Below are 106182 nucleotides of genomic sequence, written 5' to 3'. Positions count from 1 at the left end.
ACTTTTATGTTGTTTCCAGTTTCTGGCTATTACAAACAAAGCTATCAACATTGATGTACAAGTCTTTGTATGCAAGTGTGCTTTTATTTGGATTAAAACCTAGAAGTGAAATGGCTATCATATGGTAGGTTTACATTTGACTTTTTAAGAAACTGCCAAATTATTTTTCAAAGTGATTGTTCCATTTTATATTCCCACCAGCAATGGATGAGAGTTCTAGATCTTCCATATTCTCACCAACGCTTGTTAGACATTCTAAAACGTGCATAGTGATATCTCATTGTAGGTTTAATTTGCATTTATCTAATGACTGGTGATGTTGAGCATCCTTTCATGAGCTTATTTGCCATCAATATATCTTTTTTTAATGAAGTGGCAATTCAGATCTTTCGCCCATTTTTTAAAATTAGGTTCTTCATTCTCTTACTATTCAGTTTTGAAAGTTCTTTACATAATCTGGATATATCTTTTCAGATAATGTGATTTGTGAATATTTTCTCCCAATCTTCTGGCTTGTCCTTTCATTCTCTTAAAAGCATGTTTCAGAAGCAGACATTTTAAATTTTGATAAAGTTTAACTTATCAATTTTTATTTATAGATTTTTTTTTATGTCATATCTAAGAAGACTTTGCCTAACCCAGGGCCCCAAAGATTTTGTCTATTTTTTTCTCTAGAAGTTTTATAGTCCTAAATTTTAAATTTATGACCATAATCTATGCTATATTAATTTTTATATACAGTGCAAGATATGGATTGAAGTTAATTTTTTTGCATATAGAAATCCAATTGTTTCAACCATTTGTTGAAAAGATTATCCTTTCTCCACTGAATTGTCTTTGCCACTTTGTTGAGAATCAGTTGATTGTATAAATGTGGGTTTATTTATGGAATCTATTCTGTTCATTGAATTGTTTTTCTGCCTTGACATTGATACTACATGGTCTTGATTACCAAAACTTTATAATAAATCTTGAGATCAGGTCATTTATTTATTTTTTTTATTTGGTTGCACCGAGTCTTTGTTGCGGCACGTGGTCTCCCTTAGTTGCAGCTCGCCAGCTCCTTAGTTGCGGCTTGCAGGCTGCTTAGTTGTGGCATGTGAACTCTTAGTTGTGGCATGCATGTGGGATCTAGTTCCCTGACCAAGGATCGAACCCAGGCCCCCTGCATTGGGAGCTCAGAGTCTTATCCACTGTGCCACCAGGGAAGTCCCAAGATCAGGTGATTTAAATCTTCCAACTTTGTTCTTTGGTCTCAAAGTTCTCTTGGCTATTCTATATCCTTTGCATTTCCAAATGAATGTTAGAATCAGTTTATCAATTTCAACAACAGAAAAAGAGCCTGCTGGGATTTTGATTAGTATTTCAGTAAATCTGTAGATCAATCTATGGCACACTGACACCTTAAAAATAATGTCTTCTGATCTATGAATATGTTATTTATCTCCAGTTATGTAGGTATTCTATAATTTCTTTCAGAATTGTTTTGTAGTTTTCAGTGTACAGGCCTTGCACATCTTTTGTCAGATTTATGCTGAAATATTTCATACTTTTTATGCTATTGTAAATAGTATTGTTTCTAAATTTTTAATAGCTTATTGCTAATATATAGAAATACAACTGGTTTTTTGTATATAGATCTTATATCCTGAAAACTTGCTAAACTCACTTGAGTTTGAGTAGCTTTTTATAAATTGTGTAGGATTTTCTGTAGATACAATCATGTTATCAGTCATCAGTAAATAAAGGTGAATTTCTTCCTCCTTTTTATTCTAGATGACTTTTATTTCTTATTCTTACCTATTGCACTAGCTATAACCTCCAGTACAATTCAGTAAGGAATGGATGGTCTTTTCAATAGGTGAGACTGGGTCAACTGGATATTCATATAAGAAAACATGAACCTTGACCCCTACCTCATACCATACACAAAAATTAATTTGAGAAGTATTATAGACCTAAATGTGAAAGACAAGACAATAATACTATTAAAGAAAACATAAGACACTATGTTAATGGGTAAGAGCAGGCAAAAATTTCTTAAATGGGACACAAGTAGCAGTAACCATAAATGATTAATAAATTAATCCAACTTAATGTATGAATTAAATAAGTTTAATTTACATATTAGTTTAATTACTAAAATTTCTAATCCTCAAAAGATGCCGTGAAGAAAGTGGAAAGGTAAGTGACGGCCCAGGAGAAGAGATTTGCAAAACATATATCTGACAGAGGACTTCTATAAATTTCTAAGAAAACATCTGAATCAACTTTAGGGGAACAAAGGGGCAGAAGACTTGCCGTGACCTTCACAAAAGAGGATATCCAAATGGCCAATAAGCAGATGAAAAAAGCATTCAGCATCATTAGTCATCGAGGAAAATGCAAATTAAAGCCCCACTTGAGATATCACTACAAACCAACATCCCAACCCCTACCATGGAGCAACCACTTTGGAAAACTGGCAGTATCTACAAAAGCTAAATATACATATTCCATCCTGTGACCCAGCAGTTCCATTTCAGGGTATACCTGACAAATCAATGCTTATGTCCACCAAAAGACATGTACAAGAATGTTCATAGCAGTTTTATTCATAATGACCAAAACCTGGAAACAACCCAAATGTCCATCAACAATAAAATGGGTAACTAACTATATTGTGTTATATTCATATCATGGAATGCTATTGTATGGAATGGAATACTACAGTGAAAAAGAACAAATCACTGCTACATGCAAGCACACAAATGAATATCACAAATATAAAGTTGACCAAAATAAGCAGGGTACAAAAGATTACATCTGTATGATTCTATCTATATGAAGTTCAGAAACAGGCAAAACTAACCCCCAGTTACTTTTGGTGGAGGGAGTGATAATGACTGGGAGAGAGTACAAGCAAACCTGTTGGGGTACCAGAAATGCTCTACATCTTGATCTGAGTGGTGACTAAGCTGAGATATATATATATGTAAAAATTCACTATTCTCTACATGTAAAAATATATGCATTTCATGTATGTAAGTTATATCAACATAAAAGAAAACTAAAGTGTCTGTTTATGAACATAATTATTTGATTCCACTGATACATATGCCTATTTCTGGGCCAAAACTGTACTCTTTTGATCACTATAACTTTCTAGTAGGTTTGAAATCTACAAAATAAGGCCACCTCTTTTCTTTCAAAAATTTCTTGCACATGTATGCTTCCAGGTGAATTTTAGGATCAATTTTTCAAATTCCTCAGAAAATTTCTATCGTGATTTTTATTGGGATTATGCCATATATTTAGTTTATTTGTAAAGCAACTACAATATTGAATCTTTCCATTCAATTAACATGGTTCATTTATTGAGGAATTTTCAATCAAGTGTTCTTATGTAGGGCTTGAACATTTTTTTGATATATTATGTATATAATGTAATTGCACAATTATGGTTTCTGTTACTATTATAAAGGAAATATTTATCCCATTATATTCTCTATTGTTGGTATATAAAAAGGCTTCTTTCTTTTTTAAATATCTGGCCACCTTACTGAACTCCTTCATTCATTTTTGTAGTTTTTCGTTTGATTCTTTTCATTTCTAGGTTGTGGTAAAGTGTTAAAAACTTTTTCTCCTTTGTATGAGAATCTGACTTCTGGTTAATTTTCTAACAATGTTTTCCTGGAAACAGATGAAGATGGCATGTGTCAACTAGGCAACATTGTTTATAATTACAGTGACCCCTAGTTTGTAACTTTTATCTGGACTGGGAATCACCTAGCCTTGGGTTCCTTTTTCAATCTGAAGGTCCCTGGTGGGGACCCAGAGCCATCTTGCTGAGTGAACTGCTGCAAAGATTCCCACTGCTAGGAAATATCTGACCGTGTTTGCTGGCACGTGTGGTTCCTGTCCTGTGTCCCTGACTAGGCCAATGTCATGTGTGGCCTGCGATAGTCTTGTGAGTCTGAATATTTAGTCAAATCTAAGAAGAACCCCCATGGGCATTGCAGAGTGGTGGCAGCAGTAGGCTAGACTTTCAGACCATCAATTCAATTTGACCAATGGGCTATGAGATAAAGGAAGGAAGAAGGAAATTCTGACAAGGTGCTAAATGCCTGTGTGGGAGAAGCCATCTACCCATTCTCTGATGTTGAAAACTCTGCCGTATATAACAGGGGATAAATCATCCCCTTGTGGGGGGCAGATGTGGGCTAGAGTAAAACCAAATCCACACTGAGAGAAGAAATTGCTCCTGTCCTTAAAGGGACTCACTGCAGCTGGGCCACAGGAACTGATTAATAGACATTGGGTGGGTGTTGGACAGGGGTGGCAAAGACAAGAGAATGAACCAGAAAACACCATGCTTGTGATGGGGCTGCCACCTGATAAAGCAGGTGGAACTGCCAAGTAGACTGACTCCATGCAAACTTTAATCTACAGAGCGATGTTTGAGAGTACCCAAGACAGTAGAGGGCAAAAGCAGACAGCTGGCTGTGTGGTGGCCATCAGGTCCGAGCAGGGCTACATGAAACAACAGTGTAATAGCATTTGGGGTCATCAATAAAAGGTTAAAGAAAGTGGTAAGGGATAATCCCAGGTCAACCTAAACATCACCCATGGGTCTGGTAAAAGCTGTGGACTGAGAATGCTTGAAGTCATTTAAGGCTACGTGGGAGCCTGACCAGTGTCCTCTGCTGCCATCTAGTGAAAACTTGATGGGAATGCAAACATTTTCTAAAGTGACAAGAGATTGTTAAGGCAATAATTGGTTGTTTTAAAGGCCTAAGCTGTGCTTTCAGACTGGATAAAAACTTTGATTTACAAATGGTATATAGGGGAAACAGATTCTTCTTCTAAAAAAGTTAAATAAATTTCAATGTAGTAGGTTCCATTTGCTAAAAACTATCATGTAATATTGTTAGATGTAAAATGCCTAGAAATCCCAGAATAAAGGAGGTATTGTGGGCACTGTAAAGACAGATGGCCTTGGGACTTCCCTGATGGCGCAGTGGTTAAGAATCCGCCTGCCAATGCAGGGGACACGGGTTCGAGCCCTGGTCCGGGAAGATCCCACATGCCATGGAGCAACTAAGCCTGTGCACCACAACTACTGAGCCTGCATGCCACTGCAACTGCTGAAGCCCGCTCGCCCAGAGCCCATGCTCCGCAACAAGAGAAGCCACCGCAAGGAGAAGTCTGCACACTGCAATGAAGAATAGCCCCTGCTCTCTGCAACTAGAGAAAGCCCGCATGCAGCAATGAAGACCCAACGCAGCCAAAAAAAAAAGACACATGGCCAAAGCCATGGGGATGGACTATAGGCAAAGATTTAACAAAACACTTCTGCATGACAATCTAACCTTAGGTTTATTTCCCTGAATGTATGTTAAGTATGTTGCTAGGCTACATTATGGTAAAAATGATCATTGGTGGGACTTCCCTGATGGTCCAGTGGTTAAGACTCTGCACTTCCAACACAGGGGGTATGGGTTCAATCCCTGTTTGGGGAACTAAGATCTCACATGCTGTGTGGTGAGGCCAAAAATTTATTTTTAATTTTTAAAAAATGACCATTGGTAACTTGCATCTGGACTGACAGACCTGTAACTACCTGATGGGGAAACCATTGTTTTGGGCTTCATGAGTGTAGAACTCATAACTAGGCACATTCCTTGCAGAAACCCTGGAAGCTATGCCTATGGAATTGTGAGATTGTCTCTCGTGAGGCATGGGACTTTTAAATCAAAGCAGCTCTCATTAAGGCCCAATGTGTATCTAGCATCTTTGCACCTACCGAGTGAACTATAGCAAGGACACTGTCTGTAGCTGCAGGGAAAGTCTGAAGCTCCCCTGCCCTATCTCCTTCTAAAGAGACTGAGTGTGACCTATGGTCATCTTGTGAGTCTGAATAAGCCTAAGAGACCACTAGTGGGCCTTGCATAGGTAATTATATCAGCTGCCAAAAATGACTTTTGTTTTCTGTAACTATACTCATTTCCTTTTCATTTGTTATTTGTTATAATTCACTGAATTACAGTGAGCATAATGGTGAAGGGAGGGAGGGGGTGCAGGGGTGAAAAGGGGAGAGGGAATGCCCTGTCCCCACATTTTATTGTTTCACTTTTTATTATGAAATAATTTTGAACATATATAAAAGTTGCAAAAAGAATATAAAGAAATCCTAGAAAGACTTCACAGAAGATTGACCAGTTGTTAACATTTTGCCACATTTGCTTTATGTTATTTTTTTCTCTCTCTACATATATATGTATTTTTATTATCATTATTATTATTTGAGTGTAAGTTGCAGCCATCATACCCCTTAAATACTTTATTGTGTACTTCCTAAAAATAAAACATCTATGTACATAATTACAGTATAATTCTCAAATTGGGAATTAGCATCAATACAACACTATTTCCTAATTAACAGACCTATGAAAATTTCCATAGGTCCCACTGGCCCAGGACTCCAGAATTCCATGCCCAAACAGCCTCGAGCCCATTTCTAGGTGGGCCTCCATGGGCCTCTCTTCCCGCATCCACCATCCTGAGGCATGGCACATTGCCACTTAGGGTGTGCATTTCCCTAGGCTTGAGTGTGACCTCAGGTGGCTGTTTCGAGGAATGTAGACAGATTTAACCACACAGATGGGGCCTTTATACTGTTGGAAAGAACTGAGAGTGAGAAGAGAAGGGGGACCAGGCCACAGTTGGGGCTGGGTCTCCCCATTCACCATGTTCTGACATGGAACTCCAAGGAGTCTGAGAAGTCTGCATTTGACCTAGCCTTCCTGGTCGGTTTGAAGGTACAGTTTATCCAGAGAAAAAGGAAATAACATATCTTATGTAACTGTTTATTGCTTGAATTATAATTTTTTTTTTTTTTTGGCCATACTGCACAGTATGTGGAACTTGCCCAACCAGGGATCGAACCCGTGCCTCCTGAAGTGGAAGTGTGGAGCCTCAACCACTGGACCACCAAGGAAGTCCTTGAATTATATTGTTAAACATTTAGACGTATGGTACGTGGTCTTCATTTGTAATTTGCCCCTGCTGCATAATGCAAGAGGCAGCCTGGGTAAAAACCACAAACACTTCTCAGAACAGTCTCAGGGTGAACTGGTCCCCACAGGTATTCACCTGCGAAGGGAATCTGCAAGCTGGCTCCTATTGTCCCTGGGAGAATCAGGAGCAGTCTGTGGCAATGCCTCCCAGCCTCCCTTGCCTGCAGCCACTCAGCTTGGCAACAAGCCCCAGGCTTAGTGCTCAGCCTTTCAACAATACAGGGCAGGGACTTCCCTGGTGATCCAGTGGATAAGACTCCATGCTCCCAATGGGGGGGCCCAGGTTCAGTCCCTGGTCGGGGAACTAGATCCCACATGCGTGCCACCGCTGGGAGTTAGCATGCCACAAGTAAGAGTCCTCATGCTGCAACTGGGACAGCCAAAATAAATAAATAAAAATAAATAAATATTTTTTTAAAAATTCAGGGCAGACCCCAAACTGGCCATTTCCTCATTCTTCCTACCCTCTACCTCTGGAATGTCTTTTCTTTCTAGTTTGTCTAATTTCTTTGAACCGCTTGATATTTGACCAACAAAATCCCCTATGACGGACTTAAGACCTCTGGAGGTTTCTGTGTCTCCCTCTCATTCATTTAACACACTACTACCACCGCTACCACCCCACCACCATGGCTACAGCCACCCACACTGCCACCACTGCCTCTAGTCAGCACAGGGCCTTAAGGCACATTTCCCTTACCCAGAACTCTCCAAAGCCAAAAGATATTGTAGGGGGTTGCATCTTACCGACACTAGTGTACACTCATGTCCAAGACACCTTGGAATTCCAACTAAGTAAGTAACACCAATATGGTGCCCAGATCTTAGAAGCGAGGTATAGCTGGAAAAATGAGCAACTATTTTAAATGTTACACCAGTAAGTACCTCTAACTTTTAATATTTTTTAGAGATAAATTATGTAAATATCACTTTCAATAATATAATACTGTCGGTAAGGCAGCCAATAACATCCAAATTTAAGAATTACTGCTACGTGGGGCTTCCTTGGTGGCACAGTGGTTGAGAATCTGCCTGCCAATGCAGGGGACACGGGTTCGAGCCCTGGTCTGGGAGGATCCCACATGCCGCGGAGCAACTGGGCCCGTGAGCCACAATTGCTGAGCCTGCGTGTCTGGAGCCTGTGCTCCGCAACAAGAGAGGCCGCGATGGTGAGAGGCCCGCGCACCGCGATGAAGAGTGGCCCCCGCTTGCCGCAATTGGAGAAAGCCCTCGCACAGAAACGAAGACCCAACGCAGCCAAAAATAAATAAATAAATAAATTTAAAAAGAGTCAATTTGTATAAAAAAAAAACAGAATTACTGCTACATGATTTACATAATTACTATAATATAGTAACATATAATTTATTGTTATATAATTTACTGTTCTTTTCATAATTTTGCTCAATTTTTTTTACTTTTGTCCTAAACTTACTTTCTATAAATATAAACTCTAGGGAATTCCCTGGCAGTCCAGTGGTTAGGACTCGGTGCTTTCACTGCCGGGGCCCCAGGTTCAATCCCTGGTCGGGGAACTAAGATCCCACAAGCTGCGACAGTGTGGCATATATATATATATATATATATATATATATATATATATATATGTAAACTCTAAAAGTTGTTCCATTGTAATTTGTTTCTTTTTATGATGCTTTGAATCTCCAGAAAAAGGCAATTTTTATGAAAGTGTTTTGCAATAACGCATTGATTAGTTACTCCATCATTTTTATTTGCCAAAAGTTATGCCTATTACTTATCATAACTTATTTATATCTTCAATAGCTCTGGTCAACTATCAGAACACAAAATCAGTCAAGATATGCAGTAGAGCAAAACAGAAATTTTGCACACAAAGCAGTAAAGCTGAATCAGTTATTGAGTAGACTGCTTTCTCTTCTAGCTGGGTGCTGAGGTTTGAGCTGAAAAGACTTGAGTACAAGTCTTGGCTCAACCATTGTCCACCTGAGGTCAAAACCATCACCTTCTCTGGCCCTTGGTTTTCCCAGTGTAAAGAGAGGAGCATGATAACACTGATCCTCTGCTCTACTACACATGAAGTCGTATGAAGATCAACTGATAAAAATGCTCTGTTAACAGTACTTTAATGCGCTATTTGTGATCATTCCACAGCATGCAAAATCTGTTCATTAGATCGTGATTCCTAATGCTGCAGTGGTGTGGCAGTGTGCTGGAGCAGTCCTCTCTCTTATTGGAAGTGTACACTGACAATGATTACCTCCTTAAATTTTGCACACTAGGTGCCTACCTTGTCTCACCCTATCCCTGGCCCAGATACCTTGGAGGGAGACACTTACAAAGCCTGCAGATGCAGAAATAAGCCAATGTAATCGTTTCCTGGTCTATTGTGCTCTGGTACTGAAGTTCCATTGTAGAGGGATTGACCCTCTGCATTCCTCTGCATTGGGCTCACAGTGGGCCTAGAAGTCATTGGATTTTAACTTCGTGTCCCATCTTGTCTAAGTCTGCTTTACATCTGCACATACACTTCAGGAAAAAAAGTGCAAGAGCGACTGTGAAGCTCTGCTATAGATTCTTTTTTGAATTTGGACCTGTGGGTTCATGTATCTCATCAAATTTGGGGAGTTCTGGACCACTGGTCTTTGATATATTTTTTTCCTCTGTTTTTGGAATTCCAGCTACACATGTATTAGACGACTTGATATTGTTCCACAAGTCACCGAGACTGTTCATCTTTTTCAATAATTTTCTCCCTATATTTGAATAATTTCTACCAACCTGTCTTCAAGTTGACTCTCCTGTGTTCTGCAGTTCCCTTCTGCTATTAAGTCTATCCCATGGATGCTTTTGATAATCCTTAATCCTGGGCTTACTTGTAAGACATGGCCCTTTTGGATTTCAATAAAAAGCTTTAGGAGTTCAGTGAGCCCCTCTTATTTGTCAAGACTTGAACTTCAAACTAGTACAGAAATTTCTGCCTAAAATTCTAGCTAAAACTTTCAGCTGGGTTCGCTGAGGTCTTGCCCTGCACATGTTCCTGTTAGAAGTCAGCCAGGGATTTGATGGGAATTTATATGCAGATTTTGTAGTTTCTCTCTATGACTCTCTCCTTTCTGGGATGTCCTCTATCAATTTCCAGCTATTTTGGCAGCCCTAAAATCTAACCTCAGTCTCTTCAGCTAGTAAGACCACCACTTTAAAAAAAAAAAAATTATTGAAATATAGTTGATTTACAATGTTGTGTTACTTTCAGGTGTACAACAAAGTGATTCAGTTATTCTTTTTTTAGGTTCTTTTCCATTATAGGTTATTACAAGATATTGAGTATAGTTCCCCACCACTTAGTATTTTAGCTCTATTCTACCATGTGTCATGTGCTGCTGAAAAATGGAAGTGCCCTTGGAGGAAAAGTCTGATAAACTGGCAGTAACCCAGTTTCCTTCCCTTCTTATAAGACCCATGTTCTCTTCAATTCCTGCCTGCTTTAGATTGCTCACCAGTGCCTTCAAGCAATGGCATTTAAAAGAATTTTTTGATCCAGGGTTAATAATTATTATCAATAGATAAGTCAGTTCAATACAAGATACTGTCATTTCCAAAATTAAAACCTCACCTTACATAACATTTGTGTGTGTGTGTGTGGCCGTGTTGGGTCTTCGTTGCTGCGCATGGGCTTTCTCTAGTTGCGGCAAGCAGGGGCTACTCTTCGTTGTGGTGCACAGGCTTCTCATTGTGGTGGCTTCTCTTGTTGCGGAGCACGGGCTCTAGGCGTGCGTGCTTCAGTAGTTGTGGCACCTGGGCTCATTAGTTGTGGTTCGTGGGCTCTAGAGCGCAGGCTCAGTAGCTGTGGTGCAAAGGCTTAGTTGCTCTGCGGCATGTGGGATCTTCCCAGACCAGGGCTTGAACCTGTGTCCCCTGCACTGGCAAGCAGATTCTTAAACACTGTGCCACCAGGGAAGCCCTCCATAGCATTTTAAAGGGGCTGCTTCGGCGTGGAGTGTCACAACAGGTGAGATGCTGGGAAGCTTGCCCTGGCATGCTGCCTGAGAGCCCTTAAAAACTCCTTTAGGGAGGCCCCTTGGAAAAGATGGGAAGCAGGCTGACTACCAGTGTCCAATCAAGACATGTTAAGAAAGAAAGCTGAATCCTCATTCTCCATAGTGGACAGACAATGGACAACACTAAAACTGAAAATTCACGAACAGCATGTCACTTAAAGTCATGGGGTAATTGTGGGGAAATAAAAAAAAGAAAGAAAGAAAAAAGAAGAAGGCTAAAAGAAGTGCCTCTGAGTGCGATGTCCATTTAGGTTTTTTGTTTTGTAGAATTCTTGGTAGAAACTTTGTAGAATTATTTGCTTCTTAAATCTATGTGCTTCTATAATTTTAATAAAGATTTTAAAAATTAATAAAGGAACTACTTTTCCTTAGACACTTAATTGTAGCAAAATCATATACAGTGAAGATAAACTCTTTCTAGTTTTTCTTCTGGTAAAATATACGTAACTGAAAATTTACCGTTTTCACCATTTTTAAGTGGCATTAAGTATATTCACATTGGTTTTTTTGTTTGTTTGTTTTTATTTATTTATTTTTGGCTGCGTTGGGTCTTCGTTGCTGCATGCAGGCTTTCTCTAGTTGCAGCGAGCGGGGGCTACTCTTCGTTGCGGTGCGCGGGGCTTCTCATTGCAGTGGCTTCTCTTGTTGCAGACCTCGGGCTCTAGGCGCGCGGGCTTGGGTAGTTGTGGCTCACGGGTTTAGTTGCTCTGAGGCATGTGGGATCTTCCCGGACCAGGGCTCGAACCCATGTCCCCTGCATTGGCAGGTGGATTCTTAACCACTATGCCACCAGGGAAGTCCCAAGTATATTCACATTGTTGTACAACCATCACCATCATCCAACTCCAGCACTTTTTCATCATCCCAAACTGAAATTCCATACCCATGAAACAAAACTCCCCCTACTCCTTGCCTGCCCCCACCCCTGGTAACCACCATTCAACTTTCTGTCTCTATGAATTTGACTATTCTAGGTACCTCATGTAAATGGAATCATACAGTATTTGTCCTTTTGTTAGAACACTCCCTTTTCAAAATGAGTGAACTACTGGTTAAAGATGGCTGTTTAACCCACATTTTTATCGCCATGCCTTCCCAATACCCCACTAAAATAATAGTAAAGGAGGTAAAAGGTGCAACAAGAGATGGGAAACCATCAAGAGATAAGAAATTTCAACACATTTATTGAGGATGTAAAGTAGAGGGTGAACACAAAGAACAGATATTGTATGATTCCACTCACGTGAGATATCTAGAGAAGTCAAATTCATAGAGATAGAAAGTAGAATGGTAGTTGCCAGGGGCTGTGGGGAGAGGGGAATGAGAAGGTATTGTTTAATAGGTACAGAGTTTCAGTTTAAAGAACTGAAAAAGTTCTGCAGGTAGATAATAGTGATGGTTACAAACAATGTGAGCGTAGTTAATGCCACTGAATTGTACTTAAAAATGGTGAAAATGGAAGTAAGTCAGACAGAGAAAGACAAATATGATATCACTTATATGTAAACTGTAAAAAAATGATACAAATGAACTTATTACAAAACAGAAATAGACTCACAGACAGAAAACAAACTTATGGTTACCAAAGGAGAAAGCAGGGGGGAGGAATAAATTAGGAATTTGGGATTAACATATACACACTACTATATATAAAATAGGTAAACAACAAAGACCTACTGTATAGCTCAGGGAACTATATTCAATATCTTGTAAAAACCCATAATGGAAAAGAATCTGAAAAAGAATATATATATATATTATATATATATATTATATATAATATATATATATATGGACTTCCCTGGTGGTCCAGTGGTTAAGACTCCGTGCTCCCAATTCAGGGGGCATGGGTTTGATCCCTCGTGGGGGAACTAAGATCCCGCATGCCGCACAGTGTGGGATAAATATATAGAGATAGGTAGATAGATAAATAGATAGATAGCGATATCTAGATACATATAGATATATAAAACTGAATCACTTTGTTGTACACCTAAAACACTGTAAATCAACTATACTTCAATTTTTTTTTTTACTTCCGCAAGGCCTCAAAAAATTGAAACAACAGTCGTGCTTCTCCCTCCCCACGTGAATCCTCAGTAAAAGGCAAAAGATTCACTCGATTATGAAGGGAAGCATGAGTATAGATTATACTTCAATTTTTTTAAAAAAGTAAATCAAAAAGCAAACACACCAAAAAAAGGGAAAAAAATGGTGAAATTGGTAAATTTTATGTTATGTATATTTCACCACAGATACACAAAAATAGAGAGTAGAGGTCACTGATGAAGCCAAGTACAGGAGGCCAAGGACTGAATGCATGTGGTGGACAGTAGGAAGGAGAACAGCAGCCCAGTGGGAGCAAATCATCCCTCAGACGCCCAAGTGGCTTGTGTGCTGTGCGCAGTACAGCAAAGGGTAGGAGCAAGAAATGGGGCTGAATGCCACTCCTCTCCCCACCACTCTCACCTAGCTGCCTTGTGATGGCCTGACATGCAACCCCCAGAAAAACTACAGGAGTTCTCTAAAAAGGAATTGAATGCCTCAAAACTTCCATAACCTGTCATTTAGAGGTGTACCCATTAAACATCTAAATAGTGGCTTCTGAGACAAATAATGTATGATATCACTTACATGTGGACTCTAAAAAATACAACAAACTAGCAAATAAAACCAAAAACAAGCAGACTCACAGTTACAGAGGACAAACTACTGGTTACCAGTGGGGATGGGGAGTGGGAGGCAGAAACTACTGGGTGTAAGGTAGGCTCGAGGATACACTGTACCACATGGGCAATATAGCCAATATTTTATAATAACTGTAAATGGAAAGTAAGCTTTAAAAATTGTACCAAAAAATACAAATGTTTTAAATAAATAAATGAGTGGCTTCCCACCTGATCACCATAAGGGAAGTCCTTCAGTCAGCGAGTCCACTATAAACACAAAGGCCCCATCACAGAGATGATTTATGATCTCGTTCTTACATATGTTCCAATGGTCACCATACTCTGATGAAAGCCTCCAACATGAAAGACTCACTCTAAGATAAGCAAACAAAATCATAGCCAAGAGGCAAGGGGCATCTTCATACTATGGAACTGACCGTACAGCAAGGGCTATACATAGTCAAAATAGGCACCACCAGGACATAGCAGGCCTACCTTACAATGGTAGGCCTGTAAAAGTCACAACAGGGACCTCCCTGGAGGTCACATGCTGGACCTCCATCCAGCATGGAGGAAATAAAAACAACTCAGGAAAAGAACTTTAAAATATCGCTAAGTACTTGCCCTGTGAGATAAATCTTCATTTATCATAGCTGGAAATTAATAGATAATGTCTACAACGGATGAATCAAGGTTGATGATGTAAGCATATTATTTAGAGACAAAGATAACCACCAGGAGAAACAGCTAAAAAGAGTTAGAAGCGGAGGCCTCCATAGGTCCACGGCTGGGGAGAGGTAGGCTAGGAATAATTGTTATGCATCATAAGCCCTTCTGCATGATTTGATGGTTTAAACTTATGCACATATTAGTGGTACTTTGATTTTAAAAAAACTTTTTTTTTCAAAGAAAATGACTGGAAGGTTTTTTCTCATGTAGCATTGTTTCATTCTGGAATTTTCCAATTAAGCTTTACATATATACATAACACATATACATAACACATATACATAATAATGTATACATAATACATTATGTATTATGTACACATATATACATAATAATGATAACACATATACATAATAATGATAATTATTCAGGAAATTGGGAGATTTGTAAAAACATTGTGTGCCATTAGAGTAACCAAGCTCGGCTTTAACACATCTTGGCCTTTCAGGGTAATTAGACCACACTGGAGGCCCAGATGGGGTGAATGAGAAAGCCATGGGTGTCTGCCGTATAGAACTACTCAACTGGCAACTGAAGTTTGCATGTTAACTTAGTACACAATAAGAAATGAATAAAAATGCTTAGATTTGGGGCAAAACATTTTACTTTAAAAACCAAACATAGGGGCTTCCCTGGTGGCTCAGTGCTTAGGAATCTGCCTGCCAATGCAGGGGCCACGGGTTCGAGCCCTGGTCTGGGAAGATCTCACATGCCATGGAGCAACTAAGCCCGTGTGCCACAACTACTGAGCCTGTGCTCTAGAGCCCGTGAGCCACACTTCTGAAGCCCGCGCGCCACAACTTCTGAAGCCCGCGCGCCACAACTACTGAAGCCCTCGCGCCTAGAGCCCATGATCCGCAACAAGAGAAGCCACTGCAATGAGAAGCCTGCGCACCACAACAAAGAGTAGCCCCCACTCGCCGCAACTAGAGAAAGCCCGCGTGCAGCAACAAAGACCCAACGCAACCAAAAATAATAAATAAATTAAATAAATAAATTTATAAATAATAAATAAATTAAATAAATAAATTTATAAAAACAGACAAACAAACATAGAACATAGGTGCAGTTAATTGATGTCCTACACAACTCATTTTAAGCCTTCATGTATTAAAATAGAATCTTCAAAACTACAAGTAGTTCCTTCTATAGCTTCTGTTTTTTAAAAAGTCACCTCCTACTGTATCTGTGTTGTAAATTCACAAAATACAAAAAAAAGAAAAAATCTATTAGTTCCTCTGACAGAGAGGTTTTGCACGTCTACTCTGTGCAAGGTCCTGAGTTGGTGCTAAGAATGCAGTGGTGGAAAGGCACATATATTCCCTGCTCTCAGCACAACTTACAGACTAGGGTAAAATGTGCATATGTAAATAGGCAATTTTACCACAATGTGACAGCACAAAGGACTTAGTACAGGTTGAATAGGATCGTGTAGGAGGAGCAACTGTCTCAGGACAGCAGTGAGAAAGCTTCTGGATTGACGTGATACCTAGGCTGAGAGCTGCAGTGGGAAGGCTCAAGGGGGAGAATCTGATAGAAATTTAACATAGCTTCTGGAATGGAGGACAAAGTCTGAGAAGTGGAGACAATGAGGGACAGTGAGATGGGAGAGTTAAGCTGGAGCCAATTCATACAGGGTTTTGTAAACAACATACGCTGGGTTATTCTAAAAATATAGAGCAATGAGAAGCCATTGAAAGTTTTGGGGCGGGGGCTTGCAGGCCAGGTCTGGCATCATCAGATTTGCATTTTTGAAAGATTTCTCTCAGATAAACTCATTATAGATTAATTTCTGTTATTTTGGAAAGATAATACTTTCCAATCAGACCCACTTCTTACCCATTTCTATTGTTTGTTGTTAAGGTCATTGGACAAATATTTGAGTAGTGGTAAGAATATATAACTAACTATAGAGTGCTATTAAGTTTATAAAGTGCTTTACCATATGTACTCTCACTGCATACACTTAGGAGGCAGATGGTTATAGAAAGAGATTTGGCCCTGATTTCACCACTCTTCGACCTTGTGTCATGGAAGATACATAACTCAGAGGGCTACTGCAAATTAAAACAATGAAATTATGTCTTCTGTGCATTTAACTATGTAAATTCAACAACCATGCTCTGAAAAGAGAGAGAGAGACAGAAATCAGTAACAATTCCACTCAATGTGCACACACCCAAAGCAAATATGGGATGGAAGGCATCCTCCATAGCACCAGTAATTAGTCTCAGTTTCAGTGCATCTCTCATGGAATAAGCATCTCACTGTACTGAGAGTGGCTCTGGTATTTGAAGGGACATACTTTAAAAAAAAAACAAAAGACAACAACAACAACAAAAAAAACCCACAGCCCTTAAAGGCCAGTCAAATATGTCATATGTTATTTAACTGAAGGACCGGCAGTCCACCCCAATTCTGGAGGAAAAACTGGCTGTGAGGGTATAATGGACATATTCCTAATGGATATATATGGCCCTCAAATCTTCCAAATTCCCCTTCCAATTAGGCTATAAAAAGTCACAAGAGGGACTTCCGGGGTGGTCCAGTAGGTAAGACTCTGTGCTCCCAATGCAGGGGGCCCAGGTTCGACCCCTGGTTGGGGAACTAGATCCCGCATGCCACAGCTAAGAGTTCTCAGGCCGCAACTTAAAAAAAGATCCTGCGTGCCACAACTAAGACCCGGCATAGCCAAAATAAATAAAATAAATAAATTTTTTAAAAAAGTCACAACAGACCACCACTTCTACTGTAAAGATAGGGGGGAAATGGATAAAATACAATATCATATTTATATTTACAGATATCACAAATTAGTCTAAAGGAACTAAATTCTAGAGAAGGGGGACAAAACTTCATAGATGAGAAGAGATTAGTGGCTACTGGGGGCATTGGCCAAGTCTGGGCATGGGCAGGCAGATGATGGGACCTGCCATAGTCAGAGGTCTCTGCTTGGCTAAGAAGGCACCACTGATAGATTAAACATCTCCATGGGCTAGAGCAACAGATGAGAATTTATATAAGAACTTAAAACACCAAGCTAGTCCTCCTCTTTGGTTAAATGGGTAGCAGTACAGGAGGCTGGGGCCTGGACTGAAAGAGACAGATCTCCATCAACTCCCAACACCTGGGTCCAAGTCCCACTAGAAGGAGGGGCCTGAAATACACACAGATCATATCTTGCCCTTAAGACATTTGAAGCCCAGGTGAACTGAAACTAACTAAAACTGCAATCCAGCCCAAATTCAGCTCAGCTCTTGATTGAGTCTGAGTGATCAGCCCTTCATCCTAGTTGTCTGGCAGAGGAAAAGGCTTGTCCTTGCTGGGAAAAAAATCTTTTGTTCCAGTCACTCTGCTTCTTTTAAATACAATGTCCAAACATACAATAAAAAACTATGAGATGTGGGCTTCCCTGGTGGCACAGTGGTTAAGAATCTGCCTGCCAATGCAGGGGACACGGGTTCAAGCCCTGGTCCGGGAAGATCCCACATGCCACAGAGCAACAAAACCCGTGCACCCCAACTACTGAGCCTGTGCTCTAGAGCCCGCGAGCCACGACTACTGAGCCCACATGCCAAAACTACTGAAGCCCACGTGCCTAGAGTCCGTGCCTAGAGTCCTAAATGTAATGTAAAGAGTAGCCACCACTCTCTGCAACTAGAGAAAGCCTGCACGCAGCAACGAAGACCCAATGCAGCCAAAAATAAATAAATAAAATGAATAAATTTATTTTTTTAAAAAATTATGAGATGCAAAGAAGCAGAGAAATATGATCCATAGTCAAGAGAAAGAAAAATCAATACATACAGATCCTCATATGACCCAGATGCTGGAATAAGCAGGAAAGAACCTTAAAATAACTATCACAATTATGTTAAAGTAATCAGAGCATAAGTTGGACAGAGTGGATAAGAAGATGCAAATTTTCAACAGAAAAATACACTTTCTTTTTTTTTTTAATTTATTTTTTTTGGCTGAGTTGGTTCTTCATTGCTGCATGTGGGCTTTCTCTAGTAGTGGCGAGCAGGGGCTACTCTTTGTTGCGGTGCGCAGGCTTCTCACTGTGGTGGCTTTTCTTGTTGCAGAGCATGGGCTCTAGGCACATGGGCTTCAGTAGTTGCAGCGTGTGGGGTTCAGTAGTTGTGGCTTGCGGGCTCTAGAGCACAGGCTCAGTAGTTGTGGCGCACGGGCTTAGTTGCTCCACAGCATGTGGGATCTTCCCGGACCAGGGCTTGAACCCGTGTCCCCTGCATTGGCAGGTGGATTCTTAACCACTGCAACACCAGGGAAGCCCAGAAAAATACACTTTCTTAAGAAGATCCAAATGGACATTCTAGAACTGAAGAAATATAATACTGGATGGGATGAATAATTGATTGGGACCAGCAGAAGAAAGGATCTGTGAGCCAAAAAACAGGCCAATAGAAATTACCCAAAATGAAGCAAAGAGGAAAAAAAGAAAAAGCAAATAGAACAGAGCATGAGAGACGTAGTAAAAAGCTAACTCAGTCTAGACTACAGTAAGTTATGGATGTATTTTATAATTTCTAGGGCAACCACTAGTATAAATGCAAAAAGGTAGAGCTAAATTTCCAATAGAGGAGGAAAAACTGGAATAATAAAAATTATTTGATTAATACAAAAGAAAGCAGAAAAGAAAAAACAAACAAAAAGTAGAACAAAGGAAAACAAATAGCAAAATGGTAAACTTTAACATAATCATATCAATAATTATATTAATTATAAATGGACTAAATGTTCCAAGTAAAAGTTAGGACTTGTCAAACTGAATGTAAGCAGAACATTGTTATATGCTATTACAAAGTACACATTATAAATAAAAGGATACAGATAGGTGAAAGTAAAAGGACTAAAAATATATGCCAAGCAACACTAGTCATGAGAAAGTAGTTATAGCTTTATTAGTATCCAGTAAAGCACCTGACAGAAAGACATTTCATAGTGATAAAAGGGTTGCTTCATCAGGAGAGAGCAACAATCCAAACTACATGCACTTCATAACATAAATGAAGCAAAAACTGATAGATATAAAAAGAAAAATAGATTAATCTATAATCATAGAGACTTTTAACATACCCCTCTCAGTAACTGACAGATAAAACAGACCAAAAAAATCAAAATATTTGAAGAACACTATCAACCAACTTGACATAGCATTTATAGAATACTAAACCCAGTAACTGCAGAATACACATTCTTTTCAATTGCATATGGAACATTCATCAAGATGTCGGGCTGTAAAACAAGTCTCAGGAAATTCAAAGCATTGCATGCAGAGCATAATCTCTGACCATGATGGAAATAAATGAAAAATTATTAATGAAAGATATCTAGAATATTCTCCAAAGTCTGGAAATTATGCCACACACTTGGAAATAATTTATGGGTCAAAGAAGAAATCACAACAGGAAATTAGAAAATGTTTCTAACAGAATAATAATAAAAGCAATACATACTAAATTGTGTGGGATGCAGCTAAAGTAGTTGTTAGAAGGAAATTTACATGTTTAAATGCTTATACAAAAAAGAAGAATAGTTTAACACCTATAATTTAAGCTTCTACCTTAAGAAGCTGAGAAAAGAAGAGCAAATTAAACCCAAAATAAGTGGAAGAAATAGTGAAGATAACAGTAGAAGTCAATGAAATGGAAAACAAACAATAGATAAAATTAACAAAACCAAATCTAGTTCTTTGAAAAGATTAATAAAACTGATAAACCCTAGCAAGACTGATCAAGGGAAAAAAGAAAGAAGACTCAAATTATAGGGGAAACATCACTACAGAGCCTACAAACGTTAAATACACATTAACAGGGTATTATGAATACGTTTATGCCAATACAATTTCACAACTCAGATCAAATTCCTTAAAAAAAAACTTAGTGAAGTCGACATAAGAAGAAATAGAAAATCTCAAAGGTTCTACTCTACTCTATGAATGTAAAGTTTTATAGAAGAGAAACTTATTAAATCGGGGATCAAATTCACTAACACTTGCTAAAGTGAGATGTGATCACATAAAAAGACTTTAGGGAATTGTTGACTCTACCTAACTTTTACTTGACTCTACCTAATTTTTACTTGCAATGCTGCTGCAAGGAGTGCAGTTAGTGGACAGCTTTCAGTCCAAGTCCTTGCTCTTCCTGGGTAGCCCAGGCCAATGACAGAGCACAGCAAGGGTCCTAGGGCCTGACAGTTTCTGCCTGATGTGGGTCTATTCTGAAGAGCAATCTTTGCTCAATGACCCCCTGTTAGGTTGCCTGAGACTTTGTCAGATCTGCAAACTCTACCTACTGAATCTGCTTCCTCTCCTTTTTATCTTTCACAGGCATTATCTCCAATAAACCTCTTTCACTTATGTCTCAGAATCTGCTTCTGAGGAGAACAAGCTGACAAACATGCTGAGTTTAGAACTGAACCCTGTTTAAGATGTGGCTCCTCCAATGTATATAAAATGACTGACCCAATCATTTGCCTTTCTTTTTGCATCACTTAGGAAATGTATTTGACTGCTAGTTAAGAGAGACAAAATAACACTGACATGGGACTTCCCAGGTGGTCCAGTGGTTAAGACTCTGCTTCCACTGCAGGGGGCATGGGTTCAACCCCTGGCTGGGAACTAAGATGCCGCATGCTGTGCAGCCAATATATATATATATATATATATATACACATATATATACACATATATATATATGTATATATATATATAAAACACTGACACAAGTAAGGTAGTTGACAGTCCAAGCTGGTAAGGTGGCTTCACAGTGTCATAAAAGTCCCAGCCTTCTATCCTGCCAGTCATGTGAATGAAGCCATCTTGGACCCACTAGACCAGGCAGGCAAATGGCCACACAATGATCCTAGATGATGCTACATGAAATAGAATTACTTAGTCATGCCTTGCTCTAAATATTATGAAATATAACAAAACGGTAATTGTTTTAAATTATTGAATTTTAGGGACTTCCCTGGTAGCACAGTGGTTGAGAGCCCACCTTCCAATGCAGGGGATGCAGGTTCAATCCCTTGTCAGGGAACTAGATCCCACATGCACGCCACAACTAAGAGTTCACATGCCACAACTAAGGAGCCCACCAGCCACAACTAAGGAGCACACATGCTGCAACTAAAGGAGCCAGCGAGCCACAACTAAGGAGTCCACCTGCTGCAACTAAGACCCGGCACAACCAAAATAAATAAATAAAATAAATAAAGATAATAATAAATAAATAAATAAATAATTGAATTTTAGGGTGGTTTGTTATACAGCGATAGATAACCAGAGCACATCTCCTAACTAATACAGAAAGAAAAAATTAACATAAAATCTTATATCTAATACCTTGATACAATAGCATTTTGAAGTTATTACTTTCCTGCTTTATTTTCATATGCTGCCTGTTTTTTTCCTTTAAAAAAGTCTTTGTACTCATACAATTTTGTATTTAGCTTTTTAACTTAAATATTCTCTTATGTATAACTGATTCACTTTACTGTACACCTAAAACTAACACAATATTGTAAATCAACTATACTGCAATAAAAAAAAATTATTCTCTTATAAGCATGTGTCCATTTGGCTATGTAATCTTAGTGTAATAGAGTCATAATATGAGGAGACATATTTTTTATTGTGATGCAATTCACATACCATAAAATACACTTTTTAAAGTATATAATTTAGTGGGTTTTTTAAAAAAGTAAATTTATTTATTTATTTATTTTGGCTGCGTTGGGTCTTTGTTTCTGCGCGCAGGCTTTCTCTGGTTGCGGCGAGCGGGGGCTACTCTTCGTTGCGGTGTGCAGGCTTCCCTTATTGCAGAGCACGGGCTCTAGGCGTGCAGGCTTCAGTAGTTGCGGGGCACGGGCTCAGTAGTTGTGGCTCACAGGCTCTAGAGTGCAGGCTCAGTAGTTGTGGCGCACCGGTTTAGTTGCTCTGTGGCATGTAGTATCTTTCCAGGCCAGGGCTCGAACCCGTGTCTCCTGCATTGGCAGGCAGATTCTTAACCACTGCGCCACCAGGGAAGCCCAATTTAGTGGTTTTTAGAATCTTCGTAATGTAATGTAACAATCACCACTATCTAATTCCAGACATTTTCATCACCTGAAAGAGAAATCCTGCACCCATTAGCAGTCACTCCCCATTCCTACTCCCCAGCCATACCCCTCAGTCCCTGGCAACCACTAATCTCCTAATCTATTCTGAACATTTCATATCAATGGAATCATACAATATGTGTCTTTTGTGCTGATTTCTTTCACTTAGCGTAACATTTTTAAGGTTCATCCATGTTGTAGCATGTACCAGTACTTCATTTCTTTTTATGGCTAAATAATATCCCATTCCATGGATATATTTTGTTTATCCATTCATCAGTTAATGGATATTTGGGTTGTTTCCACTCTATTATAAATAATGCTGCTATAAACATTTATGCACAAGTTTTTTGTGGGGACATTATTTTCAATTATTGTGGGTATATACCTAGGAATGGAACAGTTGTGTAACATGGTAACTCTATATTGGACTTTTTGAGGAAGTGTCAAACTATTTTCAAACAGGCTGCACTATTTTACATTTTACATTCCCATCAGCAATGTATGAGGGTTCCAATTTTTCCACATCCTTACTAACACGTGTTCTTGACCATCTTTTTCATTACTAGCCATCCTAGTAGGTATGAAGTGGCATCTCATTGTGGTTTTGATTTACATTTCCCTAATGATTAATGATGTTAAGCATCTTTTTCGGTGCTTCTTTGGCCATTTGTATATCTTCTTTGGAGAAAAGTCTATACAAATCCTTCACACATTTTTTTAAATTTATTTTTTTAATTGAAGTATAGCAGATTTACAATGTTGTGTTAATTTCTGCTGTACAGCAAAGTGGTTCAGCTATACATATATATACATTCTTTTTTATATTCTTTTCCATTATGGTCTACACATTTTTTAATTGGGCAACTTAATTTGTGTTTTTTAATTTAATGTTTTAATTTCTGTTAGTTGTAAGAGTTCTTTGTATCAATATATTCTTTATATATTCTGAATCTCTTATCAGATCTATGATTTGCAAATAGTCTCTCCCATTCTGTGAGTTGTCTCTTCACTTTCTTGATAATGTCCTTTGAAGCACAGAAGTTTTTAATTTTTATGAAATCTAATTTAACTATTTTTTCTTTGGTTGTTTGAGCTTTTTGTGGCATAGCCAAGAAACCACTGCCTAATCCAGGTCAAGAAGATTTACTCCAATGTTTTCTTCTAAGAGCTTTATAATTTTAGCTCTTACATTTAGGTCTTTGATCTATTCTGAGCTAATTTTTACCTATACTGTGAGGGTGACTTTGAATCTTGCCTGTCAAGAGGAGAAGGAATAGAGAGCCTTTCATATCAAACAGGAGATGAAAGAATGGTTAGAAGTGGGAGAGTGATACATATGTTCTGAGAAGCAATGAATTCAGTGTCGCCAGAGCCTAAGGCACACAGAGAGTATGTTGGGAGTTACAATGAATAACTGTGGCCACACCAAAAGACGGTGAGTGGCAGGAGTCTATTTCCCCCATATTCTCCATCAGCCACTCGCCAGCCTCACCAAGCAAACACAAATGTAAAAAAAACCCAGTGTACCAGCTAGAAACATAGCTTTGGACAAGCCTCCCATCCTTTTCATCTCCTCTTTCAACTTGATTGCCTCTCCTTAAGCCCTCCAATGTAGAACTCCTAGAGTTTCTATTGCTGAAAACATTCAGTGGAGAAGTAGTTTTGTTTGTTTGTTTCTGTAGGCTACCAGAAATCATTGATGGTCTTAAGCAGGGGAGCAACATGAGATTTTGGTTTTCAGAAGCAATGGTAGTAAAAGTTGTCACCTTCTCAACCTTTTTCTAGCACCTAAGTCAGAGATTCACATGCATAATACACTATGGACTACCACACTTATCAGCTGCATTTATGCACAGTTCCTGGTGCCTTAGGGTGCAGGAAGCTATGAATTGAAAAACATAAAGTAGAATCACCAAGATTGGTGATTGATTGCGTGTAGCCAGATAAGGACTCTGGTTTCAAGACTGGACACCTGAGTGAGTCCTGGGGCCAGTGATAGGGACAGGGAGCATGGATAAAGGGCAGGTTTATTTTGGGGATGGAGGGGAATAGATGCAGATAATTTTGAACATGTTGAGTTGGAAGTGCCTGAGGGACACCCAAGCAACTGCATCTAGTAAGTACATAGTTAGTGCGACCCTGGAAATCAGGAGATCTGGCATGAAGATGTAAATCTGGGAATCAGCTTATATATGGAACAGCATGAGCTCACTCAGGAAGCATGAGAAGATAAGCTGGGTTCCAGGCCTGGAAGGGGGAGGAAAGAACAGAAATAAGAGTTCAACTCCCTGGCAGGGACTTTGTACTGAAGCAGGTATTTCATAGCCTTCCTTTGAAGCTATTGTGCACCAGACCCAACACAGCCTCTAGTCTTCTCTCCTGCTTCCCACTCTTTATTGCCAGGCTTCTCACCATTTGTTCACTCAGCTCACCAGACATCCTGCCTGTGCTCTGCCTTTATCCAACTTCATCCAATTTACTGAAAAGCTCCTCTGTTCCAGGCTCTGTACTAGGTTCTGATCATATAGCAGTGACCAAAGTCACACCCGTCTCAAAAACGTTTACATTCTAGTAAAGGAGACAGACACAAATAAGTAGAGATATTGGAGGGAGATATGAAGAAAAAGCAAGCAGAGTAAGGGTATGTAAAGTGATGACAGTGGTATAATTTTATCTTTTTTTTTTTTTGGCCACACCACGTGGCATATGGGATCATGCAGGATCTTAATTCCCCAACCAGGGATCAAACCCGTGCCCCCTGCAGTGGAAGCACAGAGTCTTAACCACTGGACCGCCACGGAAGTCCTAGGTGGTATTATTTTAAACAAAACAGTAAGGAAAGTCATCTCTAGAGGTGACACTTGAGTAGAGATCTGAATGAAGTGGGAAAGTTCTGGGTGAAAAAGGGGTGGCTAGAACAGAATGGTGAAGCGAGGTAACAAGGGACTAAATCATGTACGTCCTTATAGGCCAAAGTAAGGAGTCTGGCTTTCATTCTGTGTGATATGAGATCACTGGGGAGAGGAGTATTGAATAGAGGAGGGATATGATCTGACTTAGATTTTTTAACAAGATCCCTCTGGCTGCTGTGTTGAGAATAAACTACTGGGGACACGGGCAAAGGTAGAAGGACCTTTTAGGAGGCTACTGCAATAATTCTGGCCAGAGTAAGGGTGGCTTATTGTAGGGTAGGGATGAAGACGGTGAGAAGTGCTCAGATTCAAGATATATTCTATATGTGAAATGGACAGGATTTTGCAGTCAGAACAGATGGCGTGAACAGTTGAGTGGAAAGGTTGGGTTTACAGGGGAAATCGGGATTATGGCTTCGGACACACAAAGTTGCCAATTAGACATTCAACTGGAGATGCTGATGCTGAAGAGGCTGTGGACGTCGCCTGCCATATAAGTAAACATAAGGATTTTACAGCTATCAAGCCGTCAGCCACAGTAGCCACCCCTAACTGTGCACCCTGAGGGAGTTCAGGACGGAGAAAAACAGTCTACTAACCCTAGATAGTTAAGGTGCATATCAAAAGAATGATTTCAGTGAGCCCAGACTCTTACATCTTCCCGTACATAGAAAAGTGGTGAATTCATTAACTTGAGATGTCTGGTTTTTCTTCAGTTAAGAGTAATCTTTTGATGTTAGGCTACCTGGGTTGTTCTTTTGTTTTCGTTTTTTCAAAAACTCCTATATATCCTGGCTCTTCCCTTACCTCTTCCCAGTAGGCCCTCAGAGCTATCTCAGAGGCTGTCTCCAGGCTTAAATCCTCAGCAAAATCCCGGAATAAAACACAATTCTCAACCTTTAGGTTGTGCTTTTTTCTTTTTTTTTTTAGTTAACAAGGCTATGGCTTATATGAATCCAGAGTCCACAGAACTGAACAAAACTGCAGACAAACACTTGGGATTGGTCTGTGTGCAATGGCATTGAAAGCAGTGAGCCTGGATGAGGCAATCTGAAAGTGCTGGACAGAATCCCACCTCCAGGAGCAGCGAAGTGGAGAAGAGGGGAGACTCGCTGGGTAACAGATGCTGTAATGGGGCCATGAGGGCTCCATGAGGGGCGCAGTTGCCTCAAAGGCGAAGTGCCTGGGTCTTAAAGGGGCTCACCAGGAGCTTGGAGGCGGGTTGGAAACCTTCCAGGTAGAGGGATCCGCTTTTGCAATGACACCGGACTGAGGACAAGATACAAGGGGTCTGGAAATGGCGGAGGCCGCAGCTGAGGTCAAGAGGGTCGCGCGCACCGCCACTCCAGCCCACAGTGACCTGGCGTCTCGAGGCACTCGGCCTCTCCGTGAATCTCCTCTCAGGCCACCCGGGCACGGTAGCGACAGACCAGACCAAACCGCGTAGCTGGAATTACCGAGGCTGCCAAGGCGTCCGGAGCCGCCCACAGCCGTCCGAGTCTCGCGAGAGCGCGGCCTCCCCGGCCCAGCATGCACCGCGCCGCCGCCGCTGGTGCTGCCGCCGCCGCCGCAGCCTCCGCGCCGCGGTTTGAGGGCGGGAGGCTGGGGGAGGGTAGCGGAGCCGGCGCCGCCGCCATGTTGGGTCTGAGGCGGCTGCTGTAGGCGCCTACGGAGCAAGCGGGCGTGCGGAGCGGCCACAGCGGCGCGGGATCTGCCTCTCTGCTAGCGGCCGGGAGCGGCGGCGGCGCCGGCGCCATGAGCGGGGGCACCCCTTACATCGGCAGCAAGATCAGCCTTATCTCCAAGGCGGAGATCCGCTACGAGGGCATCCTCTACACTATCGACACCGAGAACTCTACCGTAGCTCTCGCCAAAGGTACGCCGGGGCGGGCCTCGGGTGTGGAGCCGGGCCGGGCGCTTGGGGTTGCCGAGCTCGGGGTTACCGACCTCCTCGCTCCCTCCATACTCCCTCCGCCGTCCTCCTGAGGGGGGCCGCCCCCTTCCCTCCCTCCGGGCCCCGGCGTCGCGGGCTGGGCCGGGCCGCGCCGCGGCCTTCCCTGGGCTGCCAGGCTTCTGCCCCAAGGTCCGCGCCGTCAATCCGGGAACTAAGGACCGGGAGCGGGGCGGGCACGGCGGCCCTGAAGTCCGAGAACGGGCCGAAGAACACGGAGATACGCGTCTTCCAACTCCTAAATTCGGTGGTTCTCTCGTCTTAGCATCAAACAAAGCCTGAGTATTCAAAGAATTTTTCCGCCTAGTCTTAGTTTAAAGTGCTGATTTGTTGATTCTCCGGCACCCATTTTCTCGCGTTCTTAATTTCAGTTCGCTGCATATCCCTCAGGTGAACTGTAAGTGATGTGCCCAAACTTTGGATTTCCTCTGCGACGCAGACGGTCTCGAAATGCCATTGGTACCATGGAGCAGATCACATCCCACTTGTCTCCTGTGTGGTATTTACCTGTTAGACCGGAATCCTTTTCCAAACCTGTTGTGCAGCCATCTCTTTAAAAATGTTTGCTGCTCTCGTTTCGGCCTTGTTTCTGGAAGCCCGAGGGGAAGAAGTGTTCAAGCTTATTCCGGGACCCTTGTTCACAAGGCAGATCTGAGTGGTCAGTGGGCGCTGACCGACCCCCGTGGAGGCTCCCTGGGACAGAGAGTTCTGGGGTCGGGGAGGAAGGTGTCCGCCCCCAAATATTTAGCATCGCCACAGTCTTGTGGGTTTTGTTTCCGTTCACACGTCTGGGCTTTAGCTCCGCCAGGAAACCAGGAAGAAAATAAACTTTAGCTCCTGATCTTAAAAGAAACCTCACAAGTTTTTGGAACACTTAGGAGAGGGAAGCAAGATAACTAAGGTATTGATAATTTTCGCAGCACATGGTAGAGTTATAGAATGAATAGCATGGTAAAGAGAGAGGTCCGGCGATAGGAAAAAAAATTTCTAAATCTATTTTTTTTAAAAAGATTAATCTTTGACCCAGGAGAGTCATTTCGCGGTATCACGCAAGTACTTAATGACATTTTTTTGGATTCTCTGGTACATCCTTTTTAATAGCACTCGTGTTGGGACAAATCTTATATCTGGGTAGGGAGCCTTAAATTATTTTATCTTAATTTTCTTTCCTCTCCCCTCCCACTGACCACCCCCCCCCCCCCGCGTGCATATTTAGCTGTATAATGTTTTAATTTTTATGACTTTGTGAAATGGTGAAAAAGGTCCTCTGAAGTTCTCGGTGAGAGTCACATACAAGCTGAAAACAGTATTTCTCATTAAAGTGGTTTAATAGCTTTTTAAAAAGGCATTGTTTTACCTAATCTGAATTTTAAGGTGTCTTGCCAGTTCCTTCACTCCTCACAAGGAAAAAAATCTGTACATTGTGAAGATTTCTAATGTATTCATTTCAGTCTTTTAAAAAAATGTGTACACTCTTTTATGCAAGAAACTAAAAAGTCTGTATTTTAATAACGATCCACATTTTTACAGATTATCCTTTTAACAGCTTCTAGGGTCAGTGAACATTTTGTTAGTCTGTAGTAGTTAAAATCATATGCAAAACATAATTTGTCCTTTTTATCATGACTTGATAAATATGTTATATAAGTACAGCAATGAAAAGATTTTTTTTAATCATTGAATTTATGTCTGTACTTATGGCTTTGATATTTAATCCCACATACATAATATATTCTTTTTTCTTAAGAAATATGAGTTATTTAATGTGTAACAGAGGTTTGGGAATTTGTGTTTGCAAAAAATTGGAGTTATCAAATCTTGATATTATTCTACCTAGCAGTATCTAATCTAAAACTACTTTATAACGGTCCAGTCAACAACCGGGCACTTATTTCAAATTTCAAAATTAGAAGTGGGGTGTTTGGTCTTAAAATTTTAGAATTTACATGACTTGTTGAGTAATTTGATATCTGAAATTCCACCTTTTTCAAAATTTGTCTGAAGAGTGGCAGTATAACAGATTGAAGCCAAAAGTTTATTCATGGATTTTAGAATACAGTATGTTTAGAATACAGTGTGTATTTGGATTTAGAGATCCTTGTTAACTCTTTTTAAACTATGGAGTGAGTTAATCTCTTTAACATTCTTAGAATTCTTTTTAAGATGTTAATTTTTTTCCCTCTAGGGAGCTGTTTTTTTTTTTTTTCTTATTGTGAAATATAACCACACATGTTGAAAAGATAAGTAGATAAAAATGAAATATTTTTAAACAAAGATCCTTGTAACTACCATCCAGGGTAAGGCAGGCATTGCCAACATCCCACAAGCCTTCCACCCCTGCATCTTCCCATCAACTACTACCCTCTTAAGCTAGATATAAATGTTATTCTGACATTCATAGTTTTATCACTTAAGTTTACATCTCTGAATGATAGAGTTTTGTCCGTGTTTGAACTTTATGTAAATGGAATCATCTTGTATATATTCATTTTGGCTTTTGTTGGGAGATAGTATTCCATCATGCATATTATATGTTTATCTATTTCTGCAGTTGTTTTGGATATTCTACAGTTGTTTAAATTGTTTACAGTTTTTGGCAATTATGAACAATGCCTTTGTGAACATTTGTGTTTGAGTTTACTGATGCATGTTTATGTAATTTTCTTTATGGTGTATACTTTGAATTGCAGGATCATGGGGATTGTGTGTCTTTATTAGATAATGACAAACGGTTTTCCAAAGTAGTTGATTACTAGTTTTTATTTCAATTATTAGTTCGGTATATGAAAGTTATAGTTGTTCCACATCCTTCAACAATAATATTTAGTATAAGGTATTTTATGTTTTAGTTCTATCCAATCTGGTGGGTATGTATTTGTACCTGGTTTTAATCTCCCTGATTACTAATGAGGTGAACACCGTTTCATATCTTGGTCATTTGGATTTCATCTTTTCGTGAAGTGCCTTTGAAATCTTTTGCCCATTTTCCTATTGAATTGCATGTTTTTTTCTAGAGTTCAGTGTTTAGACTATGAATCGTTTGCTGGATGTATCTGTTACAAGTATCTTTTCCCATTTAATGGTTTCTTTTGGTGAATGGAAGTTCTTTTAATGTAGACATGTTTATCACTCTTTTCCATTATGGCTAGTGTTTCTTTTCCTTTTTTTTTAAGGAGTTTTTCCCTATCCCAAGTCATGGAGTTACTTTGATTATCTTTTCAAAACTTTTTTATTTTGCCTTTTCGCATTTAGGTCTATAACACGCCTGTAATTAATTTTGTATATGTTGTGAGGTATTTAAATCTTTAAATTTAGTAAGGGAATCACTTGGCTTATGTGGTCCAGATTATAATTTAGATTCTTTACTTGGATACTACTTACAATTTAAATCCATCTGGAACTATAAAATACTCCTGAAATTTTGGACTAGTTCTGTTTGATGTAGTATGTAATTAGGGTGACCATATGGCCTGGTTCGCCCTGGTGGAAAGTTCTTGTTTGTGCCTGTTATTCTGGCATAATGGTTAAAACATCCCTTTTCTCTCTTGAAAATATTGCAGTTTGGATAATAAATTGTATGGTCACACTGTATATAATCAAAAGCCCGATCCCAGAGGTACTGCTGAATGGGTGATGTCTTTTATTTTCTGCTAGAGATTTCACAGACTAGCTCTAGTTCTGTAAAGTGAAATTGAGGTAAGTTTGATGAACTTTAATACTCAATCTTCTAAATCAATGTCAGGAAGTTTTAAAGGCAACCTAGAAAGACTTTAATGTAGGTCTAAGTATGTTAGTAGATAACCTGGGCTGTAGTTTGTTTCTTATAGTCTTTGTCACAGCTCTGCGTTTTTTTCTTCCTAGTACTGATCATGACCTACACATAATCATCTTTGTGTATTTGCATGTGTTTATTGTCTCCACCTTCGCTCCCCACGTAGAGTCTGAGCTTCTGGGATGAACGAATATTTATTAAATGAATGAATAAATGGAAGTTAATTAGCATTTTAGTTTATTAATCTTATAGAAGTCTCTTGGGGATATCTCCAAATTCCATGTTCACAATTGTATCTCTCTTTAAAATTAAAATACATAGGTATGTTCCCTCCCCCAACAGTAAGAAATTTTGGAGAATAGGGATATAAGAGGATAAAATCTTATGACATGATTTAAATGACATTGTTGGGGAGACAGAGTTTCACCTTATGACTCAAGCTCAATTATAATTTTCATTTAAAATTTAAGAGAAGAATCAGTTCAGGACGTTTGAGGGAATTGCAAAGTGATGACATGCATCAGTAGTTTGTGGGATACTTCCAATTGTATTTGCACCTGTGTTTGTGAATATGATGCCCAGACACATACTAGATACTGGATACCAAGAGATTTCCCACAGAATGGAAGCTTTGTGAAGGCAGAGAGTTTTGTCTCATTCATTGCTCTATCCTCAGTACCTGGAACAGTGCCTGGCACATAGCAGACCCTTGGTAAATATTTGAATAAATGAAAAGTATACTTGTAGTTATTGAAGGTTTCTAATTATGGGAATCTCAAAGTTGGAGGAAGTTAACATTTCCTATAAGCATTATATACGTAGATTTTTAAAGTATTTAAATAAAATTAAATGAAATTCTTATCTAACATATATTTAGTTAGCTGTACCTGGATAATATACCCCTCAAATGAAAACCAGGTTGCCACTGAATTAGGAAAAGAGAATTTGTGAAGAAGAATGATTATTAAGCCAGCTGCTTTTAAAATGATTTGTTTTTAAAATCAAGTGATTGGTGGAGGAATATAAAAGCGGGTAAATTGGTAATGGATTACTTCCTTACTCATCTGCTAAGTCTTGCCCATTGGCATAGCTTACCTACTTCTTGACTGTTGATTAGCCACATAGCCATAAACTTCAGAGAGTGGGAGAGTTTTGTATGATGGATGAATGCCTGTGAAGTGCTTTATTGACTTCTTGCATTCTCGCATGAGTTGGGGATCCAAATCTAGCAATTCACAAAATCACTACCTAGAACAGCAAAGATCTAGTGAAACTTAATGCTGCAGTTTCTTTTGGTCGCCCTATTTAGTGAGGTTGCCAGAACTTGGAGCCTTGGAAACAGTTTGTTGTTGTTGCATACATAGTCCGCAGAAATTCTTGGTAATTCTGGGAGTCTCGGGTCAAGTGCCAAAAACTAACTGTACATTTTCCAGTGGAGTAAAATAAGCCATGACTTTCTGAATCAGAAGTAAAGAAAACAACATAAAGCCTGAAGAAAATAATAGGAGAAGGAAGGAAATATTAAGAGTAAAGAGATCTTACCTGTGCATGACACATACCAAGAATTTTATATTTAACTCAGTGCCAAAGTAATAATAGCAGTAACTGTAGATAGTTTAGCTTGAATTTATTACTCCATGATAGAAGGTGCTTTCTATAGAAACAATTTACCTTTTATTTTCTCTATGATGCTTTAAAGTAATACTTCAGTTAGCCATTTTAAAAACTGGATATCATTGAAGTAAGTTTTTTTAATGGATAAAGTGTGAGTTAGTCTGTAAAGTATTTTATTCACAAGGATTTTATTCTAGTTTTGTGGGGTGTTCGTTTCTGAAAGAAAATGTGACCCAAAAGGCCAGTTGGAATACTTAGTAGCTCTTTGACCTTGGACAAGTAATTTAACCTTAGCTTTAACTTCATCTTTTAAATAAGGATAATAACGTCCATCTTTCAGAGTCATTCTCAGAATTAAATGAGATAATATCAAAAGTTAACTGTTTTATTGTAGGTGCTTAATAGAGAGTAGCTATCTCAGTATTATTTCCAACCACTGTCTCCATCTTTGTCTAGGTACCCCAACTCCATCAGTCATTCAGATCTATTGTAGTCTATAGTCTGTTGATCTTACTACCTTTCACTGCCCCACACTCCCCTCATAACTTTACTTCCTGCTTTAATTCCACAAGGAGTTGTTAAAGTCAGTACAGAGCATATACTGTCAATCCCCCTTTCCCTCTCCCACTTTCTTGTACAAGTGTCAGCACAGACATGCTGGCCAATTTCACTGTACATTTATGTTCACTAAGCCCAGCAGTCATGGCTACTTCCCATATATATATACTGTATTTCCATAGTCCATTCGTTCCATTTTTCTGCATGACTATTCCATTCCTTGTTTTCCTCAGACTTCCACCACCTCTTCCCCAATCTTCACTTTCAGCCTGTGAATCTTGCTTCCTATTTAATTGAGAAGAGAATAGCAAACAGAAAAGAATTTTTATCAACTCATCCCACATGTACCTAGTTACCTGCATCTGCCCCAAACCTCTCCTTTTCTCTGGTCAATATAGATAAACTGTTCTCTCTAAGGCCACCCTTCCACTTGTGCAAGATTTCATCCCTTCTTGATGATTCAAGGACATTGCTCTAGCAGTTCTCTACTCTCTCTCCCCTATGTATTCAGTTTTTCTTTCTCTACCAGATCCTTCCTGTCTACTCACAGATATGCTGTTATTTCACGCATCTTAAAAACAGCAACAACAAAAAAGCATTACTACTCTTAATGCAGTTCTTCTTTGTTATCTACTGCCCCATTTCTCTCCTTCCCTTTGCACCAAAACTCCTTGAAGGAGTTGTCTACTCAAGGTTACCAAAGACTTCCATGGTGCTAAATTCAGTGGTTGGTTCCTATTCTCAGTCTACTTGACTGACCAGCAGTATATGGCACAATTGATCTCTTCTCCTTGTAACAGTTTTTTCACTTGATGTTATCCTAGTTTTCTCTAATACCTCACTGGTTGCATCTCAGTCTCCTTTGTTGATTCTTCAACTCCTAAACCTCCAAATGTTGGAGCGTGCCAGGGCTTAGTTCGTAACTTCACTCTCTTGTTCTCTCTCTCCTCTCTCTTTTTTCTTTTATGTTGTTTACAAATTATTTCCTTATTTTATCATCTGCACTCTTTTCTTGATGATTTTATCCAGTTCATGACTTCAAATACTATCTATAGATTACTGTTATTTCCAACCTGTACCCCTCCTCTGAACTCCTGACTTGTATATCCATCTGCCTCCTTAACATCTCCACCTGGAGGGATGTCTACTAGGCATCTCCCATTCAGCATGTCCCAAACCTGTTTCTCCATCTAATCGAATGACAACTTATTCTTTTAGTTGGTAAGATCAAAAACCTTTGAGTCATCCTTAATTTCTCTGCCTCTCACAGCTCATACGTGTTTCTGACCCTGTCAGCTCTAATTTTAAAATATATGCAGAATTTTACTTCTTACGACCTCTACTGCTTTACTCTGTTCCATTATCTCTCACCAGTCTATTCAGAGACATTCAGGGATTCCTGTTTCTTGTTTACAAGTTGACCTCTTAGTTGACTCTCTTTTTCCCCCAGTATTGCTTAAGTGCATCTTTGTCATTAAAAAAAAGTGCAGGGTGCAGGGGGTGATGTGTGGGTGGCAAATTTTCTTAGTGAGCCTATGTTTTTGTTGATTACTTGATTGGCTGGCTATATTGTTACAAATTCAGAATTTTTTTTCTATGGAACTTTGAAGTTACTGGAATGTTGTGTTCTCACATGCTGGTGTTGCTGATGCCAGTCTGATTCTGTCACTTTTCTCTCTGGAAGCTTTATTTCTGGAGTTAAGAAATGTTGCCACACTGGTATGTTTTTTTCCTGAGTGGTTCTCTGTGAATCTTGTAAATCTTGAAAAAAAAAATCTTTTTTTTTTTTTTTAATTGGGGTATAGTTGTTTTACGATGCTGTGTTAGTTTCTACTGTACAGCGAAGTGGAGTTCCCTGTGCTATACAGCAGGTTCTTATTAGTTATCTATTTTATACATATTAGTGTATGTATGTCAATCCCAATCTCCCAATTCATCCCACCCCTCCAACCACCGCTTTCCCCCCTTGGTGCCCATACATTTGCTCTCTACATCTGTGTCTCTATTTCTGCCTTGCAAACCGGTTCATCTGTACCATAATAAATTTACTGTAACCTAATAAATTTACTCTCTCTGTCTGACTCTCAGATTAGTTTCTCTTTCACCCCGGTTTTTTTTTGTTGTTTTGTTTTTTCATTCCTATTGGATACATTTATTTTTAATTAATTAATTTGCTCTTTGAAATATTTTTATATCTCTGTCTGTGGGTTATATGTTTGGAAGATTAAAATAGAAAAACCAACCACAAGGAAGAATGCCCAAAGCAAGCTTAGAGAGTCAAGATTAAATTTAGACTGCAGATTGGACATGCTTTTACTTTTTCTTCCTGTTTATAAGTCCTACTAAAACTACATGAGAAGGCCTTTTTTTAAAGACATAAACCCATAAAGGACAAAGTAGATTTGGAAAGGAGACAACAGCAACAAAATTTTGGAGGCTGAAAAACAAATGGATGAGTTTAATGTCTTCTTAGCAGAATTTAGAAAGCTGCAGACTAAGTAGGCAGTGGGTAAAGCCAAGAAGTAAACCTGATTTGCACCCAAACTCCTAAAAGTCTCAGGAATTGGCATCATTATGTGCAATGGAAACAAGGACTATAGTAATTGGGTAAGACAGAGGTAAAAACTGGAAGATTAACTTAAAATTTGTTTCAACAGTGGTCAGATTTCCAAAGCCCCTTTTGCATTTTACACAACTGGATAGCCATTCCTTTCCAACCCTGGTGCTCTCTGGTGAGGGTAAACTAGAGGTTCTGGAGAAACCTTAGCACATATAGGAGCAGAGGTACCTACCACACTAAAGACAGCATGGAGCACATGGGGCATAAGGGAAGCTTGTATCTGCCTGGTGCTTATTATATCCATTCAAGAGAATTACTGAGTGCCTACTATGACTATATGTTAAACACTATGCTAGGTGCTAGTAAACAAAAGAGAGCAACAGAGACAAGGTTCTTGAGGACCCAGCAGCTAAGTTAGGGCCTGACAGATAGTCACAATTAGCCACATGAAGAGGATATCTAGGAAGAAGTGTCCAATCCTTGGTCACAGGGAGTTTGCAGTCTGTCAGGGAAGTGAACACAGAGACAACTACAGCACAAAGTCCAAGACTTATCCTGACCCACAACACCTTGCAACTCACCTAAGGTAGAACCACACTAGTTGTCACTTAGGTCTTCAGATCAGTCAAGTTCCTTCAAATTTGGGGCCTTTTCACAAGGTTCTCTTGACTGGAATGTTCTTCCCTTACTCCTTACATGGCTGTTGAAGAAATGGGACAAAGCAACAGATTGAGAATGAAGTCACAAACGAAAGAGAAGGACTGACCGCTCTGGAAGGCTCAAGTCCCAATGAAAATGTGTCAGATAACAGACTCAAGCACTTCGTCCCCTTTTATTTTGCTTCCACTGCCACATTTATCTTTGCTTATTCCATTTGTCATTTGAATGGCATGCGAACAAGTCTTAGTTTTCTTGTTGGATTGTAAGGAGCCACGGAAAGTTTTTAGCCAATAAAGTGATGTGTCAGAGTCCAGCTTTAGGAAGTTTATGCTGACAGCATTGTGCAAAAATTGGGGGTGAGGGACAACATGAGCAGACAATAGTGAGTTCAGTTGGAATATTTTAAGCGTTTGGGAAAGAAGAAATACAGACCTAAACTAGTTAAAATAGAGAAGAAAGAGCAAGTACATGAGAAATTAGGAGAATGGGTTGGCCTTTAAAGAATTGAACAAGGAACAGGGAGGAATTGAATGATGGTACCTATAATGGTTCCTATTGACCAAAATTGGAAATGGATCAGGAGGGAATCAGGTTTATACTCCTAGATTCTGCTTGAGTATCACCACCCCTGCAAAGCCTGCCTTGATTACCCTAGTCAGGGAGTGTTCATTGCATCTTCTGTGTTCGTGTTTTACCTTCTATTTTCTTTTTGTGCTTATCAAGCTTTTCTTATTTATCATTACTAGACCTCAGCATCTTTCCCCCCCTTGTGTCCCTTGTGCATAGCAAATTAACTGTTGTTCACATAAAGAATTATTATTTCTGAAAATTCTCCTTGGTCAGAAAATGTGTGGTTGAACTTGACATTTAATAGGAAAAGACAGTATGATAAATTAAGACAGTATTGAGAATATTTTATTCTCTCAGATTAGTAATAATAAGTATAAACAAATTTTCTTTTGCCATCCTGTGCTTTATAGAAATGTTTCAGGATCTACAATTTCAAAGAGGTCCTTATTTATGTGTTTTGCATTATTACTGTTGTTTTGCATCACCATCTAAATTTTCAAATTGCTTTCTGGTTTTAGAATTCTCTCCATGGCACTCTTTCTAAATTCTTATTCTCACTAGTCGTTATTCCCTTAAGCTCAGTCTGAAATTCTCATGGTTGAGCAAAGATACGTCTGAGTAAATCTGCATGTATTAGTAATCCAACAGGAGGAAGCAAGTGAAGTTGCAAATAAGACTGAGCAAGGTCTCAAACCTATAATCGTGGAAGATGACATTGGGTTAAAAGAAATGTATGGGTCTTACTTCCCCCAAGACTGCAAGGAAGAGGGGAGAAGATGAGTGAAGATAATGAAATGTATTAATGAAAAAGACAAGATCATTTGGAGTCTTTTTAGTCAAACAGGAGTTTACTTTCACTTTTAGAATTAAGTGATAAGGAGTTGGTTTTAAGAATATGTTTGAAAAGGTGAGAGGAAAGTCATCTGGGCCGTGAACTCTGTTATCTTAGGGTCACCAGTGACTGGCATGTGACAGCGCTGAGGAGATTGAGAATATTGCGGAGAGGTCAGTAGTAATGTCTCTATTAGGGATGACAAGTATGTAGTTGGTACAGGAAGAGATTACAGAGGCTGGGGACAGATTTTTTTTTTTTTAATAAATTTATTTATTTATTTATTTTTGGCTGTGTTGGGTCTTTGTTTCTGTGTGAGGGCTTTCTCTAGTTGCGGCAAGCGGGGGCCACTCTTCATCGCGGTGTGCGGGCCTCTCACTGTCGCGGCCTCTCCCGTTGCGGAGCACAGGCTCCAGACGCCCAGGCTCAGTAGTTTTGGCTCACGGGCCCAGTTGCTCCGCGGCATGTGGGATCCACCCAGACCAGGGCTTGAACCCGTGTCCGCTGCATTGGCAGGCAGACTCTCAACCACTGCGCCACCAGGGAAGCCCCGGGACAGATGTTTTTATTCGGCGCAATAATATTCCCTAATAGAAGGAAAGTAGTGTGAAGAATGGACCAAAGGAGAAAGTGCAGGTGTGCAGAAAGCGGAGGTTTGTGGTGACAGGCTGTGATGTGATTCAAAGACCAGGCCTGTGGAATCTTATTTTTTAAAGCTCCCCACCCAAGTAAAAAAAATCTAGAGCCTGCTTACTACTGTCCCACTGTCAGGGTCTGTGCAGGGTAGTACGTTGTAGAAGAGATAGCTTGATGAGTGAAGATCTTTTAATATTTAAATAATTAAACCTTGTATTAAACCCTTATATAACAGCTATTCCAAATATATAGTATCTCAAATAGTTTCAGCAAAAGTTTATATATGATATTGGATTTGCACCAAGAACTGTACTTAAGGATAAATATCAGAAGGAGAAGAAAAATACCAAGTACAGCTTTTAAATCCATGTGCTATTTTTTCTGTTTGCCCATCCTATTGATGTCCAGCTATTACTTTTCGCTGTAAGTAGTCATTTTCCCATTTTATTCTAAGTAGGTTTATTGTGTAACTTAATTCAATTCCTTTGGTATTAAACAATGCTCAGCAATTTTGGAAATAGCTTACTTCGTAGCTTTTTCCACTGTGGAATTTATTCAAGAAATATTCAAAATCAAAACTACAATGAGGTATCACCTCACACCAGTCAGAATGGCCATCATCAAAAAATCTACAAACAATAAATGCTGGAGAGGGTGTGGAGAACAGGGAACCCTCCTGCACAGTTGGTGGGAATGTAAATTTATACAGCCACTATGAAGAACAGTATGGAGGTTCCTTAAGAAACTAAAAATAGAACTACCATACAAACCAGCAATCCCAGTACTGGGCATATACCCTGAGAAAACCATAATTCAAAAAGAGTCATGTACCACAGTGTTCATTGCAGCTCTGTTTACAATACCCAGGACATGGAAGCAACCTAAGTGTCCATCGACAGATGAATGGATAAAGAAGATGTGGCACATATATACAATGGAATATTACTCAGCCATAAAAAGAAACGAAACTGAGTTATTTGTAGTGAGGTGGATGGACCTAGAGTCTGTCATACAGAGTGGAGTAAGTCAGAAAGAGAAAAACAAATACTGTATGCTAACACATATATATGGAATCTAAAAAAAAAAAAAAAAAAAGGTTATGAAGAACCTAGGGGCAGGATGGGAATAAAGACACACACATAGAGAATGGACTTGAGGACACAGGGAGGGGGAAGGGTAAGCTGGGACGAAGTGAGAGAGTGGCATTGACATATATACACTACCAAATGTAAAATAGATAGCTAGGGGCTTCCCTGGTGGCGCAGTGGTTGAGAATCTGCCTGCCAATGCAGGGGACACGGGTTCAAGCCCTGGTCTGGGAAGATCCCACATGCCGCGGAGCAACTGGGCCCATGAGCCACAACTACTGAGCCTGTGCGTCTGGAGCCTGTGCTCTGCAACAAGAGAGGCCGCGACAGTGAGAGGCCCGCGCACCGCGATGAAGAGTGGCCCCCACTCACCACAACTAGAGAAAGCCCTCGCACAGAAACGAAGACCCAACACAGCCAAAAATAAATAAATAAATAAATAAATTTATTTAAAAAAAAAATAGATAGCTAGTGGGAAGCAGCCGCATAGCACAGGGAGATCAGCTAGGTGGTTTGTGTCCACCTAGAGGGGTGGGATAGGGAGGGTGGGAGGGAGATGCAAGAGGGAGGAGATATGGGAATATATGTACACATAGCCGATTCACTTTGTTATGCAGCAGAAACTAACACACCATTGTAAAGCAATTATACTCCAATAAAGATGTTTAAAAAAAAAAGAAATATTCAAATGTCAGCAATTTGTAGGGCGCTGTGTTAGATACTTTGGTAGTTGCAAAGATACAGATCTTTGTCCTGAAGATCTTTCACTTTTAGAAGAGGTAGGTATATCCAATGGTAGAATACCGTGTGATTTTTAGAGGAAGATGTGTTACTTCCATCTGGGAATATTACTGGTGGAGTTGTGTGATGGCTAGTGTTGTGTCAATTTGGCTGGGCCACAGTGCCCAGATATTTGGTCAGATATTCTGGACCTTTCTGAAGGTGTTATTTTTTTTTTTTTAATAATGCTATTTATTTTATTTATTTATTTATGACTGTGTTGGGTCTCTTAGTTTTCGTGTGAGGGCTTTCTCTAGTTGCGGCAAGTGGGGGCCACTCTTCATCGCGGTGCGGGGGCCGCTCTTCATTGCGGTGCGCGGGCCTTTCGGTATCACAGCCCCTCCCGTTGCGGGGCACAGGCTCCAGACGCGCAGGCTCAGTAGTTGTGGCTCACGGGCCTAGTTGCTCCGCGGCATGTGGGATCTTCCCAGACCAGGGCTCGAACCCGTGTCCCCTGCATTAGCAGGCAGATTCTCAACCACTGCGCCACCAGGGAAGCCCTGAAGGTGTTTTTTGAGCCAGATTAATATTTAAATTACCGGACTTTAAAGTAAAGCATATTTACTCTCCATGATGTGGGACGTGGGTGGGCCTCATCCAGTCAAGTTGAAGGCCCTAATAGAACAAAGACTGACCTCCTCTGAGCAAGAAGGAATTCTGCCAGCAGACCACCTTTGGACTCAAACACAACTCTTCTCCAGGTCTCCAGCCTGCTGGCCTACTTTGCACATTTTGGATTTTCACATGAGCCCAATTTCTTAAAATAAATCTCTCTTTGTCTGTTTGTATACGTGCATCCTGTTGGTTCTGTTTCTCTGGAGAACCATGATGAATACAAGTAGTATCCAAGCTGAAACTTAGGATAGGTCAGATGTGGGGAGGAGCTTTGGTAGAGGACAGAAAACCTGCTCCGTGTATGGAGAATAATGAGCTTGGTTGGAACTTAAGTTTGGGTAAGTGTCTGGGACCAGGTCTTACAACTGATACTTGACAGGAGTTTTAACTTTAAAACTACATCATGGGGCTTCCCTGGTGGCGCAGTGGTTAAGAATCCGCGTGCCAATGCAGGGGACACGGGTTCGAACCCTGGTCTGGGGAGATACCACATGCCGCAGAGCAACTAAGCCCATGTGTCACAGCTGATGAGCCTGGGCTCTAGAGCCAGTGCGCCACAACTACTGAAGCCCATGTGCCTAGAGCCCGTGCTCTGCAACAGGAGAAGCCACCGCAGTGAGAAGCCCTCGCACTGCAACAAAGAGTAGCCCCTGCTCACCGCAACTAGAGAAAGCCTGCGCGCAGCAACGAAGACCTAACGCAGCCAAAAATAAATAAATTTAATTAATTAATTAAAAAATAATTTTTAAAAAAACTACAGTATAAATGTTATTCTAGATTTCCATTTGAACTTAGCCTTACTTTCGCAACTAACTTTTGGACATTTCTTGAATAATTCAACCTTTTGTTTATTGCTCTCCCATTTTAGTATTCAACAGACTTATTTTTCTTCTTCATCAATCAGTATTAGAGCCTAATTTATAATTTTTAGTTTGTGTCCAAAAGTTAAGGCTTGGGACTTCCCTGGTTAAGTGGTTAAGACTGCGCCTTCCATTGCAGGGGGTGCAGGTTCAATCCCTGGTCAGGGAGCTAAGATCCCACATGCCTCGGGGCTGAAAAACCAAAACATAAAGCAGAAGCAATATTGTAACAAATTCAATAAAGACTTTAAAAAAAAAGTTAAGGCTTTTGGAAAATACTAATGTTATTTTGAGGATGGTAACCATACTTAACTATGGATGTATTTATCATTTAAACTTAGAAAGCTTGGGTATTTTATAATGGAGGTATTGTATTGGGAATTTGGTCACTATAGCTCTTCCCTGTAGTCATGTACTATGACTGTGGGTATGGGTATTAATATACTGTTAACCGGGTTTGACAGTGTGATATTTGAACTTGCCTTGATTTAGAGATAGAGATATTTTAGGTAAATGATTTTGCCAGAACTTTGACCCTATCTCTTTTTTTTAAAAAAGAGTATCATGGTATACATTTTTATTAATAAATCTTTGCTATTTATAGCCAGAGTGGGGAATTGATTATATTCTTTTAAGACTAATAGAAAAAAAAAGTATTTTCCCTACTTCCCCCTCTTTTGAACACTGGCCTAAAATTTGTTCTTTTCTAGTTTGGGGAATAAGAAAAACTAGAATACTTATTAAAACAAGGTAACAACATGATGAAGTTGAGAATATAGAGGACAACCACCCCTAGTTTTAACATTCTGATCCAACTATTATTATCATTTTATGGATTCTCTTACCAGCTATATTTGTGGGGGGGGGTTTGTTTTTGTTTTTGTTTTGTCTCACTGCGTGGCATGTGGGATCTTAGTTTCCGTACCAGGAAGACCAGGGCTTGAACCCGTGCCCCCTGCAGTGGAAGTGCAGAGTCTTAACCACTGGACTGCCAGTGAAGTCCCTGTGTATGTTATTGATGTGAAATTCATATAACATACAAATAACCATTATAAAGTGTATGATTCAGTGGTATTTAGTCTAGTCACAGTGTTGTGTAACCACTACCTCTACCTTGGGAAAATACCACTTACGCATTAAGTAATTCCCTCTCCATTTCCCCGCCTTTCCTCAATAACCACTAATCTGCTTTCTGTCTCTCTGGCTTTTCCTATTCTGGATATATTATGTAAAAGGGATTGTATAATAGGTGACTTTTGTGTCTGTCTTCTTTCACGTAGCATAATGCTTTGGAGCTTCTTTCTAGCTGTAACATGTATCAGCATTTTGTTCCTTTTTATGGCTGGATAATACTCGTTCGTGTGTGTGTGTGTGTGTGTGTAAAAAACACAATTTGTTTATCTGTTCATCTGTTGATGGGCATTTGGGTTGTTTCCAACTTTTGACTATTATGAATAATGCTACTTGAAACATTCATTTCTGTGTGGACATAGGTTTTTTATATATATGAGTGAAATTGCTGAGTCATTTGGTTGTTATATGTTTAGTTTTTTGAGGAACCACCAAGCTATTTTCCACAGCAGCTGCACCATTTCACATTTCTACCAGCAGTGTGCAAGGATTCCTATTTCTCCACATCCTCGTCAATATTTGTTATTTTCTGATTTTATTATTAAAGCCCTCCTAGTTGTTGTGAAGTGGTATTTCATGTTGGTTTTGATTTGCATTTCCATAATGACTTAGGATATTAAACATCTTTTCATGAGCTTGTTGGCTATTTGTATATCTTCTTTTGAGAAGTGTCTCCAAGTTTTTGCTCATTTTTAATTGGATTGTTTGTCTTTAACAATTTGTTGAGTTCTTTATATATTCTACATATTAAGCACTTATATATGACTTGCAAACATTTCTCTTATTTCATAGCTTGTCTTTTAATATTCTTAATACTGTTTAAGAAGGGGTTTAATTTTTATGAAGGGTTTAATTTTTATGAAGTCCAATTCATCTGTTTTTTTCTTTTGTTACTGTTGCTTTTAGTGTCAAATCTAAGAATCCATTGTCAAATTCAGGGTCATAAAGATTACTCCTGACTGAGCTCTGACCGCCACAGCAACAGTCAGCTCTACCCACCACCAGAGCCTCCCATCAAGCCTCTTAGATAGCCTCAACCACCAGAGGGCAGACAGCAGAAGCAAGAAAAACTACAATCCTGCAGCCTGTGGACCAAAAACCACAGTTACAGAAAGATAGACAAGATGAAAAGGCAGAGGGCTTTGTACCAAATGAAGGAACAAGAAAAAACCCCAGAAAAACAACTAAATGAAGTGGAGATAGGCAACCTTCCAGAGAAAGAATTCAGAATAATGATAGTGAAGATGATCCAGGACCTCGGAATAAGAATGGAGGCAAAGATTGAGAAGATGCAAGAAATGATTAACAAAGACCTAGAAGAATTAAAGAACAAACAAACAGAGATGACCAATACAATAACTGAAATGAAAACTACACTAGAAGGAATCAATAGCAGAGTAACTGAGGCAGAAGAACGGATAAGTGACCTGGAACACAGAATGGTGGAATTCACTGCTGCGGAACAGACTAAAGAAAAAAGAATGAAAAGAAATGAAGACAGCCTAAGAGACCTCTGGGACAACATTAAACGCAACAACATTCGCATTATAGGGGTCCCAGAAGGAGAAGAGAGAGAGAAAGGACCAGAGAAAATATTTGAAGAGATCATAGTCGAAAACTTCCCTAACATGGGAAAGGAAATAGCCACCCAAGTCCAGGAAGCACAGAGAGTCCCATACAGGATAAACCCAAGGAGAAACACGCCAAGACACATAGTAATCAAATTGGCAAAAATTAAAGACAAAGAAAAATTATTGAAAGCAGCAAGGGAAAAACGACAAATAACATACAAGGGAACTCCCATAAGGTTAACAGCTGATTTCTCAGCAGAAACTCTGCAAGCCAGAAGGGAGTGGCATGATATACTTAAAGTGATGAAAGGGAAGAACCTACAACCAAGATTACTCTACCTGGCAAGGATCTCATTTAGATTTGATGGAGAAATCAAAAGCTTTAGAGACAAGCAAAAGCTAAGAGAATTCAGCACCACCAAACCAGCTCTACAACAAATGCTAAAGGAACTTCTCTAAGTGGAAAACACAAGAGAAGAAAAGGACCTACAAAAACAAACCCAAAACAATTAAGAAAATGGTCATAGGAACATACATATTGATAATTACCTTAAACGTGAATGGATTAAATGCCCCAACCAAAAGACATAGACTGGCTGAATGGATACAAAAGCAAGACCCATATATATGCTGTCTACAAGAGACCCACTTCAGACCTAGGGACACATACAGACTGAAAGTGAGGGGATGGAAAAAGATATTCCATGCAAATGGAAATCAAAAGAAAGCTGGAGTAGCAATACTCATATCAGGTAAAATAGACTTTAAAATAAAGAATGTTACAAGAGACAAGGAAGGACACTACATAATGATCAAGGGATCAATCCAAGAAGAAGATATAACAATTATAAATATATATGCACCCAACACAGGAGCACCTCAATACATAAGGCAACTGCTAACAGCTATAAAAGAGGAAATTGACAGTAACACAATCATAGTGGGGGACTTTAACACCTCACTTACACCAATGGACAGATCATCCAAAATGAAAATAAATAAGGAAACAGAAGCTTTAAATGACACAATAGACCAGATAGATTTAATTGATATATATAGGACATTCCATCCAAAAACAGCAGATTACACGTTCTTCTCAAGTGCGCATGGAACATTCTCCAGGATAGATCACATCTTGGGTCACAAATCAAGCCTCAGTAAATTTAAGAAAATTGAAATCATATCAAGCATCTTTTCTGACCACAACGCTAGGAGATTAGAAATGAATTACAGGGAAAAAAACGTAAAAAAGACAAACACATGGAGGCTAAACAATACGTTACTAAATAACCAAGAGATCACTGAAGAAATCAAAGAGGAAATAAAAAAATACCTAGAGACAAATGACAATGAAAACACGACGACCCAAAGCCTATGGGATGCAGTGAAAGCAGTTCTAAGAGGGAAGTTTATAGCTATACAAGCCTACCTAAAGAAACAAGAAAAATCTCAAGTAAACAATCTAACCTTACACCTAAAGAAACTAGAGAAAGAAGAACAAACAAAACCCAAAGTTAGCAGAAGGAAAGAAATCATAAAGATCAGAGCAGAAATAAATGAAATAGAAACAAAGAAAACAATAGCAAAGATCAATAAAACTAAAAGCTGGTTGTTTGAGAAGATAAACCTAATTGATAAGCCATTAGCCAGACTCATCAAGAAAAATAGGGAGAGGACTCAAATCAATAAAATCAGAAATGAAAAAGGAGAAGTTACAACAGACACCGCAGAAATACAAAGCATCCTAAGAGACTACTACAAGCAACTTTATGCCAATAAAATGGACAACCTGGAAGAAATGGACAAATTTTTAGAAAGGTATAACTTTCCAAGACTGCACCAGGAAGAAACAGAAAATATGAACAGACCAATCACAAGTAATGAAATTGAAACTGTGATTAAAAATCTTCCGACAAACAAAAGTCCAGGACCAGATGGCTTCACAGGTGAATTCTATCAAACATTTAGAGAAGAGCTAACACCTATCCTTCTCAAACTCTTCCAAAAAATTGCAGAGGAAGGAACACTCCCAAACTCGTTCTATGAGGCCACCATCACCCTGATACCAAAACCAGACAAAGACACTACAAAAAAAGAAAATTACAGACCAATATCACTGATGAATATAGATGCAAAGATCTTCAACAAAATACTAGCAAACAGAATCCAACAACACATTAAAAGGATCATACACCACGATCAAGTGGGATTTATCCCAGGGATGCAAGGATTCTTCAATATACGCAAATCAATCAATGTGATACACCATATTAACAAATTGAAGAATAAAAACCATATGATCATCTCAATAGATGCAGAAAAAGCTTTTGACAAAATTCAACACCCATTTATGATAAAAACTCTCCAGAAAGTGGGCATAGAGGGAACCTACCTCAACATAATAAAGGCCATATATGACAAACCCACAGCAAACATCATTCTCAAAAAAAAAAAAAAAAAAAAGATTACTCCTATGTTCTCTTAATATTTTCATAGTTTTGGCTCTTATATTTAGGTCATTGACCCACTAAAAGAAAAATTCTGTGTTTCTCCTCCATTCTGGCTTCCAAATTGTGGTGGGGGGGGGAGTGTTTCCCACATCAATCAATTCTCCAACCCCTTGGGCACCAACTGGGTGTCCTACAATTTAACTCAATTCTGACACTGTCTATCTGAAGTTAGTGTCAGATACCACAGGTTAAAGGCTCAGTTCCATAAGACTTCCCCCCACCCACTCCCCACACCAGTCTCAAGTCCCAGCTTGTGACCTGTATTTTTAACCAACTGGTTATAAATTGGGGGTTTCCACAACCCCTTCCTTGGTTTGATCATTTGCTAGAACAGTGCACAGAACTCAGGAAAACAGTTTACTTATTAGATTACTCGTTTATTATAAAAGGATACAACTCAGGAACAGCTGGATGAAAGAGATGTATAAGGCAAAATATGGGAAGTAGTGCCGAGCTTCCGTTCCTTCTGTAGGCACATCACCCAGCACCTCCACATCTTTACCAACCAGGGAGCTCTCCAAACCCCATAGTTTACAGATTTTTATGGAGGCTTCATCACATAGGCGTGATCAATTATTAACTCAATCCCAAGTCCCTCTTCCCTCCTTAGAGGGTGAGAGGTGAGGCTGAAAGTTTCAAGCTCCTTATCATAGCTTCGTCTTTCTGATGTCCAGCCCCCTTCCTGAAGCTACGCAGGAGATCACCAAGAGTCTCCTCATTAGAACAAAAGATGCTCTGATATCACCCAGGAAATTCCAAGAGATTTAGGAGCTCTATGTCAGAAGCCAGGGTCAAAGACCAAACATAAGAACAAAAGATGCTCTTAGTACCTTTGTCTCTTAAGAAATTACAGAAGTTTTAGGCACTCTGGCCAGGAGCTAGAGACAAAGACATACATATATATATATATATATATATATATATATATATATATATATATATATATATATATATATTTCTTACCATATCTTAATATCACACCCACTTAGGGATAATTTTTGTATATGGAGTAAGGTACGATTTCACCCTTATTCTTTCACATTTGGTTATCCAGTTGTCCCAGAACATTTTTTGAAGAGACTGTTCTATTATCCCTGTTGAACAGTCTTGGACCCTTGTCTAAAATTAATTGATCATAGATGTTTGGGTTTATTTCTGGACTCTGTATTCCATCCCATAAATCTATATGTCTGTCATTATGCCAGTACCACACTATTTTGACTACTGTAGCTTTGTAGTAGTTTTTGAAATCAGGACGTATGAGTCCTCCAGTGTTTTCAAAATTCTTTTGTCTATTCAGGCTCCCTTGAAGTTCCATATAAATTTGAGAATTAGCTTTTCCATTTCTGGGGGAAGGGGGAAGGCCATTGTAATTTTGATAGAGACTGCACTGAATCTGTAGATCACTTTGGGGAGCATTGTAATCTTAAGTCTTCTAATCCATGAACCTGGGATGACTTTCTGTTTATTTAGGTCTGCAATTTCTTTCAGCAACATTTTGTAATTGTTAGTGTACAAGTTTTTTACCTCCTTGGTTAAATTTATTCTTAGATATTTTATTCCTTTGGATGCTGTTGTAAGTGGGGTTGTTTTCTTAGTTTCTTTTTTGGATTGGTCATTGTTGGTAGGTAGAAACACGGCTGATTTTTGTGCTGATGTTGTACCTGTAACTTTGCTGACTTCATTTATTAGCTCTAGTAGTTTTTTTAAAAATAGATTTTATGGACTTTTCTATATATGGAATCGTGTCATCTGCAAAAAGAGTTTTACTTCTTTCTTATTTGGATGCCTTTTATTTCTTTTTCTTGCCTAATTGTGCCGGCTAAGACTTCTAGTACATTGCTGTATAGCAGTGGTTAAAGTGAACATCCTTGTCTTGTTTCTGTTCTTAGGGGAATGTTTTCTGTCTTTCACCATTGAATGTGATGTTAGCTGTGGGTTTTTCATATATGCCCTTTATCATGTAAAGTAAGTTTTCTTCTTTTCCTAGTTGGCTAAGTGTTTTTACCATGAAAGGGTGTTAAATTTAACAACTGCTTTTCCTGTATCTATTGCAGTAAACCTGTGGGGTTCCCCCCTACCTTGGTCTATTAATGTGGCATATTACATTGAATTTTTTTGTGTGTTAAACCACCCTTGCATTCTTAGAATAAAATCCCAGTTGTTCATGGTTTATAGTCCTTTTAATGTACTGCTGGATTCAGCCTGCCAGTATTTTGTTGAGGGTTTTTGTGTCTGTATTCATAAGAGATATTGGTCTGTAGTTTTCTTACAGTATCTTTGTCTGACCCTGGTATCAGGGTAATGCTGGCCTCATAGAATGTGTTAGGAAGTGTTCCCTTTTCTTCTGTTTTTTTGGAGGAGTTTGAGTAGGATTGATGTTAAAATGTTCAGTAAAATTCACCAGTGAAACTGGACCTGGTTCTTTGTTTGGAGGTTTTTGATTACTGGTCCAGTCTCTTGTTGGACCTGTTAAAGATCTGTTGAGATTTTCTATTTCTTCTTGAGTCAGTTTTAGTAATTTGTATGTTTCTGGGAATTTTTCTTTTTTGTCTAGATTATCTATTTTGTTGGCATACATTGTCTGCAGTATTCTCCTGAGTCTTTTTAATCTCTATAAGGTTGGTAGTAACGTCCTTGCTTTCATCTGATTTTAGTTATTTACATCTGCTCATCTTTTTCTTTAGTCAGTCTAGTCTAGCTTAAGGTTTGTCTGTTTTGTTGATCTTTTCAAAGAACCAATTTTTGGCTTTGATGATTCTGTTTTTCTGTTCTCTATGTTGTTCATCTCAGCCCTAATCCAGTATAATTTCCTTCCTTCCTTCTGCTGGATTTGGGTTTAGTTTGCTCTTTTTCTAGTTTCTTAATAAAGTTGATTTGAGATTCTTTTAATATAGCATTTATAAATTTCCTGCTTGAGTATGGCATTCTCTATATCCCCTAATTTTGGCAGGTGGTATTTTCTTTTTCATTTGTCTTCAGATTTTTCTTAATTTCCCTGGTGCTTTCTTCTTTGACTTATTGGTTCTTTAAGAGTCAGTTTAATTCACACGTACTTGTGAATTTTCCAGTTTCCCTTCTATTATTAATTTCTAGCTTCATTCCACTGTGTTCAGAGAGAATGCTTCATAAAATTCGATCCTTTTCAATTTATTGAGAGTTGGTTTTGACCTAAAATTTGGTCTGTCCTGAAAAATGTTCCATGTGCCATTTAGAATAATGTACATTCTGCTGTTGTTGAGGGGGAAAGGATATGCTAACTCTTCTAAATGCCTTCACCAGCACTACTAGGGAAGCCACTTGTGCCCTGCCCTTGAGAGTTGAAAAATGGCCAGCCTCTGTGCTGGCCCCTCAGTGAATTTTCAGGCAGATCATGTCATACAGCCCTAATTTTTTGGAGGACAGGATCCCTGTTGCCCACCTGGCATCAGCAAGCTGCACCAGAAACATGGGCCACTGTCCCCAAAGCTGCCCTTTACAGAGATGGGAGATGATGAATGGTAATAACCAGCCACTCTGCAAAATGCCAAAATTCACCAAAGGTTACTGGCCTCTTTCTTCATTAGGTGCTCCCTTGGATGCTACAGGCATTTGACTAGATTCCATAGTTCCAAAAAGGTTAATTCAGACTGTTTGCCAGCCCAATAGTTGTTTGGGTGGAGGGACCGATTCCTGGATCTTCCTACTCTACCATCTTCCATGATGTCACTCACATATATGTTTTTATTTTAGACAGTTGTAATCTTTTGAAAATAATATTTTTATAATCTGCCTCATACATAGCATGTTTAATGTTATTGTATATTTACCTAATATACAATATATTATTGTATATCAAATATATTATTTGATGTTACAAATAATATAGCAGTCTATTTTGAAAAAGAGTGGACAGAGTTGTAGAATTCTAAGTAAGAAATTACATTTGATAAACCATGTTATATTTTGACCTCTTTCTTTAGGTACCTTTTCACCAACACTTGCCCAGTAATTTCCAAACTGGCCCTCTGCTTCCTTTTTCATTTTATTTTCCAAGTCACAGAAGAAAAAATACCGGAGGATGGTGGTTGCCAGGGGCTAGGGCTAGGAGGAAATGATACATTGTGGTTCAATGGGTATAAAGTTTCAGTTAAGCAAGGTGGTAAAGTTGTAGAGCTCTGCTTATAATTAACAATACTGTGATGTACACTTAAAATTGTGTTAAGAGGGTAGATCTCATGTTATGTATTCTTACCACGATTAAGAAACATAGGGAATTCCCTGGCAGTCCAGTGGTTAGTTAGGACTTGGTGCTTTCACTACTGGGGCCCAGGTTCAATCCCTGGTCAGGGAACTAAGATCCTGCGAGCCAAGTGGCGCGACCAGAAAAAAGAAAAAGAAGAAAAAGAAAATGAATCGAAATGATAGCATTAACAAAAATGCTGGTGAAGTATACCTAACAATGAAGTCGTCTACCACCTACCACCTTGAAAGAAAAAAATGTAAGGTAGCCTGATGGAAGAAAGTATAAAAAAGAGTTGAGTCTGCTGTTGGAGACAATGAAAGAGTGCATCAGGATCAGGGAGAACCATGCAATAAGCACTTATAAGACTGATTATGTAGCCAAATTGAGCCAAGAGGAAACTTGGGGTGATTGGGCATCATATACTGTTACTCTGTGGCTTTCTGTGTTTAGCTGCTGCCCCCTAAAGTGCAATAGATAAATAAAAATAACAGGTTAAAAAAATTAGGGATGAAACAATGTGATTTTTGACTGTACTGACATAATTCCCTTACTAACCAGTTGCACGTGAGCTAATTCATGTATTGAAATGTTTTGTAGCAGAATAGTACTAGTAATTTTCTACCTTTTCTGTGTTTGTCCGGCCTTCTCTCTTTCTACTCTCAATGTCCAGGTTTCAACCTTCACCACCTCTCATTTGTTCTGTTATCTTCCAGACATGTGTTCCCTTCTGATTGCTCTTCTAATTAACTTATTCTTTATAATGCTACAAGAACTGTCTGTTGGGCTTCCCTGGTGGCGCAGTGGTTGAGAATCTGCCTGCCAATGCAGGGGACACAGGTTCGAGCCCTGGTCTGGGAAGATCCCATGTGCCGTGGAGCAACTAGGCCCATGAGCCACAATTACTGAGCCTGCGTGTCTGGAGCCTGTGCTCTGCAACAAGAGAGGCCACAACAGTGAGAGGCCCGCGCACTGCGATGAAGAGTGGTCCCCGCTTGCCGCAACTAGAGAAAGCCCTCGCACAGAAACGAAGACCCAACACAGCCATAAATAAATAAATAAATAAATAAAAATTAAAAAAAAAAAAAAGAACTGTCTGTTGAAAACATTAAATCTGATCAAATCAGTTTCCATCATTAGAGCCTGTTTCTCAAACTCTTAGTGTGTGCAAATCATTCTTCATGGTCTCTGTTTTCATACTTTTTCATTTTCCCTCTTTTGCTGTATGGTAGCTTTTTTTTTTTTTTTTTTAAGGGAACTTTTATTTTTATTTATTTATTTTTGGCTGCACTGATCTTTGTTGCTGTGCCGGCTTTCTCTAGTTGCGGTGAGCGGGGGCTACTCTTCATTGCGGTGCGTGGGCTTCTCATAGCAGTGGATTCTCTTGTTGTGGAGCACGAGCTCTAGGCACGTGGGCTTCAGTTGTTGTGGCACGAGGGCTCGGTAGTTGTGGCTCGCGGGCTCTAGAGCTCAGGCTCGGTAGTTGTGGCGTATGGGTTTAGTTGCTCCGTGGCATGTGGGATCCTCCTGGACCAGGGCTCGAACCCGTGTCGCCTGCATTGGCAGGCAGATTCTTAACCACTGCGCCACCAGGGAAGCCCGGTAGCGGTTTTCTTCATACCATATTTTGGAAAGTATGCCTTTAGTTTTCAACTCTATTGTTGGTTACCTTTAGGACTGCAAATAACAAATTTTTAAGCCTACATATGTTAATTTATCAACGTCCCCCAAAATGTTATCAGGTGACTCCTACTATAAAAGATGAGTATTAGTTTATGAATTTCCTTTTGTGTTTCCTCTGCTTCTTGTCATTTTCATCTCCCAATTTTTGTTAGAATACTGTGTGAAATAGGTACCATCCTAATTTTTGCAACACTTTGTAACTTTGTAGTCTTTTTCAGAACTATTAAATTTACATTCTAGTCTAGCACCTTAGTAAATTGTCACATATATTTATGTGCTTAAATGGATTTGTTGTCCATCTCTTATTTTTTGATGCCACTGTTTCTGTGAGTTCTTTATTTTGATGTAGCAGAGGATAAGTCTGTATGGCTTATAGTGCACTAAATTTTTTTTTCCTGGAAGTACAATGAAACCTGATCAAATTTAGGTCTTTATGTCAGGATACTTGTTATATCTTTAGTTATATTTTCTCTTATTCTGTTGTCTTTCTCAGAGACTGTTCTGTTTATTGTTGATATGTTTATTAGTTCTGCTGTTATATTTGCCTTGTCTATTTTTTCTTTCCTTAACTATGCTACCTTTTCTTTTCAGTATCATTTTGATCATAAGAGTTTTATTTTTCTTGAGAATGTAAAGCAGTTCTTTCTGAAATTTTCTTCTGTTTCCTGTGAAAAATATTAATCCTGAATGGATTTTTCATCTTTCTTTTGACTACATGGGTATAGTTTGAATGGTTTTGTTATGCCTTAGAAAGCCTAGTAGAGCTTCTCTTTGGTTTTGTAAATAGATGGAAGACCTTTAAACCCCATCCCACCTGCCTGCAGCTTCAGGATGAGCTAATCTGTTACTTTGGAGGTCTGGGACTTTATAAAGCATTGTATGGTGGCAATAGTGGTGGTGCTAAGTTTAGGAGTGAGATTGGCCTACTTGTAATTTTCTTAGTCTTGCTTTTTCTAATTCTTTTTGGCCTTCCTTTTGGTTAAAGGACAAGATGTAGGACCTTGTCACTTGCTCCCGCCCTGATAAAGTATTGTTCGGCCACCAGAGGAAGGGATGCTTCAGCTAGGACGTTCTACATCTTTTCCTTTATCACATCTGTGTCCCCATCCACCAAGTTGGAGGGTGCCTGGGAAAATTTCTCAGCATGCTACATATGGATTCTGGAGTTGGTCTTCCGGTTTGCACTAACTTATTCAGTATCTGAATGATAGTTTTTAATAAAGCTTTATGGTATAGGTTTGAGGTATTTTCCTGGTTTAAGGATATTTTAACTTTTTAATTTTCTTTAGTTTTTAGGGAGGCATATTCTGCAAACCTACAACTATGCCATCATCTTTCCTGGAAGTCTCATAAGTACTAGAAAGAATTTTTAGGATTTAAAAAAAGGCATTATTTAAACTGAAATCTTTATTTTCTATCTAGCTATGGATCAGTTCTGCAGAAAAATGCATACATTCAAAACTTTGCACAATGTTAAGGTGTTTACTTCCTCTAGGACACTCTTTAAATGAATAATATCTGATATTGCAAACTTTCTTATTTGGAGTTTCTATAGGGATGTCAACATCAGAAGTCTCCTAAGATAGTGAACCTGAAACTTTAGTATTCATAAGAAACTCTTGAGGAATTGGTTTAAAATGCAGATTTCTGTACCCTCTTCCCAGAAAATCTGAGTCAGTGGATTCGAGAATCTTTCTAGCTTACCCTGATGCAGGTGGTCCACAGTTCACCTTTGAGTAATGCTATCTTAAGTGTTAAAATAATCAGATTTAATTATGAGATATATATTTTAGGTAACTAGGGCATTTCAGGCTATCCCATGGAGCTGAATAGTTGACAGCTGCTTTCCTTGGCTTCTAGAGGACGTACTATTCACCAAGATAGATATTCTTTCCATTTTCTTCTCTTAAACCCGAAGCTCAGTTTCCCAAACTTTGGGATTTTTGTAGATTGGGAAAATCTTCACATCTTCACTTACTACACACACACACGCACACACGCACACACACACGAAATATCACACAGGTTGCCAGTTTTTTATTTTGCTGAATGAGGGCATTAAAAATAAATAACAATGAAGGACATTTTTAACACCTCTTATCACCACCACCAAAGATATAAGTAAATAAAAATGTAGGAAGAACACAACCTCATAATACCGATAGTCTTGTTTGTTTGTTTTTTTAAAGATAACTTTTTTTTTTTTGCTGTGTTGGGTCTTCGTCGATGCGCGCGGACTCTCTCTAGTTGCAGTGAGCGGGGGCTACTCTTCGTTGCCATGCGCGGGCTTCTCATTGTGGTGGCTTCTCTTGTGGAGCACGGGCTCTAGGCACGCGGGCTTCAGTAGTTGTGGCTCACGGGCTGTAGAGCACAGGCTCAGCAGTTGTGGTGCACGGGCTTAGTTGCTACGCAGCATGTGGGATCTTCCTGAACCAGGGCTCGAACCCGTGTCCCCTGCCTTGGCAGGCAGATTCTTAACCACTGCGCCACCAGAGAAGCCCTGCCAATAGTCTTTTAAATTGAACACATTTAGCTCTATGCAAAACCCACTCTGTTTCCACTTAAAAAAAAAAATTTACTTAGCTACAAATTAATGAATACTTTCTCATGGATGGCATTTAAGAACTGCTGTTTAGTACTTGAAACGGTTCATTGTAAGAGGCAATACCTGAATACAGTGAGTAGACATGTATCTCATATCCTCTGTTTTCTCACCAGTTCGGTCCTTTGGTACAGAAGACAGACCAACAGATCGTCCAATACCACCTCGAGATGAAGTCTTTGAATACATTATATTCCGTGGGAGTGATATTAAAGATCTCACTGTTTGTGAGCCACCAAAACCACAATGTTCTTTGCCTCAGGACCCAGCTATCGTTCAGGTAACATAGTAAATTTGTCTTGGAGTTCAACTAAATTTCATGCACGTAACTAGCCTTGGATTTTGCCTCTCCTTGTTTTTGTTTTTTAAATTTCCTCGATTAAATGTTCATATAGCTTATTACCATTTTCTAGTTACCTGGATACCCAAAATAACTGAATAATGTTCTCATCCAGGTTTTTCTCTTTAGATAATAAGTTGGGACTAAATAGAGTAAGAAATAGCTGAGGAATTAATTTTTATCAAAAGATACTTTCTGATTTCAACAATGGTTAAAATAGCTAACATTTATTGAGATCTAACTTTATAAGAAGCACTATTCAAAGCACTGCACATACAATAATAGGATAATCCTCACAGCACCCTCTCGGCTTGGTATTATAGTTATTCTCATTTTTATAATCCTCATTTTTATAAGTGAGGAAATTGAAGTAGACCCATAATTTGAACAGACCCAGGAATTCTGGCTGTAGAATCCAGGATCTATGCCACTATATTATTCACACGTGGTTCATATTACAAACCAGGGTGGTGATGGCTACTCTTAGGTAAGATGACTAAGTTTAACGAAAAAAATGCTAAATCACATTATATATTATATGTTTGTTATAGAATACATGCAATGCACAAACATAAAAGGATTTTAACATGTACAGATACGTTGTTCAATTCCCTAAATAAAGTATTAAAGAAGACGATCCTAAGTATTCTCATTAAGAGAAGTTTTTTTTTAATCAGTTAATTTATTTATTTGTTTTTATTTTTGTCTGTGTTGGGTCTTCGTTGCTGTGCGCAGGCTTTCTCTAGTTGCGGCGAGTGGGGGCTACTCTTCGTTGCGGTGCACGGGCTTCTCATTGTTCTGGCTTCTCTTGTTGCAGAGCACGGGCTCTAGGTGCACAGGCTTCAGTAGTTGTGGCGCACGGGCTTAGTTGCTCCATGGCATGTGGGATCTTCCCGGACGAGGGATTGAACCCATGTCCCCTGCATTGGCAGGCGGATTCTTAACCACTGTGCCACCAGGGAAGCCCGAGGAATTGTAAAATTTGTATATTTTATTTAAAACAGAAACACATGATGTCTAAACGATTGTAAATTATGAATTAAAGAAGATGTTCATTATAGTACCTGTTTATATGTTGATAGAAACTCTGAATTTCTACTATCGCAGCAGAGGAAGCAGGTTAACATAAGAGTATTTTTAGTTGCAGGCATAGATGGTTAAAAACTTTGTGGCCCCCATATGGTTTTCCTGCTGAATCCATTTTCTTCTCAAGTTTTTTTCTTGTCAGAAGTCTTTGGTCATTTGCAGTAAAATATGCTTGTTGGGTTTTTTTAACTTCCTCTTTTTTATGCTGTGAGTGATAAAAATCTTAGGTGTTCACAGAACTGACTATTAAAATATATATTATCTTGCATAGAATGTGCCTTCCAGCTATTAAAAGGAAATACCTAATGAACTCTTCTGAAGAAAATATTAAGTGCTATATAAAATTAAAATGGGAAAAAAAAGAGAAAGTACCTTTTAACATTTACTTACTATTTTTCTGAATATAAGATAAGCTTTTTATTAAGAAATAATAAATTTGGTTCTTGCAACATAAACTGGAGAAATTCTCTACTCTTATCTATCCCCTGCTTTTTAAGTCTTACTTTTGAGGAATTAAGTCTGAAAGAATCCTGAGAAAATGTGAACTTCTTAAATGGAGGGAGAAGAGACACATTCTCATAGAAATAGCTGCCTACACCAAAGAGCGATGTTACCGGACTCTCATATCTTTTGATAACTCTCCAGGGAACAACTTATTTAATCAATCAGTTTTATGGAATGAGAATAACCTAGAGAGCACAATTCAAAATGATTTTTAAAAACTTCTTCCAACCACTGTAAATTTTGGCTTTTGATCTTTTGATTCATTCGTTCAGTAGTATTTATTGAATACCTGCCATGTGTCTGACACTAGCAGCAAACATACAGACAGGGTTCTGCCATCAGTGAACTTGTATCCTGGTGGCTATTAGGACACTTCATATTTATATTATAAAACATTTTATGTTAAGATAAATTAATGTATAAAAGTTTATGTATATACATATTAATATATTTATATATATATATTTTAGGTTTAGTAAGAAGCTTTTTATAAAGTGCTCTTTAACGTAATAATAACTGTATTTATAAGTGTAAGTAGTAAGTGGTTTTGTACAGGATAGTTTGTTTCTGCATTTCTTTCCCGTAAATTTAATAGTATACCTCAAGTGATTGAAAATAAGAGTAAAATCAAAAGTGAGATGTCTTACTTATGTCACCACCAGACTGAAACTTAGTACTATAACGAAATTTGATTTTTCTCATATTTTTTCTTTAAGCAAAGTTAGTTTACTTATTCGGGTAACTTTTCTTCGGTTCTTTCCTAAATCTGTTGTAAAACTGAACTCAGAGGAAGAGTTCATTATAGAAAAAAGCATTTATAAATCACATTGCGTACAATTGACACATGTACGTAAATACTGCAATCAGGTTATTCAGCTGTTTTAACATTAAATGCATGTTGCAAGTTGTTATAATTGCTTTTGTTTCTAGTAGTTGTAATTTAATAGTTTTCTTTAAAATGTAAATATCCAAATTTCTTTCCATTCTGTACATATTGTTTAGAGCCTGGAAAATTAACCCGTGATCTTTTCTTCAGTCTTCACTAGGCTCATCTACTTCTTCATTCCAGTCAGTGGGCTCCTATGGACCTTTCGGCAGGATGCCAACATACAGTCAATTCAGTCCGAGTTCATTAGTTGGGCAGCAGTTTGGGGCTGTTGGTGTTGGTATGTTGTGCTTTTTTCCTTTTTTTTCTTTCTTTTTTGTAATTTCTTTGTCTTTACCACAAAGATATATAAAACCACAAATTTTCAGACATTGTTTGGTGTTCCTTTTGTAGCCTATTATTTTAAAGACTTTATTTTAATGTCCTTAATGATTAGTGGTTCTATAAAGGCCATCTCTTAGAATGCTAACATTTTTTTAAAATCTAGATATATCCAATTACCAAATTTTATTGAATGTTATTTTAAATTTACATAAGATATATCCATTTAAAATAAGCATATTTTCCAACATTGTGGGTTTTCAAAAAGGGAAGTAGAGATAATGCCATTATTAGGGAGCAGTATCAATATATAACACTATAAGGAGAAAATATAGGAGGGCTAGGCTAATAACAGTCCTATTTATGATTGGAGGACAAAGGCTATCATGTGCAAAAGCCAGGTATAATCAGATCAGATTTTTTTGTGTTTATTTTTATAGTTGTACATTTTAGCTCTTAAGTACACCTTTATTGAAATTTCCACAGTAAAGAAGAGTTTTAAATCTCAAACTCTAGCCCTTAATCTTTTTTAATTCCATTGAAATAATCACTTATCAGTTTATTTCACTGATCACAAATCCAGTTTCAGGTTTATCTTGAAACTCATTAGTATGTTAACAGGTTTTGTTAAAATTAATTCCTTTCTATGAATATTTTTTATATAGTTGTGACTTTCCAAGTATGTAAATGTTTTACTTATTCACAAAATAAAAAACAATGGGAAAAAAGTAAATCCAAAAATTGAATGAATACAAACAGAAACAACTGGTGCTACGTATATATCAGATAACATAACCACACAGAAATGAGAACTATATATAGAAGAACTATATAGAGAGAGAACTATATATAGTATTTAGAAGTAGTTAAACGAGGAGGAGGAAAACTGTAGCGTTGATTAAGGTGGCAGATGTTTTTTAGAAACAGAATTAACTCAGATTAGTTTGTGTTGGTACAAATTAAGCCAGATTTTAACTTAAGCCTTTTGTTTTCATTTTCTGTGCCTAGTATTCTGATGTAAAGAGAAAGTTTAAATAAATCAAGATTACACTATTGCTGTTTGGGGGGAATTTTTTCTATTTTAATTTTCATAGTTTTATTTGCAATTTATATCATGAAGGGTTAATATCCTGAATATCTAAAGAGCTTCTAAAAATAAAGCTCTACAATCCAACAGAAAAATTTGTAAAGATTAGAAACTGACTGCCTTTTTCAGAAAAAAATAAATACAAATGGTGCTCAAACATGGAAAGATGCTTAAATCTTGCTCATGATAAGAGATATACAACTTAAGTCATCACCAAGACACCATTTCTCACTATCAATTTGACAAAAACCCAAAAGTTTGAATATATTCTGTTTTGGCAAGATTGTGAAGAAAGAGATATTCTCGTACTTTGAAAGGAATGATGCACTGCGTAGAATTAAAGCACTGTTGTTTTTTTTAAGATGATGCACAAATAATTTTTATGTACAAAGATTAGGTCATTACTGACTTTAATTAGGAAAAATTAATTACTCACAATAAACTGAAGCATCAAAACAGCCATGACATGCTAAGTCTCATACTACTCTTGTGGGCAAGATGGAGGCATAGTGGCTGAACATGGGTTCAGCCAGTGGGTACATTTTAGCTGCTTAAATAGCAGAACCATATTGGACAGTGATTCTCTTAGGTCTCTAGTGTTGTGTACACATTAATTTTTAATCACTGAGTTTAATGAATACTTAACATGCTTATGAACTTTAAAGTTAGCATAGGGACTTCCCTGGTTGTCCAGTGGTTAAGAATCTGCCTTCCAATGCAGGGGACACGGGTTTGATCTCTGGTCGGGGAACTAAGATGTCACATGCCGCGGGACAACTAAGCCCGCACACCACAACTACTGAGCACACGGGCCACAGCTAGAGAGCCCGCACACTACAACTACAGAGCCCACGTGCTCTGGAGCCCACACGCTGCAACAAGGAGCCCACGCTGCAGCGGAGGATCCCACATGCCGCAATGAAGATCCCATGTGTTGCACCTGAGACCTGACACAGCCAAAAATAAATAAATAAATAAATAAAGTTAGCATAAACCAGGAGGGTGTTTCATACGTTAAGGATGACAGACTAAGGATTGTTAAAGATCTACTTGGGGGCGATTCCCTGGCAGTCCATTGGTTAGGACTCCCTGCCTCCACTGCAGGGGGCACAGGTTTGATCCCTCGTCAGGGAACTAAAATCCCTCATGCCACGTGGTACAGCCTAAATAAATAAATAAATATATATATATATCTACTTTGGTAATGTGTAAAGGAATTAAACATTCCAATTAAAAAGCAGAGATCATCAAACTGAATTTTTTTTAAAAAGACCCTGCTATGTGATGTTTATAAGAGATGAATTAAAAGACAGAAAGTTAAAGAACAGAAAAAGGCATGACATACCATACAAACACTAATAACAAGAAAACTATGTTAGGAAAATTAACATCAGACAAAGCAGCTTAAAGATGAGGAGTACTGCCAAAGATAAAGAAGGATTCTTTATAACGGTACATCAGGAAGCTGTAACAATCCTAAATGTGTATGTAACTTTTATAAAATAGTACACCAACACCAACAATTGCAGAATATAGATTCTTTTAAGTAAATATTGATCAATCAATGGGATAGATCAAATCCTGGTCCATAAAACGAGTTACATTAAATTCAGAAGGATTGAAATCATACGTGGTATCTTCTCAAACCACAAAGAAATTAAATTTGGAATTAATAAAGACAACTTGAAAAATATACAAATAGTTGTATATTTCTGTTTGCTCAATACAGAAATTGAGCAAACTTAAAAAAATCACTAATGAATTAAAGAAGAAATCATAGGGGAAATAAGATATTTTTAAATATAATGATCATAAAGTACAACGTATCAAAATTTGTGAGTGGAGCTTAAGCATTGCTTAGGGGAAATTTCATACCTTTAAATACATATATAAGAAAACAAGAATATTTTAAAATCAGTGCTCTAAGCTGTCAGCTTATTAAGAAGCTAAAAAAAAAGAAAGAAAATTAGCCCAAAAGTACTAGAAGGAAGAAAAAATTTAAAGCAGAAATCAAGGAAATAGAAACAAGTCAAAAAATATATATAATATCATCAAAGCCAGGAGTTGGTTCTTTGAAAAATTTCATAAAATTAATAAGCCCCTAGCAAGACTAAACAAGGAAAAAAAGAAGACTCAAATATTGATATCAAGAATGAAAGTATAGGCATCACTATAGATCCTAAAAGGATAATATGAAGATATTGTGAACAACTTTATGTCAACAGATTTGACATCGCAGATGAAATGGACAAACTCCTTGAAAATACAACTTTCCTAAACCAACACAAGAGGAAGTACAATCTCAGTATCACCCTGTTAAAGAAGTTGAAACTAATTTAAAATCTTCTGTAAAGAAAATTCTAGACTATTTGCTTTACTGATCAATTCTACCATTTAAGGAAGAAATAATTTTACCAATCTTACACAAACTCTTTGAGAGAATAAAGGAAGAACACTTCCTAACCAGATAACCAAGGCAAGCTGAGATACCAAAACCTAAATGGTATCTAAATGAAATCAATACAAGAAAATAAAATTACAGCTAATTTCCCTGAACATATATGTAAAAATCCTTAACATAGTATTAGCAGTGGAAGCCAGCAGTTCATAAAAAGGATATTACATAATGACATCTCAGGAATGCAAAGATGTTTTAACATTTGGAAAGCATTAGTAATTTACCACATTAACAGAATAAAGGAGAAAAACCGCAATCCCAAGAGATACAGAACAGGCATTTGGTAAAATTCAATACCCATTTATCAACAACAAAGGAATAGGAGGGAATTTCCTAATCTGATCAGTGAAATGAAAAGCTTACACACATAATGGTGGGATAATGAATGCTTTTCCCTTGAGGTAAGGAATAAAGCAAAAGAATTGTCTTATTTCATGTAGTGTTGTTCTAGAGGTGGCCTAGTCAGTCCAATAAGGCAAGAAAAAAATAAATAAAAGATTTAGAGATTGGAAAGGCAGAACTAAAAATGTCATTATTTGAAGGTGACATGATTGTGTATGTAGAAAATACAAAGGAATATTCAAGCTACTGGAAAGAATAAGTGAATTTAGCATGGTAAGGGAATACATGGTAAATATACAAAAATCAACTGCATTTTTGTATTCAGAACAGACAGTTTGGCAAACTATGGCCTGTGGACCAAATCCCACCAGCCTCCTGTTTTACTGGAATACAGCCATACGCATTTATTTACATGTGGTCTGTGGCTACTTTTACACTACAAGGGCAGAGTTGTATAGTTACAACAGAGAGCATAAGGCCTGAAAAGCCTAGAATATTTTATTTACCGTCTGGCTACTTATAGATAAAGTTTGCTGATCTAGAACAAATTATTGGTAAATGAAATATAAAATGCAACACAGCTTACAATAGCACCAATAACATCAGATACCCAGCAATGAATATAACAAAAGATAGTATTTAAAAATCTCTATGTGGTTCTCAGTGGAGGGGAGTTCATTTTACCCCCCTCCCTCAGGGGACATTTGGTAATGCCTGGAGATATTTTTGTTTGTCACAACTGGGGGATACTACTAGCATCTAATGGGTAGAGGCCAGGGATGCTACTTAACATCCTACAACGCATGGGACAACCCCTCACAACAAAAAATTATCTGGCCCAACACGTCAGTAGTGCTGAAGTTGAGAATACTCTGCTCTACAATAAAAATCACAAAACACTGCTGAGAGAATTTAGAAATCTAAATAAATGGAGAGTTAATCCATGCTTATGGGTTAGGATATTCAGTATTATTTTTATGATGACACTTTCCCCAGAATTGGTTTACAGGTTGAACACAATCCTGATCAAAATCCCATCACACTTTAAAAATAGAAATTGACATGCTGATTCTAATATTTGTATGGAAATACAAAATCTGTAATAGCCAAGCTACTCTTGAAGAAAGAGGAAGTTTGAGGTATACACCCAATTTCAAGATTCAGAACAGGGAATTATTGATATAAGAATACAAAAATATACCAGGGTAAAGAATAGAGAGTACAGAAATAGACCTACTTAAATGCTGATTTAAGACAAAGATGCCAGTGCAGTTCAATGGAGAAGGGGAAATCTTTTTTTTTTTTTTTTTTTTTTGTGAATGATGATTATAAATTTCACTTTTATTTTCCTGTGGATAGAAGGGGAAATCTTTTTAACAAATGATCTTGCAGCAGCTGGATATCTATTTGGAAAAAATTAACAGTGACCCCTGCCTCACACTATACATAAAAAATAATTTGAGATAAATCAATAGCAGCAATGGCATGAGGGAGGTGGCTGTAGTATGACCGGGAACTCAGAAAAGAGACGGAGGATATAGAAGAGTTTGCTCATGCGGTTGGGTGGGTGCGGGGGGGAGACAGGCACAAGCAGTAGGAGGTTGAGTCAGAGCAGGATGGAGGTTGACTACACATCATCAGAGTGGTTTATGTCTTGGTCATTACCCAGAAATACTAAGGATAATGGGATAGATTCAGCATCCCACAGAATTATTGAGAGCAGTAGTCTCAACATTTCTGGGGATGTTGTGGGAGGTTGTTAGGCCTCTCCTTAGCTGGCTGGGGCTGCAGCCTGAATGGATTACACCTCTAAAGGAGTCCCATTCATTCTTATTGTCTGAGGTACTTTGCTGAGTTCTGATGCCCCGTTTTAAGAGAGAGATGAACAACTAGAATTCATTAAATTAGGAGAAGTCAAAAGAGGCAAGGCTTAAAGAGCATGTGAAGGTGAGTAATTGTTGAAGGAACTAGAGTTGCTTAGCTTGGAAATGAGAAGATGTGAGGAACATGATCATAATCTTCAAGTAATTTAAAAGCAGATAGTTAAACTTCTGTTGTGGAGTAGAGAGGTGTAAATGAGTAATGAGAAAAGAGGTAGGCAGATAAGGGGGAGGACCTTATAAACTAAGGTAAATAGTTTGAACTTTTTTCTTGAGGGCAGTGGAAAGCCATCAGAGAGTCCTAAGCACTGTAGTGATGTGATTATTTTTCTGTTTCATAAAAGATTATTCTCAGTACCACTTTTATATTGGATTTAGAGGTGGGGGAAGAGGGGCTATTGAAACAGTTCCTGCTAGAGAAAACCTATGTAGATTAAATATTAAGAAGAGAGCACAGCATATGGCAAGTGATTGATCCATAAATTCTGAAGAAATGTAGAAAAGAAGATTGACATAACCTAGTATAGCAAAGGTCCTTTCGAGGGATTTTGTTCCTCATATTACCAGAACTTTTTGTGGTTGCTTTAGGCAGAATGCAGCCCCACAATACTGTACTGAGGGGAGGCATTAAAATGGACTGGAGTCAATTGTCCATTGCCTTGGAAATGCTGGAAAAGCTCTTCATAGACCTGTCTGCTGATTTGGCTATTTGTGCAGATATTTGGTGTTAAGATAATTGAACCTTAATGTTGGTGTTGAATGTACCATTTCTGCTACTTCTCTATCTAATGTACATCCTTGCTATCCCATCTGTATAACTATCCAGGAGAGTATTGCATATGTTAAAAAAATTGTTTGCATCCAAAGATGCTGGAGTATATATGGGCTTGCTTTTCATATATGGTCAAAAATTTCTCGAATTATTTTTTGATTCAGTTTCATTAATTTCCAGTATTATTAATTTACACAGGTGCTACAGGGAGGGACAATTATTAAAATGTTGTGTTACTTTATATAATTGAAAGGTTTAAAATTTAAAAAAAAATTTTTTTCATTCAAAAAAATTTTCTTAAAGCTGGAAGCTCCTTGACATCCTTTGGAACAGAAGCATCGAACAGCGGTGCCCTATCCCAAAGTAGTGCAGTTGGTTCTGCCTTTACACAGGATACAAGATCTCTAAAAACGCAGTTATCTCAAGGTAAGCTGTTTTTTCCTTCAAAATTTTCCATTCTAAATTTCTATAGATAGGAGTCTTTCTCTGAATGTAAGAGCTTTTGCAGCTTGTAACTCACATGTATAATTTCTATTTAGTTCTTTAAAAAAATTTTTTAATTGTTGTTCAATAAGTACATTATTGAATGACTTCCACTGTTCAGACTTTTTATAATTCCTAGATCATAAAACTGAAATGGTGAACATTGTCTAAGTTTGACTTTTTTTTTTTTACAAAGCAATTACATTACTTGTATATAATACTTAAATATTACTGGTCAATCTCAGACTCACCACTGAGGATGAACTATCCTTGATGAATTTGAAATAGTAGCTGAGGAAACAAACTATTCATTATGCTGTTGCATCTTTCCTAGCATCCTCATAGAATCTAGAGCAGTGGCTCTCAGTGTGGACCACCCACAATCAAATCATCTGATCTGGAATGCTTCTTAAAAATGTAGATCCTGAGAACTGCTACATCAGGATCACTGGAGCTTGGAGATCTGCATTTTAATAAGCTTAAAGGATCCTGTTTCATTTCTTTTTAATTCTGTTTTTCCACCAACTAGTCTCATAACCTTCAGTGGTCCCAGGATTCTTTATCTTTATTTGCTGCTAAAGTGGGTGATACTGGCCCATTGCTTTATATGGATGTTTACTTTTAACTAAAACAATGTAAAGTCATTTCAGAAAGATGCTATTATAATCAGGACAGTATTTTTTAAAGCACTTGAGGGTAAAATCAAGCCAATGCTAAACATAATCCTGTGTATCTCACTTTAGATATTTTGAAATAGTTGTAGTTACTTTTATTCATATTGATTTAAAAAAACTTAATTTTTAATTTTTTAACATTCTAAGGATTTTTTGTAGGTAAAATAGAAATAACACTAAGCACACTGTATAGCACGGGAAGCTATATTCAATACCCTGTGATAAACCATAATGGAAAAGAATATGAAAAAGAATGTGTATATATATATAATATATATGTGTGTATGTATATATGTATAACTGAATCACTTTGCTGTACAGTAGAAATTAACACAACTTTGTAAATCAGCTATACTTCAATAAATTTTTTAAAAAAGAAATACCCTAAGCATAGGAAGAAAATAAAAATACCTATAATCTCACCACCCAGAAATAACAAATATTTACATCCAGACTTTCATCTGGGTTAACATAAGTGTATATTTGTGTGTGTATGTATTGGTTTGTTAATTTTTTTAAGATTTCCTTCTTAGAGAAGATATTTAATCTTTTTAAGCTTTAGTTTTCCATACTATAAAACAGGACTTTACTGATAAACCAACAGACTTATTGTAAGGGTTAAATTTTTTTGAAATGTATGCAGTGCCCTTAGCATAATGCTTGACACATAGAATGTGCTCAGTAGATGTTAGCTAGCTTAATTAATAACCAACATTAACCTTAATATTGAAGCACCAGAAGGATTCTTATTAAAATCATAAGTAAGGATTCCCTTTCTCATTGCTACTTAGCATTGTTCTGGAATTTTTAGCTATGTCAGAAATACATGAAAAAGAAATAAGAGGTATGAATATTAGAATAGCATTATTTGCCAATGCTGACTTCCTACTTGTAATTGAGAATTCACTGAAAAACTAGAACTAATATGAAACTTAAATTAGATAGAGGTAAAATGTAGAGACTAAGTATAAAAATCAGTAGATGTCCTAGGGCTTCCCCCATGGCTCAGTGATTTAAGAATCCGCCTGCCAGTGCTGGGGACACGGGTTTGAGCCCTGGTCGAGGAAGATCCCACCTGCCACAGAGCAGCTAAGCCCGTGAGCCACAACTACTGAGCCTGTGCTGTAGAGCCCGCGAGCCACAACTGCTGAGCCCGCATGCTACAACTATTGAAGCCCATGTGCCTAGAGCCCGTGCTCCGCAGTAAGAGAAGCCACAACAATGAGAAGCCCGTGCACCGCAGCAAAGAGTAGCCCCTGCTCACTGCAACTAGAGAAAGCCTGCGCACAGCAGTGAAGACCAATGCAGCCAAAAAGTAAATAAATTAAAAAAAAAAAAAAATAGATGTCCTAAAACCTAACCCACTGATTATTAATGGGGATAAAAGAAGATGTTCACAATGATAAGAAATCGAAATTATATATAAAATACATAATAAGAAATATGGCCAGCCTCTATGATGAAAGATACAAAATATAATAGAGGGACATAAAAGAAGTTACATGTAATCAAAGAAACATATCTTATTCCTAGATAAAAATATTTAGTAAAAAGATTCCTAGATAAAAAGATTTAGTATTAGGAAGACTTTCTCATAATAATTAAATTTACTGTACTTTAAATAAATCTACATGGAATAGTAAGAGAACCTAATAAAACAGATACACAGACTATCTTAAAAATAAGCATGCAAGTATACCTAGACATGTATTTTTGTTTTAAAAATAAAAGTAATGAGATAGGGCTTACCTCCTTAATAAAGTATACATAAAATAAAGCAGTACAGGAATAAATTTAGAGATGAATAGAGCAAAAGTCAGAAATAGATCCAAGTATAAATAAGTAATTAGTATATGATAAAGATATTATTTTTAAATTAGTAGAAAAAGACTGCTAAATGATCCATCCAATAAATGATGTTGTGAACAGACAACTGCCTGATCATTTGGAAAAGTAACTCTAGAATCCTTCCCTCATACTTAAGACTAAAATAAGTTTTAAATAGATTAAACTGTTTTTTAAAAATTTAATTACATATTTATTAGAAGAAAGAGGTATGTTTAAATAAAACAGTGGGAGATGAGGCCTGGGAATCTGCATTTTAATTTCACCAACTAAAATTTTTGAAGTTTATAAAATTTTAACACCTAGAATTTTCTTGTAACTGTAAGAATAAGAATGTGAAGATAACTCGAGGGGGTGTGTTTATTATAAAAGAGCTCATGAGTTTATTCCTACTATGTCCAGTATCACGTATATTTCCCTATTTATAACAAAATTGCCATCATGATGTAGTACTAGACTTTAATTACAAATGTTTTCAAAATGCAGAGACTTGCCTGTGGCTAAGACTCCATGCTCCCAATTCAGGGGGCCCAGGTTTGATCCCTGGTCAGGGAACTAGATCCCACATATCGCAACTAAAAGATCGTGCATGCCGTAACTATGACCCAGTGCGGCCAAATAAATAAATATTAAAAAAAAAAAAATACACAGCAGTGAGTTATTACTTTCTGTGATTGCGCTATCACTTGCAGTTCTGTAATATTGTGAGTCACAGGATCTTAAAGAAAAGCCTTAATGAAGTAAAGTTTTGTAAGTTTATAAGATCATTTAATGTACTATTATAAAATTACCTAAACAATAGGCTTTTCCAAAAACTTAACACTTGTTTGACAGATAAATCTGTTTATAAGGTGATAAGTGATTACAAAATGTTTTCTCTTAGACCAAAACTTATATAAACCACCATGATTTCCCATTATAATCAGTGGGAAAATTACAGTGTTTCTATTAATGGCAGAGTAAACTTTGTCGTTAATGCTGGAAATAGTGACACACATTTGTAATTGCATACTTTAGTTAACCATATATTTGGGGAGTATTACTAATAAACAGTCCCTGAAGCACCTGGTGCACAACAACCTATGTGCTGTCAGCACTCACCAGTTCCCCAGTTTGGAGCCTGTGCAGATAGCACAGGTGGGTAGTAACATTTGCAGCATATTTGGGAATATTTTTTTTTTACATAAAATGAGGACAATTTTTTAAAGCAAAACCTATTTTGGTGCAATATCATGGGATGTGAGAGCACCTTGAGCAGAGATTTATGGCAAACATTAGAGACAAAAAGCATGATGGGAGCACCCAGTGTTACATTCTTCTGTTCATACTGTGACCAGACTCTGACCTCATGAAAGAAAAAATGGAATTTGTAAGTACAAAACCCATATTAAGCAAAAATTTGCCAAGTGATCATTCAAACAGCAAAGGGTGAGTATGGCTACTGTGTAATTATCTGAAGGGTTTATTTGTTGCTGGCCTTTTAGTATTGATGTTTAATTACCCAAGCCTCTGAGGAATCGAAGAACTTCATCTGACTTTCTAGTTCTTTACTTCTTTTATAATAGAAATTTAATGCAGATAATACTTACAGATATAAGGGTATCACTTTAGACATATCTTCAGAAAGTACTAAAAAAGTTAGGACTTCCCTGGTGGCACGGTGGTTAAGAATCCGCCTGCCAATGCAGGGGACACGGGTTCGATCCCTGGCCTGGGAAGATCCCACATGCCGCGGAGCAACTAAGCCCGTGTGCCACAACTACGGAGCCTGCGCTCTAGAGCCTGGAGCCACAACTACTGAAGCCCGCACGCCTAGAGCCTGTGCTCCGCAGCAAGAGAAGCCACTGCAATGAGAAGACCGTGCACCACAAGGAAGAGTAGCCCCCACTCTCCGCAACTAGAGAAAGCCCACGCGCAGCAAGGAAGACCCAACGCAGCCAAAAATAAATTTTAATAAAAGTTAAAGCCTTGGGCTTCCCTGGTGGCGCAGTGGTTGGGAATCTGCCTGCCAATGCAGGGGATATGGGTTCGAGCCCTGGTCTGGGAGGATCCCACATGCCGCGGAGCAACTGGGCCCGTGAGCCACAATTGCTGAGCCTGCGCGTCTGGAGCCTGTGCTCTGCAACAGGAGAGGCCGCGGTGGTGGGAGGCCCGCACACCGCGATGAAGAGTGGACCCCGCTTGCCACAACTGGAGAAAGCCCTTGCACAGAAACGAAGACCCAACACAGCCAAAAATAAATTAATTAATTAATTAATTTTAAAAAATCAGCTATACTTCAATTTAAAAAAAAAAAAAAAAAGTTAAAGCCTCTAGAAATAATGGCTAAAGTCTCGGTGTAATCTGATGGTTGTGGTTATTGGGGAAAGGCTACATCTGACTTGCCTAAATTATCTTTGATAATATTCCTGGAGGATTTTGTACCAGAGTTTTTTTGTTTGTTTGTTTTGGGGTTTATATTATTTTATTTTTTGTACCGATCAAGTGACCAGCCCACTAAAGATAAACAGTTTTAAACTCTGGTCTAATGAGTGGACGGATTCAAATTGTGCTGAGGATTTGAATTGGTAGAAGTAAAACTCTAGACCTTTTTTTAGGGTCTAAGGTTATTTTGAAACCCCCAGAGGATAGGGATAGTTTCTTATCTTTTGGTTACATTTCAGGTCGTTCAAGCCCTCAGTTAGACCCTTTGAGAAAAAGCCCAACCATGGAACAAGCAGTGCAGACAGCCTCGGCCCACTTACCTGCTCCAGCACCTGTTGGGAGAAGGAGCCCTGTATCATCAACCAGGCCTTTACCATCAACCAGCCAAAAAGCAATAGAGAATCAAGAGCACAGGCGAGGTAGAACTTTAGCTATTTACTATTTCTTAATTGACTGGTCAACATCTTCCATTCAACTTACTTTCATTAAAAACATTTACTCTATGTAAATGATCCTAGAAAGTTTAAACTGAACTTGATAGAGTGTTTAGTCTTTCAAATTTGACTCAAAGTAGTGATGTTGGTGGGGATATATAGATTTTTGGTTTTGTTCTGGGTTTGTTTGTTTTTCCATTTCTAACTTTCCAGAAGTTTTTGATTATGTGTCCTAAGTTAACTGTCACTTTCTATGTGTTCTATAGCTGAAGTTCACAAGGTTTCAAGACCAGAAAATGAGCAACTCAGAAATGATAGCAAGAGACAAATAGGTAAGTTGTTACTTGGATCTGAAAGCCTTATCCTATGCTTTTCAATAGAGGGAACATTTGAAATGTATGATGCATAATTACTATAAAAAATGAATAGCAAGCGTTGGTGACTATAAAGGAATAGCACAGGGGAGTTTCACTGTGGTAACAGAACAGTTCTTTATCTTATGGTGGGGGTACTGTGGATCTGTATACGTAGCAAAATATCATAGAACTGTACATAAAGACATAACCAAAAAATGGGAACCTCCAAAACTGTTGAAATCTGAATATGAGAGATGTAGTATAGTTAATTATATTGTACCAGTGTCCTGGTTTTTCCCGGTTTTTGATAATGTACAATAGATAATCAAGACGTTACTGTTGGAGGGGAAGCTGGGTGATAGGCACACAGGACCACTCTACTTTTTATTTCAATTTTTTTTTAACCTAATTATTTCAAAAGATTTTTTTTTTTTTTAATCATCACGTGTCTGGAATAAACCCTACTTGATGGTAGGCAGTTGTCTATTGATATATTCTTGAATGTTATCTGCAAGTAGGACTTCTATATTTATATTTACATTGTTTTATGGCTTTCTCTTTTGTACTATCTTTTGTATTTTTTTATGTTTTTGTGTCAGTTTCATGTTAGCATTATAAAATTGTTTTCTGTGCTTTTAAGAATGGAATTGGGAGTTCCCTGGCGGCCTAATGGTTAGGACTCAGTGCTTTCACTGCCACGGCCTGGGTTCAATCCCTGATCAGGGAACTAAAATCCTGCAAGCTGCGTGGCATGGCCAAAAGAAAAAAAAGATTGGAATTATCGGGAACTATATTCAATATCCTGTAATATACCATAATGGAAAAGAATATGAAAAAGAATATATATAACTGAATCACTTTGCTGTACAACAGAAGTTAACACAGCATTGTAAATCAACTATACTTCAATAAAATAAATTTTTTAAAAAAGAATGGAATTATCTGTACATTAAAAATTGAGAAGTTTTCTCATTAAAATTAAGCTCTGGGCTCCGTTTTTTTTTTGAAGTAATTATTCAAGAACTTTAACTTTCTTTCATTATTATTGATTTAATATGATTGTATACTTTCTTTGTCTGTTTTGTAATCTATGACATTTACCCCAAATCCATCCATTTTATTCAAATTTATTAGCAGAGAATAAATTATAAACACTTCCAAATTAAAAAAATAAAAGCAGTGTGTGATCTCCTTAATTACATAATAATTGGAAGATGATCTTTCACTTAATTTTAGAAAGCTAGATACAATTTTAAATGTATAAACACTTTATTTCTTCTGTACATTTTTATATGTTTATGTTTTTATTTGTTGTTGTTTTTTGATGTGGACCTTTTTTTTAAGTCTTTATTGAATTTGTCACAATATTGCTTCTGTTTTATGTCTTGGTTTTTTTGGCCATGAGGCATGTGGAATCTTAGCTCCCCAACCAGGGATTGAACCCGAACCCCCTACATTGGAAGGCAAAGTCTTAACCACTGGACTGCCAGGGAAGTCCCTATATGTATTTTTATTTGTGCTGTGTACCATAGAATTACAGAGGTTTTGGTTTGGTTTACTATGTTTCACTTTTTTTAATTTGGAAAAAGAACCCCTCTCTTCTCAAGACAAAATTATTGCCATGCTTCCATCATTCAGAAATCGTGTGAAGTAGTTCTTGCTTTGGCAGCACATATACTAAAATTGGAATGATACAGAGAAGTTAGCATGGCTCCTGCACAAGGATAACATGCAAATTCGTGAAGCACTGCATATTTTAATATAAAAAGAATATATGTATATGTGTGTGTGGTGTGTGTGTGTGTGTCTATCTATCTGAATCACTTTGCTGTACACCAGAAACTAATACAACATTGTAAATCAACTATACTTCAATTTAAAAAATAAATAAAATATAAATCATGTAAAGCAATAAATAAAAGTATCTCTCACTGCCCTTCAAAATTTAAGACAGAAATACTGTGCTGTACTTTCTGGCTTATGGCCAGGACATTTTCAGTAGTAGAGTTGAATATTTAAACATCCTGCTTGTCTAGATTTAAGTGTCTGGATATACTGCTGTGGGTTTTTGTGGTTTGTTTTCTCAAACTTAGACAATTTGCCAAATTTTAATGAAGAGTGAGCACAAACCTGTCTATTACTCTGTAGTCACTTCTGATCTTTGTCAGTATGTGTTAAACGTTTCACATAATTATAATCATTGAATTCATAGTGCTTTGTGCTCTATATTTTTCTGTTAACTGACATCAAATACTATTCCATATTAATTTTTTTTCTTCTTAACTGTTCCTCTTGTGTTGGATATTTGGGTTCTCAAGTTTTCACTATAATTTATGCTACTTTGGTATTGCTTTATCATACCTCATAAATCTTGTTAGTGTATTAAATTGTAGAGAAAAAATAGATACAGGAAGACTTGAAAAATATGGAGCCATTTAGAGGGAGACAGTAAAGTTGAAGCAAGAAGCAGTTGGAGTGGTTGAGACCATGTACTTTTCTTTTTTAAAAACATATAAATTTATTTATTTATTTATTTTTGGCTGCGTTGGGTCTTCGTTGCTGCATGCGGGCTTTCTCTAGTTGTGGTGAGCGGGGGCTGCTCTTCATTGCGGTTCATGGGCTTCTCATTGCAGTGGCTTCTCTTGTTGTGGAGCACAGGCTCTAGGCGTGCGGGCTTCAGTAGTTGTGGCACGCGGACTCTAGACACAGGCTCAGTAGTTGTGGCGCACGGGCTTGGTTGCTCCACGGCATGTGGGATCTTCCCGGACCAGGGATCGCACCCGTGTCCCCTGCACTGGCAGGCGGATTCTTAACCACTGCACCACCAGGGAAGTCCGAGACCATGTACTTCTTGTCTTTTGTGTTATCTTGCAGTTTGTGCTGATAAATGTTCATCTATTTTTCTCACTATAAATCTTGATTTCTATGATCCTTTCCATAAAAGTCTTCCTAAATTATGAGAACCCAATATATATTTGACATTTTGTAGGTATTAGGGATATAAGCAGAACAAAGTAATTTAGTACAGAAGTCTCCCAAATTGTTTGGCTGTATACTGTATCAGCAGCATGTATGAGCGTAAACCCCATAGATATAAATTTCATGTGTGCCATTTACAAATTTCATGTTTATAAATTTTATATGTGCTCTTCTCAGTCTTATGTATTAAATATTTGTGAAACTTCATCTCTTTTTTATATTAAAAAATACAAATATAGTCATGCGTATAGAGACTTGTAAGCATTTCTCTTGTTGACCATAAAGACCACAATAGTAGCTTCTGCTCTAAACCAGCTTGTTCTTTCTTTATTAACATAGTTCCAGGTGCTCCTTCTGCTCCAAGGAGAGGACGTGGGGGTCATCGAGGTGGCAGGGGAAGATTTGGTATTCGACGAGATGGTCCAATGAAATTTGAGAAAGACTTTGACTTTGAAAGTGCAAATGCACAATTTAACAAGGAGGAAATCGACAGAGAGTTTCATAATAAACTTAAATTGAAAGGTGAGTTTTTATTTTTCTATTCAAAAAATACTCTTATTTGACTTGTGAATTATGGATGTTTAGTACAAGTCTTGACTTTTATGGTATGTGCTTGTTTTTCATTAGAAGATAAACTTGAGAAACAGGAGAAGCCTGTAAATGGTGAAGATAAAGGAGACTCAGGAGTTGATACCCAAAACAGTGAAGGAAATGCAGATGAAGAAGATCCACTTGGACCTAACTGCTATTATGACAAAACTAAATCTTTCTTTGATAATATTTCTTGTGATGATAATAGGTACAGTCTTTTAAGCTGCTCTTATGCTCTTAGGAGGTTGAAGTGTGAAATGATTTCTTATAAATTCACAAAGTTTAATGAATATTTAAAAATATCTAGGGACTGCCCTGGCAGTCCAGTGGTTAAAAATCCACACTTCCAATGCAGGGGGCACAGGTTCAATCCCTGGTCGGGGAACTAAGATCCCATATGCTGCATGGTGTGGCCAAAAAAAAAAAAAAATCTAATGACTACAATTGTTTAATGTTTTATTTTGCTAAAATAAAATAATTTATACTAAAATTTTAAATGATATTACTCTTTGAGAAAAATAATCATATACTTTTGTTTGGGGATGCATTCACATTTGAAAATTAGTAATTAAAAATAGAGGCATTCATCTAACATCTAAACACCTTTTACTTTACCCCTCTACAACGTAGTTCAGATGAAGTTTGCTGATACAGTAACACTCTGCTATATTGCAGTAAATGTGGATCCAGAAAACTGGTTAATTAAAGGATCCAACATAACAACCTAGGAGTTCCAGGGTTTCTGCTGCCTGATCCTAATTGTCCTCCTGGCTGTAGTTTGGTGCCACCTTGTGGCAGTTTTCTACTTCGCTTTAAACGTGGATGGGGATGCTTCTGAATCCTCTGATTGGGCTGTGGGCCAGCAGCAGCAATTCAGACGCTTCAGACGTCAGGTTCAGAGGTTGGGCCAGGAGCATACTAGGAACTCAGGGATCTATCCTCCATCTCCTCACATCCTGAGACAGGGTTTCCTTTCCTGGCTTTGCCGTTTCTTCCTTTGGGGCTGATTGGAGGGTAGAGTCAATTGCCAATCCCATTTATTGGGGCTGTTGTCAGTTTCTTTATATTATCAACTGCATTTGCAAGAAGCTTAATACCAGTCATATTTTCACATGAATTATAGGAACATATTGCCATGGACAGCTTGTGATGACTTAGATAAGGTGCTTATTTTTATTTGATTGTTAGGAATTACTTAGCCTTAATTTGGGAATCAGTGCTGCATAGTTTTGCTGGAAAATGTTCTTTAAAACTTGATACACTAAAGATTATTTGTTCTCATAATAGAGAACGGAGACCAACCTGGGCTGAAGAAAGAAGATTAAATGCAGAAACATTTGGAATCCCACTTCGTCCAAACCGTGGCCGTGGAGGGTACAGAGGCAGGGGAGGTCTTGGTTTCCGTGGTGGCCGAGGACGTGGTAGTGGCCGAGGTGGTAACTTTGCCACTCCTCGAGGATTTCGTGGTGGATTCAGAGGAGGTCGTGGGGGCAGGGAGTTTGCAGATTTCGAATATAGGGTAAGTATTATTACGTGCTTTGGGGTTGGCTTGCAGCTGTATGAAATTCAAAATGTTTTAAACTTTTATCTATTTGAGCTGAATATTTTTAGGGCATTTGTATAACTTCCATTTGACTTTTCAGTGGAGGATGTACCTGATTAGGATACTTATATAATTTTAAGGAGCAGTAACTTATTGGTTAATGAATCTAATTCTTTTTTAACTTTTTTCTTTTCAGTTAGAAGAAGTAAAGAGATAGAAATGTGATATTCTTTTTTATCTTTCTGTTATAGAACCATGGTTTCAGATTTCATGGACTGGTAAAATTTCTTCCAAAAACCTATTAAGAGACTGACTTAGGATTAATTTCTTTTCCTTAAAAAAATTTTGTTGTTGTTGTTGGAGGCACAGGGGATCACTAAAAGATATTATACAGTGCAAAAAAGAGCCATATTGTATCACCTTTATTTCATATTACAAAGTATGCTTCAATACCAAGAGAATCTAAGAAGAACATATTTAAAGGGGTCTTTAAGTCAGTGTTACTATCCTAGTCATCAATTTTAGGGATAGTGGAGAGGAAGGTATATAAAATCAAAGAAACGATCAAAATCCCATCATAAAGAAGTCTACTAGGAATTACATAGGGCAGCTAGAGACAAAAAGACTGGGACTTCCCTGGTGGCACAGTGATTAAGAATCCACTTGCCAGCACAGGGGACATGGGTTCGAGCCCTGGTCCGGGAAGATCCCACATGCTGCGGAGCAACTAAGCCCGTGTGCCACAACTACTGAGCCTGTGTGCCACAACTGCTGAAGCCCGTGAGCCACAACTACTAAGCCTGCACGCCACAACTACTGAAGCCCACACACCCTAGAGCCCTGCTCTGCAGCAAGAGAAGCCACCGCAATGAGAAGCCCGCTCGCTGCAACTAGAGAAAGCCCGCGCACAGTAACAAAGACCCAAAGCAGCCAAAAATAAATTTTTTTTAAATTATTTAAAAAATAAAAAGAAAAGGAAAAGCAACAAAAAGACCTACTAGCAGGAATTTCATTATTCAATATTTAAAACTGGTCATTGTTGAGATCCTTCTTGAAGGGTCATTGTTAGTGGCTTTTGGATCTGTTATGTTAATTTTGATGCCTTTGATATTGTGTCATCACAGCCAAGGCTGCTGAAAATTAGCCTCAAGTCGTTAGCTCAGGATATCCAGCCATGGTAGATGCAGCCTGATGTAGCTTCAGCACTTCTAACTTGCAAAATGGCCATTCCAGCTAGGGGACTGTGTCTTAGGAACTACAGAACTCCTCTTCCTTGCCACTGTTACTCCTCTTGAGGTTGCCAGTGACCTTTGCTTACAGAATTCAGTAGCCTTTTCACAAATATTTGCCCTTAACTACTCTGCAATATTTGACACTGATAACTGCCCACCCAACTTGGAGTCTTTCTTCCTGCTTTTTGTTTTTTTAACACTTTTGTTATTTTTCTCTTTATAAAAATAACGTACGTTCCTCAACACAGCCTATAAGGTGCTTCATGATCTGCCTGTTTCTCCAGATGAGAGGTCTAGTACTTGCTCTAGATCTTGCTGCCAGTGGGACTGCCCTTTTCTTCATTCATTCTGCTACAGATATGTGGGTCTTCTTGCTCTTGTTTAGTGCCAAGCTTATTCCTATCTCACGACCTTTTTACCCATTCCTTCTGCCTGCAATGTTCAGTTTGCTCCATTGTGTTCATGTTTGCACTCTAGCATAGGCTTGAGCTCTCCCTCTCTCCTCTCCTGCAGCAATTTCCCTCTCCCGTTTCTGAGCTTGTCTATTCATAGCTTCTAATCGGTTTTTCAACTTGGACCTTGTATGCTTTCACTTATATTTTTCTATATTTACTTGCATTGTGTCCTGTGATCAACTTAACCTTCCTCAGAATGTCCTCATCATCTTCTCACTTTCCCATCATCTCAGTTTGGTGTTCTTTTTGTCTCCCAGGCTGTGGAGGTATCCATGATCATGGGCCATTTCCACATCACCACGTTCATTCCTTTGAGGCGTTTCTGCCAACTACCATAATAACCCACTGATTGGTCTTTAGACCTTCAGTTTCTCTTTACCTCACTTCAGGCATATCAGCTACCTGTTGAAGAACCTATGGCAACTCCTGTTGAAGACCACATTGAGTCAGCTTGGTTTGAGAAAAAGTACGTTTAAATTAGACCTTGATCCTGATGAGAATTTTAGTAATTTTTGCTAGTATGACCTCAGTTGAGTTGTTAAACCTTTCTGGCCCTCAGTTTTGCACAGTTTTATTTCAGATACACCTTTTAAAGACCATTAAAGTCTCAGAGTTGGAAAGCATCTGAGAGTTGTGACCTCCTGGCCAAACCAAAAACCTCTTCTGTTGGTGTCCTTTATGAAGGCTGGGAACTTATTACTCTTTCTAAGAGCATCCATCCCACCCCAAGGGTGCTCTAATTATTAGGATTTCACAGACACACACAGAATTTGAACAAAAATCTTTTTCCCTCTATCTTCTAAACTTGTTAGTTTAACTCTACCCTTGTCTATACACAGAATATATATACTCTTCTTCATGATGATTTTTCATATATTTGAAAAAATTAGCTGTCATGTTGTCTAAGACTGGACCATTAATTCCCTTTATCTGAGCAGTCATCAGTAAACCTTTGAATAACCACTGTGTGCATAGAATATGCACTTATTAATGCAAACCTTCGTTTTGAGGCCGTGTCTCACTGTTCAGCCATTTTGAGCCTTTAGTTAAAACTCCTATCATATATATTGTAGAATTAGAATGCATTGTAGAGGTTGTCTGCATGAGGCTTTATCTACACTAGTGTATCCCTGACAGATAGTTCAACCTATGCTTGGGTGTTTCAAGGAGTGATAGATTCACTAGACCTCAGGCTGATGGCTAGAAGGTTCTAATGTGACATTGCACTGCCTGCTCGTTTTACTCTGAAAGGGTCCCACTGGATATATCCAGCCTCATTTATTATTACCCTTTAACCTATCTGATTCAAGCAGTTGACTCATGGTCATTTCTTTATACACACTGCTTGATTCCAACTCTGACTTCATTCATTGACCAAATATATTGAATTCTTCGTATATGCCAAGCTCTATGCTGGACATTGGTGGTAACAAAACACATGCAGTCCCAGCCTTCTTGAAATTTATAATCCAGTGGGAAGACAGACATAGCTGAAAGACAGGGGCTTCGTTTCAATCTTGCCGAAGGTTTGCTCTATCCTTAGAAACTTCTCTTCCTTCCTCCACTGATTTCTTCCTTTTCTGACTTCCTGTGGTATCTGCTTTCATCACCACACATTTTACATATACTTATATTCCCTATTTCATGTGTTTTGTTTTGTTCTGCATCGCCAACTAGATGGGAGCCTCTTGGCATTAGTGAATATGTATTTTACTTTTCTTTCCACCAGAACACCTATCTCAGCATGGAGCCATAGTGGGCTTGAAGTAAGTACTTAGCATGTTGATTAGGAATAAGTTACTTCAGTGAGGCTGAAGGTCCATCAGTGTGGCTAGCCATTGATGTCCATTCCAAAGTTGAATGATCCTTCTGTCTGCCACTAGATCCCGGACCTTCTCAGCAGCCTGTTCCTTCTAAATCATAGCATCTGGCGCCTTTAAAGGTGGAAGTAGTGATGGACCACTATTACATAAAGGAAATTTACCTTCAAAGATTATACTTGCTTCTGAAGCATCTAATACTTCTTCTCAGAGATGAAGTACAGTGGCATTTGCAGCAGCCTTCATGTAATGGGTTAGCTTTGTTCTTTATGCTCCACTGACATGAACATTATAAGCAGATCTGGTTGTTTAATGAAAACATGGGTAAAGATAGGATCATATATTTTTTTTTAGAACTCCTTAGAAATATCAGTCAAACTAGAACTTCTCTCCCACCCTACTCCAATAGATAGTTAGGAAACCAAGGACCCAGAGGAGTTAACTCTCTTGATCTAGGTATAAGCTTAGCCAAAATTTACTCTTTGGCTTCTGAGTTTTCCTTAAGGATAATGTTAGAAACATAAACTTGTGGTGAGTTTGGTCCTATGGTGCTTTTTCTTTTCTTTCTTTTTTGGGGGCTGAGAGATCAGGCTGGGGATAATGAGAGAGTGGCCCACTCCTATTTTATACGCTGCTTCTAAGGAGGTTAAGCCGCCATGGTGGGTGAGACAGGTTGCCTTTCATTTGAGTCTGTGTTTCTTCAGAGAGGGTTCAGAGATGACAAGGTATCTGAAATGACTCAGCATGGTACTGTCTCTCTCCCTTTCCCCTTTTATTTTCTCCTTTCCTTCCTGCTACTTCTCTATCTCCTTCTCCCTTTTCCCTCCCTCTTTCCCTTTCTTTCTCGCTTTCTTTTTTTACCTTTCAGAAAATCACAGCTTTTGAACACTAAAAGGTCTGGATTGATCATGCAGCTTTCTGAAAGGTAAAAAAAAAACAAAAACAAAAACAGGGCATGTGAAGGTTGGCATTGGTGGGCGACAGACATCAGGATCATCTTCAGCTTATTTCTTTCTGCGTCAACTTATACCATGCCATTTGTATTCTAATTTAATAACATTGTACAAATGGTTTGGTGTTGTATATGCAGATAAAATTAAGTTTTTAACATAGGCAGTGTGTATATCTAACAGGCAGGGTGAGAATCAGCAGTAAAAATCAGGTACGTGGTAGCAACTAGTCCTGAGGAAAAAAGAAGCCCTTGGCTCTGTGTATAGTCATTTGGTTTAGGATTAATCTCACTGGAAAGCTAGAGGCTCCTTGAGATTTTTATTGCTTTCTCCCTGGTTGCCTTTAAAAACATTTCCCAGGCAGCACTCTGATTTTCAGAACTTATTTCAGATTTAAATGTTGTCCTTTTGAAATGAATTTCCAAATCATTGCTTTCTCCTGACATGAAACTGGAGAAGAGAAATGTTATTTTACCGCCTGGATATTTTATTGCTTAGTAAAGATATCAAAGACTCGGGAATTTTATTTATCTTCTTCCAAAATATGTTGTCAGTTGTATTTGATGAGTTTGACTACTATGTTGAAGGCTTAATTTTTTTTTTTAATTATTAGGACAGCACCAAAGGTAGTAGGGTGTGCCTGTATCTTAGCAGGGGGCCTTCTTGCTAGGACAAGCCCACAGCACCACTGCTTTAACCTCTACTAACTGGAAAATACAGTTAACAAATAATGAGCTACTGCTGGGTGTGTAAGTTATAAAAAGTGTTTCCTGGAAATCAGTGAAACGAATTTATACATGAAAGTAAGAGGAGGATATATTTAAAGGTTATGAAAAATATACTTAAAGCAAATTTAAAAGAAATACTTACTAATAAACCCCAATAGTTTGAAACATGAGCTAATTTTTTTTTTCCTTTTTAGAAAGACAACAAAGTTGCTGCATAGTCTGCAAACAAGTCTTTGAAAATAGATGGATTTTTAGCTCTTCGTGGTCCTGAGAATTGGTTTCAGTCTTTGAGAAGAATGAAAAAGTGAATTTGCTGTATATTTGTCACCAGCACTGGGTTTTTGTTTGTTTGTTTGTTTGTTTGTTTTTCTGCTTAATTTCAAAGATACAATACAGTTAATTTTGGGGGTGGGAGGGAAGGCTCATCTTAATAAATGAGCATTAAATATATTTGGAATAGCAGAAGGTTAAGTAATTTCTTATGTATAGTTAAACTAAAGCAGTACTCCAGTGGAACTTATAAGTATTTTTTCATCACTGAAAGGATTTTTCTTATCACTAAATTGTATTTGGCAATTATTGTGAGTTGCCTGCAGATAGGGCCGTGATACTGTTTTGAGCCACAGAAGGAAGGGTCTGTGTGTCTATGTGTCTGTGTGTCTGTCTATATCTTTCTTTTTCTTTCCTTCTTTCTTTCTTTTTTTGGAAATCCTGTAATAACCCTTCTGAGGTAGCTTACTTCGTCAATTAGGGTGCTGGATGGTAGAGAATTTTGTCAGTCAACTATGTACACACAGTAAATACTGTTTCTTAGGCAAAGGTAACTTTTTTATATAGTTGTAAAATTCCATTATATTCCATTGCCAAAGAAACATTAAGAACTTTGTATAGCTGTATAAAAAGCAACTAATTTTTTAAAGAATAAACATTTTAAAGTCAGCAAACATACTGTGTCCTTGCAGAAGTTGATGTGCTGAAGAGCAGAGGTATGGGTGGGTCTTTTTTTCATAGCTTTTCAGGCTTAAGATTGTTGATTTTGATTTTTTTTTTTTAAATGTTTGGAAGGTAAATGAAGATTTGATACATTCTTTCATTATCTAAAAAGGGTAAATTACTTATGCTCATTGTAAGAACTTTATTTTGTAGCAAATGGCATATCACAGGATTTATCCACATAATAGATATTTTCAGTATACAAATGTAAATAATCATAGATAAGAATGTACTTAGCTGTATTTTCAAATAAGTAACCCCCCCCTTTTTTAAGACAATAAAACTAGGTGTCAATTAACCTGTTCTTCCTGATATGCCTGGAATTTTGTTGTGATACATTGACTCTTTCCATTATATTTCAAGAGGATTCAGAGTGTTAGAAATTATTTTGGCAACCTATAAGATATCATAACACTGGTCCTTAGGCCTGTGACCCACAAATGACTCAGTATAGAGTTCATTGCTAAAATTATTAGTAAATCTTTTTGATATTTTAAGCTATAGTGGAAAAAAAAATCTGGCCACTTTGTGTTTTTATGAAGGCCGTGGAATAAAGGGATCCAAAGTTTAAATACTTTTATCTATTTTGATTTTTGTTAACTTTCTCCTTAAAATATTCAGTAGTGATAAAGATATGGAAAACTGCACTGTAGGAGAATTGGAGTATATAAAGGTGGTTGAGATTTTTTATTTTAATTTTAATTTTATATCTTTTGTGTAGCTCTACAAGAAAATGTTTTGTAATTTGGTTTCATTATTAAGGTCCAGTACTTGGCAGCCATAGTTTAGATAATATTGTTTAATACTGTTTGCTTGCATTTTAACAACAAAATCTTTTGGAGGACCCACAAATCATGGCATTGAACACATTTCTGAGGCATTCTGAACATCAAAGCAAGTGCTATGGCAATGCCTGTGTAGACTATTTGAGATGTCCTGGGCTGGTTTGAAAAAAAAAAACTGTAAATACCAGTTCTACATGCTCTGAAAGTATGAATTCATGCATTTTCCAAGCCCTCTGGGTCATTGACTAGGGCATTTGGTACCCCAGTAATAACCGGCAGCATGACATACCTGCAGTGCACCTTACAATATTAAAAAGGTTTTCATTCTAAGACAGAATAAAACTGTTCAATAAAAAATGTTCGTCAAAGTTCTTTCTCTTTAAACACTAATATTTTCTTACAGTAGAAAGAAGTATAGTGAAGGGCATCTTTAACATGTAAGAATGGAATTATGGTCATGTTTATATTCCCTAAAATAGCTAAATTAATTTGTTTTCCTAGGATTTATACAGTGTTGTGTTTAAAGCTGGAAGCCCTTTCTCCCCCTCCTAGAGTACAGACAGCTCCTGAGTTACAATCCATGATGTGAGGAGACTAAGCCAACCAGGCACAGGCCAAGCTGGAAACCTTAGGCTAGAATGCACCCTCTGTGGGCAAGCAGGTGCAAAAGGCGAAAAAGGGAAGGGCTGATTCCGCTGAAACTTGTCTTTGGATAGACCATTTCTCCTTCCAAAAGCACGACTTAATGTGAGGGGTAGGGAGAGTGGTCAGGAATGTTAATTCAGCTCAATGGATCTTAATCAGGGGTGAACTGACATCCGGGGAGCATTTAGGAATGAGAAAGCAGGTGTTTTGGTTATCACAATGACTCGGGACCACCACTGGCATTTAAGAGTAAGGGCCAGGATGGTAAATGTTCTGTGCTGTGCTAGACGGTGCCATAATTGATTATCCAGCCCAAAGTGCAGCAGTGACCCTTCCACTTTGAGAAATACTGACTAAAGTCCCTCTACATGGAAAGACAATGAGTGGGGAATTAATTTTTCCCCCAAAATTTTTAATAAAACTTTACTAAAGAATCTTTACATGGTATATAAAAGGAAAAGGACTTTACTTGCAGGAGTACTGTCAACATTTTCGAAACTCATTATCACATAGGAATTACCATTTCATCCTGTTCTCTGTCAGTAGTTCATAAATCTCATACCAGAATCACCTGAGGAGCATTTTTTTAAAGTACAAATTCCCATGCCCCGCACTTGGAGAGTCTGATTCTGAAGTTCTGCAGTGAAACCTGGGAATCTGCCTAAGTCCCACAGGTAGTTCTGATCAGCCAGGTTTAGAAAGCCAATTTTAAAACATCGCAGCTGACTCATCTAATCTAGCCCCCCTCCTTGTAAGGGCCTTGGTGATGTTTCCATGTAGAACTATTTTATCATTTCTCTGTCCTTCCAAATTCAGTATATCCAAGTTGTGACTCCAGCATGAAGATGGAACAGGGGAGCATTTCTGCAGGACAGAATCTAAGGGGAAACAGGAAAATTGAGACTTGTTTCCTCTAGGGTTAGGCTGCTTTGAGTACCGAGGCTCCGTTCCTAGCATATAGGAAATGAGTGTGTGTTGGTTGTTTCTGTGTCTCAATTTTACATGGCTTTTGTCCCTGTCTCCATGGGTTGTCTGCCTGAAAGAAAAGCTACTCTTTCTGCACAGCCCTATGGTAATAGCTCACATCTAATCATGTCTGGATTCATTGTTACAGGATCCCCCTGCCCTGTTAATTCAGAGACTATAAGCTGGTTTAAGTAGTGACAGTGGGGAGAGTGTCACAGAATAAAGTAATGAAGGTGAGTGAGCTCTTAGAAGAGCTCAGATGTCAACCAGTTTGCTTAGTTTACCTACTTTGTGATTTTAAAAGATGACAGGGCTTCCCTGGTGGCGCAGTGGTTGAGAATCTGCCTGCCAATGCAGGGGACACGGGTTCGAGCCCTGGTCTGGGAAGATCCCACATGCTGCGGAGCAACTAGGCTCGTGCGCCACAGCTACTGAGCCTGCGCGTCTGGAGCCTGTGCTCCGCAACGAGAGAGGCCGCGACAGTGAGAGGCCCGCGCACCGCGATGAAGAGTGGCCCCCGCTTGCCGCAACTAGAGAAAGCCCTCGCACAGAAACGAAGACCCAACACAGCCAAAAAAATAAAAATTAATTAATTTTTTAAAAAAAAGGGGCTTCCTTGCTGGCGCAGTGGTTGAGAATCTGCCTGCCAATGGCAGGGGACACGGGTTCGGGCCCTGGTCTGGGAAGATCCCACATGCCGCGGAGCAACTAAGCCCCTGAGCCACAACTACTGAGCCTGCGCGTCTGGAGTCTGTGCTCTGCAATAAGAGAGGCCGCGATAGTGAGAGGCCCGCGCACCGTGATGAAGAGTGACCCCCGCTTGCCGCAGCTAGAGGAAGCCCTCGCACAGAAACGAAGACCCAACACAGACAAAAAATAAATAATTAATTAATTAAAAACATTAAAAAAAAAAAAGACAAGTATGAGTACAATCGGAATCAAACTTAAGGAAGTAAAGTAGCACCGTAAATCTCTGAATCTGGGTGTGCTTAATGGGGATTTGCTCAGAGCAGGCTGCCTTAGCTTCTCCCAATATAGAGACACTGGGACAACTTCTTGGCATAGGAGCTAGTCAGGTGAGGGAAGTAAGGGAGAGTGTAGCTTTGAGCAGCAGAGGCTTGGAGGCCAGCAGCAGCCAGCCAGTCAGCTAGTGTGTACACTGGGAAGCTAAAGACGCAGGTCCCAGGCCCTGCTCTTGTGGGGGTCAAACCAGCCTCCTGAGGAGGAGTGACGCAGAAGTTTTTATCCTGTTCTTCAAAGCCAGGGTTAGTAAAAGCGAGCTTGTGGTTTTTGAGACAGTTTGAAATCTGGCTCCAAGAGCACATGATGAGACTGTGAATCTAATGTGGTTTCTGTTCTCAGTGATGGTGCCAAGCTGTGCCCGTTATGTGGGTGTTCTTTAAATTCCAGTTCGGTTCGTATTTTAACAGACTTGGCTGACTGATAAAAATGTTTTCAGGTTTAGCTCATAAACATATCAAAATCAACCTGAATCTGATTCTAGTTCATAATGTTGATTTTTAGGGAAATGCTTTAAAATGCACTGGTGTCTGTATTGTGGTTTATAAAGAAACAAAGCAGCTCTGTGAGGCCAAAGCACATTTCAGTTTAATAATAAGGCTTTCACAGAGTGACTCATAGTTTAGGTGCACAGAAACAACTGAGAGCGGCCAGCAAGGAGCTCATGGCCCAGAGAGTCTTGCCTTTGCCTCTAAACTTGAAGAGCAGCCTGGGAGTGGAAGAGCGGAGAGCCAAGAATGCCAATTTGAGGAAGTGTGAGAAGCCTGGGCCAAGGCGAGGCTGTAATGAATTCCAGTGAATGGCTTACAGTCATCCCAGCACAGAGAACAGGAACATGTTTACTAGATGTCTGGAGTGTGCTTCTGTTATCCTGGTACTCACTTAATCCTTATAATCCTCGGGTGCTGGCCTCACACAGGATTGTTGATGAGAATGCAAATCCCAACATTGCAGTTCAGGATTTTGCTTGTGCTGAAATTGTTTTGTAAATTTCTTTTAATGGGTTTGTTGGGTGACAGTTATCCCTTACTCCATTCCCCAGTGTTTAATAGCATTTCTTTTGTCCCAGAATGGGTTTTGGAGCTTTGCAGATTTCAGTTTACAAAGGAATGAGGTATAGTTTCATTTTTGTAGAAGTAATACACTGTAAAAAGGATATGGGCAGTATGGAAGATGGTTTTTAAAAATAGATAAAAGAAGAAAGAAAATCTACCATCCCACCATTCAGGGCTAACCACTGGTAACACTATTTGGCTATATATTCAACCTGGCATTGTTCTGTACAGGCATGTGCTTTTCAGCAAAAATAGATTCATAGTATACGTACTATTGTGAAACTTGCTTTTTTCACTTCGTGTATTGAGTAGCGCTGTTTTGTTTTAAAGTATGATTATGCACACAGAAAAGCACACATATCATGATTACCTATGTAAACAGTACCCAGAAGCCCCCTTAAAACTCCCTTCCAGTAGCCCCCACCCCCTCAAGGGTAACCACTATCCTGACTTCTAACAGCTTAGATAGCTTTTGCTTGTGTTTGTTCTTTACATAAATGGAATTATACAGCATATACGCTTTTGTGCTTAGCTTCTTTGTTCAACATTGTGTTTGTGAGATCCATCCATATTCTTGCATTTGGCTGTGGACCGTTCGTTTTCATTGCAGTGTAATATTCCATTGTGTTAACAGACCACGATTTATCCATTCTGCTGTTGATACCGCATTTGGGTCATTTCTAGCTTTTGGCTGTTAAAATAATGCTGACACAGTTTTTTCCTCCACAAGAGAAGCTGAAGTTAGAGTGGGTAAGAGGAACACTGACTTATACCTCTTAAGGACTTGGAATATTGTGAAAGATGGTAGTACCCAGCTATGGTGCTGCTCCCCACTAGTGTGCGACAGCAAGGAATTTGTAACTAAGAAAAAAGTACTAGCAAACCCTGATGTGCTATAGATGTAGACACAGGTGTGTATGTTAGAGCAGATGCAGGGTTAATCCTCCTCTGTGGGCCTAGCCTTTTCCCTAAGGACGCTGCTCCACCTACCACCCTTCCCAGTGGCAGCACTGGAGTATTTCTTGCCCTACAAACCTATGTTCAGGATGTAGACTTGGTGTCCTTGCTCGCTCCCTTTCTGGTAAAACCCCTACTTAACTCCGTTCAGGCTTATGTGATCCTCTCGCTCTCCTGGTTACCTGATTACTCCCATCTTCTTAAAAAAATTATTCCTTCCTTTCTCTTCCTCTATACCTCCATCCTTCCATCTGACTTCATCTGTGTGGCTTGCTTACCCATCTGTGTTGGGAGTCCCCAAGATAATCATACTCATGGCTATGATTCTTACAGCAAAAAGATGCAAAGCAAAATTGAGCAAAGGAAAGGGTGTATGGGCGAAGTCTGGAGTAAACCAGGCTCAGACTTTCAGAGGGGACTTTGAAAGTGGTGTCACAGAGGATGTACTTCATTCCCCCAGCAAAGAATTGTTCCAACACGTGTGGAATGTTGTCTACCAGGGAAGCTCATCAGCAACTGAGGGCCCAGGGATTTTTCTTTTTTTTTAAATTTTATTTATTTATTTTTGGCTGTGTTGGGTCTTCGTTTCTGTGCGAGGGCTTTCTCTAGTTGCGGCGAGCGGGGGCCACTCTTCATCGCGGTGCGCGGGCCTCTCACTGTCGCGGCCTCTCCTGTTGCGGAGCACAGGCTCCAGACGCGCAGGCTCAGTAGTTGTGGCTCACGGGCCCAGGGTTTTGATCGGGGTCTGGTTATTTAGGCATCTTCTGCGTGGCACATACTAAAATCCCAGACTCCCAGAAGTAAAGCACAAATACACTACGTTGACTGTACAGTTTAGGCACAGTGAGCCACTCTTACCAGTTCTGGGAATGATGGAAACCCTCCTCAAATCCTAGTTTCCAGATGTCAGCCAAGGGTAAGCAGTCTTTATAAAGGATAGGAGTCAGGCCTGCTGTGTTAACTTTACTGGACCCATCCTACACCCTGGCCCCTGTTCCTTTCCCTCTGACCTTTTCTTCTCACCTCCTTCCGCCCAAACCTGTAGACACACCTGGACCTTGTCCATCAACCTCAACTGCATCATCTCTGAATCATGGATTTAGACACCCTACACTTTGATCTCCCAACTGGCTTGCTCAAGAAATAATAAATAAGTACATACACACATAGAGTGACCTAACCACTCCTTTGCTCAGTAACTGCTTTTAGCTTGGTGCAGATCTCCAGGTCAGGAATCTTTCTACTTTGGATTCGTTAGCTTCCATCTTTCTTCTACTTTCCCTACCACCATCTCCAGCCAGCCTAGACTCCTTGAACTATCATTATCTTACAAATAACCTTAAACTCCCTTGCTCCTCTTTTGAGCTTTTTGTGCTCTTGCCTAGAGAAACTTCAACCCTGAAAGCATCCAACCATCCACATGGTTCGTATTCACTCAGAGGGTTGTGTCCTGCAGAAGAGAATCACAATTGAATACATTAGTACCACTCTAAATCTGATTACTGCTCTCTCTGGCCCTCAACATTGCCAGCAAAACTTAGTACTTTTCTGTAAGCACCTCTCTGTAGTCAGCAAATGGCCCTGCTATCCACTTCAAAGAGAACTAGAAGACATTGGATGGAAACTGCCTCAGACAATTACCACACTCTCTAACATATGCATCCAGCCTTTTCCTGGCTCTCCTTTAAAAACAGAGAAAAGACCACGTATCAAAAAACTGCTTGTGCTCTGGCTCCCTAACTCCCACAATTCCCATTACTGAATTACCTCTTTGTGTCTTCAACTTCTTCCTTGATAAAGGATCCTTTCCATTCGCATTTAATTATAATGCTAGCATATTATATAGCATATTAATGTGTTAGTATTCATATATTTATATATACAGACGTAACTTGGAGATATTGCAGGTTTAGATCCAGACCCCAGTAAAGCAAATATCACAATAAAGTGAGTCACACGAATTTTTTTCTTTCCTAGTATATATAAAGTTAGATTTACACTGTACGTTTGTCTATTAAATGTGCAATAATATAGCATTATGCCTAAAAAACAATGTATGTACCTTTTTTAAAAATTTATTTATTTATTTATTTATTTTTGGCTGTGTTGGGTCTTCATTTCTGTGCGAGGGCTTTCTCTAGTTGTGGCGAGTGGGGGCCACTCTTCATCGCGGTGCGCGGGCCTCTCACTATCGCGGCCTCTCTTGTTGCGGAGCACAAGCTCCAGACGCACAGGCTCAGCAGTTGTGGCTCACAGGCCTAGTTGCTCCGCGGCATGTGGGATCTTCCCAGACCAGGGCTCGAACCTGTGTCCGCTGCATTGGCAGGCAGATTCCCAACCACTGCGCCACCAGGGAAGCCCTGTACCTTTATTTTAAAATAATGCTGTTGGGAAAATGGTGCCGATAGACTTGCTTGATGCAGGGTTGCCACAGAACTTCCCATTTGTAAAAGCAATATCTGCAAAGCACAATAAAATGAAGTATGCCTATAGTTGTAACTATGTAGCATTTATTGTTACAGACTTCTTTTTTAAGAAAATTATCCTTGAATCCTACATCCTACCAGTTCCTCCTTAGCTCTTGAGCTATCTAGATGCCTGATCTCCCTTTCACTTCTTAACCCACTTGTTCTACTTCATACACCACTGAAACAGTTCTTGGTAAGGTCACTAATGATCTCCAGTGAGCCTTTCAAAGTTTTCCTCTCTTACTTGTTTTACAGAAGCATTCCATACAGTCTACCTCTCCCTTCTGAAAATACTCTTGTCTTCCTGGCTGCCATAGTCATCTGCTTTTCCTCCCACCCTCTCTAGCTACTGCTCCTCGGCCTGCCTAATTCTACTTCTTCAGTCACCCCATTTTGAATTAATAGTGTTCCTCAGGGTTCAACTTTAGCTTTTTTCTCTTCTCCCTTCTGTTCCCCACACACAACACTACCACAAGTTATGCAGTGGAGTTTCCCACATTTGGGGAAATCACAGGGGTCAGCACATCCAGAAAAGCCTCACGCTGGGAAAACCAACTTTGTGATCTTGTTATCTGTCCTGCCAGATAAGTTTGCTTTTTTTTTTTCCACCCTCTTTTTAAGCTGCATACTCTCTCTGGCCTTAACTACACGGAGTTATTCTCACATTCACTTATCTAGCACAGATCTTTTCTGAGTCTGGATCTGACTTTTCCTTTGGCCGAGCCGCAAGGCTTGTGGAATCTTAGTTCACTGACCAGGGATTGAACCTGGGGCCACAGCAGTGAAAGCGCTGAGTCCTAACCACTGGACCGCCAGGAAAGTCCCTGGATCTGCTTCCTGATACCTGTGCTTGAAGGTCTTATAGTAGCCTCTCAAATGTAACGTTCCCCAAACTGAAGTGATGATCTTCCCTCTGCTTTTCTTCCAGTGTTCTTGATCCAGTAGGTAGCAACACCATCTACTAACCCGACTGTGCTGGAAATGTGGAAGTCACCTTTGACACTCCATTTATCTTCAGTTCTGCACCAGCTTCATGCCTGTTACCAATTTCTATCAATTCTTTCTCTTTTTTTTTTTAACTTTTATTTTATTTTATTTATTTATTTTTGGCTGCGTCAGGTCTTAATTGTGGCACGCGGGATCTTTCGTTGTGGCGCGCAGGCTTCTTCCTTGTTGTAGCACACAGGCTCCAGAGCGCACAGGCTCAGTAGTTGTGGCGCGCGGGCTTAGTTGCCCAACCAGGGATCAAACCTGCGTCCCTTGCATTGGAAGCCCCTGGGAAGTCCCAAATTCTACTTTCTACATATATGTAATACCGCTTTTATTTTTAAAACGTTTAATTATTTTGGTAAGAGATGTGTATGCATGTGTTTTAATCTAAATGCCTCACAAAGGCTTATAATGAAAGCCCTCGGTCATGCTAACAATCAGTCATCCCTTGCTACCCCTAGTCTTTTGTTTTTAGTTTTACTGATTTTCTGTGGAAAAGGGGAAACTATTTATTCAACAAATCTTTATTGAGCCCTTATGTAGAAGAGGTATAGTTCATTTGCAGGGTAAGCAACAGTGAACAAAATAAACCTTGGAACTTGTATTCTGGGAGGAGAGAAATGAGTAAAATTTATATAAAGTATGTTAAGAAGATGCTTAAGGGAATTCCCTGACAGTCTAGTGGTTAGGACTCGGCGCTTTCACTGCAGGGGCCCTGGTTCAGTCCCTGGTCGGGGAACTAGGATCCTGCAAGCTGTGTAGTGTGGCCAAAAAAAAGATGCTTAAATTCTATGGATCAAAAACCAAGAAGCGGGGGACAAGAAAGGGTGTGTGGGCTTGAGGGTGGATTGCTGCGTGAATTTAAAATAGGTTAGGAAGCTGACATTTGAGAAATGACTCAAGAAGCTGATTGGATGTTCAGGCAGAAGAAATTTAGGTGCAAAGACCCTGAAGCAGGAGTGAACCTAGTATTGCTGGAGTGGAGTGAGGGAGGAGAGGCTTGTAGAATATGAGGTTAAAGTGTCAGTGGAGACTGGACAGGGAAGGAATAGTGGAGTACACTGTAATGATTGTCATTTGTTCCGAGATGGGAAGCAATTGTAGGGTTTTGAATGGAAGAGTGAGAATCTGACTTACATTTTAAAAGAATCTCTGGGACTTCCTTGATGGTCCATTGGGTAAGACTCCGCACTTCCAATGCAGGGGGCCCAGGTTTGAACTCTGGTTGAGGAACTAGATCCCGCATGCATGCTGCAACTAAGAAGCCCACATGCCGCAACTAAGAAGCCTGCATGCTGCAACTAAGAGTCCGCGTGCTGCAACGAAGATCCTGTGTGCTGCAACTAAGATCTGGTGCAGCCAAAATAAATAAATATTTAAAAAAATCATCATCATCATCTCTGGGGAATTCCCTGGTGGTCCAATGGTTAGGACTGAGCACTTTCACTGCTGTGGGTCTGGGTTCAGTCCCTGGTCAGGGAACTAAGATCCCGCAATCCTCGAGGTACAGCCAAAAAAAAAAAAATTGGCACTTCTGCTACAATTGTCAGTGAATATCTTCCAAATGCACATCTTTGGATTTAAAATAAATAAATAAATTTTAAAAAATAAAAATAAAAAGAATCTCTGGCTGCTGTGTTGAGAATAAATTAGTAGGGAGGCCAGTTAGGAAGCCAGTGCAGTAACCCGGAGTGGTTCTCCCTGCTCCCTCATAGTTAGAACATATGGCCTAGCCTTCCAGTACTGAATCTGCTGCAGAGGCCTTTGTGGTTTGGTCTCCTCAGTGGATTGTTCCTCTGGCTGAGGCTTTAATGTATGCATTCAAACAGTTCAAAAATAATTTAATAGGATTTCCAATGAAAAGCTGTTTCCCTTTTCTCACTGTCCCTCAGACCTACGGTTACCCTCTTCACATGGAGCCAGGTTGTTTCCAATTTTTGCTAGTCAGAGCAGTGCTGGAATGACCCTTCATGAGTCATTTCACAAATAGATGAATGTATCTGTAAGATAAACTAATCACTGGAGATTCTGGATAACTGGAGACATAACTTCATAATTCTAATAAATATTCCTGTGTCCCTTTCGATAGAGATTATAGCAATTTACACTTCAACTGGTTTTTCAGGGTGCTTATTACCCTATACAATCACCAGTACGGCATTAGCAAACTTTTGAGTACGTTTGCCAGTCTGATGAACGAAAAGTGTTATTTCAGTACCCCATGCATTTCACTTTGAGGGAGGTTGAACATTGTTAAATGAGTTTGGTATTAATATTTTCTGTTCTGTGAACTTTTTATAAATATTCTTTATTTGTCTCCTCTGATGTTAGTGTTCTTGGTTATTTACAGGAGCTCTTTTTTTTATTAAGGGAAAAAAGTTTTTCTTTAATTCAATAATACCTGTGCATAGTTACTACAAATGAAACAAAATAGTATACAGTTTGTCTACTTCTCTTCCTTAAAGGCAAATACTATTAACAGCTTATCCGTATTCTTCCAGAAAGTGTCCCTCTCCAGATCGTGTATGTGTGTGTGCGCACCATACCCACGTCCCCCCTTTTGTTAATATGTCAGTAGGAAGAGCCTGTGTAAACTGTTCTTTACTTTGTTATTTTCATGCGTTTATCAACTACGGACCTCCTGATATATAGATTTACTCTCTTAATTCCCCCCATACACACACACAGAAATTCACACATCCTTGCTCTGTATCCTCTTAATATACTTACTATAACACTTAATTACGGCTAGTAATACTCATTGCAACTAACTAAATATTTTTTATGGATGAGCCAAGTAGTACAAACCCTATCTGTATTTCCTTTTTACAGAATGTTTTATTCTTCCCGCCACCAAAAGTTGCCTTTTTTTCACATGTTGGTTGACTTTAAAAGCTGAAGACCAATAATATTCTGATATGATTTTATAAGAATTCTTCACAGAGCCAAGTGATATGCCTTCTCTACAGTTCTAGAACCATAAATACTGTACCTTTCAAAAATATATATATATTACCATGATCAAGAGTAAATAGATTGTCTTTTTCTGGATTCCATCAGTTTCTTAAGATCATCTACATTTTAATTTGCTTCATGACTAGACCTTGCCTTTTTTCAATTTTTAGATTGTTTTTCCTTTATCTTTTTCCTTTTTCACATTTAATATATGCAAAAGGATATGTGACCCATAATATGAGTAACTGAACCTGTCACTTAACCCAAAAACTAGAGCATTACCAACAACCTGCATCTATGTATTACCACTCCCTTATTCCATTTCTGCTTCACCCAAAAGGAAACCACTATCCTGAAGTTTGTGTTATATCTTGGTTTTGTTTTTGTTCACAATATTTTTCCGTAGAATTTTTTTTTCTTTTGACTGCACCTGGCGTCATGCGGGATCTTAATTCCCCGACCGGGGATTAAACCCATGCCCCTTCACTGGGAGCGTGGAGCCTTAACCACTGGACCACCAGGGAAGCCCATCTGTAGAATTTCTGATTGGCTCTTGCACGTGTGTATTTGTTCTCTTGTGCTCTCTCTCATATCCTCTATTAATTGGGATCTACTCCATTCTTCTTGAGCTCACCAATTTTCAAATCTCATTTAGACCACTTTTTCCTTGGACCATTATTTTCCCTACAGCTTTTTGATTTTCCGGGAGTTTCTGAATGTTCTTTTGTGCTTGTATTTGTTGCCTTCATCATATAATAAAGTTTTTCCAAACTGTTAACTATCATTTGATTTAGTCTATGAAGTCTCCTTTTTTCTTAGAGACTATTGTACTATAAACTTTGGCCATTCTGCGAAAGGTTATACAAACATGTTGCTTTCGAGATCTTCAGGAAACTTAGGATCCTGGGATTTCTCTTCATTGCTCTCCTGGGTTAGAGTCACAGTTTCCTGGATGCCATGTTTTCCATTTTCTTGTTAGAATTCTTACTTAGGGAGCTTTCTTAAAAAGTATACAGGACCAGGGCTTCCCTGGTGGCGCAGTGGTTGAGAATCTGCCTGCCAATGCAGGGGACACGGGTTCGAGCCCTGGTCTGGGAAGATCCCACATGCCACGGAGCAACTGGGCCCGTGAGCTACAATTACTGAGCCTGCGTGTCTGGAGCCTGTGCTCCGCAACAAGAGAGGCCGCGATGGTGAGAGGCCCGCGCACCGTGATGAAGAGTGGTCCCCACTTGCCGCAACTAGAGAAAGCCCTCGCACAGAAACGAAGACTCAACACAGTCATAAATAAATAAAATAAATAAATAAAAGAACGTGAATTTCTTCAAAAAAAAAAAGAAAGTATACAGGACCAGATAGTAAGTTCTCTGTCACATCTTCCTCTTTTTTTTTTAATTTAACAACCTTTTAAAAATATAAAAATCATTCTTAGCTCAATTGCTGACTGTTCATCTTACATGCAGTGGTGCTAAGTCTGATGCCAATTTGATTTTTTTCCCATGATAGATGATGTGTTTTTTCCTTTTTTTTTTTTTGTGGGGGGGGGGAGGGGTGCGGCATGGCTTGTGGGAGTTCCCTGACCAGGAATTGAACCTGGGCCACAGCAGTGAAAGCGCTGAATCCTAACCACTAGACCACCAGGGAACTCCCATGTAGACCTTTTTGACTTAAAGATTCGTATCTTTCCTTTAGCTCTTTCTCTTATTACTTTTTAGATAATTTCTTTGATGTTACCCACCCTGTTCTTTCACTAGATCTCCCTCTTACTCAAATGTAAAAGCTGTCCAATTGAGGAGGACTTCCCTGGTGTTCCAGTGGTTAAGACTCCATGCTTCCACTGCAGGGGGCACGGGTTCGATCCCTCGTCAGGGAACTAAGATACTGCATGCCGCACAGTGCAGCCAGAAAAATTTTCTTTAATAAATAAAGTAAAAAAAAAAAAAAGACTGTCGAATCGAACCTTTGTGTTTCTTAGTTTTTTTAACCAAGGTTGTTAATCTTGGTAGTAGACTTCCTGTAGTAGACTTTATTCAAATATCTGACAATTCTTGCTTATCTCTTATTGGAAGGAAGCAGAAGAGTTGCCCTGGAGCTCTGGGTGTGGCCAGGATTTGTCATCTGACAAATGCTCTAAGTTGTGATCTTTATCTTTGAGGTCTCTGAGGGCTTGTTCAGAGGTGCCAATGTTTCCAGATCCACAGAAACACCATACCTGCAGGAAAGAATCTTCCTTGTACTTGTTTTGTTTTTCCTAGGAGTGTGTTGTCTAATTATAGGTCATTCTAACTGCAGTGAGAAACAAGACTGTTCACTGCTTGCTGTGCAGACAGACCTTAGATAAGTTTTCCTGTTTCTAAGCCCCCTTCCCACGCTTGCCCTCTGTCGTACCTCCTGCTTCAGAGTCTGAAGCATTTCAGTTTCAGGCAAGTGGCTGCTCCTGCACAATAGCACCCCCGGGTGTGGTCCAGGCGACAGCACCCTCTGTTCTGCCCTGGGTCACCGTACTTCTTTCATCTGCTCTAATCAATCTACAAATTTGTTGAAAAATACCTCACAGATTCCTCCCTGCCCAATTCTATTTATATTATAAATATCATCTTAGTCATTTACTGACAATTTAATGTAGTCTTAAAGGAAAAGGTAAACATTTGTAGTTGGTTTACTGTCTTGAACAAGAAATCTGTTTGCCTCTACTCGAGTGTGAAGCACCGTCAACCCTTTTTTTTTCCTACCCCCCCCCCCCCCCCCCGCTACATTGGGTCTTTGTTGCTGTGCGCGGGCTTTCTCTAGTTGTGTTGAGCTGGGGCTACTTTTCGTTGCAGTGCGCGGGCCTCTCACTGCGGTGGCTTCTCTTGTTGCGGAGCATGGGCTCTAGGCGCGCGGGCTTCAGTAGCTGTAGCACACGGGCTCTAGAGCGCAGGCTCAGTAGTTGTGACACGTGGGCTTAGTTGCTCTGAGGCAACTCTGTGGGATCTTCCCAGACCAGGGCTTGAACCCATGTCCCCTGCATTGGCAGGCGGATTCTTAACCACTGCGCCACCAGAGAAGTCCAGCACCATCAACTCTTGCCTGTACTACTGTAATAGCCTCTTCGTTGGTCACCCTCCACCCATACTACACTCTTCCAATTCATTTTCTATGCAGTAGCCAGAATGAATTTTTGGGAATACAAATCTGACTGCCAGATTATATCACGTGTCTTAGAGAAGGCATCTAATATGGAGGCCTCAAGAGATTGTGTCCTACTGTCAATGGTATCACTGCAACTATGGTCTGAAATGGATGTGATCATGGTGTCAAACAGCCAGACCCTTGCTGCTTGCAAGAGCCAACCCCGAAGCAGGGCCTCTCTCTCCCCAAGGCCTCAGTCCTGGTCTAGGCCTCTGAGTCACAGAAGTAAAAATAAGTCGCAGGGCCGTGAGCTGGTGTTCAGCAGCAGTGAATTTGCGTCCAGCACTGCTGCTGCTCCAGACAGCCTGGAGATCCAGCTCAGCTCCCGCAGGGACTAGGCCTTGGAGCTGCCTGTAACCTGGCACTGGGTTTATCTGTAGTTGTGAATGATCAGAACCTCAGGCCTATTCTCTGCAAGTATCTAGAGGGCTTCTTGACAAAGAAAGAAATGCCAAGCCTGTCCATACTTCTTATATCCTCTCCCTGGATGTGTTCCTGGGTCAGATGCCTCTCTATGTCTGGTTTCCAGACTGTCAATGGATTTGCTCTGCAGCTTTCATCATCCCAGGTCATGACTTATGCTCAAAACATACCTAGTGTCTAAGCCAGCTTACTTTTTTCTTTCAGCTGCTACTTGGTTTAAATCTGGAAATCCTGCAGTCTTCAGACTTCCATTGAACGGAGATAGGCCACTGTCCTGGTGTCTATTCCTAGCACAGTCAGAAGATAGCTGCTTTTTCTTTTCCCAGGAATAGAAAGGAACTGTCAGACATGTTCATTTTTGCATTATCCCAACTTGAACTTCCCTTGTTCTCACTTAAGGAGGCAGGGAAGTATAGAACCAATATTAGTGGGTGCAAGTAATGTCTGTAACAGCCAACTACAGATGACCTGGCAATGACGAGCCACAGAGACTGTTGGTGGAAAGGCTGGCAGTATCCCAACAATTGCTGGCATGAGCCCCAGGGTACCTAATGGAGCAGGCTGACATCTTTTCACATTGGATCCTCTCTACACCCCCCATGAACAAACTGGGTGTGCACACCGTCTTCAGCCTTTCAAAAAGAGATTTTAAAAACTCAGGAAATTGGGAATAGATGAGAACTTCCTAATCTAATAAAAGACATTTACAAAAAACGTACACCAGCATCACATGTAATGGTGAAATGTTGAACACTCCTCTTGTGACTGGTGTCAGTTAGCGTCACTTATATTCAGCATTGTATTGGCTGTCCTAGCTAGTACAATAAGGAACGAAAAAGAAAGAAAGGTATAAAGATTGGGAAAAAGAAAACTATCATTTTTAACATGACACAGTGGGGTATGTATAAAATCCAAACCTATCTACAAACTGCTGCAATTAATAGGTGAATTATCAACAGCTACAAAAATTGCTTGTCTCTATGCACAAGCAACAAGTCATTAGAAAATGAAAAGTTAAAATATTACCATTTATAATAGTAGCCCGCCAAAAAATCAAATATCTAGCAATCTAATGAAAGATGTGCAAGATCTCTACACTGGAAACTACAAAACTACAAAACATTTCTGAGAAAAAATAAGGGCATATATGCAAGACCTTGGAGTAGGCAAAAAAGACACAAAAAGTGATAGCCATGAAAAAAAAAAAAGTGATAACCATGAAAGAGAAATTGGACTTCATTAAGACTAAAAATTTGTTTTATCAAAAGATATCAAGAGAGTGAAAATGGGAGCCACAGCCTGGGAGAAGATACTTGCATTATGGAATATTAGCCATCAAAGGGCTTATAATCCAGAATATATAAAGAATTACAAACCAGTTTTTTTTAAAGGACCAACAATTCAATTTTTAAAATCTTGAACAGACAATAAGTTCTGTCTAATAAATATCTAATAAACATATGAAAAGGTTTTTAATACTTTTTGTCATCAAAAAATGCAAATTAAAACCACAAGGAGGGGGCTTCCCTGGTGGCGCAGTGGTTGAGAATCTGCCTGCCAATGCAGGGGACACGGGTTCGAGCCCTGGTCTGGGAAGATCCCATATGCCGGAGAGCAACTGGGCCCATGAGCCACAACTACTGAGCCTGCGCGTCTGGAGCCTGTTCTCCGCAACAAGAGAGGCCGCGATAGTGAGAGGTCCGCGCACCGCGATGAAGAGTGGCCCCCGCTTGCCGCAATTAGAGAAAGCCCTCGCACAGCAATGAAGACCCAACACAGCCAAACATAAATAAATAAATAAATAATTAAAAAAAAAAAAAAACCACAAGGAGGGAATTCCCTGGCAGTTCAGTGGTTAGGACTCCTCACTTTTACTGCTGGGGCCCGGGTTCCATCCCTAGTCGGGGAACTAATATCCCCAAGCTGAGGGGTGCCGCCAAAAAAAAAAAAAAAAACCACAATGAGATGCCATAAAAGACCCATGATGTTGGGACTTCCCTGGCTGTCCAGTGGTTAAGACTCCATGCTTCCACTGCAGGGGGCACGGGTTCGATCCCTGGTTGGGGAGCTAAGAGGCCACAAGCCGCGCAGCCAAAAAAAAAAAAAAAAAAAAGACCATAATGTGAAGTGTTGGTGAGGACATGGATGAACTGAGCGTTCCAGACTATAATGGTAGGAGTGTAAATCGGTATAACCATTTTGCAAAACTAATGGGCAGGATCTACTAAAGCTAAATATGTATATTTATGACCCAGCAGTTTCACTGTTGGGTACATACTCAGTAGAAGTGATTGGCTTATGTCCACCAAAAGACATGTAAGAATGCTCATAGTGTAAGTCATAATAGCCAAAACCTGGAAATAAATGTCCAACAACAGTACAATGAATAAATAGTGGTATATTTATCAATGGAATACAGTGAAAAGAAAAACAATCTTGCTCTACACGACATAAATAAATCTCACAGACATCATGATAAGTGAAAGAAACCAGACACAGAAGAGTATATACTGTATGATTACATCTACATGAAACTCAAAAACAGGCAAAACTAACCTTGGTGATGGAGATTAGTAGTTATATTTGGAGGAGGCAGGGCCTGCTAAAGAATTTATATCTTGATTGGGGTGGTGGGTACAGTACATAAGTGAACATTTGAACTGTGCACTTAAGATCTGTGTATTTTATGTAAATTAAACATCAAGATAAAAGATATATGGAAGGGGACCTTAGATTCTCTCCATTGCTCTGCCCTCTGAGACCACACAGAGACCCCTGAGTGCCTTGATAACTCCCTCTGCCTCTGCCCTCCCCACCCCAGCGCTATGGAAACACAAATTTTTGCATCAAACTCTCCAGCGACTTCCTGTTTCTCTTAAGAAAGAGTTTCATCCTTCCCAGCCTGCCTTATATGATCTAGTCTCTGGGGAACTACCCTTAGCTTTCCCTTAGTTCCAAATTCCAAAATGAGTCAAATTCCAAAGGCCTTTGCAATTCCTTTCACCTGGAGGTCTCTCCCCCAACTAATTGCTTCTCATTCTTCAAATGTCAGTTTAAACATAACATTTTCAGGACCTTCCAGAATGTGTTAAGTTCTCCTTGACTATTTTTCTTCACTGCAACATGTCCTCACTATGCTTGCATGTCTATGTTTTACCTTTTGTCATTTTTGTTTGGGGAAGGATCACTTTTGTTTTATTCACCACTCCATTCCCAGGACCTGGCACCATGCCTGGCGCATGGTGGGTGCTTAGAAACTTGTTGAATAAGTGAGCAAGTTACTTTATGAATGCCTGCTGTTTGCTATATGTGGTGCCAAGTGCTGGAGATACAGTTGGGTATGAGATGAATATCATAGAAGTTCACAGTCCAGGAGCGGCAAAACTTAACTGTTCTGTGAGATAAATACCATGTCTGGGAAAATATAACGTTGGGGATTTCAGAGACGGCTTCCTGGAAGAGGAGGTCCATGATTCATGCTTTCAAACAACTTAAAGAGCCCCACAACCAGAGACCTGTCCCGAGAGGAGACCAAGCTTGTGACAGCTTCTGGACTCATGGTTCTCTTGGATTTGCCTGTGACTATGCCTATGCAGATGTGGAAACTGGCTAATTTGCTGAGATCACAGGATTTTTGAGAAGTAATCTCATTTCTTCTTACTGATCTGATAGGCTTTATGTGAGATAAAGTTTCACTTTCAGGGTTCTCCATATATGTTTAAGGCAACCTAGCTCCCTTTCAATAAGCCCAATCTCCTTTTTTTTTTTTTTTTTTCGGGCCCCAGCAGTGAAAGCGCCAAGTCCTAACCACTGGAATCACCAGGGAATTCCCTCCTTGGTGATTCTTATAAGTGTTGGCTTATAAGTCAAAGGTGGCTTTTAGTTTCATCAGCTCCTTCTGAGAGCCTCATTGTAGTCTCAGAACTGGATAGAGCTGCCCAGACTCATTTGTTGCAGTGCAGAGCGAGCATGGTTCATTATTTTGCACTCTAACAGCAATGTTTCATGGCAATGAAATCATTGTAGGTTAAGAGCCAAATTTTAGTTTATAAACTCAGCCTTTTCTCAAATATTTCTAGTAACTTGGCTTTAAAATGTTATTTGGTTCTGCCCAGTTTTGCCCCTAAATGGAAAGCATGAATATTTGGCAGCTGTGTGGCTTAGGGTTAAGGTTAGGCACAACATTGCTGAGCAGTGAGAAAACTAGAGGTCTGGGCCCCGAGCCCATTTCTCCCTGTGGAGTGAGTGGGGAGAAACCCCTTTCACTGTTCACCACTCACACACACTGCTCTCCTACCTGGCTGGAACACCGGGTGCCCCGAATTCCACATGGGAGGCAGCCAGCTGTCTGAGAACGGGAGTCTGATCTGTGTGGTCCTACCATCCAGCACCTACATCAAACATGAGCTGAGGGGACTTCCCTGGTGGTGCAATGGTTGAGACTCTGCTCTCCCAATGCAGGGGACCCGGGTTCAATCCCTGGTCCGGGAACTAGATCCCACATGCATGCCACAACTAAGAGTTTGCATGCCACAACTAAGGAGCCGGCGAGCCTCAACTAAGTAGCCCGCCTGCTGCAACTAAGACCCGACGTAACCAAATAAATAAATAAATAACATGAGCTGAGTATCCCAGATCTCTTGGGAGGGAGTCCAGGCTCTGTGACCAGTGCCCAAGGTTGTCAAGTCAACATTGACACCGGAAGCTCAACCAGTGGCAGCTTTACTGTCCCTGCTTGCTACAAATTGAAGACCCATTTGAGATGCCCTAAATGAACTGCAGCTAGGGACAACCACGTGTAAAAATCTCTGGAGGCCTAAACAAGTTCAAAGTCGTCGGGTCGGAGGACTCTGACATGATGTGTTGAAGAAACGGAAGAAACAACACAGCCCCTGAGGCGCTCCTTCCCACTGAGCCCAGCGGGAGCAGACAAGCTGCAGGGTGGCAGCCTGTAAGTTACTCCCAGGCATCAGGACTGCTGCCAAGGACAGCCATTCTAGTGGCCACAGTGCTCTTTTTGTTTGGGCTAATAAATCCGCTCTTGTTTCAGTGACAGTGAGTTGGGGTTATTACATTTTGATAACCAAAAGGAGAGTCCACCCACACTCAGGAAAGGGGACAGAGTTCTGGTTTCTTCAACCAGATGGACCCATGTGGGGGACTCATGCCCCTCAGTCTTGGCCCCCTTGTAGATTTACAAATCTGAGGGAATGCTCATAAATTTAATTGTTCAGAACTCCAAGTGTTCAAGTTTGAACTCTTTACAAGGCCACAGAATCAACTCCGCAAACTACCCGCCCGCAGTTCTTGGGAGACACATCTTTCTGGACCAAGACCACAGCGTAGACCTTCTGAGCTAGGGTGGTGCCCATCAGCAGGTCGACATACTGGAACCTGAGGAGAGCCGGACCTTGGCTGTCTGTCAGCTATCGAATGGACTGGAGCTCCCTCTGGTTTTCAGGATAACTTGACCTCAAGCTGTGCAGCCCTTCTGGCTCCACCAGCACCAGAACCTTGCCTGGTTCCCTCCCCAGCACACCTTTCCTTCCTTTCCTGCTCAAAAGTCCTTGGATCCCTGACAGTCTGTGAGTCCTGGAAAACATCCATCTCCATTGTGCAGACCTTCACAGCTGATAACTGTGGTATGCACAGCCTCTAGGGTGGTCCCTAGTGCATCCAGCAGCTCCCCCTCCCCCACCCCACACACATCCAGCCCCCTCTGCTTCACCACACCCTGAAGAGCCCTCAGGGAGTCCCCCAGCAGCTCCCCCTGCCTGCACGTATCTCACGTGCTCCCTAAGGTGGTACCAGGCATCCTGTCCTGGCTGCAGGGGAAGGGGCCTGGAATCCTGGGGTCCAGCCCACCCATCAGGGATCTCCCAGGGCCCTGGCCAGCCCCAGACCCTCAGAAGGGTCAAAGGCAACCTGGGATCTGAGAGGTGGGGGTGAGACAGAAGCAGACAGCTCAGCCTGACAAGGGCTTCTTGGCCACAGCACAGCCATTTCCAGCCAGTGGAGGGTGGAAATGGAGGAAGAACAACAGGATGCTCAAATGGTTACGGGGAAAGGGAGGGGTGCGGAGCGACTTCCTCAGGGAGACCACCTGGAGACTGGGGCAGAAGTTTCCCCTTTGGCACATGACCCATGCTGCCCTCACCCCCTTTCCTGCCTGGGGCACACCACCCAATAGACTAGACTGGCCTTGCCCCAGGTCTCTCCGTACTCAGCAGCCAGCCAGCTGCTCTGCCCAGAATGTCTGGCCAGCCCGCTCCAGACTGGCTCCCAAATGCTGTGGATTCTGGAATGCAGCTACCCTTCCTGGGGCTCACAGCCCATCTTGCAGCTTTCATATTCGGCCCAAGGGAGACCAATAAGGTAAAGGAGAAAAGTTACTCTCCAAACTCAACCCCATTGCCCCTGCCCACCCCCTCCCCCCAACCATCACCACCAAGAACACTCGGCTGGCTGTGAAAACCTCTTCCCTGAACGCCCTTCTTTCAGACATGCCCACTAAAGCCAACAGCTAAAAGCCCAGCCTGGAAGCCCTGGCTTTGACTGCATAAAGAGCACACAAGCCAACAGTAATAACTTTGGCTGTTTAAGAAGATCAGTTCTCTAATCCCTTATGAGCCCCTCTATGTGGGATGCTCCTATTCTGCCGCTCTTCTGATGTTAGGAATGTGGAGCCCTCATAAAAGCTAGACGTAGAAAATAGGCTTTGTTTTCCTCGGCAAGGGGAGGCATCTCAGGTCATGGCCAAGGTGCATCTCTGGCCCATCTCACTAACACAGAGCTCTTGGGTCACTGAGGAGCTCCTGAAACCCTGTTCTGCTCACTCCTGCCAGAGAACAACCTCCGAGACTCCCATCCCTTCCATGGGGTCTGGCTCCAACTTTGCCTTTAACCAATACACAGGAGGGCAGGTGGATTCAGGGAGAGGCCTTGTTTCCTGGCCTGGGCCTTCTTGGCTTCCTGAGGGGCAAGTTGAGGTGTTTGTCTGGTGGTCTCTGAGGCACCATCCGATCCCCCTGTGCATGTTGAGTCTCCAACCGTAGACCTCTCTGCAGAGCTGGGTCAAAGCTTCTGTACCTGAGAACGTGGGGGCTCCAGGAAGGTCCAGCCTCCACCTCCAGACCTGTGGGCTCCATCCTCTTTTTTGGCACTCTGGTGTAAGGGAGCTTGGAATAAAGAGGTGACATGAAGTGACAAATGTCTCAAACCTGTGTGGTGGGTACATGGATGTTTTTTCCTTTCCTCTCCATATGTATGTGCGTTTGATGAACGAAAATAGTTCAAACCTCTAGGAGGTGAGTATGATAGTTATAGATGTGCTCACAAAGCAGACTTGATATATCCACAATACAAGATGTCCTCAGGTAAGTCTGAGAGGTCCAAGACAGCCTGGTGCTCAGAGCACCACAGACGCCACCAAAGGGGCCCCAAGATTGGCAATGTCCATACTGAGTTCCAATAGGAAGTGCACACGGGACTTCCCTGGCAGTGCAGGGGTTAAGAATCCCCGCTGTCAGTGCAGGGGGTGCGTGTTCAATCCCTGGTCAGGGAACTAAGATCCCACATGCCACGCAGCACAGCCAAAAACATTAAAAAAAAAACAAAAAACTGCATGCATGGCTGAATAGGTCTCCGGAACCTCCTGGCCCTGAACTGAAGTCTAAAGAAGGGCCCAGATGGTGCCAGGCACGAGTGGTTTCCAGCACATTACTCTGGGACCATGAAGCTTGGAGTGAAGTGAGCAACGGTGCTTGGGTGTGCAGGTCAGAGCCTGCCAGGAGGCCCTTTTAAAGCCCCCATCCGGT

General features: G+C 39.4%; 1 protein-coding gene and 1 long non-coding RNA gene across 12 annotated transcripts; both read left to right on the top strand.

Moving 5' to 3' along the window:
• The first annotated feature begins 27119 nt into the window (after positions 1–27119).
• LSM14A (LSM14A mRNA processing body assembly factor) lies at positions 27120–83234 on the top strand. Of its 11 annotated transcripts, none has more exons than XM_082437889.1 (13): positions 27121–27408; positions 55864–56027; positions 58714–58843; positions 65727–65849; positions 71089–71268; positions 71550–71615; positions 74958–75140; positions 75246–75417; positions 76497–76728; positions 78800–78905; positions 80169–80205; positions 81128–81184; positions 82132–83234. In XM_082437889.1, the coding sequence occupies exons 1-13, from the start codon at positions 27288–27290 to the stop codon at positions 82172–82174; spliced, it is 1614 nt and encodes a 537-aa protein (XP_082294015.1). In that variant the 5' UTR covers positions 27121–27287; the 3' UTR covers positions 82175–83234. The 11 variants fall into 11 exon arrangements, with proteins under 11 accessions (XP_082294023.1, XP_082294015.1, XP_082294018.1 ...); XM_082437895.1 differs by having other exon boundaries at positions 27125–27408; positions 78829–78905; XM_082437897.1 differs by lacking the exon at positions 71089–71268 and having other exon boundaries at positions 27120–27408.
• LOC309648824 lies at positions 40639–43405 on the top strand. The gene is made up of 2 exons (XR_014256824.1): positions 40639–40715; positions 41060–43405. It is a non-coding gene; the product is annotated as an uncharacterized lncRNA (long non-coding RNA).
• Positions 83235–106182: the final 22948 nt, after the last annotated feature.

The sequence above is a fragment of the Balaenoptera physalus genome, assembly GCF_965194825.1.
Source record: "Balaenoptera physalus genome assembly, chromosome: 19".
NCBI classification, from domain to species: domain Eukaryota; kingdom Metazoa; phylum Chordata; class Mammalia; order Artiodactyla; family Balaenopteridae; genus Balaenoptera; species Balaenoptera physalus.
The sequence above is the reverse complement of the archived record's forward strand: the minus strand, read 5'-3'. Positions and strand labels throughout refer to the sequence as shown.

Bases quoted from the DNA above. Each gene is read 5' to 3' on its own strand.
- LSM14A (XM_082437889.1), top strand. From the start codon at position 27,288: ATGAGCGGGGGCACCCCTTACATCGGCAGCAAGATCAGCCTTATCTCC. The intron at 71,616-74,957 runs GTAAGTTGTTAC...TTATTAACATAG, and splicing joins TGATAGCAAGAGACAAATAG to TTCCAGGTGCTCCTTCTGCT. The intron at 75,141-75,245 runs GTGAGTTTTTAT...GTTTTTCATTAG, and splicing joins TAATAAACTTAAATTGAAAG to AAGATAAACTTGAGAAACAG.